At 38.8% G+C, this 126,759-nt stretch overlaps 1 protein-coding gene and 1 pseudogene across 5 annotated transcripts; one reads left to right on the top strand and one right to left on the bottom strand.

Moving 5' to 3' along the window:
- Nucleotides 1–10,148: 10,148 nt before the first annotated feature.
- Nucleotides 10,149–54,304, top strand: TMEM67 (transmembrane protein 67). Of its 4 annotated transcripts, XR_014236358.1 has the most exons (29): nucleotides 10,150–10,524; nucleotides 12,341–12,429; nucleotides 14,088–14,181; nucleotides 14,902–15,001; nucleotides 16,469–16,538; nucleotides 16,631–16,705; nucleotides 21,677–21,739; nucleotides 23,223–23,377; nucleotides 23,492–23,600; nucleotides 24,343–24,429; nucleotides 24,753–24,818; nucleotides 26,501–26,657; nucleotides 27,033–27,156; nucleotides 28,786–28,891; nucleotides 31,589–31,645; nucleotides 32,704–32,802; nucleotides 34,915–35,013; nucleotides 35,269–35,355; nucleotides 36,875–36,974; nucleotides 37,069–37,208; nucleotides 38,695–38,835; nucleotides 43,054–43,134; nucleotides 43,621–43,737; nucleotides 47,828–47,944; nucleotides 48,051–48,155; nucleotides 48,711–48,813; nucleotides 51,963–52,105; nucleotides 53,052–53,190; nucleotides 53,693–54,304. XR_014236358.1 is itself a non-coding variant. In XM_082363275.1 (28 exons), the coding sequence occupies exons 1-28, from the start codon at nucleotides 10,299–10,301 to the stop codon at nucleotides 53,130–53,132; spliced, it is 2,991 nt and encodes a 996-aa protein (XP_082219401.1). In that variant the 5' UTR covers nucleotides 10,150–10,298; the 3' UTR covers nucleotides 53,133–54,304. The 4 variants fall into 4 exon arrangements, 3 of the variants coding, with proteins under 3 accessions (XP_082219403.1, XP_082219401.1, XP_082219402.1); XM_082363275.1 differs by having other exon boundaries at nucleotides 53,052–54,304; XM_082363276.1 differs by having other exon boundaries at nucleotides 52,290–54,304.
- Nucleotides 38,843–43,046, bottom strand: LOC309614695 (signal peptidase complex subunit 1 pseudogene; annotated as a pseudogene). Its single transcript has one exon. The product of its transcript is annotated as a signal peptidase complex subunit 1 pseudogene (transcript).
- Nucleotides 54,305–126,759: the final 72,455 nt, after the last annotated feature.

The raw sequence follows: 126,759 nt of genomic DNA, 5'->3' as shown, positions 1-126,759 counted from the left end.
TCTTATATATAAACATTAAAGACCCATAGTAAAGCACCAGGAAAAGCATATAACATGAAAATCCTACATGTCTCTCTGGTGGCCTGTATGCTCCTTTCCAGTTTGTCCCCTGCACTGGCTCTCAGGGGCTCATCTACAAAACCTCCAGGAATCACTGGAGCACTGTATGGATACTACTAATTAAATAAAGGAAGTTGCTCAGTTGTGTGTAACAGAAGTCAGATCCGAAAGACTTAACAGAATCAACAAATGAATGACGTGTGGTCAATTAGAATTGAACAGGACCCCAGCATTCTAACTTGGATAACTTCTTGCCTGATGTAAATGAGAGTCTTGTCTCCATGGTTGAAATATGGAGGAGACTGAGATCCTGAATATTCTATGGATGCTATAGTTAACAAAAAGGAGGCATGCAGGAAGGGTACTGGATAACATCTCTGGGTTTCAGTGATGAAGCTCTGACCCCCAAATCTAACTGTAGAACCTATTTCTAGTGAACAGGCAGGACCATGTGTGAAACAGGATGTCTCCTTCTGCTTAGGCTTCCTTTCCCTGTGTTCTGTCCAGTCCCAGGAACATAAAACAAAAGGAAGAAGCAAGAGGAAGACCTAAGAATCTACAGAGAAATTCTGAAGAGAGAACAAACGGAGAAAATGAAAAAAAAAAAAAGAGAGAGAATCCAGAAGACCTTGCATTGGAAAAGGCAGTCTCATGGAGCCCCCACTCAGCTGCATAAGAGTGGACCTTGGGTCTGGAACACTTCCTTACCAAGGGTTAAGGAGCCCACACAGACTGTGCCTGGTTTATTACCTTGTGTGGGAATATGTTTCCTTGTTTCAATCTCAATGAGTACTCTTTTGTCTCTGCTTAAAGCATGTGCATCATATGGTACCTGACCAACCCCACTGTTATGACTGTCCTCTAAGGGGAGGGAACAGGATTCCTTTCACTGCAGCATGAATGGGTGCAGCGCCTAGGCTAATTACCCTGTGTCAGCAGCAGGGAGAGACCAGCTAGCTATGGGGTGCCGATGCCCACTATTGAAGCTGAGCTTGCTGTGCCTCCTCTATGTAAGTAAAGTGCTGTCCCATCCAGCACTTGACTGCAGTGTATTTTTTTTTTTTTTTGAAACTCCAATCAATACCAAGATGCAATGGGCAGAAGTGTTTGGAGTTTTCCCCAGGATCGATAATTGGTGCATTGTACTCTGATTGACACCATGCCATGTGGACACCAAAACATTCTGTCCATAAGGACTATGTCCAGAGGCCTCGTGGTCTAGGTCTAACCCACATTGGTCCTCTGCTCCCTTCCCAGGAATGAAATGAGGGAAGAGAGCATTGAGCTCCCCTTAGAGTTTGGAAGATGACAATAAACTAGAGAATGAGGGAATGAAGCAAGCTTTGATCTTTTCCTTTTCAACAAATGTGTATTAAATGCTTATAATGTATTACACACAACTCCAGGAGACAATGGTGAACAAAAATGGACATGGTATTTACTCTCGTGAAGACTATAGTTCAGGAGAAGAGAGAAAACTAGTGAAAGAATTATTCAACTAAATGTAAATTTACGACAGGGATAAGAGCTGTAAAAGGGAAATACATGTTCCTCTGAGAGTATTTCATAGGAGGGCCTGGCCTTCTCATGGAAGTCAGGAAGAGAAGTGACAGATGAGCTGGAAGGAAAGGAAGAATTAACAAGGTAAAGGGAAATTACTGGGAAGGGAAAGGGAGGAGAGGTGGTGCAGGTAGAGAAGTGCACAGGCTCAGTGGCAATCAGAGAACTGAAAGAAGACCAGTGTGGGCAGAGTGCACAGGACAATGAAAGGCTGCAGGAAGAAGTCAGACCCTGCTGGGGGTTACGGTTCATGTTAAAGACTTTGAGCTTTCCAGTGGAAAACCAATGAACTATTTTCAGCAGAGAGGTGACATACTAGACTTGCATTTCAAAAGATTACTCCAGCTGAGGTCTGGAGAATGGATTAGACTGTGGCAAGAGTATGCACATGAAGACAGGTCAACAGGTTATTTTGACTTCCAGTTTAAGGTGACAGTTTGAACTGTAGTTATTTTCACTCCTTTCAGAAATCCAAATAAAATATCAGAAAGGGAACTTTCAAAGGAGTTCTGACAAGAATGAAGATGATAGGGTAGGAGACAACAGCAATAAAACTTTGCAAGCAGCAATCAGATGGATAGGTGATCGTTTATTTTGTGAATCCAAGAGGATTCTGAATTGACAGTGGAAAAAGCTAAGAAGCAACCTGATATGCACCAAATAAGTCCTCAAAGGCTTAAGAGGCCTCAATATCTTCTGCTGGGGAAGGAAGTGAAAACAGAGTTGATTGAACATCAATTTATAAAGCACTGAAGACATGCACTTAAGGCTCTTTCCTTCCAGTACAAGAAACCTGTCTCTCCCCCACTATAGCAGAAGATTGAAGGTTTATTCTCTGGAGAGAGTACGACTTAGGGACAATGGGTACAGATGAGATCAGAGGCTCTATATAGAAAAGAAGGGCATCATGTGAATGATGAAATTGAATGACGAAACTCACACTCTCTTTCCCCACTAAAACTGGTAACCAAGCTTAAATCTTCAGGGAGAAGATTATTTCTGGGGAATTCGATCAGCACAACAGGGGGGAAACTACTAAGTAAGTGTGGGGGAAGACTAAAGACATTTTCAGATATGCAAGGTCTCCAAAATTTCCGTCTTATGAACCCTCTCAGGAAGCTGTTGAAGTATGTGCTCTGCCCAAAGAAAGAAGTAAACCAGGAAATAAGAGGATATACAATCCACTAAGCCTGAGATCTCTCTTTTCCTCTTCCAGCTTAACAGAGTGCATATTCTCTTCAATCTTGGTTTACTCCCTTGAGGAGAGATCATATAATATACTGGTTAAGAACATGGATGCCTGAGGCAACAAAAACAAAAATAAACCAGTGGGACTACATCAAACTAAAGAGTCTTCTGCACAGCAAAGGAAACTATCAATAAAATAAAATGGCAACCTACCAAATAGGAGAAAATATTTGCAAATCATATATCTAATAAGAGTAACTATCTGAAATATATAAATCACTCATACAATTCAGTAGCAAAACCCCCCAAAAATCCAATTTTAAAAGGGGCATAAGATCTGAATAGACATTTATCCAAAGAAGACATACAGATGGCCAACAGGCATGTGAAATGGAGCTCAACATCACTAACCACTCAGGAAATCCAAATCAAAACCACAATGGGATAACACCTCACACCTGTTAGAATGGTTATTATCAAAAAGACAAGAAATAAGTATTGGCCAGCATATAGAGAAAAGGGAACCCTTGTGCACTCTTGGTGGAAATGTAAATTGGTGAGCCATTATGGAAAACAGTATGAAGATTCCTAAAAAATTAAAAATAGAACTATCATATGATCTAGCAATTCCACTTCTGGGTTTTATCTGAAGAAAATGAAAATACTAACTCAAAAAGATATATGCACCCCCATGTTCACTGTAGCATTATTTATAATAGCCAAGATATGAAAACAACCTAAGCATCCATCAATGGATGAATGGATAAAGAAGTTGCAAGAGACATACACACACACACACACACACACACACACACAGTGGAATATTATTCAGCCACAAAAAAGAATGAAATCTTGCCATTTGCAATAACATGGATGGAACTTGAGGGCATTATAGTAAGTGATAAGTCAGACAGAGAAAGACAAATACCATATGATCATATGATCTCACTTATGTGTGGAATCTTTAAAAAAAAAAAAAAAAGCCAAACTCATAGATACAGAGAACAGATTGGTGGTTGCCAGAGGCTGGAGGGTGAGCAAAATGGGTGGAGGGTGTCAAAAGGTACAAACTTCCAGTTATAAAATAAATAAGTCATGGGGATGTAATGTACAGCATTGTGAATATAGTTAATAATACTGTATTGTATATTTGAAAGTTGCTAAGAGAGCAGATCTTAAAAGTTCTCATCACAAGAAAAAGAATTTTTAACTATGTGTGGTGACAGATGTTGACCAGACTTATTGTGGTGATCATTTGGCAATATATACAAATATTGAATCATTATGTTGTACACCTGAAACTAATGTTACATGTCGGTTGTGCCTCAATAAAAATAAATAGATAAAATAAAATATTTTCCTAAAAAAATAAGAAAAGAAAAAGAACATAGATGCCTGGATCCTAATACAAGTTCCTATTGGCTCTCTCTGTTCCTAAATTTCCTCATCTATAAATGGGGGATAACAGTATCTACTTCAAAGGGCTACTGTGAGGATTAAAACCACTTGGAGGAGAACCTGGCCCATAGTAAATGTGTTATATATATTGAAAGGAGAGTCATAGTTCTGAGGAAGAATTGAGGATTTTTTTTTAATGATAGCACATGATAACTAAAGAAGCAAAGAAGACACTTACTCAAATAAGAGAAAGATAAAAATTGTGGTACAGGACATGACTCAAATGTGAACAGCATTTAAGTGGTCATAGTAAAGTAAAAGTGATTACTACTCTAACTGAAAATTTAAAATAAATATATTAAAAAGATGGAGAGGTTCAGAAAATGTGATAAAAAGCAAATCTTCATCTTCCATAGCAGGCAGACAACTGATAATGCCTACAGCTGAAAAATTAAGTTTAAAACAGGCCATTGCAGTAATTAAGGGAGTGGGGGGGGAGGTTGTATTTAGGGTGTCAGTGATGGCAGAGATTAAGAAAAGTAAAAGAATTCAAGGGATATTTGGGCAATAAAGTCAAGAGATATTTAGAAGATAAAAATCAAGAAGTCTTGCTAATGGACTGAAATAGGAAGTTGAAGGGAAGGAAAGCATCAAAAGTTACTCCTAGAGTTTTGGCCTTTATTACAGTTTGGATGATGTTGCCATTAACTGAGATAGAGGACACTAGAAGAGAGCAAGTTTGGGGGTGGGAGAAGGGATGGAGATCATGAGCTGTTGTTGGACACCTGGATTTAAAGATACTCCATTCCACCCAAATGGAGTTTTTCAAGAAAACAGTGGAAATACTGATTCAGAGCTCAGAAAAATTATTTGGCCTGGATATACATATATATGTGAGTCATCTACAAAAAGTGGTCATTGAAGTCATGGACACGACTTTCCCTAGGAGGAAAACCAAAGAATGAGAAGAGTCAAAAGTCTAGGAGTGAGCCCTCGGGATTCCACATTTAATAGCCAAGTAAAGGAGTCTGGGCCTACAAAGGGCGGAGAGCAGGAATAACTAGAAAGTTTATTCTAGGAATAACCTGGAGGAAAACCAGGAGACTGTTCCATCATGGAAGCCAAGTTCAGTTTGGAACATACTGAATACAATGCAGCAGTTGTTTATATCTAGTTGTTTATATCTAAGAATCTGGAGATTGGGAAAGAGTGCAAGACTCACCACACAAAAGGCCCCAAATGTAGGATTTTGACCTAATTCCCCTTTTGACCACAACCTCCATTTCTGCACTTTGAATTTAGCCTTCATGTTCTTTGTAGTATTTTAATTCATTAATCCCCTCATGGACTCACTTACCTTTCCCTTTTATTTGTTAATGCCCAGGAAAGCACATCCAGGGACTCAAGAGCACCAGTAAAGAATCAGGGTTAAAAAAACGTGGGCTCTGGTGTCAAATTGCCAGGGTTAGAATCATGATCTGAGTGTGACCCTAGGAAGTCATAGATGCTTTCTGAGCCTTGGTTTTCTCATCTGTAAAGTAAAGGTGATGATAATGGTCCCAATTTAGGATCAAATGAGATATTTCAGTGCCTGACACATTGAAAGCAAGAAATTAATACCAATTATTTCAATTATTATCCATGGTCTTAACCCCCACCAACATATTAGATAATTCCTGTAAGTTGAATTTCTACCTTTAAATGTTTTTCTTTATTCAATAAGAAGCCTTTATCTGCCCCAAGTATTTTCTATGTTCCTTTAATGTCACAGTCCACTCAGCCACCCAGATCAGAAAACCTGGGAATGATCCTTATTCCTGTTTACTTCCTCTATCCAAGTCATAAAATTCTCACAATTCTTCCTCCTAAACAGCTCTTTCATTTATCTTCTCCTGCCTCTCCCTTCTTCCCCTGCCCTATTTAGACCCTAGATTTCTGCTTTAGCTTCCCAAGTGGTCTCTACCTCTAGAGGTTTCCATATACCTCTTTTCTAGAATATTTTCTAAAATGCAAATCTGATCAACAATGGCAGGTAAATAACAGGCATTCAAGAACATTCATTTGTATTTCTTCCTACTTTTCCAGCCTCATCTCCTGCCACTGACCATACACACCCCACACCTCAGGGATACTGAGGTATGTGTCATTCACTGGTGTGCCTGCTCACTCATGCTTCTGGGTCTGTTCTGCTGGTCCCGCTACCTGTCCTGTCCTACAGTGTCTCCTCCTCTGTGACTTCTTCACTGATCTCCCTCCTACCCACCAAGGCAGGGGTAATCCCATCTTCAAGTTGCACAGTCTCAATTAGAGCAGTTATCTCAAAATATTTTAATGATTTGTTTCTATGTATTTCTTTCTATGAAGCCCCTGAGAGAAAGCGCCAGGGATAGCTCTTGTCCCTAACAAGTGTCTACTCATAGAAGTGCTCAATAAATGTTTGAAAAATGATTGAACTCCCCACCAAAGATGAGATACCCTCTGACTTCCCATAGGGCTCTCTTTCCAGGCGATTATGCCTCTCTTAACTCAGTTTAGGGATTCAAAAACACAATAGTCTTTGGAACACTCAAGATGATTCCCATTTCCAGCTCCAAACTCTTCATCAAGCCCTAGACCTCCACATCCATTTCTGTTATACCTCTCTACCTGAGTAAGCAACTCGTTCAACATAACCAAACTATACTTGTCCTCTCCATAAACTGTTCACTTTGACCCTAGGACTTTCCTAGCCTATCCTCTAGATGCTCCCACTCCAACGTGATCTAGGCTTTTTGCAGGTAAGATCTAGACTTGCTGCCAACTTTCAACTCTAAATGATTTCCCTTCCAATTATCCACTCTACCTTTTCAAAATATTTCTTACTTTTACCTATGTTCTTTACTTAGAAAACTGACCTTGCTCAATTTCTCTGATCCCTAGCCCAAGATTTATTGATGGCTTCACTCATCTTTTTTCCTTCTAGTCCGAGAATGACTTTCTTCCCCTTAGATGGTCCTCCTCCCACTCTTACTTTAAGTCCTTGACCCCTTCCCAGGAGCTCAAGAGAGAGTCAATTATTCCTCTCTCTATTTTAAATCTCTCTTCTACTACTCCTTTCCTTTACTCTCCACTTATAGACATAGTCTCCTTATCCTAAAGAAAAAATTAAAATTCTTTTAGCTCAGTTCCTTCTTTTGCCTTCCTTTCAATGCCAAAATAGTCTACATCTGGTGGTTGCTCTTTCTCAGTACTGTTCTATGACTTGCTTCTACCCCTATCACTGTAATAAAACTGCACTCTAAAAGATAACTAATGATCCCCTAATTTCCAAATCCAAAGACTTTTTCTCCATCCTCAGCCTCCTTGACTTTTTGTAGCATTTATATTGTTAGGACACACAGCATTGTGGTTAAGCAGCCCCAAGAGTTAAACTGCCATAATTTAAAGTTGCTTCTGTAAATTGCAAGCCTTGAATTTTGGTACGTTTTAAAAATCTTCTGTCTCCATTTGTCATCTATAAAAAAAGAGATGATAATGGCAGTATAGGTTTCATAAGGTTGTTGAGTGGATGATAATTTTGGTAAGGCGTGTTGCAGTGCCTATCTCATTCTAGGTGTTCAATAAGCATTTGTGATAGTGTTTGAACCCATTGTTTCACTTTTGGGGGGTAAAGTTCTTCCTAAGTTGACATTAAAACATGTTCTTCTTCTCATCTACTTCTATGTATAACTCTTTCACTTCTTTGCTGGGTGATACTGGGCATGTCTTTAAGCCTGATAAGTGGAGATTACTACCTATTCATAAAAAGATTGAAATGATACATGTAAGAAGTTTAAGTTTAGCACAATATCTGGCATACAGAAAACATTTGCTTTTCTGACTAAAGAGACAGAGGAAACATCTCTGGTTCAGTAACTTTCCTTCTTCCTGTCTTAAATCTGAATGTTGATATCTGGTGTAAGGCAATCACATTGCAGGTAGGAGCGAAAAGCCAAGAAAACAGCAGAGATGACTATCTGATATCATTGAATGAACACCAGCAGCCCCTACCTCCAGAATTCCCATGTTTGATTTTGTTTAAGCCACTGTGAACTGGCTTAAACTACCTGATCTTCTATTACTTGCAATGAAAATATTCCTAATGATACATCCCAATTTATGCTTAACAGGTTTAGCTAACAGTCTTTCTGTTATTCTTCTAGGCAGTTTATAAAGATGAACCGAGAGTATCTACAGTTATTTCCAACTTAACTACATCTATTTTGAATCCTTGTGCTACAAATAAACTATTTAGCTCTTTGGGGGAGTTTTTTAGTTGCAGTGCCCAAAGTTCTTAGACAACCACATAGTTCCACTGTCTGTGGTATAAAATGGCAGTATCATCTTGTTAACTAAAGACAATAGGTTTGTCCTACATATAGAATATGCCTTTTTTTCTCTATCTATTCTGCAAAGAAGCCACTAAATAGATTGAGAAGATAACAATTGAGTAAAGCAACTCGTTCAACATAATGAGTATGAAAAGATAATAACAATTTTGGAGTTGGCCAGATGGAGACAGAGTCTAGTTTCACCACTTCCTAAAATGTAACTTTTTTGATCCTCAGTTTCTTTAGTTGTAAAAGTAGCCAAAAAAGGGGATAGCGTTCCTGCAAAGGGTTATTATGAAGAGTAAAGGTTAATGCTGTCAAGTGCCTAGCATAGCGCACAGTGTGGAATACTAAGAATCTGCTCTTTTATTGCTTCAATTATATAGTAGACAGTGAGTAAATTTTACTGCCCTGACCACTCCCACAGAGCATTAAGGAAGACTAGAGTTCACCCACAGGAAGCTTTTGCAGATTAATCTCAACTATTCTGACCATACTCTTTCTGAGCCCCCATTAACATCTATGGAGTCATATGTTTTTCAAAAATTATATTCAGATAAGTGATTTCTACTTCAAATTAGACACTCCAACAACATGGTAGTTACTCAAAAAACATTTTTTTAATGCCTCTTTAAGGAACAGTTTTCATAACATACACCTTCTGTGTCATAGATATTAGCGACAAAGTGAATGCTGGTCTTTTAGGGAAGGTCACATGACAAATACTAGGCCTAATGGTGGCTAATAGTTAAAGTTATCTAACTTCCTTAGATGCATTTTCCCACACGTATTGAGAACATTATACGTGTGTGTGTATTTTCCTTAATAGTGATAAATCATCATTTTTATTATGAAGTTTGTGGGTTTTTTGGGAAAGCCAAAAGTCATTTCAAGATACCACTGATGAATAAGGTGGCTTCAAAATATGCCAGATTTTATTGGGGGGGGAGAACAAAATACAACAACAAAAGCAGAAGTGAAATTTAAATATTAAGAAATAACTTTTTCTTTTATGACCCAGAAACTGGCTTTGAAGGTAATTCTAAAATGTTTCGGGGCTAACAGCTTCCAAGAGTGCCCATTTTGAAAGACAACAATCATGTATGTGTATATTTGATTTTAAAAAATAAGTTCCTTTTTTATTCACAACTGGACTAAAGATCTCATTTTATAATCATGATGTTTATGCTTAAAACACAGAACATGGAAACACAAAGAAAGGTCTGTCAGGAAAGATCTGTTTTTAGTGCTTGAGCCAATCTTCCAACATTGCATATTTCAGATCAGTGCTTTTCCTACTTTTTTGACCAATGTATTTTGACAAATACATTGTTGGAATGTCTCCTTTAACACGAAAATGACCTAGTCTGTGTAAATTTTGATGTAAATATCATTTAACAGTTTAATGAAGCAATACTTAATTTGTGTGATAAAAATCAGATATTTTCTTTTCTGTGGTTATCTATTTCGCGACCTCCTAAATTGATTTCACGTCCCGCTAATGGGTCGAGTAGCAGTTTGAAGCAAACGGTTTCAATAGCCGGTCCCACCTACCAGGCTCCAGGGTTAGCTTGCCTCGAACTCATCCTTTCCCAGACCAGCCAGCTTCCCGAGGCTTTGGTAACCTAGCAACCAGGCAGCGCAGGCAGACACTTCCGGGCCGCAGTTGTCCAATCAGCTCTGCAGAGTTGTCGCGGAGGCTGATGGGGCGCCGGAGACTGCGCGGGCGCTAGTGTGTGCATCATGGTGACGGGCGGACGCGGGACTGTGGTGGCAATGGCGGCTTGGTCCACCTTAAACGCTGCGGGTGTGACTCTGGTCCTCTTGTTGGTCCTTCTTCGCGTCTCACAGGCTCAGACCTTCTTCTTCCCTTTCCGGCAGCCGGAGACGTGCGGCCACAACCAGTACTTCGATATCTCCGCGCTCTCCTGTGTCGCGTGTGGACCCAATCAGAGGCAGGATGCTCGAGGTGAGACGATCCAGGATGGGCCCTAGCCAAAGTAACACCTCCGCCTTGATGCTGTCCCCAGACCCCTCGTCACTAAAACATCTTTTCGTCTGCGGAAGGAATGTTTCAGAAAGGTTAACTGCCAACGCCTGAGAGGAGGGTTTCCTTGGAGGATTGAAGCTTGCACACAACAAGTGAGGTTGGGGAAACCCTGAGTCCGCTACCTCATAGGCTGTCGTAATTAATTTCTCGGCTCCAGTCCCCCACTCCTCATCCGGGGGGTCTTTAGGGAGGCACCTGGAAAGCTGACTACCGAAGGAAGAAAAATAGAGAAGTAATCTGAGGTGCAGAGGAACAGGTGACAGAACAGGTTAGGGAGGGAATGCAAATTAGCGCTTGTAAACTTTGATAGTTTTTGATCTTTTCAAATCCCAGAATTTAGAGCTGGAAGGGACCTTAACCGTAATCAGGTCCAGTCTTCTCGTTTTACAGATAAGGCAATGGAAGCCCAGATGAGGTCGTAATGTCTTCTTTGTCTTCTAAATTGGGGACGGGAAGAACTCCTGTCTCTTTGCCCTCAGTCTTGACCTATGTGTTTCCACTATACAGTCTGTCCGTAATATTATAGATTTCCTTAGGATTTAGCCCTTTCATTGTTGAATATTACTGATTGCCTTTAAAGTCTCTTTAGATTAAACTTAACTTTTTTTTTCTTGAGACGTTCATCATTTGGTCCTAGTTGTCCTCACTGAAACTGCTCAGAATAAGAGTTTTCCCATATTATAAAGTTTAGAATGTTTTTAATTTCGGTTTGGGCACCCAGGGTATTAACTTTCTGCCATCTTGAAATTTGATGTATCTTTATTTAAGTCATTGTGTAGGACAGGTCAGGATTCTCAGGTGAGGAAATATGAATGAGAAAGCATTACCCAGACTCTAAAGTGTAAGGTTCATAGTTATGAACCCTGATATCATAAGCATTCTACTACATGGATTCCTATGGGTGCTGTATCCACTTAATGCCTTCTTAGAGAATGCTGTCCTTACCTACCCAGCAAATTGAGTAGTGATTATCTTATAAAGTTTACTATCTTTCCAAACAGAGGAAAACAGTGATTTATTTGAATCGAGATAACTTTCCTAATAAGGTTTTGTTTTGACAAAGTAAATTTGAATTCATTGAATATATGTGTATGGTTGGATGAAATAGAAATGTAAAATCTCCCATAGCAGTTAATCAGTAGTTTGGTTATTAGTTTAACAGTTATAACTTAATAGTTTATTTATGCTTGCACTTAAAATGGTAGCAAACACAATACCTACTGTGTGCCAGATGGATTCTAAGACCTTTACAGATAATAACTAACTTATATTAACCCCGTGAGGTAGATACTGTTTGTTGTTCCAATTTTAGCAAATTGGAAGCCAAGGAACAGAGCAGTTCAGTACCTTGCTCAGGGTCACACAACCAAGTAGCAGAATCAAGATTAGAACCTACGCAGTACTGGCTCCACTGTGTTGCTTTTTTTTTTTTTAATATTTATTCATTTGGTTGCGCTGGGTCTTAGTTGTGGCAGGAGGGCTCCTTAGTTGCAGCTTGCGGGCTCCTTAGTTGTGGCATGCAAACTCTTAGTTGTGGCATGCATGTGGGATCTAGTTTCCTGACCAGGGATCAAACCCCAGCCCCTTGTATTGTGAACACAGAGTCTTAACCACTGTGCCACCAGGGAAGTCCCTCCGCTGTCTTGCTCTTAACTACTACTTCTTAAGAGTTATTAAAATTTTCCTATCTTGGAGTTTTATTTATCAAGGTCAAAATTGGCTCTTTTCTTTTTAGGAACTGTATGTGTGTGTCTACCAGGATTTCAGATGATCTCTAATAATGGAGGACCTGATATTACTTGTAAAAAGTGCCCAGAAAACATGGTATGGAGTATTTATTTTAAAAAATAATCATACTGTAAAAAATAATAAATTAAATACCTTTGTTTTTTAAACTACAATTTAATGCTGTACTCTAATATTTTCCCACAGATTTTAAAATTATTAAGCCAACTTTGTTTTTACTAGAGTAAATTTTGGGAGATCAGTGAAATTTTGCAAACTTGGAAAAAAACAAAGATATTGCTTTACTTTTTAAAACCTGAAATCTGAAAAAACACAAAGCTGTGAAAATTTGAGTGTCTTTATTTTTATTTTTATTTCATAGAGAAACTGAGTTATAAAAGCAAATATCAATAGATGAGTGAATGATACATATATAGAGCAGTTTTGCATGTGTGTATCATTTGGTACAGAGTGAGTTCAGTGTCTTAGATTTAGCGTCAACAGTTTTATATAATGATTCATGTTCGTAATGATATCTGAGTGATGAGTTCATGAAATGCCAGTTTCATCAGTAAATAGGTTAATATCTGTTGCTGTTTTGTTAATCATTTCATTATATCATAATTTTTGGAAAATAAGTAAATTAATAGTTACTATATATGATGATTCTTAATTAACAGAAATATATCTTTGAATCATTTTGGGTAATTAGGAGTCAGTGTGCCAGTTCTGCCTTTATAGTAATGTTTCTTCTCATTATTGTATTAAAAAAATTGAGTCTGGGAATTTAATATTTAATATATAAACCAGTCCTGGTTTATGACTAGTACTTACAGGTTTGATGATCATTTTGAAACTTTATATTTTTGGAAATATTGACCCTAGCTGAATTACAGTGATAAAAAGCTGCTAATATGAAATGGTGCCAAAGCAGATTTATTTTTCAGTGACATTACTAAGCTATCATAATTTTTAAATAGTCCTACATGTATAAATGTACTAATAAATATAGGAGCATTTCTTGATATATCTAGTCTTTTCAACCAAAACCTAAAATAATTTGTGGCATTGTTTTGTTGTTACCATTGTTTTCTATTAATTTTGGTTACATCCATATTTGTAATAAAATTACTGTATTTTTACCCCAGGTTTTTTTCTAAACCATATAATATTTTAAGCCCAATTTTTGATGATGTCATATTTTATCAAAAACCTTTACTAGTACAAACTATTAGTAGATAAAAGGAAAGATCTCATAATTTAAACAACTTTAAGTATATTTATTTACCATAAAATTCATCCATTTTAAATCATAACTTAATTGTTAAAAGCTATTGTATTTGAATTTTTAAAAATTAGAATAACTATTTTAGAACAGGTAAGACTAAACTATTAATTGGCTATCTGTTGATTAAATAGTGTTGAATTTTGTTGCATTTTTTCTTTGTAAATGGAAAAACTGAATGACAATATTAATTATGAGCGTAAGGACTCATTTAAATTGAAAATCATAAGGAAGAAAGAACTATTGCCTGGAGTTAATAGTAGTCAGTACTTATAGTAATAATGTATAGCTTAATTTTTGAATATAAGCACAAATTGTCTATCCAGGAAATCTTTATGTGGCTCATATTTGTATAATTTATTTGCATATCTCCTGCAAATTATACACTATTGTGGCTTTTTGAACTTACATGATCAATTAAGAAGGAGAACATTAATTAAGAAAGGGAAAATAATTTTTTTTTTTAATTTAGAAAGGTGTTACTGGAGATGGCTGGAACTGTATTTCTTGCCCTGGTGGTTTAACTGCAGAAGGAAAATGCCACTGTCCCACTGGCCATATTTTAGGTAAGAAGTAGATTCTAGAATGTGTCCTTATAGACTCTTTTTTTTCCCTGTTTTTAATGTACATTGTATACATTGTAACCACAGGAAATATAAGTGGTATTTTTTATGTAAATATTTCATACCAAAAACATTGTTCTCCAGCATACTTTTTTCAATTAATGGTATGATCTGTTAGAGCTACCACATTCTTTTTAATCCACTCCATGGTATTTCATAGCATTTTGCTATTTAAAATATTTAGATTGTTTTCTAACAAATAATGTTTTGATGAATATTCTTATGTACATGTTCAAGTGTTTCTGTGAGTTAGGTATCTGAAAATGGAATTGTAGTATTATAAGGTATGTGAATTTACAATGTTAATAGATACCACCAAAAGCCCTCTAAGTTGTGAAACTTATCAGAAGTCTGTGAAAATACTTGTTTCCCCAAATCCAGTGTAACAGGAACATGCAGGTAAGAGGTAAGAAGTTCTTTGAGGAAAATATATTAATTTATTATGATGATGATGATTTGGAAATTGGTTTCTGTATTTTTTATGTGGGAACGGGGAAGCCTTCACTTTTCGATACTTTATTATGGATGGTGTTTGACATGTCTTTATGCAAACAAGGTGTTTTGAGAATTACTAGAATAATAATTACACCTGGGTTTTATGAAGTGTATAGAAGCTTATCTATTGACTATGAGTTAACATCTTATTGTTTCTAAATTGTTTAGTGGAAAGAGATGTTAATGGAACGTTGTTGTCTCAAGCAACTTGTAAGCTCTGTGAGGAAAGTGAAAACTCTTTTACAATAGCAAATGCTTTAGGAAACAGGTAAGCGGTGTGCTGGGTGCTGACTTCATTAATGTCTTATATTTATGTAGAATCTGTGCCTTTCCTATCAGATTCCTTGCTCCTCACAATAACCCAAGGAAGGATAGAAATAAACAGGTAAAGAAGCTGAGGCCCAGAAAATGAGACAGAATAGGGTTTAATTCTTGTTGCAGTGTCTTGTTGGTTGTTTGACCTCGCTCGATAAGTCTGTCTCCTTGTCTTCAGAATGGGGACATACCACCCACTTCACAGGCTGTTACCACAGCTCAGAAACATACTTTACATACCTAAAGTTCTTAGCTAAGCACTACAGAGTAAGTGCTCAGTGAAAGGTAGCTATTTTTGTTTGTCATGTAATTTGTACATAATCTATAATATAATGCATAGTATATAATAGTAACTTTTATTTACAATCTACTTATTATATAGTAGGTACTATATATATTATATTACATAAAAATATGTTAATAAATGTGATGATAATTATCATAACCCGGGTATCCTGATTTATAGTCTTATTCTCTGTCACTTCCTGTTCCCTATTTATGCATGCATACCTGCACACCACACACACACCCCTCCCTTTCTTTAACTCAAACACATCATCCCTATTCCAATTCTTCAATTTTTTTAGACGCCTACATGCTGACCTCCCTCTAAATACCATTTTCTCTTCAGTTCCCAAATTTGAGACAGAAAATACTTGAGCAGTTTCTCCTGGGGATACTTAGTGTTGGATCATCTTTTCTCTCAGGCTGACCTAGGTTGTAGCATCCTAATACAGACTACTGGGTTGATCCCCTATTCCTCCCCTCTTATACCTCCCCAAGCCTAGTCTGAGTTCTGTGCTGTGCCCCAGCTCCTCCTCCTACCTGTTCTATTTTGTAAGTAATGAGTACCCATAGAAGCCTATCAGCGTCCCCACTAGTCCACTGCCCTCCCTCCCTCTATATCTTTCATTAATGAAAAATATAAAGTATTTTCCTAAAATAAATAAAGACGATGAAAGACTTTAAGAGTGTTTGTTGTAGATTTGATGAAGGTATAGATACTTGTTTCTTTTCAGCGTGTTACCTTTTTGCTTTGTGGCAGAAAAATAAGGAAAGTATATTCGATAATAACTACTTATAAAAATAGATTTGGTTTCATTTATATGAGTTTGTTGGGCTCTTTTGTTATTTGAGTGACTTAACCATCTTTGCTATTCAGTACTCTTTATTTTATATTACCTGTGGTTTCAAAAGAATATTCGCCTATTATTGGTTAATTTTATTTATTTATACCTTGCCTTGTAATACAGAGTAGTATATCAGCATTAATACTTTTAATATGTTTACTTTATTACAAGTAATTGCTTAGTTGAAGGAATCTATTCTAATCTAATCAGTTAGGAAGACAAGTTCTCAATTAAATTAGGACTAGTGTAATTTATTAACATTTAAAAAATTATTTTTGTTATATTGACAGGTGTGTCCAATGTGAACCAACATTCATTAATACCAGCAGGTCCTGTGTGTGTTCAGAACCTAACATTTTAGTAAGTCTAATCAAATTGGTAATGAATATACTTTTAAATTAAATTACTTATATTCTTCCATAAACTTTTTTTTTTCTTATTTATTAATGAAGACAGGGGGATTATGCTTCAGCAGCACAGGGAATTTCCCTCCACGTATGATTTCAGCTGCACGTTATGGAGATCTTGTGAGTATGCTTCAGGGTTTTTTTGTTCTATTGTTAAGGATATTTCTGCATTTCTTCCTTTGGTAATTAATTTGGGCTAAAATGAGAAACATTTATGTGTAAATCATTTTAAAACAGAAATTATCAGTTAATAAGAAACATTAGACAACAATTCAGCATTATAATTTATAAGTACAGTTGCTCTCTTCTCTACCTGAGCTCATTTCTTTTTCAGTGGATCTCAGAATGTTTAAGCTGGAAAGGTCCTTTATAGATCCTATAAAGAATGCAGTATAATATAGTTAAGAGCACCAGAGACTCTAGATTTGAACCCTGGATTTACCAGTCATTAGTTTTATACCTTTGGGCTTTCTAAACGTCAGTTTTATTGTCTGTAGGTTGGGTATAATAATACCTACCTCACAGAGCCTGTACATGGTAGTCACTGGAGATTTGAGGATTATTTGTATCTGGCCAAGTTCCTTGTTTATAGATGAGAGTGTGATGGCATATAGTTAGAGCTTTTGCAACAGAATCTGGTGATGACAAGATCTGGGATGTAAAATGGGAAGTGGATGAATTGGAACTGAAGAGGTCATCAGTCCGAGAGAATAGGAGTTAGATGACTAACTAGGAGTTAGTTAATGAGTAGAGCTTGTGTGGACAGGCTAGGATCTGGTTGCTACAATCGTCACTGAATAAATGGGAGTGACTAGGGGGGCTGTAAGGATAGCCGTGATGAGGGTGGAATCTGGAATCCTCATGAATAAAGCAAAAATTCCTCTCCTCCAGTATAGTCTTGTGGGATTACAGGCAAGTACCAAATATTTGCAGAAAAACAAATACTAAAATAGACATATACATAGGGAGCTTAAGATCATCCAAAAATTGGCTCATTTGTAATAAGATTTATGTTTTCTGTGGCATTCTTCTCCAGTCTCGGATTATAGTGACATATACCATTATCAAATTTGCAGGCCTTTAATTTTCATTTTTTCCTTTTCAAAATAAGTAAAAATAATTTTGCCAAAAATTCCAACAATGTCTCTTTTTCATATTTGGTCTCAGATTACCAGTCATTTAGAGGTCATGTCCCCTTCAGTCTCCTCCAATCTGGAACAGGTCCTCAGTCTTTCCCTGCCTTTCATGAACTCGACAGTTTTGTCATTTTACTATATATTTTTTTTTTTTTGGCCATGCCACACGGCTTGTGGGATCTTGTTCCCTGACCAGGGATTGAACCCTGGGCCACAGTAATGAAAACCCAGAATCCTAACCTCTAGGCCACCAGGGAAGTCCCCTAGCTCGACAGTTTTGAAGACTACAGGCCTTACAATCCAGAGGGTAACCCTCAACGTGGGTCCGTCCAGTCTTTTTTCATAATCAGGACATGCCTGGCAGGAAACCACAAAAAAGATGTGCTCTTCTCAATCCATTGTGTCACATCAGGAGACACGTGATGTCCATCTGTCCCACCACTGGTGATGTCAACCTAACCATCACCCCCTGCTGTAAACTCACCACATCTGCTATTAAGTTACCATTTTCCCTTTGTATTTGGTAGTATTTTTGAGGAGAATTTCCAGGGTTACACTTCTTCTTCTCTAAACCTTCTCTAAACTAAGTAGGTTTAGTTTCCACTGATGTCACTTGCCTTCAACAACCACTACTATGATGGTTGCCAAATGTTTCTATCATTCCTTCCACATTATTAACGTTCTACTGTAAGGAATTTTCCCTTCCTCACCTTTATATATTTATTTGTTCAGTAAGGACAGTATGGATTTGTGGGTTCCTGTTTTATTCATTTTTTATAATCCAGTATATGTATTATTTGTTTTGGTGCTCAAATTGTCATAGATTTGGCCATTATTAGAAGCCCCTTTGAGTTGGTTCCTGTGTCTTTTTGACATATCTCTATCATTCTTTGAGCATTTCCTTACTTTCTGGCACCATAAGATTTCCAGGCTCATCTTGTACTTTTCCTGCTTCAGCCCTGGAAACAGTTATTTCTCTAAGAAGCTCTTAAGGATAATATTTAGAAACCAAGCTTACCATGCTTAGTATGCCCTCTTCTTTTTTTTTTTTTAATACCTTCCTATTCTTTTTTTTTTTTTTTAATTTTATTTATTTATTTATTTTTGGCTGTGTTGGGTCTTCATTTCTGTGCGAGGGCTTTCTCTAGTTGCAGCAAGCGGGGGCCACTCTTCATCGTGGTGCGCGGGCCTCTCACTGTCGTGGCCTCTCTTGTTGTGGAGCACAGGCTCCAGACGCGCAGGCTCAGTAGTTGTGGCTCACGGGCCTAGTTGCTCCGCGGCATGTAGGATCTTCCCAGACCAGGGCTCAAACCCTTGTCCCCTGCATTAGCAGGCAGATTCTCAACCACTGCGCCACCAGGGAAGCCCAGTATGCCCTCTTTAGCAGACATAGCTAGAAAATATATACACACATTATGTATATACATACATACATCTCTAACTATTTCTGTATTTATCCTATAGTTTTATATAATTTTATAAGAGAGACATCCAATCCTCCTCAAGTAATATACCAGACAATCAATAAAAACTTTCCAAATATATGAATCAGTGTCTTCCCATTCCCTTTTTCCAAAAACACCTTACGTCTTGGTTTGTTTTCCCAACTTTAATTTTGAAAAATTTTTAAGTTGCAGAAAAGTTGGAAAAAATAATAACTGTGCATATATCTTTTAGTAGTTTAACCAATTATTAATGTTTTGCCACATTTTCTTTATCTCTCTCTGTGTATGTAAACGTATGCATATGCACGCATACACATCCATATTTTTTTCTGAGCCACTTGCAAATAAGTTGTAGCTGTATAACATTTCACTCCTAAATACTTTATTATGTAGCTCCTAAGAACAAGGGCATTTTTCTGGTATCACACCTAATAAGATTAAAATTAATATAATAGAATTACCTGATATACTGTTCATATCCAAATTTCCCCACTTGTTTCAATAAAGTCTTTTTGGCAAGGGGGACCCAGGATCAGTGAAAGACCCCACATTGAGTTAATCTTTTTAGTCTCCTTTAATTTAGAACAGAGAGACCCTTGTTCTGTTTTGCTTTTTGGGTTTTTTGGTTTTGTTTTGGGGTTTTTTTTTTTTTTTGCTTTTATGGCATTGACTCTTGCAGAGTCAAGGCCAACTTTCTTGTAGAGCATCCCACACTCTAGATTTTTCTCATGGTTAGACTCAGTGAAATGTCTTTTTGCAAAAATATGATATGGGTGTTGTGTACAGCCTATTGCATCAACAAGGAGCACATAATGTCAGGATGTGCAGTTAGTGGTGATGCTAAATTGACTGCCTGGTCATGGTGCTGTCTGCCACTTCTCTCCATTGTAAAGGTACTGTGACTAATAAGTTAGTCTGAGATTTTACTTTGAGACTATTTACGTATCTATTTTAGCAGCCATTGATGAACCTTACCTGAATCAATTATTAAATTGGTTATTTCAAAATGATTTCACAATTCTGTTGTTCCCTTTATATTTTTAGTTAGCAGTCTTCTATAAAGAATGCTTTCTTTTCTCTCTGTGCTTTTTTTTTTTTTTTAACTTTACTGCAAACTCCAGGTATCATGAGTGTGTTATAATCTGTCACTGTTATTCTTCTTTTCAAAGCTCAAATTGTCTCACATTTGGACTTCCCTTTGGTATAGCCCCTGTGTTATTTTGACATGTCTTTCAGTCTTTAGGCACTACCTTGGTTTCTCTATACTGTGTTCCAGGCTCAACCAATGTAATTATAATTTTAAATAGTCACGTAATACTCCAGTTTATGCATTGAAATTCATGTAATTGTATGTCTATTGACTATTTAGGTTTTCTGTTATTAATAATATTGCTATCAACCATTTTATGCACAAAGATGTGTTTTTCCTTTTGGGGAGATTATTGCCTTGAGACAAATTTCCTAAGTGTTTCTAAAAATTCCGTGGATATTGTTTTACAAAGGACCATACAACTTTATCACTGGCATTGTCTGTGGCTTCATTTTACATGCATTTGCCAGTACTGTTGTTATTGCTTTCCATTTTTACTCAGTTTTTTTGTGTGTGTTAGTCAACCTTCTATGCATAGGTTTTCTTCTTATAAAATGAGAATTTTTGCTTATTGAAGAGATGAAAATAATGAATTATGAAGTGATTCATAACTTTATTTTAGATTTCTTTGACAGTTGTGGTGTCACGATTCATATAATTTGGTTTTATCTCCGTTGTCCATGTTCAGAGAATTTATTCTGAATGGTGCTTCTCAGTGTCTCATTTTTTAACAAGATATGCAGATGAGCTTTACAGCAGTGGTGCTTAATTAGAGGCTTGTATCTGCAGCTTTCAGAGCACATGCATGCCTTGGTCTCATCCTAGACATTCTGTTTCATTTGGTTTAGAATGAAGCCAAGCATTTTCTGTTCTGAGGAAATTCCACAGTTGATTCTGATACCCATCATTGTTTGCGAATCACCACTTTGGAGATTTTACATATTAGTTACTCTGTATATCCCCAGTCTCCAGTTGCTTAGAAATCATTCACAAATATTTCTTTTTTATTACTTGCCAGTTTAATACAGTGTAATAATCCTAAATCAGTAAATGTTAACCAATACTAAGTCAGAATCTAGTTTTTCTTTTGTTTTTTTGCACTTTGGTTTTTGTTTTTTGTTTTAGTGAAATGGGCATAATAGTGTTTGGTTTTTTTTTTTTTTTGATTATAGACATACTTTGTTTCCTTATATCCTTTGCCTAAGTGATGTGATTTTGTAATTCAGTCCTATTTGTAATTACTGACATTGCTTAGAATTAATTCTTATATTCCCATTAGAATCTATTTTTCTTATAATATTGAGAAAGTAATGTTAGTTATTTCCAACTCAGCAATATGCATATTAATGTCTTCTAAACAGTGTAGGGTTAAGGAATTTCTATTTGAACTTAAAACTAAAATTCATCTTTTTGTTTACAGGGCATGTCTTTCACTTCAGAATGGTTTGCAGAGTATTTGCAATCATCAGCAGCTGCTTGTTGGGTATGTTTGAATTTCTAGAAAATAATTTTATTTCATTTCAAAGAATTGTGATACAATTTTTTCCCCAGTTAATAAAACTTTTCTAAGTAGATATATCTCCTTAGTCATTTTCTGTAAGAAAAATAAACCCTTTCTAAGTGGACTGAAAGAGAATACTAAAGAAAATGTTATTCATTTCACATTTCATTATTTGTAAATTGAATGTGTCCAAACTTATTCAGCAGAAATTGAATGTTAGGGGAAACTGATTCATACTATCATTTAGTAAATGTTTATTGATGGCCTACTGTATGCCAGGCCCTGTTCTCAAATCTTTAAGTTATCTATTTCAGGAAAAGGCAGAGGAAAAATCCCTCGTGGAATTATATTGTAAGTAAATGTTAGGTGGTGCTAAGTGCTATGAAGACAAATAAATCAGGATAAAGAGCATAGAGAGTGGAAGGTGGTGCTATTTTATGGAGGGTGGTCAGGACAGGCATCTCTGGGAGCGTGATATTTGAGTAAAGATCTGAAGGAAGTAGAAGAGAGCCTTGTAAATATCTAGGGGAAGAGTATTCTAAGCAGAGACTACAGCAAGTGCAGAGGTCCCAAAGCAGGAGTTCTCTGGTGTTCGTGCTAAAGAAACAGGAAAGAGACCTGAGTGGCTAGAGCAGAGTGAGCAGGGAAAGTGGAGAGATGAGTTCACGGATGAAGGGAGTGACTATGGTGAGGACTTGGAGTTTACTGGAAGGGATGTAGAGGATTTTGTGCAAAGGAAGACAATGGTTGACCTCAGGTTTTGACAAGATCACTCTAATATGGAGAGCAGATTTTGTTGGGGCAAAGACGGAAGCGGGGGGACCATTTAGGAGAGCATTAGAGTAATCCAAGTGAGAGAATGTGGACTCGTGGACAAGGGTGGTGCCATGGAAGTGTGAGAAATGTTTAGCTTCTGGATATACTTTGAAGATTGAGCCAATAGGATTTAATGATGAGCTGGATACGAGAAGGGAGAGAAAGAATATTACTGCAGTGATTTTTATTTGAATAACTAAAAATGGAGTGGTCTTTTCCTGAAAGGGAAAACTGGAAAAGAAGTTTGAGGGGCAAACTCAACAAATGATCTTATTTTGCTGTTGATAAACAAATCACTTAAAATGGATTAGATTTATATGCATAAGCTCTAATATAGGAACAAATTATTATTCTTTCAAAAATAATTATTCTACATAATAGCTTTTTAAAATGTCATGCTGTTAGTTCTTCTTTTAATTGCTTGTCTTTATATTTCCACCCAAAATTTACAGTTAAAATGTACAAATTATTTATCTGCCATATAGAAACTTCTTTTCTACTTAAATTAGAGGAAAGGTATTAAAAGCAAAAGAATATCCAAAAAAAGAATTTGCAGAATAGGTAAAGTTAAAACCGAGCATAATTTTTATATCAACTTTTGCTTAGGATGTTAAAGTCCATACATTTCTTTGTCATTGTTCTCTTGTAGGTGTATGCCAATCTAACATCTTGCCAAGCTCTTGGAAATATGTGTGTGATGAATATGAATTCTTATGACTCTACCACTTTTGATGCATGTCGACTGTTTCAGTTTATCTTTGAAAATACTGCTGGACTGGGCACTGTTCATTCTGTTTCATTTTGGTAAGGCTATTCTAAATGACGAACCATCATTTTGACAAAATTCAGTGCAATTACTTTCACAAATACATATTAAGAATTGTTCCCCATTATTAAAACAATTGTGATTGTTTATAGGAGACAGAATCTTCCATGGCTGTTCTATGGAGACCAGCTAGGATTAGCACCTCAAGTACTCAGTACTACACCTCTTCCTACAAATTTCAGTTTTAAAGGGGAAAACCAGGTACAAGTCACTATATTATTGAAAGATAACTACATTTTGATTTATAATTTTAAAAGGTAACAATATTACTAGTCATAATTCTTGATAGGCTTTTAAAACTTTAATTACTAAACTAAATCTAAATATTAGCTGCTGAGGAACTAAACAATATAAAGTTTAGCTGCCTTACTTGAGTATATGATACCTCTGGATTATGTCGTTATGGCAGCAAGTAGTACTTGTGCGGTTGGGAAGGACAGTGTTCATCACCAAATGCAAAGCCATCTCTGTCCTGTATCTCCACATGTTTAAAAACGGCTTCCAAAGATTGACTGGGATTCTTATGCCTTTCCTTAGCACTTCACAGCTCCAAATTCTTACCTCAACTTTTTGACCTTCTAGAATGAAAGAACAGATTTTTCCCTCCCCTACTCACCCCCCATACACACACACACACACACACACACACACACACACACACATTTAACAGGTTTGAAAAGAAGTTATCTGTCACCAGCACTGCCTCTCAATTCTGAAATAATAGTTTTTGTGCGAAAACCCAGTCCATTTATTTTGGTGTGTTTAATCTCTGGAAAAAGAAAAGATCAATCAACAATGAAAAAAATTTTATGGACTGTTTTACTGAATATATACTGTGGAAGTCTAAACTCTGAAAGTTTGTATAGACTGTTTTATGTAATATATATATTTATAGAGTTTCAGAGTATGTGACATTGTTTTATTCTTGTTTTTCTTTAATCAGAATACAAAACTGAAGTTTGTTGCTGCTTCTTATGATGTAAGAGGAAATTTTCTCAAGTGGCAAACTTTAGAAGGAGGTGTTTTACAGGTGAGTATGATTCGAGCTAGAGAATTCCTAACGTGTCTTATTTTTGACTGAGGCAAAGATGAGGAAAACACTAGATTATTGCTTGGATAGAGCATCAGTTGCTTGGTAGAGTTGATTTTTTTCATGTGTTTTAAATTGGAATTTCTTAAAACTACTTTAAGTTATGACTTATAACAAAGATGCTCCCTTAACTTTTCATTCCCTTGATACATTGAACGAGTATTATATAAAGTATATGTCCATGTTGAGTGTTGAGAACCCTTGACTATAAACAAAGAAAACATTTGTGAGAGATATTTATCAGTTGTATTCTTTTGCTGTAGCTTTGTCCAGACACAGAGACAAGACTAAATGCTGCTTATTCCTTTGGAACAACCTATCAACAGAATGTAAGTTGGAACTATTTTAGACAGTCTGTATTTTAGCTTCAGTTTTTCACATCAGCAATAATTGGAATATCTTTGAATTTTTGAAATTGGAAACTTTTTGTAGTAATGAATAATTTCACCGATTGATATAGTTTTTATTAATCTAATCAGCATGAAAAGAGCACCTTGTCATAGATAGAGTCTTAAACATCATAATCAATTGTTTATTTACTTCTAGGCATATAGGTCATAAAAATAATCTCTACTTTTGAGCATTTTAGAATAAAGCAAAAGTATTACTTCATTTTTAATGAACAATAAAGTGTTATCACTCCCTCCTCCCTCTACCCTCCAGAAACAAATAAAAATGCTTTCCTTTTCTCTCCCTCCATGCTTTCCTCCCTCCCTCCTTCCCTGACCTTCCTTCCTTTGGTAATGCATTTTAAAACTACAGTATGGTACAAAGGAATATTGTGAGCCATTAAACGTTTGAAAGAAATTCACTAGTCTACAAAAATACTTCTTGATAAAATGCATATACATGCGCCATAGAACAAAACTGTGCTTCCGGTTTTGTTAAAGCCACATTGAAAAATACTATCAGGGAAAACAGATTAGAAGAAGATAAACATTTTTAACAGTGGTTATCTCTGAATGGTGGGATTACAGGTGATTTTCTCTCTTTTTTATATTTTCCAAATTTTCTATCATGAACGTGAATTTACTTTTATTATCAGAAATGACTTCTATGTTATTTTTAAAAAATGCTATTGTATGTCTACCTTGGGCCAGGAGAATCAACACTTGTTAAATGCCTGCTGCTGTATGCTCAGCATTTTATCATTTTTATCTTATCTGACCCATGAAATAACTATGTGAAATACATATTATTTGTGTTTTATGAATGAGGAAATGGTGCTCAGTAAGATTAGGTAATTTACTCAAGGTGTTGCATCAAGTAAATGTTCTGTTAGGCTTGAAAATCATAGTTTTTCCATTGAACCTGGTTGCCTCTCAAGGAGTTCACAGCCAGTAGAGAAAACAGCTATATAGACAGACAAAGAATTGCAAAGAATGTGATGTGTTGTTCTATAGATATGAACAAGGTACCATGTTAGTCCAAAGGAGGGTTCATTAGCAGTTCCTGGGGAAATATAGAAAGGCTTTACAGAGTGAGTGATACTTGAGCTTGTAAAATGAATATGAGTTTGCCAGGAGAGCACAGTGGGGAAGGGAATGTCAAGCAGAAACACCATTTGCAATGTCAGAGAGATGTAGAATAGCATAGCATATTTAGAGACTGTAAGTAGATTAGTGTGACTGGACCATAGACAGAGAGGGAGCAGTGGGAGATAAACCTGGCTCTGTTAAGGGGAGCCGAATCATAAACTGCAGTGTACATCAGGAGAAAGAATTGGGACCTCATCCCATAGGATAGGAGTTTTTAAACCTTTTCACTGTACACTTACTGTTGAGAATGAATGGGCTGTAGGACAAGATCCAGGTGGTTCTTTACTGTTAGTTATTTTGGCCCTTATAAAAGAATCATACATAGTATTCATGTTTTGAAAGACACATGGAAATGTGTATAAACACGATAACTGAAGATATTTCATTTTACAATTAAAAAAAACTTTTAAAGCTAATAAATATGCTTTCTAATTTTCAATTTGGATACTTTCATTTTTCATTTTATTTTCCAGTGTGAGATTCCTATCTCTAAGATCTTAACTGACTTCCCCATGCCTACATTTTATGATGTGTACCTTGAATATACTGATGAAAATCAACACCAATATATTTGGGCTGTGCCTGTGTTAAACTTAAATCTTCAGCACAATAAAATATTTGTGAACCAAGGTAAGGCATCCATACATACCACTCTTTCTCTGAGCTGAAATCAATAAACCAGTCAACCAACATGATAATTTAATAAATCACAGATTATAAGAATTGTCATAGATTCTCTCTGAGTATAAGTTTCTATATAGCATGCCTAAAAGTAAAACAGTAAGGTTGCTGGTATATTTAGAATTTTTTACTAAATATATCAGACTTATTATTAAGAAATTATGTTATTGCTAAAAGTGTATCCTGAGAAAAATTAGTAGAACTGTGAAATCAGGGCTAATTTTAGTAGAAAAATTAGTAGAACTGAAAAAGTTCTCCTTGAGAGCTATCTTGAAGAATTGAAGGTATTTTTTAAATGCCATCTTTTTTTTTTTTTTATAAAAGACAGTAGCTCTGGCAAGTGGCTTCTGACTCGGCGCATGTTCTTAGTGGATGCACTAAGTGGAAGAGAAAACGACTTAGGAAGTCAGCCAAGATTAATTCGAGTCGCTACCCAAATATCACTGAGGTAAACAAACGTCTAATGCACTAAATGAGGCTTAGAGTATATGGGAAAATGTGGTAGTGAAAGTACTGACCTGTAATTATCAGATGAAAACAATAAGAACACCTGAACTGGAACAATACATAATGTGTTTTTAGATGTCCCGATAGATTGGGATACACTAATAGAGGGGAGAATTACGTCAGAAGAGATTAAGGACTTTTGCCAAAATTCATATTGTAGGCCCGTTCTAGACCTGCTAAATTAGAATGGGTTGAGAGGGGAAAAGTGAAGATCAGTGGGCTGAAGCAGGTATGTTAGAGCCTGCCAGGTGATTGCGATAGGCAGGCCTCCTCCAGCTCCATCTCCTTTAACAGCTACTGTTCTAGGTTGGCCTTCATTAATTATCAACACCTCACTCTTCCTAGGATACTTTTTTTAAAAAATAAATTTATTTATTTATTTTTGGCTGTGTTGGGTCTTCCTTGCTGCGCACGGGCTTTCTCTAGTTGCAGTGAGCGGGGGCTACTCTTCGTTGTGGTGCGCGGGCTTCTCATGGCGGTGGCTTCTCTTGTTGTGGAGCACGGGCTCTAGGTGTGCGGGCTTCAGTAACTGTGGCACGTGGGCTCAGTAGTTGTGGCTCGCAGGCTCTAGAGCACAGGCTCAGTAGTTGTGGTGCACGAGCTTAGTTGCTCCGCGACATGTGGGATCTTCCCGGACCAGGGATTGAACCCGTGTCCCTTGCATTGGCAGGCCGATTCTTAACCACCGCGCCACCAGGGAAGCCCCTTCCTAGGATACTTTAATGATGACCCTGCCTGAGGGTAGTGCCTTGCAGCCCTCGTGTGTCTTCTCCAGTGTGAGATTCCTATCTCTTAAGACCTTAACCAGCCTTCCCACTCCAATATTTTATGATGTGCACCTTGAATACACTGATGAAAATCAACACCATCTTCTTTCTGGCACTTCAACATACATTATTTTTTTCATTTTGATTTTTATGATAATCTTATGAGGTAGGCAGTACAGAAGTTTTGTCATATACCTTGCTGAAATCCAACTGTGCTGTTTTTAGCAGTCCCTCAATCTAATGTAGCATCCCTAGTGAAAACGAAATTGAAACTAGTCACGCCTGATTTGCTCTTGGAGAAACTATGCTGGCCACTGGTGCTTGGCATTTTCCTTTCTGAGTTTACAAACTGTACATTACTAATGCTTTGAATTCAGCAAAATGTACCCCATTATGTGCCCTAAACAGTATTAGATATGACACAGTATTTTGTTAAGAATTCATCTTCTTTGAAAATTAGGATATTATCTGCCTTCCTCTAGGCTTCATGTAACACTTCTCTTTTGAGTAGTCCTCAAAAGTGGTGCACAGTACTTCACTGATTTCATTTGTAAACTTCATAGGACCTAGATCAACAAGAGTTTCTAATTTGTCTCAGAGGTTATATTTCAATATAAAGTTTTGACCACTTCAAATAGCCTATGTTGTTACCATTAGTTTATGTTTGACCTCTAGTTTTTAGTAACTGGTAGTTCTGAGATCACCAAGACTATCCATATCCAATTCAGAAGAAACAATAAGTTAAATGTATGTTTAGGGGCCTAGATGTATTTATAACTAAAAATGAATTTTCTTTTAAACAGTATCCGCCTTGTACCCAACACAAAAAATGGAAATATCTACCCTCCCTTAATTACCATTGCCTACAGTGACATTGATATCAAAGATCCCAACAGCAAGTCTGTGAAGGTGAGTTCCTTGCTAATCATTGCCTCTCTATGTGTTAGTATAATGCTGATAGAGTTTGTATTATGGTCAAAAGACAATTAGTCCTTTTTAAAGTTTTAAATAAACATGGCACTTTATATAGTCAAGACTTAATTATTTTTTACTAATAGTGGTAAGAGGTGAGTTCTTATGGATCCTGGGTATAAAAAAGCAAGAATTATGTTTGTCAGTAGACAGCGTCACCAGCAGCTGGGCCTCCCTGTTTGGTATCCTGGGGTATGCTGAGCCATGCGGCATCTGCTCCCTTCCTCTTTGGCCACCTTGCTTCTGTTAAGATTTTGCCTCCTTGACTAACTAAACCAGGAACTCAGACCTTAAGTGGGCATGTGTGTTCCTCTTCTCACCAGTCTTGCCCACTTGATAGAGACACAATTCAACAGGCAGAACGAGAATCAAATTATCAGCTTTATAACTAGTAGCGCTGAAGTGAGCTAGAGAATGCAGTTTGGACCTGCAGCCAATTAGTCTTCTGCTGTTTCCCAACTCAGTTAAATTTAACCACAGAACTAAAATCCTCCCCTGCCGGGCAGGGCCTGTATATGGAAGTGATACCACGTACACACTGAAAACAGGCTACACCAAAGAGAATGAGCCTGGGAAAGGCCGAGCCGCACAACACAGTTCCTCCTCTGTACCTCGCCAGGCAGATGAAGCACCCTGCTTTGACGAGGGGTAAATGAGAGAGGGTAGAGATCAAAAGCAGGCTAATCCTTCTGTACTTCTTCCTCATTCCCTGTCCTCTCCAGAAACATGAGACTTGGAAGGTGAGCATTCCTTACCTCCCAAGACTCACTAATAGCTTTTAATTTCTATTATTTTACTTTTCTGAATTTTAATATTCTAGTTCTTCAGCCAGTGCTTTTGGCCCCTCTGTTGCGCTTGTACTTGTGCTCAGCTACTATTGGATTCAGGCTTTCATTAAGTGAAAAGTAGTCACATAAATAACTTTTCTCTGAAAGATTTCACATCCTCATTTGTATTACCTGATTTCATGTTAAAATTAGCTTCAATTGCCTGTATTTGTATACAGTATAGTGAGAGGAGAAGAAAATCCAGAAACATGCTTAGTAACAACAAAAGACTTCCTGGTTTACGTCTTCCTGGAATGGTCATCCTTGGGTAGTCAGGAATATATTTATCTTAAAACACTTCTGGGTATTTTCTTTAAATATTTTTCTCGTACAAAATACTCTAAGTCTTGACAAGTTAGAAAACAAGAGAAAAAAAGTTGAGAGAATCATAAAACCATATTGAGGAAGTCCACCTCAAATTCATTCTAATTGTAGAATGTACAGTTCTTTCATCATTTCTTAATTTCTCATGACAGCTATTGTAAAAGTTCTACATTCATTTTAAGTATCCAGCTACATCTCTGCTCTCTCACCAATCGCAAATAACCTATCTTCGTATTTTACTGAGCAGATCAAAACCATCCAATATGAATTCCCTCAGATTTCCTCTTTAATACTTAAGTATCTCTGTTTCATTATCTTTCCTGACTCCTGTTCCTGTTTCTAAGAAAAAAGGACCCTTCCCCCTTTCTTAAGCGAACTTTCAACCTGTACTTGTTTAGGGTACTCCCTCCAGTATCCTGTTTCACCCACAACCCTTTATTCAAAGGAAAGGTCCCTTTCCTTTGCTTATAATACCCTTCAGGTTGCCCCATCTTAAAAACAAACTAACACAACCAAACAGTAAAATCTTCCATCAACTCTGCCAGCTGTTCAGCTTGCTATCGTGTGTCTTTCCTTGGTTTCCCAACCATTTACTCTTTCATCATTTGCAGTTTTGCTCTTGCCATTTGCTTCTTTGAAAACCTGTTTCATGAAGTCAGCAATGAATTCCACATACACTGGCTTTATTTCTTTAACTTGACACTTATACAGTTGACCCTTGAACAACATGGGTTTGAACTGCAGGGTCTACTTATACATGGGGTTTTTTTTTTCTTCACTAAATATGTACCACAGCACTACACGAAGTTGGTTGAATCCATGGATGCGGAGGGCCAACTCTAAAGTTCTGTCTGGATTTTTGACTGCACGGGGGTTGGTGTCCCTAACCCCTGCATTGTTCAAGGGCCAGTTGTACAACATTTGACACTACTGGTGACCTCCTCCTTCTTGAAACTCCCTGTTCATGACCTTGGTAAGACTTAGGTATCTTCCCTCTCCTACTTCTCACACTCCTGTTTCTCTTAACCCTTTACTGGTTCTTCTTTCTCCTGTCTCAATATAGTGGTATCCCTAAGATTCTTGTTCAGCCCTTTGATTAATCTGCCATCTTAGGCTGTGATTGTTTAGCCAGTTGCTGAATTCTTGATACATAAGATCAGTCACACTCCTCAGTTACAGAAACCTATCAGAAAATGAAATATGGTTAATTTGGCTTGACTGCTATTAATGAACCTAACCTAACTCCTAATGAAGCCCTCTTTCTTTAACATGTGTTCAAAAGGGATGTTTAAAGTAGCATGAATAATTCCCAAAAGCGTATTCATTTATGTATTGATACAAATAAGGGCCAACTCTAGTAACATTGATAGTTCAAAAGTATGACATTTATGGTAAAATTCAGCTACAAATGTATTTTTATAGTAAAAGTAGGTTTGTGTTATATAACTTCAGTATGGCTAATTTGCTTTCTTTTAAATATCAGGTTTCTTTCTCGGTCACATATGAAATGGATCAAGGAGAAGCACATGTCCAGACAGATGTGAGTTTATTTTAACCTGTAAAATACTTACAGTATATTTTTTAATTAAAAAAAAAGTTTTTACGTGTACAGGAAAGTTGTCAAAATAAAGAGATTTGCAATATATCCCTCACCCAGCCTCCCCTAATGTTAACATCTTACCTGATGGTAGTACAGTGATCTTAATCAGAAAATTAATATTGATGTAGTCCTGTTAACTAATCTAAATACTCTTTGGATTTTACAGATTTTTTTCACTATCCTTCTTCTGTTTCAGGACCCAGTCCAGGGTCACATATTACTTCTAGCCATCGTGTGTATCTTTAGATCTGACAGGTCCTCTGTCGTTCTTTGTCTTTCATGACTGACACTGGTATTTTGGCCCTCAGTTGGGTTTATCTGATATTTTCCCATGATTAAATGTAGTTTTAGCACAAATGCCACAGAAATGATGTTGTACCCTTCTCAGCAAATCATATCAGAAGATACTTGATGTCAGTGTATCTTATTAACAGTGATGTCAACTTCGATCATATGGCCAAGATGGTGTCCACAGAGTTCTCCACTGTATTTTTCCACTTATAATTAATAAGTATCTTGTATCTTGTGAGGAGATACTTGAGATTATGCAAATATCCTGCTCCTCATTATTCTTTTGCCCTCTAATTTTAGCACCCATTGTTAATTCTTGCCAGTAAAAAGTGTTACTGTGACATTTGTCTGATGGTGATTGTATATTTCCATCATTTCTTCTATATTTGTTAATTAAAGTTCTACTATAAGGAGGAACTATCCCTTTGTCCACATTGATTTATTTATTCAATTATTTATTTAAATCAGTATGGACTCATGGATATTTATTTATTCTAGCAATGATAATTCATTACTATCTATTTTCTTGCTCAAATTGTCCCAGATTTGACCATTGGGGGTTCCTTAAATTTGGCTCTTATGTCCTTTTAGCCACCTTCCACCACCATTTTTTGAGTACTTCCTTACTTTCTATTTACAGTATCTTTGAACATGGATGAAATTACTTTATGAAATTACATAAATTCCAAAATTTTTTTTTCCTTTAGATTGCTTTGGGTGTGTTGGGTGGACTAGCTGTTTTATTGTCTCTTTTGAAGACAGCAGGTTGGAAGAGACGCATTGGGAGTCCCATGATCGATTTACAGGTATGATCACAGGAATTTTTTAAGTATATTTTTATCTTTTGGCTGTTTTATATCCTTCTAATAAGACACAGCTAGAGAATGAGTAAAAAGAATGAGTAAAAAGTTCTCTGGTGTATAGGACTAAGAGAGGTGTATGCTCATTTCCCTCCCACGTTGCTGTGGGCCAGTCTGGACCCAACGGCAGTGCTGTTCTTGTTTCCTCACGTCCTCACCAACACTTGCTGTTTTTCCAGCCTTTCCATTTTTTGCCAGTTTGGTGGGGTAAGTAATATGTTATTCTTGATTTAATTTTCATTTCTCTGATTACTCTTCGTATGCTTTATTAATCATTTGGGTTTCCCCTCCTGTGAACTTCCTGTTTATATCCCTTGCCCATTTTTCTAATTAAGTTTTCAGTTTTTCTTGTTTATTTAAACAAGTTTTTTTTTTTTTTTTAAAGATTGATTGATTGATTGATTGATTGATTGCTATGTTGGGTCTTCGTTTCTGTGCTAGGGCTTTCTCTAGCTGTGGCAAGTGGGGGCCACTCTTCATCGCGGCGCACGGGCCTCTCACTATCGCAGCCTCTCTTGTTGCGGAGCACAGGCTCTAGACGCGCAGGCTCAGCAGTTGTGGTTCACGGGCCCAGTTGCTCCACGGCATATGGGATCCTCCCAGACCAGGTCTCGAACCCGTGTCCCCTGCATTAGCAGGCAGATTCTCAACCACTGCGCCACCAGGGAAGCCCCCTAAACAAGTTTTTATATTTTATTTATTTAGAGTTTTATGTATTTTCTAAATATAAATCCACTTTTGGTTTTTGATGTTGAAATGTATTCTCCAAGAGTGATTCATGTGTTATTTTATCTATGTGTTACTTTGTTTAACAGAAACTCTTGATTTTAATATTGTCACATCTGAATAGGTTTTCATATTATGGCATGTGCTTTTAGGATCTTGTTTAGGAAAGCCTCCCCTATCTCAAGATCAAAAAGGTATTCTCCCGTATTTTATTCTATTAACTTTAGAGTTTCTCTTCTCAATTAATCTTTTTTTATGTTTGTTTTTATTTTTATCTATCATTTTTTGAATATTTACTATGTGCCAGGCACTTTTTTAAGCGTTACGTGTATAGTTCATTTAGTCCTCACAATAGCTCTATGAAGTTAGGTATTATTATCATTCCCATTTTATACATGCTGAAATTGTGGCAGAGGTTAAGTAAGTTTCCTATTCATTTAATTTTTATAGCAGCAAAGTAATAGGTGGTATTTCCATTTAGCTGATTAAGAACATGAGAAAGGCACGTAGTAAACTTGTTTGTACTGGGATATCTTCCTGACTCCAGAGCCAATGTGCCAAGGAATCAGAGGAGGGGGGCTTGATTTACTGTCTGGGACAGTCAAGAAAGGCTTCCAAGAGAAGTGAACTTTAAGCTGGGTTATCTGCGCATTCCACAAATAGTCACTGACAGCCAACTGTCTGAGTGCCAGGCGCTCTACTAGGCACTGGGGGGGTTGTGGTAATGAGCAAAGAGAGACATGGTCTCTGCCCTCAGAGCTCACAAGAGTTTGCCAGAGAGAAGAAGGGAAGAATATTTGTAGAATCAATGCCCATTTCATTCCCCAAAACATTTGAGATGAAAGCGTGGAGTAGTTAATTATTGAGTAAGTGGTTGGAACTGGCAGATGAGGCTAAACATTTAATTTTTGTCTAGGTTGTGGAGGACCTTGTGAGTCAGGAATTTATATTTTAATAAGGAGTCACCGTACATTTTTAAGAAGGAGAGTAAAACAATCCAATTTACATTTTAGAAAGCCAACTCTGATGGTAGTATAGAGGATACATTGGAGAGAAGGATTGCAAACTCGAAGAAAATTAGGAAGCGGTTCTAAATTTCTTAGATGGTGAAAGATGAGAAGGGTTGAATAAGACAGAGGCTATTGGGAATGGATCAAAAGGTTAGGATCCAAAAGGTGTCTAGGAAGTAGCCGCAGTTGGTCTTTCTAACTGATCCACGTATACATGAAACAAGGCTTCAAGCTTGAGAAACTGGGTAGATAACATGTTATTAAAATAATAGTATAAATAGATTGTGTCTATAATGGCTGTAATTCTCTTTTTAAATTGCAGACAGTTATGAAATTCTTGGTTTACTATGCTGGTGACCTGGCCAATGTTTTCTTTATCATCACTGTGGGAACAGGTCTTTACTGGCTTATTTTCTTCAAAGTAAGTGATTTTCTGAATTTAACCTAAGTGCCAGTACCTGAATAACTTGTAAGCTTTCTTTATAAAGGAACTGTCTTTAGTTGAGGATATTTCTGATCAAGAGTATTGGGGCAAGTGCTAAACTCACCATTCCCGGAGTGTGCTGTGTTTATTGAGTGCATCACCATCTTCCTCTTTTATGCTTTCTTTGGGTTATAACTTGTGTTTAGTAAAAACTTTGTATGGTCATATTTAGCAGCATAATTTTTATCATAGGCACAGAAGTCTGTCTCTGTTTTGCTACCAATGCCGGCTCAGGAAGAACGTTTTGTTACTTATGTGGGATGTGCTTTTGCTCTGAAGGTAAGTTTCAAAGCACGGGTTACTGAATTTAAAACACCTGCTAATAAGCACATAAGTCTTTAAAATTAAACTGCTTTCAAAATCTTTGGTGTAAAATTTAGTTTAATTTTGGAAGAAAGCGTGAATTAATTCTGTTTTACTAGGAAATCTACTTTTATTTATAATAGATATCTTATTCTGAAGATCTGCCTGAAATAATTTATTATTATTTAATTTAACCTGTTAATTGAGAGTAAAAGGTACCATGCTGGATGAACTCTTAGCATCTTAGTGCTGAACTCTTAGCATTTGTTCTCTGCCTCCATATTCCTTTCCTCTTCTTCCCATGGCAACCCCCCTCTCTACTTCATTGTTGTGTCGATGGATGTGAAGCTCTTTACATGCTTCTGTGGTAGATCTCATCCAATTGTGTTGTGATTATTAGGTGTCTGATGTTCCCACTGATCTGTGAGCTCCACGAAGAGAGGAATCATCCCATACTTAGATTTTTATCCCTTGTTTGATCAATAATGTACCTGCTAGGAAGAAGCCTTAGTTTAAACATATTCTGTAAATGAAAATACCAGAAATAAGGGAAAAAAAACAACAGTGAGAGCATGCTAAAACTTTAATTAGGACAAGTAAATTATAGTTGGAAATACCTTTACTTATAAAGAAGTTAGATGATCTAGAAAACAAAGTATGCTTTTGGAAACCTTGGGAAAGAGAGACAATTAATGCAAGATCCCTGTATGAGGAGGAGGTAGTGTGTCTCCTTTCACATCCCTATTTCAAAGAAAGACAGAAAAAGGGAAGTGGAATTAATATGTATATAAAAATTCTGTGAATTTGGTGATTCCGTTCTTTTGTGAGCTTCTGTTGATCTCCTAATGGTATTACGACTTTGTAACTTGTGAAAATTACATATTCTTGTGATTACAGTATGTTTGTTTCTTTTTTTTATTGAAGTATAGTTGATTTACAACATTGTGCCAATCTCTGCTGTGCAGCAAAGTGACTCAGTTATACACATAGAGACACTTTTTTTTTATATTCTTTTCCATTATGGTTTATCACAGGATATTGAGTATAATTCCCTGTGCTATACATTAGGATCCTGTTTATCCACTCTGTATATAATAGTTTGCATCTACGAACCCCAAACTGCCAGTCCATCCCTCTCTGCCCCCTTCCCCTTGGCAACCACAAGTCTGTTCTCTATGTCTGTGAGTCTGTTTCTGTTTTCATAGATAAGTTCATTTGTGTCATATTTTAGATTCCACATATAAGTGATATCGTATGGTATTTGTCTTTCTCTTTCTGACTTACTTCACTTAGTATGATAATCTCTAATTGCATCCATGTTGCTGCAAATGGCATTATTTCGTTCTTTTTTATGGCTGAGTAGTATTCCATTGTATGTATGTACCACATCTTCTTTATCCATTCATCTGTCAATGGACATTCTTAAAGAATCACTGTTGGTTTCAGAAGCAGGCTTAATGCAGATACTTTAAGGTGCTTTGTTTGTCATTCTCAGGCTCTGCAATTTTTGCATAAGTTCATCTCCCAGATTACCATAGACATATTCTTTATTGATTGGGAGCGACCTAAAGGAAAGGTTCTTAAAGCTGTTGAAGGTAATGAAAGTAACCATTTGTACCAAGATTCTTTTGCCACCATTGTAGAGCAAAGAAGGTGAAACGCTTTTACTCATTTTATCTCCCCTACCAGGTGAGGGTGGTGTTCGGAGTGCTACCGTTCCCGTAAGCATATGGAGAACATATTTTGTGGCAAATGAATGGAATGAAATTCAGACTGTGAGAAAAATTAACCCACTCTTTCAAGTACTTACTGTCCTCTTCCTTTTGGAGGTATAAACTGTTTGATATAATTGTATACAACTTATGGGTACCTCATAAATGTTAATATAATTCCAGCTAAGTTTTCATGTCAGTGGAAGAGTTTTCTAAAGGTTAAAATATTGTAATCAAGCCATTAAAAAATACACATAACATGAAATTTACCATCTTAGTCATTTTCAGTATACAGTTCAGTACTGTTAAGTACATTCCCGTTGTTGTGCAGTAGTCTCTAGAATTCTGTTCATCTTGCAAAACTAAAACTCTGTACCCATTAAACAACAGCTCCGTCTTCTCCCCTCTCCCCAGTGCCTGGAAGCCACCATTCTACTTTCTGTCTTTTTGAATTTGTCTACTGTAGGTAAGGAGTGATTTTTAAACCACTGGTTTGTAGCAGAATCCCATAGGAAGCTTTTGCAGAATACCTATGCCTTACCTCACCCCTCGAGATCATGTTCAATTCCGTAGCTCTGAGGTGAGCCCAGGTATCTATATTTTAAGAAACCCCCCCCCCATTATTCATAGTCTCACTCCTGTATTAGAACCACTATTAGAAGGTTGAAATTTTCTAACAAATTATCATTGAACACCTACTATGGACTGTGTTCTGTCTTAAGACCTGGGGCTGTAGCTTAACAAGACACACTGAATGGGTACATGCTTGTGATCCCTTTACAGTTATTTCACGGGTCTGGGTAGAATTATTAAAGAAGTATTCAGTACTGAATATGAGACTGAAATATGGAAACTGTATGAGTAACAGATTTTCTCTAGAATTAGCTGCTTAAGTAAGGTTAGATATGAATTATTAACTTGTATGTCTGTCTGCCTTCCTTCCTTTTTCCTTCTTTCCCGCTTTTCTCCATCCTTTCCTTTTTAAACCTAGAGGAACGTGTGTGTCCCTAGGATATATGAACACTGTCTCAAAAATTCATTTATAGTAGTGTTTTTTTAAAGCTTTAAAAGGTGTTATGTGAGAAAAAAGTATTATAATGAAGTAAGTTTGGAAAACACTGGATTCAATAAAGTCATGTAGATTCCTTTACCATAAAACTTTCCAGAGCTTTTATTCTATGAGGGTGGAAGGCATGGAGGTGAGTATAATATACTAACTAAACTTATTTAACCATGGCTTCCTTTTATCAAAGATGATATCTTCCTCAAAAGACATTTTGGAAAATACTGTTTTAAAGTATAAAAGGTATTTTACATAGTGCCTGGCATATGTTAAAACTCATGAAATACTGGTTGTTCATTGGTAGTTTACTGAAGAAAGCTTTATTGAAGAGAATACCAAATGAACTGGCTAAATATTTTGTATTAAATACTTTGTAATTAAAATACTGGATAATTATTTTTATCTAGATTTTCTACCATTTATACAAACTTGAATACTTTAGTTTTTCAAGGTAAGGAGTAGAGAGGAGGGTCTCATTTTCAGACTAGAAGAGTTTTCTTTATCTATGTCTGTTTAAATTATTTTTTCTTCTTATTTCAGGTTGTGGGATTCAAGAACTTAGCATTAATGGACTCATCTTCTAGTCTTTCCAGAAGCCCACCTAGCTATATAGCTCCTTATAGCTGCATTTTGAGATATGCGGTGTCTACTGCTCTTTGGCTAGTCATTGGAATTATACAGGTAACAAGAGATTGTTCTTTTAAGCAACATTGCCTCTCTATATTTTTAACTCTGTTTACATGCTAATCCTCAAAATTGACCACAACATGATTTCTATAGTATAAAGAAGGTGATAAGAACAACAATAATAATAACTAATAGCTAATTTTTACATAGTATGATAATCTAGGCACTGTGTTAATGAACTGCATTACACAAATTAACTTACTTAATCTTTATAGTAGCCCTCAGAGATAGATTCTTGTAGTATCCTCATTTTATAGCTGAGGATGCTGAGGCACAGAAAGGTTAAATATTTACCTAAAGTCATGCAATTAGAAATTGGCAGAACTGGAATTTGAACCCAGGCAATCTGATTTCAGAGTTCATTTCTTATCAGTAGTGGGGCTCTGAAGGGTCTTTCAGAGTCTGCAGCTTTCTAGTCACAGGATTTAGTTTATATATAATGATAGGAATTGCTAAGTTACCCTTAATCTTTTCTTTTCTTTTGAAATGTAACTTATAGTTTACATTTATCTGTATATCATTAAATCTCTCAAAAACCAGTACCCCTTCTGAAATCTTCTTTGAAATATTTATTGAAATAGCTGAAACTAAAAATAAATCTTCTCAGGTCCCAGGGCTCTAGCAGAGGATCTTTTCTATGTTTACTTCCCTTATCTTCTTAAAGCTTTAAAAAAAAGAACGAAAGGAAGAAAAGAAAGAAAGAAGCAGCAGCTACAGCGCTTAACTCTGATCTCTGCATTTCTTTCTCTTGCTTACAGACACTCCCATGAGTGGAAAAAGGCTTTCTGTTTGATTAAGATCTCTTTAACTTTTAAGTAAGCAAATGAAGGTGGGACCTCTAGAAAGAATAGGTTGAACTTCCTATAAACTGGAGAGCAAATATTTGCCTTAAAAGCTTATTTTAAAAGGTCTTTGGGATTGAAATCCCAAAATTCCTACAGAATTGGACCCAGGTGTCATTCCGTAACTTAAGAATAGACTCTTTTAAATTTGCATTTATTTTAAGTTGGTGAGACTTGTTCAAACTTGAAGCTATAGGATAGAGCTAGTGAGGGATAGTTTGACAATCGGAAAAGGAAGAGAAACAGAAATTAGGATTTGAAATAAAATTCGATTAAAAGAATATGGGGTTTGATTGTTTTCCCTTCCAGTTTTATTGAGATATAACTGACATACAACACTGTAGAAGTTTAAGGTGTACAGCATAGTGATCTGACTTACACACATCATGAAATGATGACCACAGTAAGTTTAGGGAACATCCAGCATCTCTTATAGATACAAAATTAAAGAGATAGAAAGAAAAATATTTTTCCCTTGTGATGAGAACTCTTAGGATTTACTCTCTTAACTTTTATGTATAACCTAAAACAATGTTAATTATATTTATCATGTTGCACATTCCATCCTTAGTACTTATTTATCTTATAACTAGAAGTTTGTACCTTTTGACTGTCTTTATCCAGTTCCCCCCACTTCCCCCTCCAGCCCCCACCTCTGGTAACCAGAAATCTCATCTCTTCTTCTAAGAGTTTGTTCATTTGTCTGTTTGTTTCTGAGGTATAATTAACCTACAACACTATGTTAGTTCCTGGTACACAGCATAGTGATTTGATATTTCTATACATTTCAAAATGATCACCATGATAAGTCTAGTTACTGTCTGTCAACCGTATTATGGGGTTTGATGTTTATCATCAGTATAATAGTAAGAAAATATTTATTTTTACATATACCAATATAAGTTTTTGTGAATAGATCATATTTATCTGGGTGTAGAGAATTTAAGGGAATACCATCTGAAGCTTTTCATATTGGTTGAGTACAACAATACAGAAACCCCAAATAGCAGTGGCTGAAATAAAAGTGACTTTTCTGTCTCCCGTGAGAAAGAAGAGCAGAGGTCGGCAACGCAGGGCCATCAGGGTGGCTGCCGTCAGGCCCAGATGCCTGTTGTTCTGCTCTGCCCCTCAGGACTTCACCTCTAAGGTCACCTCACAGTCCATAATGGCTGATGGAGCTGCAGGGGTGAGCCAGGGGAGAAGACCTCACCCTTTCCTCTTTTTTTTTCACTATGAGTTTTAACTGAAAACATTAAAACAGCTTAACTACTCATAATGAATTATGAAACTGTAATAGTTAAATTGTATTATCATTTATGAGGCATTTATTCTTCCTTATTTTGTAGACCTGCAAGAAAGTTTGCATACTTGTGTTGTTTTCTGTTCCTCATTTCAGAGGAATATTATTAAGAGAAAGTCTAAAAGTTTTATAAATCAAAACCCAACTGAGAAGTAAAATATAAAGAGAAAAATTTATATATAGCTGAGCATAGGTGGTTTTTAGCTCACGTTTTAGGTATGAAAACAATTTAGCTCATTTCACGTGAAACACAAGCAGTAGTAAAGCTGAATCATGAAAACCCCTATCAGTTGTTTTTAGCATGCCTCTTAATTTTTCTTTCCCCTGGTTTCTTGTCTTGTGTGCCGGAGTCTCAAACAGAGCAAGTCTCGAACCACTTGAGAGGGTGTCAGTGATAAATGGGCCACGAAGGAAAATGTCAGCAAACACGAAAAAGCAAATCCTGCCATAACTATGTAGTGCACCCAGACTGTTCAGCCACATACCCATAGATAAATCCACGTATTGCAGAAAAGAATAATTCCCTGAAACCCCTGTTCAGCTAGCTTCTGGCCCTTGTAATCCACCTGTGTGGGCAGCGAGCTCAGATGCTCCAGCATGACTGGATGAGGAGGCAGGCAGTGGGGCAAGGGCAGCCCCAACTCAAGGACCATAAGGGCCACCGGGGTCTGGTCCTGTGTGCAGATTGGTGGGCCTGCCGATTGGGGGAGTGCAATGGACGCTCACCCTCTCCTCTTTGAGAGCCCTTTCAGAAGTGTCTTTGACATCTCCTTGGTCAGAACTTGGTCACCTGGCCACACTTCACTGCACTGTCAGCTGGGCAGCAGTGTGCCCACTCAAAAGAAGGGTTCTGTCACTAAGGGGAAGGGGAAGGATTGTTCGGGCAGCAACTAGCTGTCTTGGGCACTACCGTCTGACCTCGTTCTTTGTTTCCCATTCTGCTGTCATTTGATAGGAAAGTATTTCTCTCCATGGTCACATTCTCAAACTATCAGTGTTTATTCCTAAAATATCCATAAAAGTTCCTTTAGCCTATTACAGTTCCATAAATTTGTCTATACAAACTCTTCTTGATTCTCATAATATTAGGCTTTATTGTTCACTCCTTATATTTCCCCAAACCCAGCTTCTTCAATTTTTAAGTGGCATCTTTTAGTTTTTAAACTTTGAATGTTACTGTTTTTCATGTCATTTAAAGGAGTTTTAAAATGTGTACATAGAGTATTTAGGAAAGTCTTTTCAGTATTCACCTGCTATATTCATTTACATATCTGAGTACATTTTATGTGCGAGGCACTGTGCTGAGCTCAGAGATACGCTGTAACAAGAACAAGTCACAGTTGTGACAAGTGCTGTGAAGGGCATCAGCAGGGAGATGAGATAGTGAGTAGAGGGGGAGGTAAGGGGAGTGGAAGTTAGGAATGCGACAGCAGGTGACAGCTTTGAATTGGGTGGTTAGGAAATGTTATCTTTCTCTGAAGTGTATCTAAGAAGGCCTACAATGTAAACTTTTCTCTTTTGATTTATAAAACTTCCCTTTGTAGTATTGTTATTAAATCTATCTAAGAAGACACTTGAAACCATTCCATTTGAATGTTTAACACATTATCTGTAGTTGAAACAGAATACTTGACATATGCTTTTTATGTGCTACTCTATCAGAAAAGATTAATTTGAAACACAGCAATTTTTCTAGTGGTTTTTTGAATTTAGGAGATGAGCAGAATTGCAGAACCAGACCTAAATCTGGCCATTAATGCATTGGTTTATCCTAAAGCTTTTAAAGCCCCTTACTTCCTCCCCCTGTGTTTGTCCTGTCTTATTTTAATGACACAGAAAAGTTTTTTAAATTCAAAATAAGCTCCCTCAGTGAATCTTAACACAATTCCAAAGCACCCTTCCTTTGACAGAAGAATCAGGAATGATAAGTAGGATTTTATCCCACAGGAATTGTTATTGGCCACTATGTTCTTGGTTGGAACTTCTTTTTTCTTATGACACTATACTGTGACTATAAAAGAAAATTAAATCCTAAAATCTAATAAACATGAACTTGGCTTAATGTTTCAGATTGTGTTCTTTGCTGTCTTTTATGAGAGATTTATAGAAGATAAAATTCGACAGTTTGTTGACTTGTGCTGTATGAGCAACGTAAGTACTTTCTGACTTTATCTCGCAACTGTTATTTCTTCCTTTTTAAAGGTCATGAGTACACTATAAGAGGCTTTAAAAGTGATTTGCTATGATTGTATTTTTAGTCTGATTTCCACTGGTGGTTAATTCCAGAGATGGTTATAACAAGCTACAAGTTAATATTTACTGTCTTAATTTTTCCTTCTTTCTTTGCAGTTTCTTAATTATGAATTGCTTATGCCACCAAACAGTTGACTCAGCCTGAAGTCCCTGAAAAGTTTTCATATATCAACCCTGTTTCTTCCTTTCTTGGGAATGTCTCCAGTCTCTTTTGCATCTACTTTTTAAAATAACCTCATTATCCTTTATTATCTTATTATTCTCTTTATATGTTTTCCAAGAATTCAACCCTCATTATTTTGAGAGAAAGGAAGCAATTTTAAGAACTTAATTTTTATTGTTTTGCAGATGAGCTGCTAACTGCTTCTTCTTCTCTTTTGATAGATATCAGTGTTTCTGTTATCCCACAGATGTTTTGGTTATTACATTCATGGTAGATCAGTACATGGGCATGCCGATACTAATATGGAAGAAATGAATATGAATCTTAAAAGAGAAGCGGTATGAATGTATTTTATATCTTTTTGTTGTTTAAGTTGAGAGATGGATCCTCTTAATCTGGGATTTGTAGTAATCTTTTTAAAAAATCCTCATTGATTACTTTTGAAAGTTGCTAGGATACCAACTCATTACCCTCAACACTGAAAGGGAATGAATCAAATTCCATCCTACAGTTCTTTCAAAGTAACCAAATAATTCATGAGGGAAAGATCTTCCTGTTGGAAGAAAGTAAAAGGAATTCTAAGGTAGAAAATCACCATTTTGTAATTACTAATGGATTAATGCCTATAGGCTACAATCATCAATGGATGCTAAAACAATTAAGTGAAGGATGACAGGGAACTTTATAATGAGGAATCAGGTTGATATAATCTGAACACACTGGCTCAACCTTACTACAAGTAAAAATTAGGAAAACTGACATTATGCACTTCCTCTTATGATGCAGTAAGGAAGTATATAATATCACCCATGAAGTATTCTTGCCTAAGAAAATTGAACCTGAATGTAATCAAGCCTCTAGATCTAACCTCCAGTTTACAGGAAATAGAGGGGATAGAGACAGAATAATACCACAGGAAGCAATTAGCCAGATGCAAAATGTTAGGATGTCTCACAAGACAAACGACCCAGTGTCTCCAACAAATCAAAGGCATGAAAAGAAAAGGAGAGGTGGTGGTGGTGGTGGTGGTGGTGGAAGAAGACTGTTAGATATAAGAGAAATTTAAGAAAAAAACAATCAAATATAATGTGTAGACTTTGATTGGATCCTGATTCAAACAAACCAACTATAAAAAAATCTTTGGGAAAAATCTTGGAGATTTAATAGACTAAATATTAAATTATATTAAGGAAAGATTAATTTTATTAGGTGTGAAAATGGCATTTTTTTTCAGGGTCTTATTGGTTAGAGATACATACAGAAGTATTTGCAGATGAAATAACATGGTATCTGGGGTTTGCTTTAAAAGAAAAAAGTTGGGAGGATAGATGAAAATTGGTAAAATGTTGGTAATTGTTGAAGTTGGGTGATGGATGGTTTACTGTTCTCTCTACTATGTATATTAGAAAACTTCCATAAGAAAATTTAAAAGAAAAATATGTACTTAAGAGGAAAAACCAAGAGGATTTATTGATTAAGGGACTATACCTGTGACTTGCAAGAACTTAATAGATGATAACAACATCTCAGAGAAGAACAATCTATTTAATACATTGAACTGAATCAGTTGGTTAACTATTAGAAATTATACCTGGACTGAAAGGTTAAATTTAAAAATGAAACTATGAAAACCTAGAAAAGAATATTTCAGATTGGGAGATGATAATCTATGCATAAAATACAGAAAGCATCCAAAAAGTAACATTTGTTGATTTTACTTTATTAATGTAGAACATTTGTGTAGACAACAATTATATTAATAAAAGACATGGGGTAAAATTCTCATAGTAAATATGACAAACATATTGATAACTATTTTTTTTTTTAATTTTATTTATTTATTTATGGCTGTGTTGGGTCTTCGTTTCTGTGCGAGGGCTTTCTCCAGTTGTGGCAAGTGGGGGCCACTCTTCATCGCAGCGTGCGGGCCTCTCACTATCGCGGCCTCTCCCGTCGCGGAGCACAGGCTCCAGACGCGCAGGCTCAGTAATTGTGGCTCACGGGCCCAGCTGCTCCGCGGCATGTGGGATCTTCCAGGACCAGGACTCGAACCTGTGTCCCCTGCATTGGCAGGCGGATTCCCAACCACTGCGCCACCAGGGAAGCCCCATATTGATAACTATTGAAAGTCATATAAATCAGTAAGCAAACTAAGTTAAAACCTCAATGGAGGGACTTCCCTGGTGGTCCAGTGGTTAAGACTCCACGCTTCCACTGCAGGGGACACAGGTTCAATCCCTGGTTGGGGAACTGAGATCCTGCATGCCGCAGAGCGTGGCCAAAAAAGAAAAACAAAACAAAACAAAACAAAAAACTCCCATGGAAAAATGACAAAAAGATTTTTTAAAATATGTAAATAAACAGAAAGAGACTAATAAACCTCTAAAAAATATCCAACTCATAAATCATAAAAGAAATGAATGTAAAAATAACATTTTTACTTTCTTCAAATTACCAAACTTTTTTAAAAAAGCTAATAGCTAGTAGCATCAAGGACAGGGTGAAATGGGCACTGGTCTCAGAATACATTTTTACAAACCTGCCTGAAAGCATTTGACAAGAGCTTTTTAAGAATTCATTATCTTTGGGACTTCCCTGGTGGTCCAGTGGTACAGAATCCGCCTTACAGTGCAGGGGACGCGGGTTCAATCCCTGGTCAGGGAACTAGGATCCCACATGCCGTGGGACAGCTGGGCCCACGTACCACAACTACTGAGCTTGCGTGCCTCAGCTAGAGCCCGCACGCTGCAAACTACAGAGCCCATGTGCTCTGGAGCCCACGCACCACAGCGAGAGAGAGGAAAAACTGCGTGCCACAACTAGAGAGAAGCCTGCATGCCACAACAGGAGAGAAGCCCACGCACCACAAGGAAGAGCCGGTGCGCCGCAACTAAGACCTGATGCAGCCAAAAATAAAAAAAATAAAGAGTTCATTATCTTTGACTTGCTGATTCTATTAATCTAACTCAAGGAAATAATTAGCAATGTGAGTAACTACTTAGGTTCAGGATCTTCATCACAGGGGTTATTTATAAGGGCAAAAAATATGTAAAAATGAGAGAATATTAAGTAAATTGGTTTACCTATACAGTGAAACCCTAGGTAAACATTAAAAATCATGTTTGTTTGTTTTTTTTATATAAATTTATTTATTTATTTATTTTTATTTTTGGCTGTGTTGGGTCTTCGTTTCTGTGCGAGGGCTTTCTCTAGTTGCGGCGAGCGGGGGCCACTCTTCATCGCGGTGCGCGGGCCTCTCACTATCGCGGCCTCTCTTGCTGCGGAGCACAGGCTCCAGACGCACAGGCTCAGTAGTTGTGGCTCACAGGCCTAGTTGCTCTGCGGCATGTGGGATCTTCCCAGACCAGGGCTCGAACCCGTGTCCCCTGCATTGGCAGGCAGATTCTCAACCACTGCGCCACCAGGGAAGCCCCCAAAAATCATGTTTTATAGAACATTTAATGACATGGAGAGTTGCTGAGGATATAATGTTAAGTGAAAAAGAAATCAGTATGATCCCAATTTTATGCCATCTATATGTATATGCCTAGACAACAACTGGAAATGAAATACCTTAAAATACCTGTATCTCTTGGTGTTCAGGTTGTAGGTGATTTTTTTTCTTTTTTTGTATTTCTCCATATTTTATAAATTATCTGTAGCAGCATGTGCTTTTCTAATCAGGAAAAAAAAAATTTTTTTTTAAATAGAGAAATTCACTACACATAGACTGCCTTTAAGTCAGTAGAAAACCAGGTGTTATATTATGTTTCCAGCTTAGGTTTAGATAAAGGAGGAGAATGTTAAGCTCCAGAGTAAGCAAATGAAGTTGAGAATGGAGGCAAGAATACTTATGCTGAACCCTAAAGCATCTATGAGAATTGGCTAGGTCGGGGGTAGGGCAAAATGTTACAGGCATATGGTTCTCAGGATTCAAGTAGTGTCAAAGAGACTTGAAATAGATATCTGGTCTATAACATTAACCATTGGGTCATGTATCACTACCTTTTTTATTGGAATTAATTAAGGAAGCATATTAAAGTGTTTAGAAAACAAAAAAACCATTTATAAAAGTAGTTAATTCTAAGACTAGACTTTTTGTCATTTATTAAAGAACAATAAATTAATTATAAAGAAAGCTAAGAATATCAATATACAGTGAACTTAGTATGAGACTTTTTTTTAAGTAGGGCAGAGTAAAGGAGATGATATAGCACCTGCAAGGAAGTATGACGAAATAGAAATTAGTAAAACCTAGAGGGGAGTGGGAACCTTGGATACTGTTAGAATCTTTTTGTCTCAAATATAATAGTTCAGTACAATTTCAGTTGGCTTCCAAATCTTGTAATGTTAAATATTGTATTTTCTTTTTAAGATAGGCAAAATTTTCATAGTCTTGATCTTAATTTAAATTTTTTAACTTTTCAGGAAAATTTGTGTAGCCAAAGAGGTTTGATACCCAATACAGATGGTCAAACTTTTCAAATTGCTATTTCTAGCCAGATGAGACAACAGTATGACAGAATTCATGAGACACTAACAAGGGTTTGTATAAAGTACAATTCACATATATTTTGTCAGTATTTCATGTTATTTAGATACCAAGGATGTAAGGCATGTTGCATTTATCCTTGTCTCTTTTTCACATTAGAAAAATGGCCCTGCTAGACTATTGAGTTCATCAGGAAGTACTTTTGAGCAGAGTATAAAAGCATATCATACTATGAATAAATTTCTTGGCTCTTTCATCGATCATGTATGTATCATCATTTATTTTTAAGCTAGAATCAAAATGCAATTTTTAAAAAGTTAACGAGGAGTGTCAATTATTTCTTCAGTCAACGGAGTCAGTGGACTTACGCCTTGTGGGGTTTTTTGTTTCTTTGTTTGTTTGTTTTTGCTGTAAAAACTAATACTGTGGCTTAGGGATGGAGTTAAGTTATGTAAAAGAAAAGATTTTTACATGTCTATTAGCATGATGATTACCTTAAAATATGTCTGTACTGGAATTTTGTTACTTAACAAATATTATCAATTATTTATTGTAGAAATATGCTATGATTGTATTCCTAAAAATCTTGTTATAAATTGATTTTCAGTATATCTAGTCCTAAGTACTACTAATAGCATTTAAAATTTAAAACATTCCTAAAGAGAATTTTGTTATAAAGTCCAGCGTAGTAAATTGTCTTTGAAGAACAGATTTTCTTTGTGTCCTATTCATTTTTTTTTCTCTCCTTCTGATTTTACAAAAATTGGGAAGCATTCATTTCACTGCTATTTTTGAAATGACTCTCGTTTTTTATATTAGGTTCATAAGGAAATGGACTACTTTATAAAAGATAAATTGCTTCTTGAAAGAATTCTGGGAATGGAATTCATGGAACCAATGGAAAAAAGCATCTTTTACAATGGTATCCTTCAAATGCCTTTGCTGAACTTGATTATTATTTTCCAAGTTTGAAAAAACATGCTTGTAGTTCCTGTCTTTTGATTGTATACTTTTATATAGGAAACATAATGAACTTAGTTAACTTAAAGGAATTATAGTAGTTTTCTGTGTCCCGTTTTATTATGTCATGTATCAATAGCAAGAAACAAATATATAAAAGATAATTGTTCTACAAGAAAGTAAAAAAAAGCTGAATTTCAAAATCAAACAAGACTTCCCTGATGGTCCAGTGGTTAAGGCTCCACACTCCCAATGCAGGGGGCACAGGTTCGATCCCTGGTTCAAGGAAGTAAGATCCCACATGCCACACGGCACGGCCAAAACAAAACAAAACAAAATCAGTGGTAGACATGGAAGAGATAGTAAAACAAATACATAAAGTTCAGATTTTATTGGACTGTTCATTCAGTGGCACACTTATGAAACACTTAAAGAAGAATAATGTTCATGACTTATCTTTAACGTTTAATTTTTCATTTTATCCAACTTCTTAAAAATTGTACATATCTGTGTGACAGGAATAGTGACTAAACATGGTTTTTTATCATTAAAAAGGAAGTATATATATCAGTGTCAATGTGACTGATAACCTTTTGTGTGGCTTGGGAAGAATGGAAATGGTATAACCAGTGTCCTGGCCTAGATATCACTTACCCTTGTGTTATTGAGTGTCACATATTGTGTCAGTCCTGGGATACACAGACTAATGGTCCCTCCCTTGGGCATCTTGTTTAGTAGACTGTGGAAAGTAGGCATGTGATGAGTGAGTGGAGTGATGCTGGGATAGAAGTCTGTGCAGACACAGGTTGCACTGGGTGCAGAAAGGAAAGTAGAAAATCTTAACTAGATACAGGGTGAAGCCAGAGAGGCAACATGGTGAAGTTTGAACTGGGTATTAAAAAATAAGTTGGTGTTGTCAAACAGGAGGGTCCAGGTAAGAGAGGTGAAGACATTTGTGCAGAAGGGGGAAAGGGCGTTATACACTTAGGAACTTTATGATTGAAGCCTCGAATGAAGTGGGTCAGTGAGAGAGAGTGCATGAACGATAAAGAGGGCAGAGACTGAATCCCAAAGGCCTTGTCTGACACCCTAAGGAGTTTTGCTTTATCCTAGAGAGCACTTGTTTCCAAAAACATTTTTAAAACAATTTTTGTCCTACAAGGTGTGTGCAGGTTGATCCATGGAGGTGTGAGAAGAAAATATTGAAAAGTCTATTTGTATATTTGCAATTCCATCATTCTTAATTTATATTTTGGAAAAATTATATGTAGTAGTAATTAATAAACTACGCCTATTATGGGATGCATGCTCAGCATTTTATTCTGATAAGGATACATGATCAGAACAATTTGGAAACCACTGCTAATGAACATGGATGTCATCAGAAAGCCTTCAGCATATCTGATTTATAAATTGGAAGAATTATTCTGGCAGTAGTGAATAGGTTGGGTTAAACAGATGTAAGACTATAACAATATAACTTAGTCATTAAGAATATAGCTTTCAAAATTTTCTGGTCTTGGGTTCAAGATCTGACTACTAGTTTTGTGCACCTGAGAAAGTTGTTTACCCTTTCTGAACTTTAATGCCCTCTCTATAAAATTAAGTATAACCTTCTAAGGGTTGTTGCGTTTACACATGTGTAATCATTGTGTAAAGAACCTGGTATGGGTAGGCGCTCAGAAAAATGATGTTGTTACCATTTCTAATAATAATAATAATACAATCATCATCAACAACTTCTTCATCTCTATTGGGAAATTAGGAGAATATGAGCTAAGGCAGTAGTGATGAGGATAAAGAAGAAAAGATTGCCAGAGATGTTAAGGAAAAGAAGGTAGGAGAGAAAGAGTAGTCAAAAATCATCCGGATTTCCAGCTTGTGTGACTAGGTGATTGTTGGTGGTGCCACCCTTCACTGAGACAGGGAGTGCAGATGGAGGACCAGGTTTTGAAGGAAAGAGGATGAATTTGGTTTTGAATATGTTGTGTCTTGAGGTACCTTTGGGACATCTAGGAAGAGATGTCCAGTAAGCCAACTGGGGGACTGGATCTTAGGAGAAAGTAAAGGCACACAATAAGCTGGGGAGTCTCATCAAATGAGGTCATTGCTGGAGCAATGGCAGTGAAAGGTCACCCACGAAGAGTGTATATTGCTGGCTTGTTTATTTTTTTTAAATATGTATACAACTATATGTACAGAAGTGCATATCTTGTAAGGATATAGCTTAACGGCCAGTGAATTTTCACAAACTGAATATATTCCTATAACTAACGCCCTGATCAAAAAAGAATGTTAGCAGCAAGCCAGATGTCCTCTTGTATAAAACAAGAGTTCCTAACTGGGTATCCATGGGCAGCTGAATCACTGAAGTGATTCTCTGTACCTCCCTGAAATTGTGTGCAAGATTCGTATATGTGTACTTCCCCCACTTCCTCTCGTGAAAGGGTCTGTAGCTTTCATCAGAATCTTAAAAGGGTGTTCACATCCCAAAAAGGATGAACCCTTACTTGGGGAGTGAGAAGAGAAGAAGTCTCAGAGAAGAACCTTAGGGGACTACTTGAGACATAAATTATAGCACACTATTCTAGTCCTTGCTGGTTTTGTTTTGCTTTTTATTTATTTATTTATTTTAATTGAAGTATAGTTGATTTACAATGCTGTGTTAATTCTCTGCTGTGCAGAAAAGTGTGTTTTGCTTTTTAAACTTAATCTATCTTAGAGAATCTTTCTAAGATTCTTTAGCCTTTAGTTATATAAACAAGTAGAGAAAGGATATTCATTACCTGATCATTGAAAGATATTGACTGTATACTTAAACTACTAGCAATTACAACCCTTGGTGCAAATGTTAAAACTGCTTTTTATGAGCAGAGTTCTTTGATTAACCTTTTAGATTAGCAAATTTTAATACCCTTTGTTTATTTTTTGTAAACCATGAAGTATTTTTTTCTTTTTTTAAATTCAGGTATAATTGACATAAGATAGCCATGAAGTATTATAGTAACTAGTTGTTTTTAAATATCCAAGTTTTATCACCAGAAATTTATCACAGGTTTATTCTATTTTTAAATTTCTAATTTATGTCTTATAAATTGCTTTTTTTGATAGATGAAAGTTATTCTTTCAGCAGTGTTCTGTATTATGGAAATGAAGCCACTCTGCTTATTTATGATCTGATGTTCTTCTGTGTTGTGGATTTGGCTTGCCAAGATTTTATTTTAGCATCCTTCCTTACGTACCTACAGCAAGAGGTAAATTTAAGAATTTTTTCTGGGTTTCATTTAAAAGAAATATGTTAGAAGTAGATATTTATTTTTATAGCAGAGAGTAACAATGTATACTCTCACTAGGAATTTATAAAGATTTAGAATATGATTAGCCCTGCCAAAAAAAGGAAAAACATTTCAACCAGGTTCATTCTACACTTTCCTTCAGGGTCAATGAAGTACCGAGGTCTCGGGGAAGGCATAAGTTGCTTGAGCAAATGTGAAAGGAACCTAATAGGAAGACATTTAAATTACCCATCTCTCCTAGATGCCAGCAGTGAGCAGTAATTAGAGTCCCATTCACCCTCTGCACCAGATGTTACCGTAACAAAAAGGCAAGCTCTGAGATCTAGCTCTAGGCTCAGCCACTTTAACTTGTAACTCTCACACATCCCCTATCTGCTTGGATTTGAAAACAATTGCGTGGATGGGTGTGGAGCCTGAAATGGAGACTTCAAGAAAAACCAAATTTGTTCTAGAAATGTTAGTATTCATATCACCCAAATATTCCCCACTATGTCAAAGAAGTGTATGAGTTAATAAGATATAATGTATTAGTTTTTGATAGAGATCTAGAATTATGAACAAATTCTGTTCCTCACAGTTCTATTGATGTTTCCATAGCTTTTAGAGCTAGAGGAAACTTGTCTTGCCAAATATTTAAAAGTATATTCCTGTGAATATAAGGGGATTTGTATCATTAATTTATAAAAATATATTCTGAATAGGGACGCACACTGCTTCAGTATTATGAAAGATGATAATAGTCTTGAAATAAATTTGTGTATCACCATGGAATTCAGATGTCTGATACATGAAAATAAATAGTTGAGAGAATTAGCTAGTTTAATTTAGATATTTTAATTGATGTGCACAATTAATTTCCTTTATATATATATTTTTCCTTCTGAATTGTTTTACTTTTTTTCAGATTTTTAGATTTATTCGTAATACAGTAGGACAGAAGAATTTGGCATCCAAAACATTGGTGGATCAAAGATTTCTGATTTAATTTATTGAATAGATAAAGACAATTATAATCATGGCAAAAAAAAAGTCATGATTATCAGGTTAGTTTGCCATATTTTTTAAAACTTGTAATACAAATTATTCTATTTTTATTTGTTTTTTAATCTACAGAAAGATTTATTTTTATAACTTGTAGATATACAACTTGCTTTGTGAACATGTAGTGTGATACAATGGAAAATATTATTTTCCCATTAGGCATGGTATTTAATTCACCAGCTCATAGACTAGATAGCTCTGACAATGGGACAAAAAAAAAAATCTAAATGTTGCTTTCAGCATAACATTTTTTTAATGATATTCAAAACAGTCCCCATCATTTGTCTCTGTAGATTATTTTATGAACTAGATTTGCCTACACTTTCTCACATTGAAAAAGAATTTTGATTCCAAGTTCAAGCCTAGTTTTCAATTCAATATTTTGTTTTACATATTTTATGGTTAAATAAATGTTGAAAATACTTTCAAGTTTACTTAGAAATTTGAAATTGTATATGGGCTGAATCAATTTGCCTCATTTTAATTGTTCACCCTGTTTGGCAGTGGACTGATTCACTATTGGATTAATAGTCACCTCGTGAAATGGTACGTAGTTATTCCTTTGTATACCTGTATTATTAGGTCAATATACTCTTTCCATGAAGTATGTTTATATCTCTAATATCATTTACATTATTGAGCTGTAATATAGTTTTTTATACATTTATACATTACTTAACATTGTAAGAGCACTCCCAAAGCTTTGCTCGTCAATTATGTTTAAAGATTGTAAATAACAAACTGTAAGTTACGTTAACAAGGTGATTTATTGAAAGTAAGCTTAGGCTTCATAAGTTAGTAGGCTAGTATTTTTTTTTTTAAATAAGGAAAAAAATATGAGGAGCCAAAATATAATTAATGTAAATCCTGAGCCATGTAGCTAATAATTTTCCATGATATTATTTTTCTTCATATGCTCTTTAATAATCCTTTTCATTGTGTACCATGAACTTGAAAGTCACCTTATTTCAAGTATAATGGTCATTAACCCCCAAAGCAACATTTCTTACTGCCTTCTATGTTAATGCTGTGTAAATACTTAAATGTAATGCTATGTAAATATTGTTTATATTACTGAATTGAAAATATAGAATAAAACATTTGGTGTTTCTCTTTCCTGTTTTATTAATATGTATTTTATGAAATAGCATTTAGGAATACAACAGTATTGGGGCGGGTGTCCCCAGCCATTGCTAAGCTGAATCCTTTACATTCTCTGAATCTTGAGGATGACTGAGAAGAGGGGAGGCTAATAAGTTGAGGATTTGAAACTCCGGTTTCTTAAGGGTCACAGTACAGAAATGCCTTTCTAAAAGCCTCAGAGATAAGTAAATGTACCAGCATGGATTTTTAAAGCCACCTACTCAGAAGCTTATGAAAGAAATACAACTCTCATTCTACATAAAAGAAGTTAATATTCGTGTGAATATATTTAAGTGGAAATTTCAAAAAATATGATCGGTTGGCTCACCTGCTGATAAATTAAGACAGAGAAAAGACATTTAAAAAATCATTTTAAAGTAGTTTTGTACAATATTATTTTTATTTTGGTTAGATACATAAAAGGGTGTACAGGTTTTCATACACTATTGACTCTTGTGTTCATATTGCCACGATTTAAACTTTGTGATCATGTGCTTAATTTTCTACTAGACCCATAATATTTTGTCTATTTCTGTAAAACCAACCCACTGTACTTTGTATATTATATCCTTAATTTTACGGATTACATAGAAACATTTGATAAATCTCTTGGTCATTTCATAATGACCCTAGGTTCACCTAGAGGTTCTTTACAAGCTGCTGTGTGCTTTCTATCCTCCTTAGAAATGCACAGGCCCTTGAAATGATTCTGCAGATCAGTCTGTCTATTATGAGATGTTTATACTCGCTTACTTCTCTCATACTGCTGCCCTAGCAAACTGCCTTTTGAGAAGGCTCTGCTGTTTACCTAAATTGAGAAGCATTCAAAATGACCATTAACACAGTGCTTGCAAGCATGAAACATGAACCTTTTTGTTGTCAGTAAACATTGACAATAAAAGCTGTGAGGAAATAAAGGTAAGTTGAAGAGCAGTGTGGCTTAATGGGAAAATGCTCCAAATTTAGTAACAGAAGCCATGGATTTGAATTAGAATTTTGCCCTTTGTCACTTACTAGCTTTGTGACTTTACACCAAGTTGTTTGGCATCTTTGAGCTTCATTCCACATGTTTACAATGGAAATAATATCCTTTGCTTACCACTTGTTGTAAGGATTAATTCATTAAGATAGGCTTATACCAGGACATGGAAGCAACCTAACTGTCCATCAACAGATGAATGGATAAAGAAGATGTGGCACATATATACAATGGAATATTACTCAGCCATAAAAAGAAATGAAATGGAGGTATTTGTAATGAGGTGGATGGAGTTAGAGTCTGTCATACAGAGTGAAGTAAGTCAGAAAGAGAAAAACAAATACAGTATGGTAACACATATATGGAATCTAAGGAAAAAAAAAAAAAAATGGCCATGAAGAACCTAGTGGCAAGACGGGAATAAAGACACAGACCTACTAGAGAATGGACTTGAGGATATGGGGAGGGGGTGGGGTGAGATGTGACAGGGTGAGAGAGTGGCATGGACATATATACACTACCAAACGTAAAATAGATAGCTAGTGGGAAGCAGCCGCATAGCACAGGGAGATCAGCTCGGTGCTTTGTGACCACCTAGAGGGGTGGGATGGGGAGTGTGGGAGGGAGGGAGATGCAAGAGGGAAGAGAAATGGGAACATATTGTATATGTATAACTGATTCACTTTGTTGTAAAGCAGAGGCTAACACACCATTGTAAGGCAATTATACTTCAATAAAGATGTTTAAAAAAAAAAAAAAGATAGGCTTATAATAGTAAACTATGAACACTGGAATTTTAAAATATTTTAGTTTGAAATATGTGCCTTCAAATGTATATTCTATCTTGCTAATAAATTAATTCTATGATATTAAAACTGAGATTACTGATTTCAGTAACTAAGCAATGAAAATCGTGGACCTTACTTCTGCCTCAGTCACCCCAGCCTCAACAAGGAAGAGGCCTTGGTAGATGTCAGACCTTTAGTGAAAGGAGGCAAGAAGGAGCTGTTACCCCATGTTGTAGGTGTGGTTTGTGGTACAGATTAGAAAAGAGTAGAGAGTGGAATGTTGTCTCTGAAAGGGAGGGTTTATTTCATTTGCTTATTCATCTATACATTCATTCAAGCAACATTTCTACCCATTTCCACTCCCGAGCCCCTCAGAAGGGTAAGACAATTAGTAGAGGAAACAGGTATATTAACCAATAATTACAGCAATCTGAAAAGTGCTACAGCCACTAGGGTGTGATGTGGGGAAAGCTCGTAACTGCACATCTCTGGTCATCAGGGCTTTGACCTGACAGAGTGGTATTTGATCTAAAAGATTTAAAGATAAACAAGACAAGTGCAATCAAAGCAAGGAACAATATATGCTCTGAGATGAAGCACATGGCCATTGGCTACTACAGATTATTTGAATACAGAATACATATATTGTTTATATATTTTTTAAAAATATTCTGTATATTATGATGTTTTAACATCTTAAAATTTTTTTCTGACCGGGGAGAGACTGCCCTGCTGGGACTAGCCAATTCTTAGAGGTAGCAAAGGACCCAGACAGAAGCAGGCCTCTGATATGCAAACTCACCAATCCAGAGCTATACCTGCACTATCTGGCCCTTACCCCCCTGGAAACGATATTCCTCTGCCTTAGTCATCCCAGGACCAGGTACCAGGCAACCAGGGACCACTCCTATAGCTTAGGGCCTGCTGTAATTATTCAAACTAACCAGTCCTAAGTTGTTACCCTGCCCTGCCTTGCCTTCCCTGCAGAAATGCAGAAACTAATAAAGGCCATGGCCTAGGCTCTCCCCTCCCTCCTGTCCCTTTGCCTCCTGACCAACGCTGGTGCTTCCCCATGTGGCTCTGCATGGCGGGGGTGCCTCCTGTTTCTGACCTGTGAGTATAATAAACTTTGTTTTCCTGAGCCTCTACTGTGTCTCCTCCTGTGGCCGAACCTGACTGACTATCCCATAAAAGAACACAGGATAGTACATTTGGGGGTTTTGGAGGGAGATGGTTGGAAAGGAAAACAGGAGCCCTATCATTAAAGGCCTTTACATCAAGCCACAGTGCATGGAGAGTTTAACCAAGCTAAGTTTCCCAGCCTACCTACAAATGAATACTCAGTACCCGGAAGAGTAAGTGAATGGACAGAGGGGCAAGAGGGGGCCTTCCACAATCAGATTGCTCTGGTATAATTGACGGTCCGTGGGCTAGGAGACTGCCTGGCTGCATGTCATGGTTCACAAGAAAATACATTGCCTATAAGAGAGGCAGTAAGGCAGTAAAGGATAGTGGCTGAGAACACAAACTCCGGAGCCGCACTGCCTGTATTCAAGTCCTGACTCCACCACGTAGTAGCTGGGTGATTTGGGGTATCTTGCTCATCTGTAAAAGGGGATAATAGTACCTATTTCAGAGAGTTATTGGGAAGGTTAAATGAGTTATTGTGTGTACGGTGCTTAGAAGAGTGCCTGGCACATAGTAAATGCCATGTAGATGTTAGCTATGTAATAGTAGTAGTAGTGGTGGTAGTAAGTCCCATGAATATTTAATTATGAAAGAAAGACCCAGATTAGTCCCCTGGGAGCCTGTATTAAGACACTGTCACATTGCCAGGAGTGCTAGAACAGTAGACAAACTGCCCAATCAAAGCAATCTGTAGGATTTAAAAAGTAACTTTCCTTCTATTATAGTTATTATTACAAAAGAAATACATGGCTGTGGCCCAAGGATAAACAAATGACCAGTGGGAGGGAGACTAGAAGCAGAGCCACAGGTATACAGTCACTTGATTTATGACAAGGGTCACATGCAGTGCAGTGAGGAAAGGGTGGTTTCTCAATGTTCAATTGAATATCACAAGGGAAAAAAATGAATCTTTACCCCAATGTTACACACAAAAATCAATTTCAGCAGATGGTAGATCTAAATGTGAAAGTTTAAATGATAAAGCTTCTAGAAGATAACATTGGAAAATATGTTCATAACATTGGTGTAGGCCAAGATGTTTTAAGACCCAGAAAAGACCGACCATTGGTAAGTTGGACTTCACTATTTACATTAAATTTACAATTATGCATATTTACAGTAAATGTAAATTTTCAATTTATGTTGAAATTAGGAACTCTGTTCATCAAAAAACAGCATTATAAGAATGAAAAGACAAACTTCAATATGAGGGAAAAAATTTATAAACATATATCTGACAAAGCATTCCATCCAGAATAAAGAACTCATCAAATCAATAAGGAAAAGACAGACAATCCAATGGAAAAATGGGCAAAAAACTGAAGTATGCATTTCCCAAAACCGGGTTCGCAAATGACCAACCAGCACATGTGAAAAGTGCTCAACCTTAGTCATTGTGAGAATGCAAAATAAAATCAAGAGATACCACCGATTACCAAACCATCAAAATGGCTAATATCTTAAAACTTAAAATGCCAACTGTTGGTAAGGAAGTGGAACAAATGACTGTGATACTATGTTATATAAAGCAAGAGGATTTGTCTTATTAGACTGGACTATTTTCCAGGGATCTCAAAGATGTTAAGACTCGACGTTTCTGCCCTGTTTGACTGAAGCAACGGTGAGAGCGGATGGCAGTAGAGCGCATGCTGAACTCTGGCCAGCTTTCCAGGGTGTTGAGCTCCCTGGGCTGCAGAGCCTGGGGACAGGGCTCCCTAGCGCCGCACTTCAGGACCTTGACCTTGTCCCCGCTCCTCACTTCTACTGTCCCTCCCCGTATATGTAATGCTGAGGTTTTTTCAACCCAGGTTTGGGAATTGAATGCTAAAAGTAGAAATATAAGAGAGAGAATCACAAAACAGGTCATGTCTCGAGGAAAAAAAAGCTTATTAAAAATCTAATGATTATGGGGCTTCCCTGGTGGCGCGGTGGTTGAGAATCTGCCTGCCAATGCAGGGAACACGGGTTCGAGCCCTGGTCTGGGAAGATCCCACACGCCGCGGAGCAACTAGGCCCGTGAGCCACAACTACTGAGCCTGCGCGTCTGGAGCCTGTGCTCCGCAACGGGAGAGGCCGCGATAGTGAGAGGCCCGCGCACCACAATGAAGAGTGGCCCCCGCTTGCCACAACTAGAGAAAGCCCTCGCATAGAAACAAAGACCCAACACAGCCAAAAAAATTAAATAAATAAATAAATAAATAAATAATGATTATGGAATCTTCCTTCATTTTAATAAAATACACATTTACATTAAAATCTTAAAAAAAACACAAAACATTATCCAGAGTATGTAAGGCCTCTTTTATAAATACAATCTCACCAAATGGGACTCTGTATGATATCTTCCTTATATGCTATGATATACGATATATCATAATGTAAAATGTGACATACTATATTGTATGTTAATACTATATGTTATATGTTTTAATGTGGCAACTTTAAACCTTCAGCAAAAGGCAATATAGTTTCCAAAATGCAGCCCACGTTCTTTTCTTGATTCTCTTAGAGTTTGTTTTACATGAGTGAGGCCTCTATATTAAGCAAGATTACAAGAGAGGTTTTCAGCATGTATAAGTGTGATGGCATGTGTATGTTTCCCCCCTATTTTTTGTTTATGCAATATTTGTACTTTTTAATACTATGATGCTATTAGTTTTCTAGTTTATATCTCATATTTATTCTTTTACTTGATGGAATCAGAAAAAAATAATCACACACAGTCTTGACCTGACTGAGAGTGCCATGGTCAAGCCTGTCACTGGGCCTGGTCTCTACCAGTCTGATCATCTTTAACTTGTACCTGTTTATTTTCCTTGGGGAGAGAATGATGGAATTTATACATAGTGACCTGCTGCTTACTAAAACTACATCCTATAACTATGAGCTTACAAACAACCTTCTTATATACACCTTTCAGTTACAAATCCATGTTTAAATGACATAGCAAATATAAACAAGATTTTTCACCAAAGATTTGCATTCCCCCCCGGCCCACAATCAATCACTTGGGATACTTGGGCACAACCGTGTGACAGAAAAGGAAGCTCCTGGGTAGCAGGTGGCACCACTTAGTCTCATCATTAAGGGAAAGATCAGGTCTGTTTTGATTACTCTCTTATCCCAATTGTCTGGCATTGCACCTCGAAAATAATAGTAGGGACTTCCCTGGTGGCGCAAGAATCCGCCTGCCAATGCAGGGGACACGGGTTCGAGCCCTGGTCCGGGAAGAACCCACATGCCCGCAGAGCAACTAAGCCCGTGCACCACAACTACTGAGCCCGTGTGCCAGAACTACTGAAGCCCATGCGCCTAGAGCCCGTGCTCCACGACAAGAGAAGCCACCGCAATGAGAAGCCACGCCCCACAATGAAGAGTAGCCCCCGCTCGCCACAACTAGAGAAAACCCGCTTGCAGCAACGAAGACCAAACACAGCCAAAAATAAATTAAAAAAAAAAAAATAGCAACTGCGTGAAGGAATGAAAATGAATGAATGAATGAAGGGGTTTTCTGGTCAGAGTTATTGTCTATTATCACGAAGACTGGGGGAGCTCTCGTGATGCCATTACTGCTTGCTCCTATGGAGCATAATCAATTTTCAAATATTTATCCAGTGCTTATACATGCCAGGTACTGGGCTAGGTCCTAAGGATACGAGGCCTTTTCCAGCTTCTAGAGTGACACCTGGATTCCTTGGCTCTTGGCTCCTTCCTCTTTCTTCAAGGCCAGCAGCGTAGCATCTTCAAATCCCTCTCAGCCTCTGAATCTCCTGCCTCCCTCTTTTACTTATAAGGACTCCTGTGATTATTGGGCCCACCAGATAATCACCATCTTAAGGTCATTAACTTAATCATATCTTCAGAGTCCTTTTTACCATGTAAGGTAATGTATTCACAGATTCTGGGGATTAGGACATGACTATCTTTGGAGGGGGGCATTATTCTGCTTACCACAAGCAATTAAAAGAAAATGTACAGGGTAAAAGAACATAAAACCTAAAATACCTAAAATAGTTTGGGTAGCCTTGTAAAGCCTGTTGTGGGAGGGTAGTGGAGATATAAATGATGAGCAGAAGTCAGCCAGGATGATGGGGTGGGAATGAGGGTGAAGATTTCCAGAGAGAAGGAACATGTGCAAAGGCCCTGAGGTAGGAGCAACTCCATTTACAGAGCTCGGGGTGGGCCATTTGACAGACCTTACCAACAGTAGAGAGAGGATTTGCTTAGAGTCAAGCATACAGTTTCAAAGCAAGAAAAAACTAAGTTCTGGATTCTATCTACTTCCCCATTGCAGCAACCAGAGCAAGATTTAGTTTTGTTTGTTTTAGCCAGCTAAATGTGGTTCCATCCACTGGACAGTTCTCATTTTCTGGAGCCTTTCTCAAAGCCATCATTACACATAGTTTCAAAGGACTGTTACCTGAAAGGGAGAGAGACCAAGCTCAGAACACAAAGCCAAACCAAGGCCCCAGTCCTACTTGGAGAAGGTCTGCTCCTTGCTGGGGGTTGCCTATTATTCTGATCATGTTTTCATGTTAGCAGTTTTCTTTTTGCAGCCACTCTTGTTGTGAGGAGCTGAAGGACAGAACTAACACAGCAGGAAAAAACAGCTGTTAGTAGACCAGGGCATTTAAAAAATAGTTTTAAAATAAATCATAGAGCTCTTTTTCCCCTTATGTCACTGTTGAACTTTTCTCAAGCCAGCTCTCATTGGGAATAATTGTAGCCACTGTCTGCATGGCATTTTGATTCCCAGTATTTTGATAAATATTTGTAGTCAGTGTTTCCATGGCACTTTGATTCCCAATATGTTAATAAATGTTTGGGTGTCATTCCATGTATCCTTTTCAGCTGCTTCGTATTATGAGCACAGCAATGCCAGCTGCCAGGGAGACTCATTAAATTGACATTTTCAATACTTCTGTAACTTACGAGAGCAATGTAGCTGTAACCCCCAGAGGGTAGAGGGTTATGAGATCTTATGACCAGAGTATCTATCCTAGATACTAACCAAAGCAGAACTTCAAACCCATTTCTCTTATTATGCCCTCTCTCTTTGGTCATTATAAAGCTGCAGGAAGAGCCCTCATTGAATCCTTTTTTTGGTTTTTTGTGTGCTTACCATAAAGAGGCAGAATAGAATTGTAGCGAAGAGCAAAAGCTTTGAATTCTGAGAGACCTGGATCTGAACTCCCCACTTCTCTGTTTTCTTTGTATGTGATCATAAGCAGACTCTTCAACCTCTTTGAGTCTGTTCTTCATCTGTCAAACTAGAAGATCACTGTCTCAAGAGGGTCATTGTAAGGATCAAAGGAGATAATACACATAAAGTTGTTAGCACAGAGCCTGGAACAGGTAAGCGCACAATGAATGTACATCACTGTGACTGAATTACTGTTTTGACAACCTCAAAACAAATTGATGTGACACATTCACTTATTTGAATGCCTCTGTGTATACCTGCGGTGAGTATAGATATGACAGTCCAGAAGACAAGACGTGGCGAAACAACGGTGCTCCAGAAAAAGAGAAATACCTTTGATTGACCAACAAGCTCAAGATGGAACCACACTGAGAGGAGTGTTAACTTCCTTAATGCAAGTTAAGGCCACTTTAATTGAGTATCCAAAAGAAAGGAGGGAATGGCCCTACTATGTGCCACTCACCCATGGTGTCTGGCTCCGAATGTACCTGGTTCTTAGGGGCCTTGACAAATCGGATTTTATTTGGAGGGTGGTGATTAGGATGATGAAGGATCTAGAGATGTCCCAGGAAGAATAACAGAAGGAACTGGAAAAAGATTAACCAGGACCACGGTGGCTTTCTTCAAATATTTGTCCCGTGGAAGATGGAGTTAATGTCCATATAACTCCCAACCACTGACTTAGAATAATGAATGGAAGCTATGAAACAGTGGATTTCAGCTCAAGAGAGGGAAGAACTTTCAGATAATTTAAAGCCACCTAAATAAAAGTGGTTCCTCGTCATTCAGGTCTTCCTACACGTGCCTTAGAAAGGCACATGTAGGGATGCAGAGAGGGGTTACCTTCCTCGGGGAAAGTGTGGACCATGTGGATTCCATGGTCCTTCCCCAGTCTGCCACTTGGGTGTGCACACAAAGCCTTCCCAGGAGGGGGTGGGATAAATTGGGGGATTGGGACTGACATATACACACTACTATATATAAAACAGATAACTAATAAGAACCTACTATATAGCACAGGGAACTCTGCTCAGTACTCTGTAACAACCTATATGGGAATAGAATCTAAAAAAGAGTGGATATATGTATATGTATATCTGATTCACTGTTCTGTACAGCAGAAACTAACACAACATTGCAAATCAACTATACTGCAATGAAAATTAATTCTAAACCTTCCCAGACAAAATCACCACATCAAAGGAGGGTGTCTATTTGGCCCCTTGGATGGTGAGCCTTGAGAACTAAAATACTAAAGAACACTTATTCTTGCACACAGAATAAGCTCAAGGGTCAGAGACTAACCGGACCATGCCAGGCTGTTATTTATATAGTCCTACCATTTTGGGAAATAGAATTTATCCCATGATGTATGTGTCTAAGTCCGCAAAGTAACAAGCCTTGTTATTAGGGTTGTCTTGAGGGGCTCTATAAATAAGAAGTGGTTTAGGAGAGTCTGAAATGGATAGAGATCAAATGAAAGCTCTGAAACTCATTTCTTCTTCCTCACAAAAGAAAGGAGTTCAAAGGTTAGATGAATATTTATCAGGCAGATCTTGGAAAGTATGCGAGACTGAAGTCAAAACGTTTGGGTTTAGTTCTGTCTCTGTTGGTAACTAGACCTTGGCTAAATCAGTTTTGCTGTCTGGGCTTCTGTTCCATCATTTGTAGTCCCAGTAATTTCTAGGGCCTCTTCTATCTAAGTACAAGATCCACAACTGACAACTTTCTCCATGTAAAGTGCCAGATGAAGATAATTAATGTTCGTACTGAATCCACTTGTCCTTGGACAAGTCACTTAACCTAAAATTTAGTTTTATATATTTTAAAATGGTAAATAATAATCTTGAGAGGGCAGGTGGGCAGGTTTATAAGCAGCACATCAGTTTAAACTCAGACAATGTATGTGAAAGACGTTAACGGCCCTGACATTTGAACACAGCCTGTAATATGGAGTATGCCACCACAAAGCCCTGAATTCCTATCCCAAATAAATCAACCTGTGGAAGAACATTGCTAGCCGTCTATGGAATATCCATTCTCCCCTCCTTCTTCACTATGGAACACTGGTTTCATTTGGGATGGAATATGCTCAACTTCCACGGTGTAGGTGGCCATGTTTCATGGTGGCCTATGAGAGACTATCAGAAGTTCATTAGTACTTCTGAGAAGCTATTGATATTCTGATAAAAAGGGATAAACTGAACTAACATACTTTTGCCCTTTCCCTCTTCCTGCCTGGAGTGTGGTCATTATGCCTGGAGGTGCCAAAGACATCTTGAGCTCAAGCATGAGGCTGCAGAGCAGGATAGTACAGAAGACTGGGTCTTTGATGACTGTCTAGAGCAGTTAGGTCAGCCCAGGGCTGCTGGCACTTCTTGTTACTGGGAACTATAAACCCCTATTTGTAGACAGGTGTCTGTTACATGCAATATAGTGCAATCCTGACTTTTCAAACACCCCTAAACAGCTACTTCCCAGTCAGCCCACACTAATTAAACCATAGTAGGAATTTCACTTGATACAATGTCCTACCTCCTAAGAGTGCAGATAACCACTTGCAGCCCACTCAACTCAATGACACAGTGGAGAATCCTCCTCTCATACCTTCCTCTCTGCTTCTTTCGTCTAAATATGCTATCCATGGTTTTCTGACAAGACATCATCTTCACCCTAAACAAGAATAGCAAGCAAGTAGTGAGTATCAACTATGTTCCTTAAGAAACTTTTGATTAATTGACTGACTGCCAGCAGCATTGCTTAATTCAGGGACATTTAATAGAAAAAAGAAGGCATTAGCTCAAACTTTCTTGAATAACCCCTTTAAGGCTTATACTTACTGTTCCAGAAAACTACATTTAAGCGCTAAGAAGGCAAACACAATATTATTAATTGTTTAATTTTTACTATAACTAACATATTTCATGTTAAATTGGTTACACTAGTTGTTTTACAGCTATTCACTTTATAGCATATTGGAGTCTTTTATAAAATTCTGTGTATATTACACTTATGCCTGTTTTAAAGAACTCAAGAATAATGTTACAGTTTTAAGTGGTTATTTAAATTTATATGTATCTTTGCTTTCACGATACATGTTGGTTGTATTTATGGTTTATGCAATGCTGAGTTCTCAGTCAGGATGCTACTCTGCTATAATAATTTTCCTCGGGAGAAAATAGATTCTATTTTGTAGCATTCCGCTTTATGACACAGTTTCCAAGAATGCCTGCATTCCTCTTAAGAACAGACAATAAGATAGGTATATTTTTCTTCTTGCTGTAAGGATTGGGCTCCTATGTCCCTGCTGGACAGGACAAGCTCTTCCACTCAAGCCTTCCCTCAAACTCGTGACGTTTCCTTCATCTGTCCTATACGTATCCTTTCACTAACCATCTCAGTCCACTTCCCGAGTATGCACGCCTGCCGCAGACCTCGGCTTCTGTTCTCTAAGCTTCTTCCTGCATCTCCCCCCAGCAGGCTGATCCTGTCTGTCACCCGCACAGGGGGTCTTCTCCCTGTGACTGCATGGGCGCTAGCTGCTTGGCTTCTCAGTCCCACTGAGGGTTTCCATGAGAAATGCAATCACACCAAGTATTCTGTGTTGGGTTTCTTTTAACTTTCTGAGGATTCAGGAGATCCCAGTCGTGGCACAGCACTGGACATCTCCTCTCTCCCTTTGTCTCTGTCCTTCCCTCTCTTCCTCTTCCCACACCCCTCCCAAATTCACCCAGGAGCTCCTTGAGGAGTAACAAGACATACCCCACCACCGTAGACTCAGCTCTTAGCTCGGGCAAGAATGGCATTTTCCTAAGGGAGGCAAGCTCTCCCTGAGAGGGATGCTTGCATCAGTGGCTAATAGAATTTTCCTCCCATCTTGTTACACTTATAATCATCATACCCAAAAGGCATTTACTCACATATGTTCATGAATAACCAAAGAAAGTTCTGGCTCACAGAATGGTTTCATGATCTTGTACTTTAAACTTCGCTTTTACAAGGGCAGCAAGAGTACAGACAGAGGGTTTGGACCATTCTTTAGCTTGCAGTGCTCATGGAAGCTAACAGATGTGGAAAAGGAATGTCCCCTGCCATCCCAATAAACAATGAATGTTGCCCTCCAGCAAGTCATCAGCCACTGCAGCTGCCCTCCTGATGGTGCGCCCTGAGGGGAATTCAGGGGGAAGAAAATCAGAAAACATTCTGTGCTCTGAATACTCGCCCTAAATAGTTAAGAAGCCCATCTAGGAAATAATTTCAATGAGCCCAGACTCCTGCATCTTCCCGTACATAGAAAAGCACTAAAATCATTAACTTGAGATGTCTGGTTTTTTGTGAATAGCAGTAATCTTTCGATGTTCGACTACACTTTTTTTTTTCCAGTAAAAACTCCTATGTATACTGGCTCCTCCCAGAAGAGTTCCTCAGAGCTGTCTGAGAGGCTGTCTCCCGGGCTACAGTCCTCAGTAAAATCCCCAAATAAAACTTAACTTGGCGTGGGGGGCTTCCCTGGTGGCGCAGTGGCTGAGAATCTGCCTGCCAATTCAGGGGACACGGGTTCGAGCCCTGGTCTGGGAAGATCCCACATGCCGCGGAGCAACTGGGCCCGTGAGCCACAATTACTGAGCCTGCGCGTCTGGAGCCTGTGCTCCGCAACAAGAGAGGCCACGATAGTGAGAGGCCCGCGCACCGCGATGAAGAGTGGCCCCCGCTTGCCACAACTAGAGAAAGCCCTCGCGCAGAAACAAAGACCCAACACAGCCAAAAATTAAAAAATAAAATTAAAAAAAAAAAAAACAACTTAACTCGCAAATTTTAGGTTGTGCGTTTTTCTTCAGCTGACACAGAATGAATCAGGATAAAAAAGACCCTCGAGACCCAAGTCACATCTTGTATATTTACTTCTGTTACAGTCACGTGCTAAGTGTTCCTAGTTTTACACACACTGAATCGGGGAGTATACACAGCATCGATACTAAAACTCAATCATTTAAATGAAGACACCTTAATGACAGGTAAGGGGAGATGGCCTGTGGGGTGGATCAGGCATTTCTTCTGTGCGCTTGTGTGTGTGCACAAGTGCAGGTGCTCAGGGGTGTGGCATGGGTCACAGCAGAGGAGCAGCGCGAGTGGGAGCCGTGTTGGCTTACGTTCTTCAAGTCACTCTCGCTCTGAATGGTTTTGATGAAGTCCTGTTCCTCATCTCACCTCCTGCAGCTACAGGTCTTGCTCCTGTCACTTCACCCCTATGGAGACCCCACCCCTCTTCCATCTTTCCCTGAAGTACTATTAACACTAGACATCTGTATTTTTTTTTTTGATTTCCGAATTTTTTATTTGTCAGCCTTTTAAAAAAATTTTTGTTTAATTTTTTTAACATCTTTATTGGAGTATAGTTGCTTTATAATGGTGTGTTATTTTCTGCTTTATAACAAAGTGAATCAGCTATATATATACATTTATCCCCATATCTCCTCCCTCTTGCGTCTCCCTCCCACCCTTCTTATCTCACCCCTCTAGGTGGTCACAAAGCACCGAGCTGATCTCCCTGTGCTATGCGGCTGCTTCCCACTAGCTATCTATTTTACGTTCGGTAGTGTATATATGCCCATGCCACTCTCTCACTTTGTCCCAGCTTACCCTTCCCCCTCCCCGTATCCTCAAGTACATTCTCTAGTAGGTCTGTGTCTTTATTCCCGTCTTGCCCCTGGGTTCTTCATGACCATTTTTTTTTTTTTTTTTTTTAGATTCCATATATATGTGTTAGCATACGGTATTTGTTTTTCTCTTTCTGGCTTACTTCACTCTGTGTGACAGACTCTAGGTCCATCCACCTCACTACGAATAACTCAGTTTCGTTTCTTTTTATGGCTGAGTAATATTCCATTGTATATATGCGCCACATCTTCTTTATCCATTCATCTGTTGATGGACACTTTGGTTGCTTCCATGTCCTGGCTATTGTAAATAGAGCTGCAACGAACATTTTGGTGCATGACTCTTTTTGAATTATGGTTTTCTCAGGGTATATGCCCAGTAGTGGGATTGCTGGGTCGTATGGTAGATATATTTTTAGTTTTTTAAAGAACCTCCATACTGTTCTCCATAGTGGCTGTATCAATTTACATTCCCATCAACAGTGCAAGAGAGTTCCCTTTTCTCCACACCCTCTCCAGCATTTACTGTTTCTAGATTTTTTGATGATGGCCATTCTGACCTGTGTGAGATGACATCTCATTGTAGTTTTGATTTGCATTTCTCTAATGATTAATGATGTTGAGCATTCGTTCATGTGTTTGTTGGCAATCTGTATATCTTCTTTGGAGAAATGTCTATTTAGGTCTTCTGCCCATTTTTGGATTGGGTTGTTTGTTTTTTTGATATTGAGCTGCATGAGCTGCTTGTAAATTTTGGAGATTAATCCTTTGTCAGTTGCTTCGTTTGCAAGTATTTTCTCCCATTCTGAGGGTTGTCTTTTCGTCTTGTTTATGGTTTCCTTTGCTGTGCAAAAGCTTTTAAGTTTCATTAGGTCCCATTTGTTTATTTTTGGTTTTATTTCCATTTCTTTAGGAGGTGGGTCAAAAAGGATCTTGCTGTGATTTATGTCATAGAGTGTTCTGCCTGTGTTTTCCTCTAAGAGTTTGATAGTGTCTGGCCTTACATTTAGGTCTTTAATCCATTTTGAGTTTATGTCAGCCTTTTTTTAAGTCAATCAGTTTACATAACAACTAAATTTACTAACAAGTTCCTTTTTTGCCCTGTGAAATATTTTAAAAATACAAAATACATTGAAACTATATTTTGAAAAATTAAATGCTAAAAATAAATTTACTCATAAATTTTCTTAAGCTTATATTTCACTCTAGAAACCCAAACTGCCAACAGAGTTGGACTAACAACTACACCACAGGCAGACTTATATTACTTATATAAATCATCTGTAAAAGTTCATTAGGATAGAAAAATTGTTTTAATTTCCTTATTTCAAATGTCAAAGGTTACCTTACTTTATTACTTTATATACTAATTGTTGAGTGTGTAATAGTGAGTTTGCGGGGTCTCATCTACATGTCTGGGTTTCCCAAATCAGTTAATTTACCTATTGATTGATCCATCTATCTATCTATCCATCCAGTATGAGACTATTTCTGTATCCAGAAAGAACATAATTTACACTAATAAAAAATTGCAAGATATACATTTTCAGAAATTTTATGCATAATATTGTAGATGTTCCATAACTATTCTTGTCTTAGAAGATCAAAAAAGAATTTTATCCTTTCACAAGTGGTGTTGACATCACTGTCTTTCATCAGATATCTTTTTTCAAATCCTTAATAATTTCATCAGAATAAATGACTAGAAGTGAATTATTGGAACAGAGGGTATAAATATTCAGACCTATTTTTTAAATCATTACCATTATTATTGGAACAATGTTACTAATTTAAATTCCACTCAAAGAGTGTGAAACTCCCTATCATTCTGCAGTATTTCTTTCTTTTTTTTAAAATTTATTTATTTTATTTATTTTTATTTTTGGCTGCGTTGGGTCTTCCTTGCTGCGCGTGGGCTTTCTCTAGTTGTGGCAAGCGGGGGCTACTCTTTGTTGCAGTGTGCAGGCTTCTCATTGTGGTGGCTTCTCTTGTTGTGGAGCATGGGCTCTAGGTGCACGGGCTTCAGTAGTTGTGGCATATGGGCTCAGTAGTTGTGGCTCGAGGGCTCTAGAGCACAGGCTCAGTAGTTGTGGCACATGGGCTTAGTTGCTCCACAGCATGTGGAATATTCCAAGACCAGGGCTTGAACCCGTGTCCCCTGCGTTGGCAGGCGGATTCTTAACCACTGTGCCACCAGGGAAGCCTCCATTCTGCAGTATTTCTAATATTCAAAATCTAACTCTTGATGTCTACATGCTATTTGTCTCTCAATTGAATTAATTCCATTGGTAGGTTGTACTTTCTAGAAAAGTCTCATGGATGATCCATTTCTTGATTTCTTCCATGTTTGATAATATTTATTCTCTTTATACTCAAGAAAAGTCTGACTACGTTCAAAATTCTTGGCTTACATTTAGTTTTGTTCAGGACCCAGAGACATTACTTAATTGTTTGTAATTGAGTGTTACATTAATCTTGTTTACCATATTTTTAACATTTGCATTATCTTGGTTGAATTTCATCATTGAATAATTTTTGGGTTTGTTTTTTTATTTTTTCAAGTAGGAGTTGTGTATGTCATATACCCTGAGTTCCTTCATGTCTGAAGATGTTTGTCTCTTAAACTTTGAATTCAAGACAGGTTACTTAGGTCTAACATCCTTGAATCAAATTTTATTTCCCAATTTTGGAGACTCTTCCATTATGTCTGGACAGTTAATAATGCTGTAGAGAAGTCTGAGGGCAGTTTAACTTTCTTCTTTTGTAGGGGACTTTTTTTTCTGCCTGGATGCTTAAAGAATTTTATCTTTAAAGTCCAATGACTTACCTTAGAGTTAAACACACTGATATTAATTTTCTTCAAATAGAATGTGTACTTTAGTTCTGGAGATTCAAATCTTCATTTTGAGGATTTTTTTTCTTTGATTATATCTGTTAATACCTTTTTGCATCCATTTGATCCCTGTTAGATAACTGTATGTTTTAACGGTTTGCCAAAGATCTGGAATAACAGAGGAGGGGCTACAGCATAGCATGGATCAGAAAACAACTTCAAGTTGAATGTTAGGCCTTGTTGTTCTCAGAGTCCTTCAGCCAACTCTCCACTGTGGGGAATTTACATTGTTGTCTTAACTTTCAGGCGCTGGCCTGCTGTGTGCTGCTGGGACCTACCTTCCTCTCCACCCTGATCTTTTTCCCATTTATCTTCTTCTTGGAGTCCCCAGGGTTCCTAAACCTTTCCTTTCTGCCAGTGGTGACTATCAGACTATATGGAAGGGGCTTGGGGAGGAAAATTTGATTGGAGGTGAGGGGTAAAGTCCCTCTGTCCAAGTGTCCTTTGTTTAGAAGCACCTTGTTTTTAAAAACTTAGATTATATGTTACTTGGAGTGGGTTGGGGGGTCTACTGGAGGTCATAGGATAACAGCTGAAGCCACTTCTGTTGATAGTCACCACTCACTTTACCACTGCAAATCCACAATCTCTCTAGTTTACCTACAGAACAGTTAGGTTCTCTGTCAAAATACCTCTTTCCAGAATATGCCAGGCAGAGCCCACCTTTTATAACCCAAAAGCTCTTTCCAGGTATTTCTCAAACAAAAAAATCAGCCTTGTCTTTTCTACCTTCCAGAATGAGAAAGCAGCTTCAAACATTTCTTTTTAAAAAAACAGTTGTTCCTTTTCTGTAAAACAAATGTAGAATAAAGATTATTAGTATCCAAAGAGTGCTCAGTTGTAGAATGTTTTTAAGATGTTGTCAAGTTTTACCATGGGGAAAAAGAAGTCCCCAAATCATAGACTTCGGTGGACCTTAGCAATAGTTGCTTACCTCCCTCAAGTGTGGATCAGAAAACTGAAGCCCTAAGGAGTTCTGTGGTAGATCCAAGGCCCCTCAATGGAGAGATGGAATTAAAGCCTCCTCAGGACACCCACTGCTAGTCTGATAGTAGTTTAAATAGAGACAGGATATAATTTAGGTTGTTTCCCTTGTTTGTTGAGTACAACAAGCATGGCTCAGAATTCTTCCAACATGACTTCTGATTTTAAATTATATGCAAATGACACTATTAGACATGCAAAAATATGTGCATATAGAGTAGTTGTACAGGTGAAATTTATCTGCCAATAGGGAAATTTATGTCTTATTGTCAAAAGATAAACAGAGCTTACTTTAGTGCTGCTCAGATTACAATTCAAATTGTTACAGAAAAATGAGAGTAAAATCTCATGGACCCTCAGTGTTGAGTCTGAGTTTTTCCCACTGCTTATATCTCTTTCATTAGGATGCGTGGAGATTTCTGACCCTTAAGACACTGCTCTCTATCTCCAAATCATACTTCTAATGCATTTAAATTTTCTCTTCTGATCATAAAAATGATATATATTCCTTGTAGAAGCTCTGGGCAATAGAGAAAATAGTAAAGATAGGAAAACAAAAACTACCTGAAATTCTATCACTAGAGATAAATAAACACAGATTACATTTTAACCATAACGTATTTCCCTAGACATTTTTCTTTGCATTTTAAATAATAGATGCCAAACTTATACCTTTTTCCATAATGGTATTATATGCTACACATTGTTTTGTAGCCTACTTTTTTAAAAAAACTGCGTAGAATAAACATATTCCCATGCGATTAAATATTTTTCAGAAATTGATTTTAACAACATCATTATTTTAAAATGTTTTCCTCCTGAAGAGGAGCATACTAGGGCTAACCCCATTTACTGATCCCTTGAATTACTCATGATGATCTTTGAGAGGTAACTCAAGGTCAAGTCCAAACACTGCTTAACATGGTTTCATGGTCTTCCCTTGTTTGCTTCTCCAGTTTCTTCTCTTCTCATTGCTCTGTCCACACTCAAACTCTAAGCACCAGAGAACCCAAACTCGGTTCTCGGAATGACTCATTCTGTCATTCAGCCAGCGTGTCTGTCTGTTCTCCCACCTCCCCGCCTCCTTGAGGCCTTCCAACCTGCAATGGCCTCTTTCTGGAAAGCTCCCCCGTATTTCAGCTAACTCCTACCTCATCTTCCAGCTGTCAGCTTGGACTTCCCTCCTCAGGAAGCTTTCCTCGACCCCCAGGATAAGGTCGGGCACCCCTTCCCTTCAGCCCTACAGCGACCTCACTTCCCCTTCCATAGCACTGATCATGGCATCCACTTAACCTGTTTTCCTGCCTGCCTCCTCAGAAGGACTGAGACTTCTATCAGGATAGGGACCATATCAACCCGTCATGTACACAAAATTCTAACCCCAGCACTGATAACAGTATGTGGCACATATTATTTATTTATTTATTAGCTTATTTTTTAAGTTATGTATGTCTTCAAGAGAATGAAAGGTCCACAAGTAGGAGCTTTGTCTGTCCTGTTTGCTTCTGCATCTAACCCCAGGGCCTAGAACTCTATTAACACCTTAAAGAGTACCATTTCATATTTTTTCCATGTTTCTGACTGTATATATACAATATATGACTTGTGTGTTGTTTTTACAGCAATGAAATGGCTGCACACTTTTTTGGTAACCTGCTTTTTTCACTCAACTGCGTATTGTAAATAGCATTTCATGTTAGAAAATAGTGAAGGGCAGCAGAGTATGCAACCCCAGAATATGCTGCTTTGTATATTTTTTTAAATTTTCAGCTGTAGTTACTGGAAAAGCAGCAAATGCAGGGAGAGGCTTTCTCTGAACTCCCTTTATCTGCCTAAAGACAGATTCTCCAAAAGGAACTCAACGGTGATAAGTCCCCTCCCCGGGAGTTTCATCAACCAGGGAAGACTGACTTTTACCACAGGAGAGGAGACCAGACAAGATTTGCCACAAATCACCACACCTCCCACCTGCTCTTCTAAGTGCCCAGCCATCTCTCCTAAAAATCATTCACTCCCTGCTGAGAGGGCTACATTTCCTTCCCCTTTCTCTATTAAAATGGTATTTAAGTCTGAATTCTAAGAGCCACCTCAAGGTGTCACTCATTTTTCCCTGGGTCTCTACCATGTATATATGACATATACATTAATAAAATTCCTGTTTTTCTCTTGTTAATGTCTCTATTACAGGAGTCTCAGCTAAGAACTTAGAAGAGTAAAAGGAAAATTATTTTTCCTCCTCTACAGTAGTCGTCTATAAACATTTTCTCGGTCCATCTTCCACTGTTGGACCTTTTGGTTACTTTCTACTGTAATCTGGTAACTACTTCCTAACGATCTAGAAGAGCAAGCAGAATCTATGAGCAGAAAATGTCTGTATGGTGCGTATACACATAGTTACCAGAAGGTGGCGCAAGAGAGCGCTTTCCTTTTCCACCCAGTCATCTCCTGTTCTCGGAGCTCGTCCCCTCATAGGGGGTGCGGGAGTGGCTCTGCCCTAGCCTCCTCTTTTGTCCTCCCTTCTAGCTTTTTACCTCTGTTCCTCTCCTCGGCTCCCTTACCTCATCCAGGCTCTTCTTCCTCAAACCTCTGGTTCAGATTTTGAGATGCTCAGTTCCCTCTGGTTTGTCACATAACGAAGACAGGGAGGGGATAAAGGAAAATGGCCCTGCCCAGCCTAACCCCCGTGGGATTCAGCCCCGAGACTTGAGCTCCAGAAAGAGTCTGTGTGAGTTTCTGAACTACTGTGTGCCCAGCCTACAGTGCTTACAGAACAATCACCCCAAAGATCTGTCCAACTTGTTGGGGAAATGGCATTTCAGCCAATCCACAAACATTTGTTTCATTTCTTTTCCAATCTCAAGGTCGAGAACTACCATTCAGCTAAAGCTTTGAGTCCAGAGGTAAACCGATGCACATATGGTCACCTTATTTTTGACAAAGGAGGCAAGAATATACAATGGAGAAAAGGCAGCCTCTTCAATAAGTGGTGCTGGGAAAAATGGACAGATACATGTAAAAGAATGAAATTAGAACACACCCTAACACCATACACAAAAATAAACTCAAAATGGATTAAAGACCTAAATGTAAAGCCAGACACTATAAACCTCTTAGAGGAAAACATAGGCAGAACACTCTGTGACATAAATCACAGCAAGATCCTTTTTGACCCACCTCCTAGAGTAAGGGAAATAAAACCAAAAATAAACAAATGGGACCTAATGAAACTTAAAAGCTTTTGCACAGCAAAGGAAACCATAAACAAGAAGAAAAGACAACCCTCAGAATGGGAGAAAATATTTGCAAATGAAGCAATTGACAAAGAATTAATCTCCAAAACATACAAGTAGCTCATGCAGCTCAATATCACAAAAACAACCCCATCCAAAAATGAGAAGAAGACCTAAACAGACATTTCTCCAAAGAAGACATACAAATTGCCAACAAACACATGAAAGGATATTGAACATCACTAATCATTACAGAAATGCAAATCAAAACTACAATGAGGTATCACCTCACACTGGTCAGAATAGCCATCATCAAAAAATCTACAAACAATAAATGCTGGAGAGGGTGTGGAGAAAAGGGAATCCTCCTGCACTGTTGGTAGGAATGTAAATTGATACAGCCACTATGGAGAACAGGATGGAGGTTCCTTAAAAAACTAAAAATAGAATTACCATATGACCCAGCAATCCCACTACTGGGCATATACCCTGAAAAAACCATAATTCAAAAAGATACACGTACTACAATGTTCATTGCAGCACTATTTACAATAGCCAGGACATGGAAGCAACCTAAACGTCCATCAGCAGATGAATAGATAAAGAAGATGTGGCACATATATACAGTGGAATATTACTCAACCATAAAGAGGAATGAGATTGTTATTTGTAGTGAAGTAGATGGACCTAGAATCTGTCATACAGAATGAAATAAGTCAGAGAGAGAAAAACAAATACCGTATGCTAATGCATATATATGGAATTTTAAAAAGCGGTACTGATGAACCTAGTGGCAGGGCAGGAATAAAGATGCAGATGTAGAGAACGGACTTGAGGGCACAGGGGAATGGGGAAGCTGGGATGAAGTGAGAGAGTAGCATTGGCATATATACACTACCAAATATAAAATGGATGGCTAGTGGGAAGCTGCTGCATAGCACAAGATCAGCTCGAAGTTTTGTGACAACCTAGAGGAGTGGGATAGGGAGAGTGGGAGGGAGACGCAAGAGGGAGGGGATATGGGGATATATGTATACATATAGCTGATTCACTTTGTTGTACAGCAGAAACTAATACAACATTGTAAAGCATTTATACTCCAATAAAGATGTGAAAAAAAAAATAAAGCTTTGCATCTATACTCGATCATTTCTTTAGGAGAAACTTCTAGAAGAATAATGTTTGGTTCAGAGTTTATATGCATTTTTAAGTCTAGTGATACATATTGTGAAATTGTCCTCCATAATGGTTGTACATTCCTACCAGTGGTGTCTGATAATATTCCCGGCATTGGGGATAATCATTCTTTTTGGTAGGCAATTTGTGCTATTTTAACAGGGAAGAGCCAAATCTGACTACATGTTGGATCTGTTTTTTTTTACTTTAACCCTTGCGTCCCATTGCTTTTGTTCACTAAAAGGATACTGTCTATACAGAATGGCTTGCCTCAGGGAACCCTGCCCCTCTGCCTGAATGTTAAACCAAAATGCCTTTGTTCAGGGAAACATCCGGACCCTGTCCACCTGTGGATGGCTGTAAGAAAGAAGAAATTAACATTAACACATCCCCTCCCCGAGGCTGTCCATTCCAGGGGATATTTGCAAAACTTAATGACCTTTTTACTTCCTCATCTCCTCCCCTTGTTTGTTCTATAAAGGAAACTGGCATCCAGACCCCAATAAGATGGTTTGCGGAGACACTAGTCTGCCATCTTCTTGGTCTGCTGGCTTTCCGAATTAAAGTCGTGTTGCTTACCTCAACACCTCATCTCCGATTCACTGGCCTGTCGTGCAGCGAGCAGAGTGAGCCTGGACTTGGTAACAGTATCTCACTGCATTAATTTGCATTTCCCTAAAGTATATGTTTTTAAGTAATAAGTAGGCAAAAAGTAGTATCTCATTGTTGCACTATTTTGCATTTCTCTTAAGTATATGTTTTAAAATTTTAATAATTTCAAAATGTATTCTTATTTTTAGTAAACCAATTGAATTTTAGGATCTTTGTTGATTAATTCTGAGACCATTTGAGATAGGGAGACACCAGGGTTTTTAACTATACACTACAGATAGCTGGAGTTGAGAAGAAACAGTGATCATTTAGGCAACTTTTTTGTTTTACAGATTAAAAAAAAAAATAACTCTCAGTGGTTTAAAAAAGTGTATCCAATGAAAGCCACAATAACTGAATCAAACACAAAATGAGAATATTTTTCAGCTACAAAACTTGGAAAACTGCAGTGTATTTCAACTTAAGAAACATTCTGTGGCATGCACTTTTCATAAAGTTGCTCAACAAGGTGCCACCAAAAAGAAAAAGTACACAAAGATGAGACTTCTTTCAAGGAATTTATGTACAGTTGCAAGGAATTACTATCAACACAGTGCTTAGCAAAAAGCAGTCAATCTTGAAAATACGTAAAATGAAGTTTATTATTACATAATGGACAAAAATAAGAAAAAAAACACTTTACAGGTGGAATGCTTTTTTTAATTCCACTTGGGATAAAACCCTCACGTATGACCACAGTTATGTGTACTTCCCACTGATCTGAATGTTGTGGTGTTTGAGAGGTTTCAGAAGACTGAGTTCGCTGTCAGATGCCTCTAGGTGGTCTTAAGAGCTTATATATCCGGAGTTCCCAAGACTCACAGCCACTCATTTGGGAAAGAATAGTCTATTTGTTACGGACCAGGGTCCTTGGCCTCCTTAATCAATAGAAATTGATAAGAGGCCAGACAAGAAATTCAGGCAAAGCTTTACTGGGGCCTCTGCTACAGCAGGGGGGAGAAAAAACAAGCAACAGGCTTCCTTGCTTGCTCACTCTCTGGTTCCTTTTCTGGGGTGAGAGTAGGGGTTTGTCCAGGGGTCAAGCTGAAGAGGTGGCTTAGGTAGTTTGCTCACCCCTTTGGTAGTGCTGTGTGCAAGGGTCATGCACAGTACCCCGCTTTTGCTCCCAACACCCTGCTTTTGCTCCTGGCTCTTCAGAAGTGGCAGTTGGTTTTTATTTATTTTTTTGTCTTTTTGTATCTTGTTGTCCATAATTTGCCCCAACTGTGCATGCACACAGTTGTTTTTAGTCCCTTATAGTTTCTTTACATTTTGTTGCTTGAGGAGACATTTGTCCAGGTGCCAGCACTGCAACAAAGGGTCCCAGGTCGCAGGTCCCCAGCCTGTCTCATATTCAGTCAACAAACACTGATTAAGTGTTTATTCTAAACCATGTGCTGTGGAGGACCTACCAAGATCAAAGACAAGATCCCTCTTCCCTGGAAGACAAGACAAACAGCACAAAACAGTGTGACAAGATTCATGATCGTCCCATCTGACCCATTCTTGGTCAGACCCTGGGAGTCATCAGCTTCAGAAAAGCTAGAAACTGGAGGTCAGATGCCAGAAAGAACCCAGACCAGATGCCAAAGCTTTGCACCTAAGAGGAACAACTGTGCTGACACGGAGCTGAGGTCAGATAGCCATCGAACTGCCGGAGTTAGACAGCAGGGCTAGCCGGCTGGGGCACAGGCAAGGCTGGAGAACAACTCTGATGTCAGAAGTGCCAGGGGTGGGGGGAGAGGCAGAGCAAAGAAACCTAAAGCAAGAGACCTAGGAGAGCTTGTGGGAAGAGGCTTCCATTGTGGGGACTTTCTCCAAGACCTAGTGACCAGCCCCAGGGAACATTCCACCCCTGGTCTTACGGGTGGTATAACCCAACCAAGTATCTAACTGTAGAGGTGTGTACAAAGTGGTGGGGGCTTACCACATGGGATTTTCGGGGTTTCACGGAGAACATCGCAGAGAGTGTGGCTGCTTGAAGGGTAGAGGATAGAAAGTAAACAGAGCAGGAAGAGGCTGGTAAATTGCTCCCCACAGCCAACATTCACTGAGCACTTTCTACGGGACAGGCAGTGTGTAAAGCACTTCACGTGCGCAATCTTACTTAGGCCCTACAGCAACCTCGTGGGAGAAACTCCATTATTAGCCTTACATTGCACAGTCAGGAACTGAGGTTTAAAAAGGTTATGTAACTTATCCAAGGTTTTACACTAGAATGTGTGTTCTAACTCCAGAGCTGGAATGTTAACTACTAAATTAACTATTACTGCTAACTTCTAAAGCTTCCTGGGGCACTATTAGAGCGAGCTGTTTTCGAGGTGCTAAAAGGTCTGGGTTTTCTTTTGTAGGCAATGGTGAGGAATTGAAGGTCTTAAAGCCAAGGACTGATGTGTGTTTGGTAGTGTGGTTAATGTCATCTGAATTAACTTCAGAGTCCTCGGGTTCGAACACCAGCTCTTTGACTTTCTGAGGATGACCGATCAAGATAATTTTCTGAGGCCTCCTGATCTAAATGAAGACTAACAATGTCTTCTTGCTGGAATGTGGTGATACTTAAATATGACAATGTACATGAAAGCATTTTATTAACTGCCAAGCTAAAAATAAATATTAACTATTATGATTTCCACTGTATTTCAGAAAAATCAGTGCAGTAGGGGCAGAGTAACATGAGAGCCACTGGGGACTATTGTGATGGTCCAGAAGGAGTATGACGAGGCCCTACACTAAGGCCGTGGCAACGAGGATGGAGAGGAAGGACATATTTAATGGATACTTAGGACAGTTTACAAACTGGACTAAACGACTGCTGGGATACGGGGAGGAAAAGGAAAGGGGGTCAGGATGATTCAGAGCTTTCTGTTGAGTAATCAGGTAGAGGCTATGTCATTAATGCAGGAAGAGGGTAGGCAGGATAATGCATTCTATTTCAGGAATATTGTGAAGAGGTGGCTATGAGGCATCCAGCAAGTGGAGGTGGTGAAATACAAGTGGGATGATGTGCTGGAGGTTCAGATTTGGACATCTTTGGACATTTGTGTGACTAAAACTCGGAGAGTAGACGTCATATCCAGGTAGAACGTATAGAGCAATGTTTTTTTGCTTTAAAGCAAAAGAATCTTCTCCACTCACACACAAAAATAAATGCTTATGCAGAAACCCAATTTGCAAAACAGATCAAAATAAAGCTTTTCTAGTCAAATCTGGAGTGAGTTGCCTGGAGCCTACTTCTTGAGATAACCTCTAAATGGGCTTCCCTGAGCCCAGTTTGAGAATCACCAACTTGGAGCAAGAAAAGAAGGAGGAGGGTTAATTGCCATATTGAGTCTGAAAGAAAGCAGCTTACACAAGATCAGATCGGAATTTTCATTTTGGATTTTCTAAAAGCCACTTTGAAACTCTAATTCTTTTGGAAGCCTCACGTGGTCATATGTAGTGCTAGTGTTTTTTCTGGCCTGCCTGATGTGACAGTGCCCATGCTTGCCCACTGGAAGTCACAGTGCCATTCAAATAGAGTTGTCTGAGAACATAAGGTTATATCTGTTTCCAAGTGCATGGATGCCGGTTTTCCTCATTAGAAGATGGTTGTCATGTACACACCTGCTGGGTCATTAACATTAAGATAACTTACCCTGAGGCTCTCATGTGATTTCTAAATGAGATAGAATGTTCACTATTTACTCAGTTGTTTAATAAAAATTATCCTAAATATTAACTTGTACGCTTTTTGAAAAGTTGAAGTTTTTCTCCCAATTAAATTAATTGAGTCTGCTTATTATTTCAACACTGTTAAGGCCTTAATCGCAAATCCAATAAAAGCAATTTGGTTTAGTCATTAAATCGGAAAGACCTAATCACACGATAAAGAGAGACAGTAGGAATGAGTGAAGGAAAGAGGAGAGTAGAAGGAGACAGAAAGAGAGAAGAAAAGACAACAGTGATGTATTGGTTGTTACTGTTAAAAACAATGAAAAACTCTAAACTCTCAGTGATTTAACACAATGAAAGCTTATTTCAGACTCAGAGTTCAGTGTTGTGCACGTTTGTGGTTGGCACATGGCCATTCAGCTTGTGACTTGGCCTCAGCGTCCTCCCTGGGTGTTTGGCCATTTGGTGATGGGCACGGGTGTCACGGAGTTTCTATGGGCCAGGCGGGAAAAGCGCACCACTTCTGTCCACGTTCTGCTGGCCAGAACTAGTCACAGGCCGTGCTAATCTGCACGAAGGGCTGGGAACGTAGTCTAGCTGTGTGTTCAGAGGCGGAGGTGGGTATAGGGAGCAGCTGGCCAGGCTATGCTATAGACGAGAGAAACGACAGATGCTCAGGTTTTGTCAAAAGCAGGAAAAATGAATCCTTTGCATGTAAGAAATTTCAGCCTGATTTATCTTCTTCTATGGAAGTCTGAATCCGAAGGACTGAGACAGGTGAATATTGAATAACCTCAACTCTGCCATAAATGTCAGTTAATTCCTAAGTGAACTACCATGTTTTCAAATGCACCAAAGAAAAGGTTGTTCACTTGTATAGATAAGGCTCAGTTCTTAAAACATTACTTTTAAAATATTGTATTTCCAATAATGAAATAAACTGTATTTGTATTTGATGCAGCTTAGCATTGTTATATAAACGTTTCCTTTACAAACTTCTCCGAAAAACTTCTTCACATTCTTACCCAAAAAAAGAATTTAAAAAAAAGCTAGACATATACCCACTGAGTCATAGAATAATTGAAATTCTGACAGGAAGATAACTGTAAAGCATTTCTTTAAAAAGGAACACCATTCTGCTTTATTTAAACTCCACAAAGTAGGTGAGTGTTTTATGGGTCGAGGTTTTCTAACACCGGGTGTTATGCAAGACTGCAAGATGCAGCTTGGCCTTGAATAGCGCTTGCCTTTGTTATTCTTGAGCTCCACGCACATGCCATTTGGTGACATCTTGATTTCTGGGAGTCTGTGGGATTAGACCTTCTGAAAAGAAAAGGTTATTCTACATCATGTAGAAGAAAAAGCTTTGATGATTCATAAAATTAAAGCCTTTTAGTTCCTGGCAGGGGAGATTTCCCAGCCAATGTGTTGAAAGGAAAATGGCTGTATTATAACTCACCCCCTGATGGAACCAAAGATCCCAGCTGGCTCTTTTGCAGGAAGGACAGAGCATTAGGCCAACGTTGATTAGACAACTTTTAAACAGCACAAAGTAGACAAAGACGTTTTCAGCCTCCAAGAAAGAAACTGGATGAGTGCCTATAAGTTCAAATGCTATGGAGAACATAAGGATTGTTCCAGCAAACGTTTCCTCGGTATGGAATAATGCTTGAGGAAACAGACATCAGGCTTGTGTCCCTCATAATTTGTCCCATTCCACTGTCCATGCCATGTGTGTCTGATAAGGTTAACTTTTGCCTCAGAAAATAAACATTTGCTTTAGAAAATGTGGTCTAATCAGGCTTGGCTTAGCTGAGAATTCAGCAGGGTCTTCCATCCACTTTTTATCTTCTATTTTCATTCCACCCAGTGTTTTTGCTTTTTCTCCCTGGAGAGAACACTTAGTAAATATACCAGTTTGTAATCTGCATCAGAACTTGATAACTGAAAAATTTGAAAGAGCTTTAAACCCAGTAAGAGAAATTCTTGGTGAGTTTTTCCTTTTTTGGCATATCAAAAGAGAATGCTGTGTTGTTCCTTTCTCCCCTTTATATACAGTTTCTTTTATGCCATAATTCTACCCTTAATATATTTTGGTCTTTAACCGCTCTGATTCGATGGCCATTGCAGAGAAAGCAGCGAAACAGCTGTGGCTCCAATTACGCCTGCATCATGGGATTTCACAGAGGATGTGATGTGGCCCACCTTGGCCTTTGAGGCAGTTGTAGGTGCTGTGTGGACACGGAATCTATGATTAATAAAAGAATTCATTCATTCTTCTAAAATTTATTATTTGACTCATATAGATAAAAAGTCATTCCATTTCATTTTTTTTTCTTTTTTTATGAATGAATGAATGAATGATTCTGCCCTCCGGGAGAAGAGGGAACAAGTGTCATCTTTCTTTCACGGGATTTCATATCCTATTTTCTGATTCTTGAAGACCACTATTTCTTTTTTTTTTTTTAATTGGAGTAAAATTGCTTTACAATGCTGTGTTAGTTTCTGCTGTACAATGAAGTGAATCAGCTGTATGTATACATATATCCCCTCCCTCTTGGACCTCCCTCCCACCCCAGCCCCCATCCCACCCATCTAGGTTGTCACAGAGCACCGAACTGAGCTCCTTGTGCTATACAGCAAGTTCCCACTAGCTATCTATTTTACACTTGGTAGTGTATTTATGTTAAACCTAATCTCCATTCTCTATGTCTAGTCATTCCATTTCAATTCCCTTTCAATCCTCTTGTCAAGGAGAAAGCCTCAACTTAATGATAGTTACCTGTTTCTTCTTTTCAGGCAGAGAACAAGTTTCAGGGTGAGAGTCTTCAGCAGGCAACTTCATCGAGCTAAAACTTAGTAACATTTTTATTTTTAGTTCTCATCTATGTATAGCAAGTGAAACAGATTTTCCAGTTATCAAATGATATAAAATTTTCTTTTAAGACAAATCGGTTAACTGCTAAAAAAGGAGTCCCTTTAAGGGAAAATATTGAATGATAGAGTAAATGATTTGTGAGTGAGTCCAGATTGAAAAACACAGGTATAAGTGGGAAGAACACTGATCTGAGAACCAGGACACCTGGGTTTCCATTCTTTGCCACTAGCTAACTAACTCTGTGATGTGGGGCAAGTCAGTTAGTCTCTCTGGACCTCAACTTCCTTATCTCTAAAAGGCTGCAACATAGCAATGCCTCTCAACTTTGACTGCACATTGGTGTCTCCTGAGAAGCTTTTAGAACTCCCAGCACTTGGGCCACATCCCAGACCAATTGCATCAGAATCTCTGGTGGTGGGACCCAGGCACTGGTCTTTTGTAAAGCTCCCAGATGCTTCCGGTGTGCATTTAAAGTTGAAAACCACTCCACCACATGACTTATAAGGCCTCTATAACTCTAAGTTTCTATGATTCTAAGGTAAAACAATAGGTGATGGGAAAAATTGTAATGACTCAATCAAGAAACATATCTTAGCATTTCACGTAACTAGTCAAATGAACCAGCTTGTTGCCATCATTCATGGGTTTAGATATTCAAATATGAACTGGATGCGTATCACAATTTGACACAGGAACGGTACTGGGGATACAGGGGTAAATAAAGCAGATGTGGTCTCTTCTTCATAGAACTGAAAATTTAATGCTAGTTAAACACGCCGCAGTGTTTCTGTGTTAGAGAAGGTTGGGGGAACATAGGAGGGACATCATCAGTAAATCTTAAATTTTATTATTTAAATTCTATAATAAAAATCACCAGGGTTACCAGCTCATGATAATGCAACATGGGCCAAACGGAAAAGCTAGTGGCGAGACAATTTCAGGTTTGAGGTTTGTTGTCAAGTTGGCACTGGACATCTGATCTGCGTAGTCCCACAACAGAAGCAAGAATAAAATCTCTTCCTTACTCTCCCCTTCCTATCCAGAAGGCACTTCTGGCGATACTGTATTGCTTGTATAAAATTTAATACTTTAATTTAGAATCTGCTTGAATTCAGAATACCAATAAAATGGAAGCCATATCTAGGATTCAACTAATGATGCATGCCATTTCACTCAAGTAATAAATGTACCTACATGCTGATGCTCTCGTTCCTTGGAATAATGATCAACATTGTGATTTACATAGAAATAATCAGACATGATTTGAAATGAAAAGAAACCCTTTACTCTGAGAATAACTCGTGCATTAGGTAAATTTTGCTTAAATACGATTTTTAAAAGAGCAAAGGATAAAACCTTGTGACTATTGCTAAATCAGATGAATTCCACTTTAGTTTTTAAATATAGTGGGTCACAGTTAAAGTCTCGGGGGATCTACATTAACACTTTCAAGACATGCAAATTTCTGAAGAGTATCCTAGCAACCTAGAAGTGTTAAGGGAATTTCCAATAGAATATACATCAAATATCAGCACCCTAGCATTAGGATCAGTGCTGTTGCATTGCCTTTATGTCATATGAGCTGGCACATGAGGTATGTGTGGACAAAGGCTCAGAGTTCCCCAGCAGAGGAAATGTGCAACTTCCCATAACACCATCTTCCCTCCTTCTGCCACAAGCACTGACCACTTGGCACTGTGCCCAGTGCAGTAGTATCCATGGGCCAAGTAGGCAAAGGACAGCCTTGCAGGGTCTCGTGGTTCCCGGCTTTCTGCGGCTGCTCCCACAGTACAAACAAGTGCACTGTTTTTCTGTCATTGGCTTCAGACAACAAGAATTCTTTGTATGAAGAGTACTGTTGCCAGTTCATTCAACCCTAATTGACTCTTGCTTTGCTCTCTCTCTCAGATACTCTTTTTCCTCACTTTTTCTGGTATCAGTTCCTGCTCACCCCATGTATGGTTTTGTCTTACTTTAAGGTCTCAACAAGCCCAGAACTGACCATAGCAGCTCCCCCGTGGTGTTTCCACTCCCCGATCAGCTCTCCTTCCTTAGTTTTAGTTCACAGCACTGGTGTTCCCATCTTCCTCCTCATCTCTCTTACTAGTAAGTGTGCTGTTGTTTTAGAACCTTTTCTCTCCCTAGTACGTCACTTCCAGGATTCTGAGAGCTCTGCCATCTCTTCCTTCAAAGAACCTCTAGTTGGCTCTTCCCTCTTCTTTCCAGTTCCTTCCACCTGCTCAAGCCCTTGGTTTCACACCCCAGTAAGCTGAGGGTCCTCTGATAGTCCCTTTTGCCTCTGACATCACCCTCAGCAATCAGACTGCCTTCTGTTGCGGACAGGTCTTCCTAAAACACCACCTCTGCTCAGTCACTCCTATGTTTAGGAATATCCTTTGCTTCCCTACCGTCTAACGTGTGGATGAGGACAATAATGATGGTGATGGTAGCAAAGGCCTCTACCGTATATCGAGCACTTATTATGTGCCAGGTCTGGGACAAACACTTTATACATATATCGAGTTGGCCAAAAAGTTTGTTTGGGTTTTTCCATAAGATGTTACAGAAAAACCCAAATGAACTTTTTGGCCAACCCAATATCATCACTACTTCTTACAACACATGTACGATCATCTCTACCATACAGGTAAGGAAACTGAGGATCAGTGTGTTTAAGTGATTTGCCCAAGATTTCACAAGTAAGACAAAGCAGGGATCCAAGCCTATCCCCATGCTGTATGTGCTATGCCACGCTGGATTTCCAGTTCTGATCTAATGTGCGCTGGCTCTGCTGATCTAAACTTATCTCCTACTGCTCTTCGACAGGCACCATCTCCTTAATGAGGAAGGTCCAGTCTCTGTCCCTCACATATTCTGTACTAATTCCCTCCTCCTTTTATTTGCCTAGTATAGTCCTCACCCCAGGAATGCCCTCCCTTCTAATTTCTGTTTGCCTAAATGTTCCTCATGCTTTAAGATCAAGTTCAATATTAAGCATAGACTACTCTCAAATCAGTACAGCCCACACTGGTATTCCCCTTTCCTGAGATTTATCATATGATCAGTACTCTAGAATTTACTTATTCACAGTTTTGTCTCTCCATTAGATGTGAAACTGGCATAGGGTGCAAAGATTATGGAAGTGCTTAGCAGACCACCAGACCTGTGTTTGGATTTCATTTTCTGGCTGTGGGACCTCACATACACTAAGCTAATTGTCTTACCTGAAGTTGAGTTTCTTGGCCTGAAAAGAAGATGAGAACCCTCATTTGGCAAGGTCATTACACAAATTTAATGACATAGAAACATAAGAAGCTCTTTCTGAGGCCCAGCACTTGGCAGTTGCTAAATGGTTGTGCATTTCCTTTCCTCTTTGAGGTCAGGACTATGACTCATACTTAAAGAACTATCACAAGAGATTACCACTGCCATCATCAAAAAGTCTAGAAACAGTAGATGCTGGAGAGGGTGTGGAGAAAAGTGGACCTTCTTGCACTGTTGGTGGGAATGTAAATTGATACAGCCACTATGGAGAACAGTATGGAGGTTCCTTAAAAAACTAAAAATAGAACTACCATACGATCCAGCAATCCTACTACTGGGCATACACCGTGAGAAAACCATAATTCAAAAAGAGTCATGTACCACAATGTTCATTGCAGCTCTATTTACAATAGCCAGGACATGGAAGCAACCTAAGTGTCCATCGACAGATAAATGGATAAAGAAGATGTGGCACATATATACAATGAAATATTACTCAGCCATAAAAAGAAATGAAATTGAGTTATTTGCAGTGAGGTGGATGGACCTAGAGTCTGTCATACAGAGTGAAGTAAGTCAGAAAGAGAAAAACAAATACCATACGCTAACACATATATATGGAATCTAAAACAAAAAAAAAATGGCTATGAAGAACCTAGGGGCAGTTGGGCTTCCCTGGTGGCACAGTGGTTGGGAGTCTGCCTGCCAATTCAGGGGACACGGGTTCGAGCCCTGGTCTGGGAAGATCCCACATGCCGCGGAGCAACTAGGCCCGTGAGCCACAATTGCTGAGCCTGTGCGTCTGGAGCCTGTGCTCCACAACAAGAGAGGCCGCGATAGTGAGAGGCCCGTGCACCGCGATGAAGAGTGGCCCCCACTTGCCGCAACTAGAGAAAGCCCTCGCACAGAAACGAAGACCCAACACAGCCAAAAATAAATTAAAAAATTAATTAATTAAAAAACAAACAAACAAACACATGTGGTTAAATATTAAAAAAAAAAAAAAGAACCTAGGGGCAGGACAGGAATAAAGACGCAGACTAGAGAATGGACTTGAGGACATGGGGAGGGGGAAGGGTAAGCTGGGACGAAGTGAGAGAGTGGCATGGACATATATACACTACCAAATGTAAAATAGATAGCTAGTGGGAAGCAGCCGCATAGCACAGGGAGATCAGCTTGGTGCTTTGTGACCACCTAGAGGGGTGGGATAAGGAGGATGGGAGGGAGGGAGATGCAAGAGGGAGGAGATATGGGGATATATGTATATGTATAGCTGATTCACTTTGTTATAAAGCAGAAACTAACACACCATTGTAAGGCAATTATACTCTAATAAAGCTGTTAAAAAAAAAAGATTAACATTAGTTCATGTGTTTTCAGTTGTATAACAGGATTTTAAGTTGTACATTTTTACAGAGACTTTGAGATGCAAGAGAAAATATTCCAAGTATCCAGGACCCACCTCAGGATGCTAAAATCCCCTCCCTCATCCCAAAGGGAGAGAGTAGAGAGTGAGAGAGGATTTGTGAAGTGGATTTGTGATAAAAATTTCTCTGAAGTGAAATTAGGGACTCAAAAATATATTTGTACACTCATGTTCATAGCAGTATTATTTACAATAGTCTAAAGGGGAAAGCAACCTAAGTGTCCATTGACTAATGAACAGATAAACAAAATTTGGTATATACATACAATGGAACATTATTCGGCCTTTTAAAGGAAATTAGAATTCTAACACATTCTACAACATGAATGAACCTTGAAGGCATTATGCTAAATGAAATAAGCCAGTCAAAAAGGGCAAATATTGCATGATTCCACTCATATAAGTTTCCTAGAGTAGCCAAATTTATAGACAAAAAAATAGAATGCTGGCTGGGGTTGGGGGTGGGGATAGGAGGAATGGACAATTAGTGTTTATTGGGTACAGAGTTTCAGTCTGGGAAGATGTCACCTTTCTGGAGGTACATGGTGATGATGGTTGCACAACAATGTGAATGCACTTAATGCCTTTGAACTGTATGCTTAAAATTGGTTAAAATGGTAAATTTTATGTTACGCATTTTTACTGTAATAAATATTTTTTAAATGAAAACAAATAGATTAATGAAATAAAGGAATTTTTCTGAAGAAAGCCAGGTGAGGTCCTGACCCTAACCACGTCCCAAGGAGATGAGTCTAATGTGGGTTTCCAGCAGTGGCTGGAACCACGGACCGGAGCCTGGCTGTTGCCTGAGAAAGCCAAGGCAGCACGTGGCTGCAGGGCAGAGGGCTGACCTTTGAAAATAACTTTCCCCTCCAGACGCTATAATCTCTGATGAATCCACAAAAATTTTGCAATATAGCAGTTGGGTCCAGAGAGTGCAAACTATCATATAAGAACTTCTTGGTTTCCCTTCCCCCACTTCCCTCCTTCCTGAGCTAGTCCTGGGCAGGCATGATTTACAATCACAAACAGTGCTGAAGGGCAGGAGGATCTAGAGAAGGAGAAGCTGCCCTGACCCCTTCCTCCACAGCCCCAGGGCAGAGAGCTGAGGTCCTACCTGGCAGGTATGGAGGATAGACCTCTAGAAAGTCTTGCCTTTCAATGAAGATTGCAGTGTTAATGTATTGAAATGAGCTTCCTAATTTCTGAATCAGGACTGTGTTTTGTGTTAAAGAGATCACGGTATTGTTCATTCTTAAAAAAGATAAAAATAGCCAAAAGGTGGAAAAAGCCAAAACATTCATCAACAAATAAACAAAATGTGGTATATACATCAAGTGCAAAATTTTTTTAATTTATTTTTTAAATTGAAATATAATTGATGTACAATATTATGTTAGTTTCAGGTGTCCTATGTAGTGATTTGGCATTTGCATACATTATGAAATGATGACCACAATAAGATGGTAGTAACCATCTGTCCCCCTACAAAATTATTACAATATTATTGATCATATTTATTTATTTATTTATTTATTATTAATTAATTTATTTATTTTATTTATGGCTGTGTTGGGTCTTCGTTTCTGTGCGTGGGCTTTCTCTAGTTGTGGCAAGTGGGGGCCACTCTTCATCGCGGTGCGCGGGCCTCTCGCTATCGCGGCCTCTCTTGTTGTGGAGCACAGGCTCCAGACGCGCAGGCTCAGTAATTGTGGCTCACGGGCCTAGTTGCTCCGCGGCATGTGGGATCTTCCCAGGCCAGGGCTCGAACCCGTGTCCCCTGCATTGGCAGGCAGATTCTCAACCACTGTGCCACCAGGGAAGCCCCTGATCATATTTATTTTGCTACATATTACATCCATTTGGTTGATTTATTTTATAACTGGCGGTTTGTACCTCTTAATCCCCTTCACCTATTTTGCCCTCCTCCTCCCCTCCCCTCTGGCAACCATCCTTTTGTTCTCTGTATCTATGAGTCTGTTTTCATTTTGCTTTGTCTTTTGTTTTTGTCTTTAGATTCCACATACAAGTGAGACCATATGGTATTTGTCTTTCTCTGTCTGACTTATTTCACTTAGCATAATGCCCTCTAGATCCATTCATTTTGTGGGAAATGGCAATATTTCATTTTTTTTAATAGCTGAGTAATTTTCCATTGTAAATATACACCACATCTTCTTTCTCCATTCATCTATGGATGGGTGTTTAGGTTGCTTCCATATCTTAGTTATTGTAAATAATGCTGCAATGAACATGGTGTGCATATATCTTTTCAAATCAATGTTTTTGTTTTCTTCAGGTAAATGTTCAGAGATGAAATTATTGGCTTACATGGCAGTTCTATTTTTAATTTTTTGAGGAACCTCCATACTATCTTCCATAGTGGCTGCACCAATTTACAATCCCACCAACAGAGCACGAGGGTTCCCTTTTCTCCACATCTTTGCCAACACTTGTTACTTGTTGTCTTTTTGATGATAGCCACTCTGATAGGTGTGAGGTGGTATCTCATTGTGGTTTTAATTTGCGTTTCCCTAATGATTAGTGATGTTGAACATCTTTTCATGTGTCTGTTGGCCATCTGCATGTCTTCTTAGGAAAAATGTCTATTCAGGTCCTCTGCCCATTTTTGAATTGGGTTGTTTGTTTTTCTGATGTTGAGTTGTATGAGTCTTTTGTATATTTTGGATATTAAACCCTTATCAGATATATCATTGCAAATATTTCCTCCCATGCAGTAGATGGCCTTTCCATTTTGTTGATTGTTTCCTTAGCTGTGCAAAAGATTTTTAGTTTCATGTAGTCCCATTTGTTTATGTTTGCTTTTGTTTCTCATGCCTGAGAAGACAGATCCAAAAACATATTGCTAAGATCAATGTCGAAGAGTGTACTGCCTATGTATTTTTCTAGGAGGTTTATGGTTTCAGGTCTTACCTATAAGTCTCTAATTCATTTTGAGTTTATTTTTGTACATAGTGTATACAGAGAAAGTAGTCCACTTTGATTCTTTTGCATTTAGCTGTCCAGTTTTCCCAACACCGTTTATTGAGGAAGTTGTCTTTTCCCCATTGTATGTTATTACCTCCTTTGTAATAGATTAATTGACCATATACCCTCGGGTTTATTTCTGGGTTCTCTGTTCTGTTCTATTGATGTATGTGTCTGTTTTTGTGCCAGCACCATACTGTTTTGATTACTGTGGCTTTGTAGTATAGTTTGAAATCAGGGAGCATAACACCTCCAGCATTGCTCTTCTTTATCAAGATTACTTTGTTTCTCTTTTTTAAATTAATTAATTTATTTATTTTTGGCTGCATTGGGTCTTCATTGCTACGCGTAGGCTTTCTCTAGTGGCAAGCAGGGGCTACTCTTCATTGCTGTGCGCGAGCTACTCATTGCGGTGGCTTCTCTTGTTGCAGAGCACGGGCTCTAGGTGTGTGGGTCTCAGTAGTTGTGGCTTGTGGGCTCTAGAGCACAGGCTCAGTAGTTGTGGCACATGGGCTTAGTTGCTCTGTGGCATGTGGAATCTTCCCAGACCAGGGCTCAAACCCATGTCCCTTGCATTGGCAGGCAGATTCTTAACCACTGCACCACAAGGGAAGTCCTCAAGATTACTTTGGTTATTCGGGATCTTTTGTGTTTTCATACAAATTTTAGAATTATTTGTTCTAGTTTTGTGAAAAATACCATTCGTATTTTGATAGGGATTGCTTGAATCCATAGACTGCCTTGGGTAGGATGGTTGTTTTAACAATATTAATTGTTCCAATCCATGAGCACAGTATATCTTTCCATTTGTTTGTGTCATCTTTAATTTCTTTCATCAGTGTCTTATAGTTTTCCAAATACAGGTCTTTACATCCTTAGTTAGATTTATTCCTAAATATTTTATTCTTTTTGATGCAATGGTAAATGGTATTGTTATCTTAATTTCTCTTTCTGATAGTTCATTGTTAGCATATAGAAATGCAACAGATTTCTGTATATTAATTTTGTATCCTGTAACTTAATGAACTAGGAGTCCTGTTTGTCTCCTGCCTCTCCAGGAGGCTCTCCAAGATCAACAAGTGGGTCTGAACCAGGCCCCTTTTAAACTATTACCTCCATGCTGGGACGCAGTGTGAGATTATGCATGTGTCCTTTAAAAGTGTAGTATCTGTTTCCTACAGCCCTCTGTCTCTCCTGAACATAAGCCAGATGTTCTGGGGGCTCATCTTTCCAATGTAGGACCCCTGGGCTGAGGAGGCCCTTATGGAGTGTGGACCCCTCACTCCTTAGTGAGGACCTCTATGATTGTGATATTCCTTCCATTGTCAGTCGAGGACCTGGGGGTGTGGGTCTTGACCATACTGCATCTTCACTCCTCTTACCAGTCTCACTGTGGCTCCTTTTTTTTTTTTTTAATTAATTAATTTATTTATTTATTTATTTATTTTTGGCTGTGTTGGGCCTTCGTTTCTGTGCGAGGACTTTCTCTAGTTGCGGCAAACGGGGGCCACTCTTCATTGCGGTGCACGGGCCTCTCACTATCGTGGTCTCTCTTGTTGCGGAGCACAGGCTCCAGACGCACAGGCTCAGCAATTGTGGGTCACGGGCCTAGTTGCTCCGCGGCATGTGGGATCTTCCCAGACCAGGGCTCGAACCCGTGTCCCCTGCATTGGCAGGCAGATTCTCAACCACTGCGCCACCAGGGAAGCCCTGTGGCTCCTTCTTTATGTCTTTAGTTATGGGAAATATTTTCTGCCAGTCTTAAGATCATTCTTATTGATAGTTGCTCTGTAAGTAGTTGTAATTTTGGTGTGTCCGTGGAAGGTGAATTCGGGGTTTTCCTACTCTGCCATCTTGGCCACCGTCTTGTATTCATCTAGTGGAATATTATTCAGCCTTAAAAATGAATGAAATTTAGACAAATGCTACAAAATGGACAAGCCTTGAAGACATTATGCTAATCAAAGTAAGCAAGTCACAGAAGGACAAATATTTTACATTTCCAATTATATGAGCTATCTAGAACAGGCAAATTTAAAAAGACAGAAAGTAGATCAGAGGTTACCATGGGCTGAGGGTAGGAGGAATGGTCAATTAGTTTTTAATGGGTACAGAGTTTGAGTTTGGGAAGATATAAAAGTTCTGGAGGTAGATGGTGATGATGGTTACAAACAATGTGAGTAGTTAATGCCACTGAACTGTACATTTAAAAATAGTTAAAATGGTACATTTAATGTTTATTTTATGATTATGCATATTTTGCCACAATATACAAAATACAGGGAAAAAATGAAATGGAAAAGTTATGGGGCCTGCCCATATTTTCACCTAGTGGTAAGAGGACTGCCCACACTGAACAGGTTTACAGGGTCAGTGAGGGACACAAACGAAGTTGCATCTGTCTTTACACCACCTGAGTCCTACTGGTTCAGTAGGACCGTGCGAGTGACACAAGTAACGGAAAATCCAACTCAGACTGACTTAAACTAGAAAGCAGATTTATAGGCTTAAGTAACTGCTGTAGGTCAGTATTTCTCAAACGTTAAAAAGCATCAGAATCTCTTACAGGACTTGTTAAAACACAGATTGCTGGACTCCACCCTGTAGTTTCTGATTCGGTAGGTCTGGGATGGGGGCCGAGAAGTTGCATTTCTAACCCATTGCCAGGTGGTGATGAGGTTGCGTCAATAACCACTGATGTAGGGCTCATATGTCATCTATGTCTCTGGGGCTCTGGCTCAGGCTCTCTACTAGTCTCTTTCTTCTAACCTCCATCTTTCAACTTATCTTCCAGAGGGTTTTGCTAAAATGTCTACCCCAGTTCCAGGTCTCATGTCTATATACGACGTGGTCCAGAGCAGGAAAAATGCCCAGATTCCACGCAGAAGCCTAATTTGCTCTCTTTAGATCTGAGACCCCCACAACCAGTTACTCTGCTCAAGGTATAGAATAAGTGAATTGGCTTCTACCTGAAGCTGGGCGGAGAGGAAGTATGAAGGGGGAAATTGATGATGGGGAGGCAGTCAGTAGACACCCACAACCCCAGGAGAAGTGACTTGAGGTGAGTGGAGGTTAGACCACACGTGCCCTGCTAAGGGGTTCAGAACTGAAACTGAAATCAGTGAGCAGCCACTGAATGATCTAATCAGAGGACTGATAAGATCAATTTCAGGAAGTTCACTCCAAAAAAAATTTGGAAGATGGACCGGGAAGGAGCAACCCGGAAGTTAAGAAGAGAAGCAGTTCAAGGTGGTTCCCAGCTACCTCCTACTTGCACCTGCCCTTTAGAAGCATCAAACTATCCTGGGTGTTCCCCATCCCCACTACCCTGCTCTGCTTTTTCTTTCTTTCCTTTTTTGTGCACGTCTCACTTTCTAACATGCCGCATACTTATTTGTTATGTTTATTATTTCTTGTTTGTCTGCCCTGCTAGAATATTAGCTCCATAAAGAGAAGGGACTTTGTCTGTTGGGTTCCATGCTTCATCCCAGTGCCTGGCACATAAGAGAGGCTCAATACATATTTGTCAAGTAAATGAATTTCATAGAACTCACCATATTCACCCCTGTGCCTTTGCCTAAGCTGATCCTTTCGCCTGGGTTCTCTTCCCCCATCCCACCTCTCAGACTTTGCAGATTTGACCAAGGCTTCACATCCCTGACATTTTCCCTGATTCCCAACCATGTGCTACCAGTATCTGCTCTCTGTGTTACCTTGGCATCCACTTGTCACAGTACATTGTAATTGCTGCATCCTCTCCTGCATTTCCATAAACTGCCATCTCCTAGGGGGCAGGACAGGGTGATAATGGTCTCCACACTGCAAACATATTGCACAATGCCTGATGTGTTAGAGCATCCATATAAAGTTGTTGAATTACTGAGTTGATGAACAGTTACATAAATGAGTAAATTTTGCTCAATCAGTATTTGTTAAGTGAAAAAATGAAAAGCAAGACACAAATGTCTCTGATAGTTGGTTTCCTATGTAGCCATCCTCATCCTCGGTAAAAACAAATAGAAAAGATGTTACAGCTTTACTGAGTTCTGCTTGTCCTATGTCTTGTGCTCGCAGTCACTTTCTCTCTTGACCCATTAATGGCAAAGCATTTCTCTAGAACTGTCATTTGAGAGTCTCTGAGCTCTTCTTAGCAGCCAAGATGGAGTTGATGAAGGATGAAACCAAATCAGTTCTCTTTGTGGCTGCAGGACTGCAGTTTCCATGAAGACAGGTGAGAACCAGGTCCATGTTCACAAGGACAAGCCTGCTAAACAGCCTCAGCAGGGCCATCCATGCTGGAGTCGCCCGCAGCACGAAGACCAAGCATAGTGCTTTCGTTTCCTCACCCAGCTGTGTTCTCCACGTATCCCTAGGGCTTTGTTGCTTTCTTCAGGCTATACCTAGACAGACCATCTGCAAGGCCAAGTGCCCTGGATCTGTCTTTCTCTCAGGAGATTTTCTTTTCTCATGAAATTACAGATATTTTACAGCTGGAAGGAATTTTCAACACCAGGTCAACCATAATTTGTCACAGTTATAGATAAAAACACTGAGTTGGGGGCTTTATGATGGCAACAAAGCATATTATCAATGTTTCTGATTACAAAGAAACTCTCTGATTTGTGGCCTGAATTTTACCCCAGAATTCTAACAGCAAATGTCCAAATGGATCACAAAAAAAGGGCTGATCCTTGATGGGGGATACTGTTCTTGCCAGACACCAAAGCAGTTGGTGCCTTCAAAGTCCTGCTCAAAGCCATTCTACCCCAAGAAGCCTTCCCCAATCATTCCAGCCCACAGGGACCCTCCTGTCCCTGAGCAACAGAGCGTTCAGTTGAAAACAATTTATAACGTCGTAATATCTGGTATTTCAGCATTCTCTGCTTCATAAGCATGCCTTCTCCTTTGTCTCCTGAATTGAATTCTGGGCTCTTTGAGAATAGAAACCATATTAATATTTATTATAATACTCACAGTGTACAACACAGCTCTTGACACAGGATAACTGCTCAATAAATACGTGTGGATTGATAATCACTGGGAGAGCAAAACGTCATGCAATGCCACAACCTGTTGTGATGAGGCAGCCCCTACCCTCTTTGCACAAGGACAACATTTTAATAAATGATGGTTCATTCAATACTGAAATTGATCTGTATTCAATATCAAAAATGATCTGAGACCTCTGAACAACTTACTCTACTGCTTTATTTGGATTTTGATTTATTTTATCTCCCAAATATTCAGACAATATTTTTTGCTTTATTATAGATGATAACATTTCACTCTTTAAATTAGCGAGCATTTATTGAATGCCTCCAATTTGCAAAACATGGTTTTAGGTAATTTGGGGATACAACCAGTAATACAAAGTAAACTCTGCCCTCAGAAAATTTAATCTACCAAAAGAGACAAATATATACATAAGACAAACATGAACATAAATCAATATAATAAAAGGCAGAGTGAGATAAACTTGTTGAAAGAAGTTGAACCAAAATACATTGGAAACAGAAGAATCATGAGAATATAGAATTTAGGATTAAAAGGTCTTTAAAAGTCATCTAATCTAATTCTCCAAAGGCTACTTGAATCCCTCTACAACATAATCAGATAACCATCTATTTACCCTAAGTGTGAACAGCTCGAGTGATAGATCTCATTATCTCCCAGACTCATAGTTTTAAGCCCAATAATTTTTTTCTCCTGTCAGTGGATACATGTGAGATCAAGTGTCTGATTATTGGGGTGGTTACTTGGGTGCAATCCACTGTCCTGTCCTATATCGCACTGGGCACCCCATCAGTAATATGTCATATGTTTCCATTCAGGTATATTTCTATACATGTATGCAGTTCTATACATGTACTATTACAACAGGCATAAAAAGAGAAATTAAAACATGATGAGATAAAGATGATGTATTGACTACATTGAAATGGATCTTACACTTTATTTTATTAATGTTATTCACCTCCTTTGCTCTCATTATAATTATACCATTCTTAATAATGTTCTGAAGGCTCAGTTTTTAAATGTGTTGACAATCATTATGGCTTCATATTATCATAGGCTAATATCTTGAGGCATAATACTTCCTTACAGCTCTTTATATTGTTAATGATTGTGGATGTAAATCCATATTTCAAATAGACTTCTTGATAATTTTAACTGTGTTTGACCAATTTCTCTCCAGATTCGATTTTGTTTTTACCTCAGTGTGGCTAACAAAGAGCTTGTTCTCAGAGCTGGAGAAGCACCAGCTCTGCCATTTCTTTGGTGTTCCCTTGAGCTCATACCGGTTGTTTGCAGGAATCATTTTAAGCCACTTATCCATTTTGTTGGGACTACTTTAGTCACATCAAGATAATATCCTCAGTGGGTCCACCTAACTTGCTGCACGCCATAATAACTGAAAGCCAACCAAGGAGTGAGGCTGCCTTTCTCAACACACCGTGTTACAGAACCCCTGCTCCTTCCTCAGGACGCCTTGACTGTGGAAGGGACGCAAGACCTATTTGCTTCTGAGTTAAAAGCAAGTTGTATGAAAGAGAGCCAGTCTTCTCGCTGTCCCTCATGAACTCCAGGGCCATGGCTTTTGCTGCCTTAACTGACTTAGCCAAACAGCTCCTTGTGGGCCTAGACCTGGTGTCAACCTAATGCTTGCTCTCCATCTTTAGCATCGTTTTCCTGCTACATTTATATTGCCTCACAGGATCCTTAGCCCTACACCCTACCAATCATTCATGATTCCACCATATTCCAGCCTGTCAAGGGAAAAAAAAAATCTATACAGATAAACAGGTGGGCAGACAGACATTTGATTGTAAGCATAATTCTTGTTTCCTGTAGAAAATCTGAAACATGGAGAATAAAAAACTTAAACATTGAAATCATCCATAATTTCACATCTCAGAGGTAAACACTGAAATGTTTTGATGTTTGCCCTCCCAGATTTTTTTATGCATATAAACTTACATATATGTATATTTCATTCCAGTCTTTCTTTTTCTTTCCTTCCTTCCTTCTTTCTTTCCTTTCTTTCTTTCTTTCTTTCTCTCTTCTTTCTTTCTTTCTTTCTTTCTTTCTTTCTTTCTTTCTTTCTTTCTTTCTTTCTTTCTTTCTTCCTTCCTTCCTTCCTTCCTTCCTTCCTTTCCTTTCTTCTATCATTAGACTTTTTTTTTTCTTTTTTTTTTTTTAGACTTTTTAAATGTAGCAAAGCCATCTATCTGACACTGGATAAATTTAGAAATTAAAAGTGGTCTGGTCAAAACAATGAGCTGAAATTATAAGGTAATAAAGAATTTTTCTAACCTAGACACTCCTCTCTTCTACAGAATAGTTTTTGAGTCTTTTGAGTCTGAGTGTGTGCATGTGCTAAGGCTTATTGGAGACAATATATTTTTATTTGTTTTCTTTTTTTTTTCTTAAACATCTTTATTGGCGTATAATTGCTTTACAATGGTGTGTTAGCTTCTCCTTTATAACAATGTGAATCAGTTATACATATACATATGTTCCCATATCTCTTCCCTCTTGCGTCTCCCTCCCTCCCACCCTCCCTATCCCACCCCTCTAGGTGGTCACAAAGCACAGAGCTGATCTCCCTGTGCTATGCGGCTGCTTCCCACTAGCTATCTATTTTACATTTGGTAGTGTATATATGTCCATGCCACTCTCTCACCCTGTCACATCTTACCCCTCCCCCTCCCCATATCCTCAAGTCCATTCTCTAGTAGGTATGTGTCTTTATTCCCGTCTTGCCAGTAGGTTCTTCATGACCTTTTTTTTTTTCCCTTAGATTCCATATATATGTGTCAGCATACTGTATTTGTTTTTCTCTTTCTGACTTACTTCACTCTGTATGACAGACTCTAACTCCATCCACCTCATTACAAATACCTCCATTTCATTTCTTTTTATGGCTGAGTAATATTCCATTGTATATATGTGCCACAACTTCTTTATCCATTCATCCGATGATGGACACTTAGGTTGCTTCCATGTCCTGGCTATTGTAAATAGAGTTGCAATGAACATTTTGGTACATGACTCTTTTTGAATTATGGTTTTCTCAGGGTATATGCCCAGTAGTGGGATTGCTGGGTCGTATGGTAGTTCTATTTTTAATTTTTTAAGGAACCTCCATACTGTTCTCCATAGTGGCTGTATCAATTTACATTCCCACCAACAGGGCAAGAGTGTTCCCTTTTCTCCACACCCTCTCCAGCATTTATTGTTTCTAGATTTTTTGATGATGGCCATTCTGACCCGTGTGAGATGATATCTCATTGTAGTTTTGATTTGCATTTCTCTAATGATTAATGATGTTGAGCATCCTTTCATGTGTCTGCTGGCAATCTGTATATCTTCTTTGGAGAAATGTCTATTTAGGTCTTCTGCCCATTTTTGGATTGGGTTGTTTGTTTTTTTTATTGAGCTGCATGAGCTGCTTGTAAATCTTGGAGATTAATCCTTTGTCAGTTGCTTCATTTGCAAATATTTTCTCCCATTCTGAGGCTTGTCTTTTGGTCTTGTTTATGTTTTCCTTTGCTGTGCAAAAGCTTTTAAGTTTCATTAGGTCCCATTTGTTTATTTTTGTTTTTATTTCCATTTCTCTAGGGGTGGGTCAAAAAGGATCTTGCTGTGATTTATGTCATAGAGTGTTCTGCCTATGTTTTCCTCTAAGAGTTTGATAGTGTCTGGCCTTACACTTAGGTCTTTAATCCATTTTGAGTTTATTTTTGTGTATGGTGTTAGGGAGTGTTCTAATTTCATACTTTTACATGTACCTGTCCAGTTTGCCCAGCACTACTTATTGAAGAGGCTGTCTTTTCTCCACTGTATATGCTTGCCTCCTTTATCAAAGATAAGGTGACCATATGTGCATGGGTTTATCTCTGGGCTTTCTATCCTGTTCCATTGATCTATGTTTCTGTTTTTGTGCCAGTACCAAACTGTCTTGATTACTGTAGCTTTGTAGCATAGTCTGAAGTCAGGGAGCCTGATTCCTCCAGCTCCATTTTTCGTTCTCAAGATTGCTTTGGCTATTCGGGGTCTTTTGTGTTTCCATACAAATTGTGAAATTTTTTGTTCTAGTTCTGTGAAAAATGCCAGTGGTAGTTTGATAGGGATTGCATTGAATCTGTAGATTGCTTTGGGTAGTAGAGTCATTTTCACAATGTTGATTCTTCCAATCCAAGAACATTGTATATCTCTCCATCTATTTGTATCATCTTTGATTTCTTTCATCAGTGTCTTATAATTTTCTGCATACAGGTCTTTTGTCTCCTTAGGTAGGTTTATTCCTACATATTTTATTCTTTTTGTTGCAATGGTAAACGGGAGTGTTTTCTTAATTTCACTTTCAGATTTTTCATCATTAGTGTATAGGAATGCAAGAGATTTCTGTGCATTAATTTTGTATCCTGCTCCTTTACCAAATTCACTGATTAGCTCTAGTAGTTTTCTGGTAGCATCTTTGTTTTCTATTGAAATATAGTTGATTTACAATATTATATTAGTTTCAGGTGTACAACATACAATTCAAGTTTTTATAGATTATAGTCCATTTAAAATGACTATATATAGCTATATTTCCTATGTTGTGCAATATATCTTTGTAGCTATTTTATTTTATTTTATTTTATTTTCGTTGTGCCAAGCGGCATGCAGGATCTCAGTTCCCTGACTAGGGATCGAACCAGTGTCCCCTGCAGTGAAAGCACAGTGTCCTAACCACTGGACCGCCAGGGAATTCCCTCTACCCCTATCTTGCCCCTCCTTCCTTCCTTCTCCACACTGGTAACCACTAGTTTGGTCTCTATATAATGTATAATATTTATCTTTATCTGTCTGACTTATTGCACTAAGCATAATACCCTCCAGGTCCATCCATGTTGTTGCAAATGGCAAAATTTTATTCTGAGTAGTATTATGGCTGAGTAGTATTCCACTATATAAGTTATGGACACAGGTTGCCTCCATATCTTGGCAATTGTAAGTAATGCTGCTATGAACATTAGGATTCATGTTTCTTCTCAAATTAGTGTTTTCATTTTTTTCTGGATGTATACCCAGGAGTGGATTGCTGGACCATATAATACTTCTATTCTTAGGCTTTTAAGGAACCTCCATACTGTTTTCCATAGCGGCTACACAAATTTACATTCCCACCAACCATGTACGAGGGTTTCCTTTTCTCCACATCCTCACCAACATTTATTATATGTAGACCTTTTTATAGTAGCAATTCTGACAGGTGTGAGGTGATATCTCATTATAGTTTCGATTTGCATTTCTCTGATGATTAGCGATGTTGAGCATCTTTTCATGTGCCTGTTGGTCATTTGTATGTCTTCTTTGGAAACAATATCTTTGTTCTGAGAAGAATATTGCAGGTCGTGTAATCCAAACTCCACTCAGTATTAGAATCCCTGCCCCACTATTTCCTGACAGGTGCTCCTCTTCTCTGGAACATTTTCAATCTGGGAAGCTCAAAGTTTCTCAAGGCAGCCAATGTCATCCTTCCCTCACCTCCACGTTATAACCATTAGGAATTTTGGACCGAAAATAAAAGGCAATAGTGCACCAGAAGCCCAGCGAAGACAGTAAGCATTAGGGAAAGCTGAAAAAAGCAAGTAGAATTAGCAATGGATTGTGAAGGAGGATAAAAGATGATTTTTACAAAGCAAGGTTGAAAAACATCGAGGATCTAGCTATTGTGGGAAGTAGAGGAATGAAAGGCTTGTTAGGAAGGGCCTGTTCCGCCGGGTTTCAAGTAAACTGCAAGGCGATTAATGGCAATTCAGTGAGTGATCTGCCAAGTTTTATTATTGCTTATTCTTTTGTATTTTCCAGTATTGCCTGAATGTTTTCCTAAGCACATCAGTCATGGCCCAGAAATTCTCCTTTAAATGCCATTATACCTTCAGTAACTTAATACTGAATTTTTTTAATGTGGGCAATTCAAGGTGAAAAACGTACATTTGAGTTTTATTTATTCAAAGAATATGGTTGGAAGCGGAGGCTCGGATAATGGAATCACTTACTGAGTGTAAATCCAGATTAATACCCCTGTCTAGGCCAGGGCTGTACTGGGAGAAAGGATTTTAAATCTGAAAACTTCAGATATTGACTAATCTCATAGTTTTTAAAGAAAAGAAACTATGAAAGAAGATTTACCAGTTTGCCTAAATATTAAAATTTCAGCACAGAAAAAAGCCACAATAAAAATGGAAACAAAAAAAGACAAACAGGGAAAATAGTGTTTGCAAAATATATGACACAAGAATAGTGTCCATAATATATTTTTAAAACTTCTAAAATTTGATTAAAAAAAAGAACAATCCAATAGAAATGTGGTCCAAGGATTATGCAGGGAGTTGAAATAAAAGGAAGAAAAAGCTTTATCCAATAAATATGTTCTTAGGAAAGAATCTTAACTGCAGTAATGAAAAACAAATAAAAATAATCACTATTTGTCTATCATATTGGCAAAGATATAAAATATCTTTTTATAGGTTGGTGAAATTGTAAGAAAAAAACATTCTCATACTTTCTTGATAAGAGTGTAAATTCAAATGACTAGTTTAGAAGAGTAACTTATTAATGCCTGTAAAGTTTTTAAATAATCATTAATTTAAAACAATCAGATCTAAAAACAGCATTGTGTTTAATATGGTGAAATGCAAGACACATTCTTTAAGGTAGAGCTAAGACAAAACGTCTACTATTCTTTTATTTATCATTATTTTGAAGGTACTAACTGTTGCAATTAGAAGAAAAGTTTAAATAAAAGTGTAAAAAATGTGGAAAGAATGAGAAAAATTATTGTTATTTATAAGCAATATGATTGACTTGCCTGGAAAATCCAAGAAAATTAATTGAAAAACTATTAAACAGTGAAGATATTCAGTAAGATGAGTGGGAGCAAAATCAACATGGTAATAAATCAATAGTTTTGCTATTGCTATATACAGATAAGTTGAAAAATATAGTGGAATGAAATATCTCATTTTATACTAACAAAAAAGGATGCTATGACTAATGACAGACTTGAGAAATGGACGAGTTCAACATAAAACTTTAAAATGTTGCTGTAAAACGTAAAATATACTTGAATAGATGAAAAAACATAACAAAGACTTGTGTAGGAAAAAAATATTATAAAGATAACATTACTCCCTAAATTCACCTATACATTTTACCTTATTCCACTAAAAACATCAGTACACTTTTGCAGGTGGAAAGCAAATGTATTCTAAAATACATACGGAAAAATATTAAAATGTTATAAGGGAAGAATGAGGAGTTATAAGGGAAGAATGACCTGTATCAGTTTCTAAAACACATTATAAAACTATCCTAATTAAAGCAGTTTTAATGGACTAATCCATGGGACAGAATAGAGATCAGAAATAGACCCCAAGACAAAGGAATTTTGGAATATGGTAAGAGGGTATTTCAAATCAGTGGGGAAAACATTATTTAATAAAAGCCTTGAAACGACTAGGTGGTCATCTGAAAATAAAACCCAAATTCTAGATGGATTAATGATTTACAGCTAATAAAATAAAGCCATACAAATTCTAAATAAAACATGCAAGAATTATTTTATAAATACAGGATTTGTGGAAAACCTTTCCAAGCAAGACAGAAAACTCAGAAAAAAAGGAAAAGATTTAAACTTTATAACAAAATGAAAACTTTTAAATAGCAAAAACAAAGTCAAAAGGCAAAAAAATGGAGGAGAGGCAAAGAGCAAATTTCCTTAATGTATCAAGAATGTTTAATGTATAAAGCTCCACCTTCTTCAGTGTCTCAGTTGGTAGTGACTCTGTCCTTACAATCCCAAACTCTACATGGTCTTTGACTAGACTTTATCCCCCTCCCCTTACACATCCAGCACCTCAGCCAATCCTGTTGATGCTACCTTCAAAACACACCCAAAAGGTTAAAAAGATCTGACCACTTTCCATTATCTCTTCTGCTTCCAACTGGGCAAAGTCATTATCTTCTCTAGGTGGAGCATTGCAACAGCTTCCTAAATGGGCTCCATCCTTACTGCTTGCTGGTCTACTCTGGATCTGTCACTCCTCTCCTGAAAATTCTGCAGTGGGTTCCCATTTTACCCAGAGTAAAAGCAGTGGCCCCCAAGACCCCACAGGATGTGGCCCCTTTACCTCTCTTGCCTCATCTATCACTCTCCTTGCTCATTCCACTCCAACCACATTGGGTATGCTGTTCCTTGACCACACCAGGTATGCTCCTGCCTTAAGGCCTTTGCAATGGCTCTTCCTTGGACAGGAATGCTCTCCCCAGGTATCTGCATGGCTAATTCACTCTTTTCCTTTAAGATTCAGTTCAAATGTCACCCTTTCAAAGATGCCTACACTAACCACCATATTTAATACTACAACCTGCCATCCTCCCATCCAACACATCCATTCTGTTATCCTATACTCATCATCCTCTAAAATACTATATAATCTACGTATTTATTGTATTTTTTTGTTTATTATCAGTCTCCCTTCAATAGAATATATGCTCCATAAATACAAGATGTTGAGCCATTGTTTTACCATGATATATACAAAGCATCTATATAGTGTAGTTGTCAGTGATTGCTGGCATTCTTCAAATGCTATCATTTCTATGATATGATAGTCTGCCAGATAATGGCAGACTTCCAACTACTGACATCTACATCTTTGCACCTAATGGATTCTTATGGAACCTTCCAGGGCCTTTTTTTCCCTGAAGCCAGAAGTACCCAGGAATTAACATCTAGGAGTAGCCTTCTCCACCAGTGGCTGATGGGAGGTGGTGTATACATAGCCCAGCTCTCTCAGTCTTTGGATGGATAATTCTGAGGCATGTGGTTTACTGCTTCCCAGAGTTTTCCACATGATTAAGCTCTATTCTCCCACTGGACTTTGCAAACTTTCTTGGTATGGAGAGAAAGAGAGAGGAGAGAGAGAAAATAAGTCCTATGAACAAAATGAAATTTTGGATTAGTTCTGGATTTACTATGTGAAAAAAATATTTAATATCTAAAATGTCTAACTACTATTGGAGTCAGAGAGCTATTAGATAGAGGGATCATTAGGAAACCCAACTGGCCACTCAGGATCTCACAAGGTAGAATCACCTCTGTTCAATATCTTCCCCTTACATTTTTATCTTCAGCAACTCAGTTTGTCCTGTGCTTTCACGGTGAACTGGGCTTGGGCATTCTGAATGACAGTAACAAAACTCAGAAAGGGTTAGTGTATAAATAAGAATGCCAAGTACAAGGGTAAATATGAATCAAAAAAGAAAAAAAAATTTCTGTAGTACAAAAAGGGAGACCCACACCCCCTCCCCCTTTCCTTTCAGCATTTACTTTAGAAAGCTTAATTATAAATTCTATCTCTGCCTCTCTGAGAGGAGCGTAAACTTTTTAAAAGCTAAATAAGCCTCTTACCAGATTTAAGACCCAGGAATACTTTTCTCAGCAACCTAGGAGTCATCTCTGAAATGTATTCGTCAAGAAGGATAATGCAGCCAGTTTCTGTGGGAGGCTAGGAACCTAATTTTGGTGGTGCACCTGGCTCCGACTTGCAAACCTACCTCTTGTCACAAGGATATGAGAAGGTTTATAAGCTAAATAAGTCCTGGGGGTGTAATGTAGAGCATGGTGACTATAGATAGCAGTACTGTGTTGTATATTTGAAAGTTGCTGTAAGGGTAGGTCTTGAAAGGTCTTATCACAAGAAAAAAATCTGCAACTATGTGTGGTGATAGATGTTAACTAAACCTATTTCAGTAACCATTTTACAATATATACATGTATCATTTTGTCGTACACCTTTAACACAATATTATATGTCAATTATATCTCAATAAAACTGGAGGGAAAAGGATATAAGACATTTATTTCTCCTTTGGATAAAGCCAATAGCTAACATAGATGGTCACTGCGATTAGAAAGTGGCAATTACTATGTGTGACAAATGGTACTACCTAGTCCTCCCACTTTAGGACTAGTTATTGTTTAAAATATGTAAATAATAAGTTGTATCTGCTTAACTATAAGGCGAGATGTCTTTCCGTCTTTGCAATCTCTTAGCAGATTGCCTGTGATGTGCATCACATCCTGGTTGAATGCTTATTCAATGATAAAAATGTTTCCTTTCTCCTCTACTATTGTGGACAGGTTTTATGGGTTGGCAGGGAGTTTTAGTTTCTGTCCCCAACACAAGTCACTTACTGACAGGGAGAAGAGCTCCGACTACTCGCTACCCATATTCTCTCTACGTAGGAGAACCTTCAGGGAAGCCAAATTGTCTCTAGAAGATCCCTTGGTGAGTGCCCGGGTTTGAATTGTGTACCCCCCAAAAGATATGTTGCAGTCCTAACCCCTAGTACCTCAGAATGTGAACTTATTTGGAGACAGGGTCTTTACAGGGGTAACTGAGTTAAAATGAGGTATTAGGGTGGACCGTAATCCAGTGTGACTGGCTTCCTTATAAAGAAGGGAAATTTGGACAGAGACAGGTACACGTAGAGGGAAGGTGATGTGAAGAGAAGACAGCTGTCTGTAAGACAGGAGAGAAGCTGGGAATGGATCCTTCCTTCACAGCCCTTAGAAGAAAGGAACCAACCCTGTAGCCACCTTGACTTTGCAATGTCTAGTCTCTCCAGAACTGTGAGACAATATATTTCTGTTGTTTAGGTCACTCAGTTTGTGCTGCTTTGTTATTGCAGCCCTCACAAACTAATACAGAGGGTGTGGATTCAGAGCAAGGAAAGATTATTGCATGAGTTAAATGTAAAATGGAATTGGTTATATAGTCTGAGGTCCTCACCTTCATGAAAGCCTGAGAAAAAGACGGGTCAGATCACCATCCACCACACTGTCTCCCTTCTCGTCCCAAAATACTGAGACACAGTGACCCATCTTAGCCTTATGGGGTCCTTTTTCTAGCTCCAGCAGACCACTCCCAGGTCATTTGCTCAATTACATGCAGGTGTGAATTTATTACAAGTCCAGTGTGGAGCTATAACTGTCAAAATATGACACCTTGATAAAGAGTTCAGATATGTGCTTAGAGATGGCAGAACCTTTATTCTAAGGTCTCTATCCCCAGATAGAATAACGTGGTTTGATGGTCTTCAAATAAATTTAAAATTTATAAAAATAAAAATACATAATACACTTGAGTGCATTTGGGGAATATACTTTAAAATTTAGTTAAATGTCTTATAAATGAAATGGAATCACAGTTTGTTGGCACTGCAGCATGCAAGGGTGAGGCCAGGTCTCCCGTCATCCTGTATTGTGGCTTTGTGATGGAAGCAGCCCTGCAGGTGCCTGTCTTAGTCAACTCCAATTGCCATAACAAAATACCACAGACTGGGTAGCTTAAACAGAAATTGATTTTTCACAGTTCTGGAGGCTGGAAATCTGACATCATAGTGCCAGCAGGATTAGCGTCTGTTGACAGCTCTCTCCTTGAGTTGGAGACAGCTGCCTTCTCGTTGTGTCCTCACATGGCCTTTCCTTGGGGAGTGTGGCTAGAGAATGAGGAAGCAAGTGCTCTGGTGTCTCTTCTTAGGGGGGCAGTAATGAGGGTATGAGGGCTCCACCCTCATAACCTCCATCTTCTTCTACCATCACACTGATAGTTAGGCCTTCAACATATGAATTGCGGGGTGCGGGGACACAATTCAGTCCATAACAGTGCCTTTGAGCAAAGGATGAGCCTCTTCTTCCCTCTGGGCAAACGCAGCTCCACACCTGAACATGGCCTGGTGAATGACGTGTGGGCTAGACTTCAGGTCCCCTTTGTTCCCCCACCTCTGGGATGCATTTGTGCAGTGTGTAAATCATACACAGACTGAAAACCACCAGCATCTGTAAAAAGAGGTTGTTCCACTGTAGCAGCAAGTCCTGCTTTCAGTAATAGAATTATGGGAAAGGGAGGGGGTCTCAAGGTAGGTCAACGTTTCCTTTGAGGCTTTTTTCACATTGGCCAGGTGGTTCTGTAAGCCAGGTCTCTTCTAGGTACTCTGTAAGCCCTCAGGCTATTAGAGGAGATTCCTCAGAATTAGCCTCTCTCACTTATCTTCCCAGGTTCTTGTTCTCCATCGGCTTTTGCTTTGATTTTGTTTCTCTTCAATTCCCAGGTCTTGGTGTGTGGCCCCTTTACTTATACATGTACTTCCTAATTTGGGGCCTGAGGCTTTCTCCAGGATTCTACGACTTGACACATCAGCCAGGGCAGGAACTTTCCAGTTCCAGCCTGTTTCCACAATCCACATCCGTCTCCGGGTCAGTCAGCCAGATGCCGATGGCCCAGTATGGCTGTTGGCTTTCCCTTCTCTTCCCTCCAGGGTGGGAGATGATGCAGATCATCTCCAGGAGGAGTGGAGTGGGGTAGAAAGCCTGGGAACTCTGGCTGCTGGCCCAGCATGTGGAGGTGTGTCTGCTCTGTGCAGGTTGTCCAACCCTGAGATTCAAACAATATGTGGGCAGTCCTTCTATTTTTAAAGCTCTGTTAGCTCTAGCACAACTGCTATTGCGTTTTACTTTATCTTGTACATCAAATGGTTTGATATCTGCTCACTGCCTAAAAGTCTTAAAACAGTGGTGTATTTTGAAAATTGAGGGGGCAGGGATAAATTAGGAGTTCGGGATTAACTTTAAAAAAAGGAAAAAAACAGAGAATTGAAAGGCCTTTCACATATGTATTTTTTTCATTGAATTGTCATAAAATCTTTGGAAGGAAGGTATTATTCTTCCCTATGGGAGAAACAGATGCTGGAGGAGGGAATTCATAACTCCCACCCAACTTGAGGTTGCTGGCCTATTGCGGCCTCACTGTTTTGACCTAAAATTCTGATCTAATGCCACTAAAAACAACCACAAAATCACTGGTAACATAGCTCCAAGTGCTTCATTTCAGTGGAACATGTATATCAAGTTCTACCTTCTGAATAACAAAACTGATCTTTATGGAGGATGTATTTCATGTTAATCATGCAGTGACTGGACAAATGCAGTGTCCAAAGCAATTTCAGGTGATCCTTCTTTTTTTTTTTTTTTTTGTTTAAATTTTTTTCTAATATTGAGATATAGTTGACATACATTATATTCGTTTCAGGTATACAGTGTAACCATTTGATATTAGTTACATATTGCAAAATATCACCACTGTCAAAGGAAAGAAAATTGCACAACATAAAAGTTGTGAGTTAAGTTTTATTTGAGTACATTACTGAGGACGATAGCCCAGGAGGCAGCCTCTCAGAAAGCTCTGAGGAACTGTTTCAAAGTGGCAAAGGAGAAGCCAGGATATATGTGAACTTTTTTTTGCTGGGAAAAAGCATGTAGTCAAGCATCAGAAGATTACTGCTAATTACTAATAACAGACATCTCGAGTTAATGATTTTAGTGCTTTTCTATACAGGAAGATGTAAGAATCTGTGGTCATTTGAAATTTTTCCTTAGATAGGCATCTTAACTATCTAGGGGCAAGTATATCCATGGCTTTTTCTTTTTTTTTTGGCCACACCTCACAGCTTTCAGGATCTTTGTTCCCCGACCAGGGATTGAACCTTGCCCCCAGCAGTGGAAGTGCAAAGTCCTAACCACTGGACCACCAGGGAATTCTCAGGCACGTATATCCAAAGCAAAGAAGGTTTCCTGTTTTTCTCCATCGTGACTTCCCTTCAGGGCACACTGTCGGTGGACGACTGCAGTGGCTAATGGCTTGATCCTTGTAGAACTGGAATGGCAGGCAACATTTTTTTCTTAACAGTACAATAACTCCAATTAACATCCATCAACATACCTAGTTACAAAATTTTTTTCTCATGACGAGAACTTTCAAGATCCACTCTCCTAGGTACTTTCAAATATGCAATACAATATTACATACAATAATACAATATTAACTATAGTCACCATGCTGTACATTACATCTCCATGACTCATTCATTTCATAAGTGGAAATCTGTACCTTTTGACCCCCTTCATCCATTTTGCCCGCTCCCCACCCTCTCAGGTGGTCTTTCTTAGTTATTATTATTTACTAAATGCCAAGTCTATTCTAGAGGACCGGAGTACATTTTTTCATATGAAATATATTATTTTGGTGGACTAGCTGTATAAATGGTACTGGGTATAACATGTTTGACAGGAGCTTATATTTGCTTAAGTAAACAAGGTCCAGGATATGTAAGTCGGGTATAGCAGAGCCTGCTAATTGTCTGCCTCAAATCCATTTCTGCCTTTCTTCCTTAGTAATGGAACACTTACTCTTCTGGTACTTAATATTCATAATATTCTGGCCACCTCAGAATAAAGACTACATTTTCCAGCTGCCCCTGAAGCTAGGTATGGTCATGTGACTAAGTTCTGACCAATGAAATACAAATGGAGGTGTTGTGCAACTTCCAAAAATTGTCAGGGGTTAGGTGGGGTCAGGGTGGAGCAGTTATGTCCTGCTCTGGCTCTTCCTCTTTCAAACTGGCTGAAAAATAGATGTGATGGCCACGGCGGATGGCAAAAAAGCAAGGTTAAATGAGCCTGAGTCCTTGAGGGTCATGGTTTGACCACATCAGCCCTGGATCCTGCCTCTGGACCCTTCTACATGAGTGAAAAGTAAACTTCTGTCTTCTTTAAACCTCTGTTACTTGGGGATTTTTTGTTTTGTTTTGTTTTTTACACCTGAACCTATTCCTAATTAATACTTCTTAGGAATCCATGTGAATTGTGTTCCTGCTGAGGAATGTAAATCTTTATGCACAAGTTCTTCTTAAAATATTTATTTAAAAAACGAATGATGATTGCCTGACTCACAAAGTAATTTTGTGGATGGTTTATCCTAATAGATTTTCAGTTCCCAAAGGAATCATATGGATCCCTTCATGTTTATTTAGCACCTGCTCTGAGAGGGTCTCTGTACAAGGTGCAAGAAGGTAATCAGAGAAGAGAAGGCCCTGCTTTGAGGGCACCTACAGTCTAGCTCTGGAAGCAAATGTGTAAAACTTAAATTGTGAAATACAGTAAATACTATAATAGAGGTGTAAAAGTGTTACCAGGACAGTTAAAAGAGCAATTAATTCTTCAGGAAGAATCCAAAAAGTTTCATGGAAGTAGTGCCATTTCTCCTGAATCTGGAAGGATAAAGTAGCATTCCAGCGGGACCAGGCAAAGTCACAAAGTAATGAAAGAGCCCCGCAAATAGTCCTACGTGGCTAGAATACATGGGAAGTAGAGAGGATGACTGGAGATAAATCTGGAAAGGGCCCAGGATCGGGTCCTATCATCACTGATGCCTCCCTAAAGAAATGCAAGTCATGGGAAGGACTAAATCCATGGGTACATGTCCAAATGTGTGTTTTAAAATAATAATGCTGATAATGACATGGCCCTTGAATCAGAGGTGGGAATGGTATTCATGTCTGTGTTCCCAGGGCATCTTCAGCATCACTATATCTTTGTCACCTGTAGTAGATATTCCTTAAATATTTATAAAAATGAAGGAGAAAACATATGAATGAAGGCAATAGTGGTCTCGGAGAGGCAGCAGTGAGTGGTGGAGCGAAGGGAGATCTTAATTCCCCGCCCAGGAACTGAACCTGGGTAGCCTGGATGAAAACCAGGAATCCTAGCCACCATACCCCCTGGCTCTTGCCCCTAGTGAAAGATGCATTTCTCACGGAGGCAAAACTGTAAAAACAGGTACAAAGTTTATTATTAGAGACATAGCACAACAACAAGTGGGAGAGCACACAGAGAAACAGTTTGTTTAGTTAAGATAGAAGCAAGGCAGGGACGCACACCCGGAGAGAAAGGGTGTGGGCGTCCTCCCGAAAGAGGAGGCGTGCAGTAAAGAGGTGGTTAAGTCATTTATATAGGGCAGGGCTTCCGGGTCTTTGTTTACCTTTGGCCAATTATCTGGTTTCTTTTTCCACACCTGACCTACCTTAGGACCCTCCCCAACATGTGTGCACAACTTTTTTCCAAGATGGATTACAGCCCAGAGGCCTATGGGACGGCCTTAGCATCACATATTATGGGGTGGTGCCCCCTCCTTTTTGACCCCCAAGGAGCCTTCTGCACATGCACAATGTTTCCCTTGCCCCAAGGATGGAAAATGTATGACCTCTTGATCTTTTAACAGGGTTTAGTCCCACTCTGTCCCTGCCATAAAAATGTCCAATGTCCGGTTATTTACCCTATTTCTGTTGCTGGTTTTTATATCGAAGCACAGATCTCAAAATATAGACAGGAGTCCGGTCATAAATATGTAGTCTTGGAGCCCGTTTGTCTCTTACTTCAGGAAATGTAAACAGGGGGCTGGTAATGAATGTCTGGCCTGGAGCCCATCTTCTTCTCACCCCAGGAAGTGTGAAGAGGAGGCCAGTAGTAAATGTCTAGCCTGGAGCTCATCTATCTCCTGCCTCAATAGTGTTGGCTTTTTAAACATTGGTCCATACTGAGTAATCTAACAACAATTCAAATCACCACAGTCCCTCTCAGAGATTATATTTTAAAATGGAAGATACTTCTATAAACAACAAACACGTGGATATGAGATGATTAAAGAACTCTAGACTGGTGAGAGTGTTATAGACAATAGGAGTTAGTTCCGGATGCCACCTCCTGTACCTTCCCAAGCAGGACCACAGCTACGGTGAGGCCAGTGAGCTGCCGAGGGCTCACATTTAAGGAGGCCCTCCCTTTCGGGGCCACTCGAGTGCACGGTCACTACTTGCAGGACCCTGAGAGGGAAGGCCTCCTTAAACATTATGTGCTTGCGCCTTACTCTCTAGTCTGTTCTGTTTTCAAGTCTCAACCAAGGAAAGAATTCTGAAAATGTCTTAGCTGGGCTTCTCCCAGAAGCGGACTCTGAGACAGAGATGTGAGTGCAAGTCATTTATTTGGGAGACACAGGGACCACTGGATGGGAATGGGAAAGTGATAGAGAAGAGAGAGCAGCCAATAATGTGTGGGCTATTAAACCAGCTACCCTAGGGGGTGACTAGACCTTGACCCCTGGGGAAACCATGGTGTGGAACACTCCTCAGAACCCCACCCCCTGGGGGAGGAGGGAGCTGGGTGTCTGTATACCGCCTCCCATCAGTCTTCACTGAGGACTGCTCTGGGGGCTGTGGCCTTTCTGAGCAAAGCTGGGGGCAAAGGCCCTTAGGCACAGAGATGCAAACACCGGAACTTTAAGGTCAAGGTGCGGTGGGCTGGGATGAAGACAAAGCGATATCTGCAGCAGAACAGAACCTAGACCTTATCTGAAGCCCCTCCCCTGAAGTCTGGCCAAGAGCAGGCCTTCCGTTGCCCTTAGGCTGTCAGCATGGTGCTGAGGGAGTGGGTCCAAAGATGCTGCTAAATGAAATCCAGAAAGAAAGAAGAATCTGGGAGTGACGTCCACGGGGCTGAGGGTGGGGAGTCCTGGACGAGAGAAGGTTTGAAGCAGGCGGAAGATGGGAGCCTGGAGCACGTCCTGTATCACACAGGGGAGTCCAGTTCAGCGGCTCATACGAGGCTCCCTCGGCGGCCGGCAGGGCATGGGCGGGGAGGGAGTATAGTGAGGACAGTGAAAAGAGAGTGGCCGTGGGAGCCGAAGGGAACACAGGGAGTCCTTAGAGCTCTCGATGTTAGGGCCCAAGGGGTCTGAAAAAACATATGCCTAAATCTCTTAAGTTAGCGAAGCCCCAGCCTTTCCTGCTTGGCCTCCAAGCAAGGGTATTCCCTTGGCCCCCTCGAAGCGGCCTCTCTTCCTGCCCCACTGGGGAGGCTGCAGGAGGCCTGTGGTGGAGAACACAGGGAGTGAGGCGTGCAGAGCCAGCCAGCCTGCCTCTCCAAGGCCTCCCACAAGCTGGGGACGTGGGAGCGGGGAGCGCAGGGCACGGGAATGTTTCTGAATCTGGTGAATTGGCCAGGCCCAGGGCAGTGTTTCTCAGAGGGCCTCAGACTGCACTTGGTGAAATACCCATCTTCAGATCTGAGCCCGGGTCCTGCAGATGGGCAGGTAATGGATTTTGTCAGCAAACTCAGACGTTCCCAGAAGGAGCATTGAAACATTTCTATTTCAGGTTGCACTCACTATATCTATGACTGTTACACTTACTTTTAAAGTAATCAAAGGTCCTTTCTTTTGCGTCTGAATGGAACGCGATGGGACCAGCCTGGGTAACTGCTGGCTTGATGCAGGCGAACACCTTTGTTGGGGAGATTCGGTGCGGAGTCACACCGTTGACAGCCACCTTTTGAACACCTAATATATGTCGGATAACACATGCGGTGCTTCACACTCACTGTCTCTTAATCCTCATAATAGCCTTTCAAGGTAGTTTGCAAAGGTAAGTCTCTGGTCTGCCTGACTCCCCGTTTGTGTGCAGCTCATGATGCCAAGTGATTAAAGGTGAGGTTCATGAGCCCCCGCCTAAGAGTCTGAAGATTCAGGGCCCAGGTACGACTCTGCTGGCCCTCAGTAGCTGTGTAGTCCCAGGTCACTTACCTGTCCTCCCTGGGCCTCTGTTTCCTCTGCACAGTGAGTGCTTTGGACTATCTTTTTCCTTGGGCCTCTTCATTTCTCATGTTCTGTGCCCTGCCTAGTCTTGTTACTTACCATGTTTCAGACTTGACCTTTAGAGCAGCTGCAAATGTGGGTAAAACAAGTTAATTAGATTCACATGATTTTATTTTATTCATTTAAGCCATCATAACAAATATTTTTTAAAATCTATTTATTTTATTTATTTGGCTGTGTCGGGTCTTAGTTGTGCCATGTGGGCTCTTCGCTGCAGTATGCAGGCTTCTCTCTAGTTGTGGTGTGTGAACTCCAGAGCTCAGTAGTTGTGGCACGTGGGCTCGCTAGTTGAGGCGCGCGTGGGTCCTCGAGCGCGTAGGCTCAGTAGTCGCCGTGTGGGCTTAGTTACCCCACAGCATGTGGGATCTTATTTCTCCGACCAGGGATCGAGCGCACGTCCCCTGCATTGGAAGGCGGATTCTCAACCACTGGACCACCAGGGAAGTCCCCATAACAAATATTTTTAAAACGGTTTCTAAATGGAAGGCTCAAGGAGAGACATCCTTTGAGAAATATTATTATGAGGTAAAAATTTGAACTTAGAATGTGCATATGATCCCCAAAGGCTGACTCACTTCACCCAAGCTCTCACTTGATCTCATCTCTTCACGAGAGCACTGGGAACAGGCTCTGTCAAGGGATCGCTTTCACTTCTATGTCTTCAGTCTTTCCATTTTCATTGGCTCCTTTTCTTCAGTCTAGAAATGTGATTAAGTCCCTTCCATCTACACACACACACTCACACACACATTCTTCCATTTTGTGTATCCCTCTGGCTATTACCCTATTTGTTCTTTTTCTCTCTTTCTCTCCACTTAGCTAAAATCCACAAAGGAGTTCTCCACAATTGCTCTGCACAACTTCTCATCTCCCTTTTGCTCCTTACCTTCACCTCTCATTCATGCATTTGCATTCATTTGATAAACTTTTTTTTTTTTCTATATGCCAGGCATTGTGCTAGGTAATGTGGATACAGTGATACGGAGCATTCCTATCATTAAAATGCACATGGTCTAGGGCAAAGAAACTCAAGCAGTGTAGCGCAGTGGTCAAGAGCCCAGGTTTAGGAGTCCAACTACCAGGCTTTGAATTGTCTCTCCTACTTACTAGTTGCAGCCTTGGGCGAGTTACTTTACCTCTCTGAGCTTCAGTTTTCTCATCAGCTTAATGGGGTTCATCATAATACTTATCACCAAAGATTGTTACAAGGATTATATGAGGTAGTGCATACAAAGCATCTAGCATGGAGCCTGGCAAATGGTGGTATTCAATAATGATGAGCAGTTTCTGTCACTGTCACATTACAGTGGGACAAGAGTCAAATAGGGAGATGCAAGAGGGGAGAGATATGGGAACATATGTATATGTATAACTGATTCACTTTGTTATAAAGCAGAAACTGACACACCATTGTAAAGCAATTATACTCCAATAAAGATGTTAAAAAAAAAAAAAAAGAGTCACATAGGGGCATGCAATAAGATGCTTTGGAACATATGGGCATGGTTCTTAACCTAGATCAGGAGGGAGGCAAAGTCAGGGAAGGCTTTCTAGAAAAGAAGAATGGCCTAAAATGAGTCTTAGAGATTCACTAGGAGTTAGCCAGGGGAGGGGGAAGAGAGAGGGGGGCCAGGCTAAAGGTATTCAGGTATAGGGTGATGCCAGTGGACAGGAGGAGAGTGCACACAGCTCATTCTGGAGCAATCCAGAGAGTGTGGTTAGGATGTAGGATGAGGAGAAACTGAACTATGGGAACTAGAAAGGCAAGATCATCAGCACGGGCCTGCCCCTGCACCTGCCCCTGCCCCTGCCCCTGCCCCTGCCCGAGAGCTAGCCTGAAGGCAGGGGAACCTGTGGAGGACCTCGTGCAGGGCAGTGGCAGATCCAGATTGGCTTCTGGGGAAGATCACTCTGGAAGCTGTTGGGACAGGGTTTTGGAGGAGCCAGGGAACTAGTGAGCGGGGGGTTGGCTCGGTGTGATGGTTAATTTTCTGTGTCAACTTGACGGGGCCATGGGGTACCCAGATATGTGGTTAACTATTATTTCTGAGTGTGTCTGTGAGGGTGTTTCTGGATGAGATTAACATTTGAATTGGTAGACCTGAGTGAAGCATATCCCCCTCCCTTTGGTGGGTGGGCCTCATCCAAACTACTGAAGGCCTGAAGAGAAGAAAAGGCAGAGGAAGAAAGAATTCTCTCTCTGCCTGACTGTCTATGAGCTGGGACATTGGTCTTCTCTTGCCTTTAAACTGGGACTTACATCACTGGCTGTCCTAGTTCTCAGGCCTTGATACTCAACATAATCATGTGAGGCAGTTCCTTATAAGAAGTCTCTTTACACACGCGTGCACACACATGCACATATCCTATTGGGTCTATTTTTCTGAAGCACCCTGGCTAACACTGGGGTAGCCCTGTAACCCTGTCATCCTCGTTGGTCTCTACTCCAGGCTTCTCTCCTTTCCAGTTACTTAGTATTTCTAGCCAAGTTATCTTTCTAACATATATCTGAGAAAGCCAGGTCTTCTCTTGATATTCTCTACCTCCTAGTTACCTATAGCTCCCAATTCCTCCTCTAGAGTAAAAAGTCCTTCAAACTCTAACCTCATTCTACTGGTTCAGCCTTCCTTCCTCTCTTTCCCCAGTACCAATACCACCATTTAAACTAATCATGGTCTTTCAGACATTTGTGTCTCTTGCACCCACTGTTCCCATTGTCTGGAGGGCCCCTTTCCCTTTTTCCGCCTGGCTGGTTAACCACTGATTAGCATCCAGATGTCACCTCCTCAGTAAATCCATCCCTGATTGCCCAAGGGTACACAGCCTGAGCCCCATTCCATTTTGTACCTGTCTCCATCGTGGCAGCTATTACAACATACTGTAGGGGTTCATGTAGTGTCCATTTCTGCCAATTAACAGGGCTTCTCAAGGGCACAGACCATGACAGTTTAAATTTTGGATTCTGAGGGTCTAGCATGCAGTAGGGACTCGAGTCCCTAAGTGCTGAAAGGTTGGGCATGACTAGATATATGAACATATGGATAAAAGGATAGAAGAGACAAAGAAAGTGTGATGGTGTAGATCCCAGTTATCACAGCTCATTCTTCTCTTTAAATGTCCTGTTAAATGAATATCATGAACTTCTTTCCCATCATTGTTTTACACTGTGTTCCAATAACAGCTAATAATCAACTACAGAATTGTTTTCATAAGATTTTTTTCTTTTATTTTTATCAAGTTTCATCCAGTGTCTATTTGGGTTTAAAGAGCCTTGGCTAATTTCAGATACTGCTGTTCTCTCTCCTTCTCTCTTATTAGGCTTTTATTTTGTACTGGAGAAATCTCAAGAACTCATTCTGGTGTTTTTAGGACATTCGTTCATAGCACTGTTGAATGTAAAGTTAACATTTTAGGGAAGACAGAATTTCTGAAAAGTGTTCTTTGACCTTTTGAGTTATAATTAAATATGTTTGGAGTTTTTAAATTCAAGTTCTATAACTTGTGCCAGAGTGAGGGAAGACTATAGAGGAGTTATGCTTTTTAATGAAAGTGGGAAAAATATGAAATCAAAATTAAGGAGCAGGCAATACTAGCAAACAGAATCCAACAGCACATTAAAAGGATCATACACCATGATCAAGTGGGGTTTATTCCAGGAATGCAAGGATTCTTCAATATATGCAAATCAATCAACGTGATACACCATATTAACAAATTGAAGGAGAAAAACCATATGATCATCTCAATAGATGCAGAGAAAGCTTTTGACAAAATTCAACACCCATTTGTGATAAAAGCCCTGCAGAAAGTAGGCATAGAGGGAACTTTCCTCAACATAATAAAGGCCATATATGACAAACCCACAACCAACATTGTCCTCAATGGTGAAAAACTGAAACCATTTCCACTAAGATCAGGAACAAGACAAGGTTGCCCACTCTCACCACTATTATTCAACATAGTTTTGGAAGTTTTAGCCATAGCAATCAGAGAAGAAAAAGAAATAAAAGGAATCCAAATCAGAAAAGAAGAAGTAAAGCTGTCACTGAAGATGATGATATTATACATAGAGAATCCTAAAGATGCTACCAGAAAACTACTAGAGCTAATCAATGAATTTGGTAAAGGAGCAGGATACAAAATTAATGCACAGAAATCTCTTGCATTCCTATACACTAATGATGAAAAATCTGAAAGTGAAATTAAGAAAACACTCCCATTTACCATTGCAACAAAAAGAATAAAATATCTAGGAATAAACCTACCTAAGGAGACAAAAGACCTGTATGCAGAAAATTATAAGACACTGATGAAAGAAATTAAAGATGATACCAATAGATGGAGAGATATACCATGTTCTTGGATTGGAAGAATCAACATTGTGAAAATGACTCTACTACCCAAAGCAATCTACAGATTCAATGCAATCCCTATCAAACTACCACTGGCATTTTTCACAGAACTAGAACAAAAAATTTCACAATTTGTATGGAAACACAAAAGACCCCGAATAGCCAAAGCAATCTTGAGAACGAAAAATGGAGCTGGAGGAATCAGGCTCCCTGACTTCAGACTATGCTACAAAGCTACAGTAATCAAGACAGTTTGGTACTGGCACAAAAACAGAAACATAGATCAATGGAACAGGATAGAAAGCCCAGAGATAAACCCATGCACATATGGTCACCTTATCTTTGATAAAGGAGGCAAGCATATACAGTGGAGAAAAGACAGCCTCTTCAATAAGTGGTGCTGGGCAAACTGGACAGGTACATGTAAAAGTATGAAATTAGAACACTCCCTAACACCGTACACAAAAATAAACTCAAAATGGATTAAAGACCTAAATGTAAGGCCAGACACTATCAAACTCTTAGAGGAAAACATAGGCAGAACACTCTATGACATAAATCACAGCAAGATCCTTTTTGACCCAGCTCCTAGAGGAATGGAAATAAAAGCAAAAATAAACAAATGGGACCTAATGAAACTTAAAAGCTTTTGCACAACAAAGGAAAACATAAACAAGACCAAAAGACAAGCCTCAGAATGGGAGAAAATATTTGCAAATGAAACAACTGACAAAGGATTAATCCCCAAAGTTTACAAGCAGCTCATGCAGCTCAATATCAAAAAAACAAACAACGCAATCAAAAAATGGGCAGAAGACCTAAATAGACATTTCTCCAAAGAAGATATACAGATTGCCAGCAGACACATGAAAGAATGCTCAACATCATTAATCATTAGAGAAATGCAAATCAAAACTACAATGAGATATCATCTCACACTGGTCAGAATGGCCATCATCAAAAAATCTAGAAACAGTAAATGCTGAAGAGGGTGTGGAGAAAAGGGACACTCTTGCACTGCTGGTGGGAATGTAAATTGATACAGCCACTATGGAGAACAGTATGGAGGTTCCTTCAAAAACTAAAAATAGAACTACCATACGACCCAGCAATCCCACTCCTGGGCATATACCCTGAGAAAACCATAATTCAAAAAGAGTCATGTACCAAAATGTTCATTGCAGCTCTATTTACAATAGCCAGGACATGGAAGCAACCTAAGTGTCCATCATCGGATGAATGGATAAAGATGTGGCGCATATATACAATGGAATATTACTCAGCCATATAAAGAAACGAAACTGAGTTATTTGTAGTGAGGTGGATGGAGTTAGAGTCTGTCATACAGAGTGAAGTAAGTCAGAAAGAGAAAAACAAATACAGTATGCTAACACATATATATGGAATCTAAGGAAAAAAAAAAAGATCATGAAGAACCTTGTGGCAAGACGGGAATAAAGACACATACCTACTAGAGAATGGACTTGAGGATATGGGAAGGGGGAAGGGTAAGTTGTGACAAAGTGAGAGAGTGGCATGGACATATATACACTACCAAACATAAAATAGATAGCTAGTGGGAAGCAACCACATAGCACAGGGAGATAAGCTCAGTGCTTTGTGACCACCTAGAGGGGTGGGATAGGGAGGGTGGGAGGGAGGGAGATGCAAGAGGGAAGAGATATAGGAACATATGTATATGTATAGCTGATTCACTTTGTTATAAAGCAGAAACTAACACACCATTGTAAAGCAATTATACTGCAATAAAGATGTTAAAAAAAAAAAAAAAGGAGCAGGAAAATTTATTGTGGCAACTGACGATTGTAGGCCTAGTGGGTTTCTCATCATAATTCCCATAAAGCAAGAGAAGAAAGAGCCTGAGTGTAGATCTTTAGAATGAAACCACAGCAGGGGCAACAGAAGTTGGTTTAATGATTTTAAAAGCAACGCTAAGACTGAAAAATGCTTTTAACATTCCTAACACAAAAAGAATTGGCCTCAATGTTTTGCTGCTGAGCAATTGGGAAAATGAGTATTTCTTTTGTGGTCAAAAGCCTGCACATTTCTCTTATGACTCATCTCGCGTCTGAATTCTAAAAGCCTGGTATGCGGAAGAACGGGCAAGTGCCACACCCTCATTTCTAGTTAATTCCTGTCAATGTAAAGTCAGGCTGCACTTCAGGGTAAGTTTTATGTGACAGTTCAATTCAGAGTATATTTTCTCGGGCCCTTGATATTTGGGGTAAGATGTAATTTTCATCTCTAAAAAAAATTTGTAGACACTCTGTTGTATGTAAACAACAGCACCGATCCTTGACACATATACTCCTTCTTGTTCTCTATACTGTGGACTTATATAAATATCAGTACCCTGACCTTGGGCAAGTAGTTAGTATTTCTGAGCTTCATTTTCCTCATCTGTAAAATGGGAACAATATCTGCCTAATTGGTTTGTTGCAGGAGTTAAATGGGTGAATGTATATAAATAGCTTAGCACAATGTCCAACACATACTCATTATTCAATAAACAGTAGCTGTTGTGGTGGTTGATGTTGTTCATATTATTAATGATGTAATGGAAAGAACATTGGCCTGGAAATCAGAAAATACTAAGTTTTTCCAAAGTAACTGCTTAGCCTGTAACCTATTTTGAGTCATATTTTCTCATCTTAAAATGAAGAGTTTGGCCTAGACAACTTTCCAAATTTAGTATTTATGACTCTATGAATAAACCGGTCTTTATAGTGAAGTCCTCTCAGCTCCATCCCCTGAAGTCCCTGCATGTTTCCGGAAATATTCTTCAACCACAAGCGAGTCTTGTGTCTGAAATTCCATGGAGCTCTTGTGTCTGAGCTCCATGCTGGCCAGATCTGTGTGGGTGCACAATAGCTCTGCAGAGCTGCAGAGGAAAAGAGTTTTTTAGGTAATGATTTTCAAATCCAAGGACATTATGTCTAGAAAAGTTTTTAGTAATAGTGGGTACACAGATAACATTCAGACTTGTCTCCAAGAGATACTGTTCCATTGTCAGTGAGAGCGGAAGATGCATGCCTTTATCCCACAGTCCTTGATGATATTTAACCACTTTAACTTGGAAACAAAGAAGTTTTCACCTGGGGAAATAAAATCCTCCAGACTGATGCCAGTTGAGGACAGACAGCCGTAACAGCACAAAAATTACCCCTTGCATCTGTATGGCTTATTGCCTCTGCCAAGCCCTTTGTCATACATTATGCCCTTTCATCCCCACAACAACTATATAAGGCAGGTAGAGATGCTATGAGTATTCCCATTGCTGAAATAAGGGAGCTGATATCCAGAGAGGCTGTATGACTTGCCTGGGGCTGCACAGCTCATAGGGCATGTGCTGTGCCTGAGAGAACCGTGGCTTACCGGATGTGGAAGGCACCTAGACACCCCCTTGTACTGCATCAGAGCAGCAGTAATTCTGTCTTTCCCACTGGTCTTCTTGGAAACTGGCAAAACAGTTCAGCATCTCTGTCAGATAAAGCTAAGCAAAGTTCTCACAAAAAGGATCTACCAGATCAGCTTCTCAAGCAGGTCTGCTGGACGAATGTAAGGGGTAAGAGGAGAGGAGACCATACCCTCCTTCTCTATCAAGAGATACCATTATAATCCTTATCAATACCTTATAATGTATGCCATTATCTTCTATCTGCAGAACTGACTAAGCAAAATTATGAGCAGGCCAAGACTGATCTTCCTCCTGATACATGAAACTGAATTGTTCTTGTAGTATTTGATTTATTCAATTAATAAAATGTTTACATGCTGTTTTTCCTTTATAATAGGTAGATAAGTGTCTCCATTAAATGTCCTAAATGACTGTGCTTTTGAACTGAGTGTCACTCTCTGTGGGTGATTTTTGTGCATTTTGGAACGTGAATCATTTGACAGTCCTACCTCTACGTAGGTGGTAAAAGGTGGTGGCTCCTGCCTTTCACCACTAAGCAGCGTTGCCTCTGCACGGGCTAGAAGAAGGGTCAGAGCTTCCGACTAGAGGCAGAGCTTCTGGAACTTGGGACCAGCCCATCAGCGTGCTTGAGTGCTGCTTCCTTCACTTACTCACTCTTGCCTCCCCGTCCACTCTGAACTCTACCCCGCATTCTACAGATGCAACTTCTCTTAGCGACACTAGGAAATACATAGACAAAGGCTGGAAAGAAAGAAAGTTTAACAGATTCATGGGGTGTGACGGAGCTCAGTATCAAAATGTGTTTGTGTGTCTTTAATGGGGGTCAGTGTCAAAGTGTGTGCGTGGATATGTGTGTGTTTCATAGGGGTCAGTATTAAAGTGTGTGTGTAACACACACACACACACACACACACACACACACACACACTGGGCCTGTGATAGGCACTCACCTCTATAAACAAGAGGCAGGGAGCAGGCACTCTCTGTCCTTCATAGCTCCAGTGAGCTTCATAGCTGCCCAGAATAGAATTGGCCTCCCTGTGGCCTCATCACGTTACAGAGCAGCACCTCCGTTCCCGTCCATCAGTCTGCCCAGGTGCTTTTCAGCCTCTCAGCTGTCCTTTCTCTCCTGACCTCTCTACCTTTGCTGTGGATTAGTTCCCTGTGGCTAGTTTGGTTTTTACTTCCCCAAACCAAATCCCAGTTCCTCCCTCCCACTCTGCACCAGCTCCTTTGGACATCCGCTCTGGTTTCCGCCTCTGGTCTTTGAAGCACCCGCTGTGCCTGCTCTCTTCTAAGTGATTAAGAATAGGTGTTAAATGAGGACAGCCTGGACCAGGTCTTCAGCCTGATGCCTCTCTGGAGCCAGCTACCAGCTTGTCCCTGAGATGGGCACCGAAATGCTAATGCTCAGACTCTAAGGCATGTTCTGAATCCCAGCTCTGCCATCTGGCTAGTACTTTACTCCCTGACTTTCAGTTTTGTTATCTTTATGATGGGTACAGTAATCCCTTCCTCAAAGAGTTGGAAGTAGTTAATGAGGTAATGGTATAAAATACTTAGTATGTGACAGCTATTAAAAAAGTTCTAGCTCTTATTAATAGTATCATTATTACTTGACATGTTCCTCCCCACTCATGTGACACAGGTCTTCCCTCATTTTCCTTCCTCCTCCCCAGTATTTACAGTTTTTAAAAAAAATACATTATCTCAATAACCTTTACAAGCAGACGTTATCACCTCAATTTATAGATAAGGAAATAAAGTCACAGACAGGTTATATCACTTTCGCAAGTTTGCCTCACTTGGAATAAAAGCAACTGGGATAAATTAGTTCCCTCTCTAACTCCTTCAGGAAAACTTTTCTGGCTGCTCCTGGTGCCATGAACGTTTTAGGTGTTGAGGAGACTGTGGTGATAAGACATGGGCCTGAGGTGGGGCCCAGTCACATGGGGAAAGTCAGTAACAGGATAATTATGGGATAGTATGATACAGGCGTCCAAATAGGTAGCCAGGGACCTGGGGGCACCCCCAGGTAGCAGGGCTCCAGAGCCCATGGTCTTTCCGTCACCACAGAGTTTACATAATGCAAGCTGGAATGTGTCCTAGGGTCTGGCACGATGGGGCACCCTGGAGGAGAGAGTCATTCTGACAGGGGAGAGAGGGAGGAATCCGGGAGGCCCCGTAAGGGCAGGCAGCTTCATTAGAGACAGGGTTTGGAGGACGGGACTTTGGCAGCAATTCTGAAGGCAGCATACACTTCACACCTCTCAGCAGCCACCCTTCTTCAAGGACAAGGAGACCCTTTCCCATGAGTCCCCTGAAGACCTTCTCTCACAACTCTTTGACCAGAATCACATCGCAAGCCTGTGGGAACACCGTGATTGACTTAGGATAACAAAGATCTACTCATAGGCTGTGGAGGTGCCCTGTGAAAGCTAAAGCAAAATGGGGGTTCTAGCAAAGAAGAAGGGGCTGCCTTGTGGGTGACTGGCCACCGGTATCTGCCACAACCATCCATTATTGTTATTATGATTATTATTATTTTGGTTTTTGATTTACATATGGGCTAATTTTTCTCTCCTGTGCTTTGGTCCGTATTCCTTCTTTCTGATGATTGGGGATGTTGAAATGCCCCCACCTCACTATCGTAAGCATCAATTATTTTATTATACTGAGTTCTAGTATTTGGAGGCTTGGAAGAATGGACTGGATTTATAATTTGGAAGGCATACTTTGGATAAGTTATGAACATTCACTTGTATGATTTATCTTTTAATTCTAAAAGCAGTGTGCTGAAAAATATTGCTGGCTATATTGCCAGCCTCCCATTTTAGTTGTTTCTCTTTTGGTCAATCTTATTTGATTCCCTAACAACCAACAGAGTAGGCTAAGTACTAGAACCTCTAATTAGGGTCAGACAGGCGAAGAGACTTTTGTAAGGCCACCAGAGCAAGTTTTAGGCTTCCTGGTTGCAGACTTCTCACTAACTATAGTGTGATGAGCAAAACAGTCTGAAAATGACCAAGGCAGCTCACTCTGGTTGCCTGGCCAATGAGCTAGCAGGCACCAGAGACCTCCTTCTCCCAGCAGAAGTGCTACACCCAAGCTTGGCTTCCCATGGGACTGGAAATATCCTTCGCCTGCAGCATTCTGTGGACCTTGGCTGCTGGCTTTCCCAGCAGCCCCTGTAAACAGCTGGGCCCCCCAATCCAGACTGTCTGGATCAAGCTGCCTGAGTATTCTCCTACTGACAAGGCAGCTTTCTTATACTTGCTTTATAGAAAAGACAGAATAAGGAGGGATACTGTTCCTCTACTGGAACATAAATCCACACCACATTTCCTGCCAAGCACCCTTGCCTGTCTCTCTGTGGGACAGTGCGAAGTAGGGAACCCAGTACTCTCTTTCTGTGTGATCTGCCTTTAGGTTTTCCCTTTCCCCAATAAAGCCTATTCCTTAACCCAAACCGGGTGAGGTTGTAGAATTCATTCCAAACTTGATGCACAGTAGGTGGTGACTCAGAAGGGACCCAACTTGCACAACAGTCAGACACCTGTTTTTTTTACGTATGTCGGAGTATGGAAGTACCATTCAGTTGTCCCCACAAGTGCAAAGCTATAAATATAGTAATGCAGAAAAAAAACTTATGCAAAAGTTATTTCATCCTTATTTGAAATGTATGCCCTCAAGTTATATGTACGTAATATATAATATATGAATATATTCATTTAAGTCACCCTACCTTTCTTCTGCAAAAGATAGTATATAAATAAATACATATTAATAAATGGTTTATACGTTATTCATCATTTTATCTAAGACATCTATGTTCTTTCTGCTTCCTCTTGCCCCCTTACGTGCAGAGTGTCGACATTGCTGCTTTCAACAAGATCTGAGCCCTGGCACTGGGCCTGAGTGTTTTAAGCCTTGCAGCCAATAAAGACTGAGATTCTAAACGCATACACACACATACACATACACACACACACACACACACACACGCTCCACTCATTTATTCTCTGGCAGTAGTTCATCAATGCCATTGCTAAAGTAACTTGATTTCCATAGTGAT

The sequence above is a fragment of the Balaenoptera borealis genome (assembly GCF_965194805.1).
Source record: "Balaenoptera borealis genome assembly, chromosome: 17".
Taxonomy (NCBI): domain Eukaryota; kingdom Metazoa; phylum Chordata; class Mammalia; order Artiodactyla; family Balaenopteridae; genus Balaenoptera; species Balaenoptera borealis.
This window is presented reverse-complemented; position numbering and strand designations above follow the sequence as displayed.

Coding starts and splice junctions, on each gene's coding strand:
- TMEM67 (XM_082363275.1), top strand. CDS start 10,299: ATGGTGACGGGCGGACGCGGGACTGTGGTGGCAATGGCGGCTTGGTCC. Junction 23,601..24,342: donor GTTTTAAAGGGGAAAACCAG/GTACAAGTCACT, acceptor TTCTTTAATCAG/AATACAAAACTGAAGTTTGT. Junction 26,658..27,032: donor TAAAATATTTGTGAACCAAG/GTAAGGCATCCA, acceptor TTTTTATAAAAG/ACAGTAGCTCTGGCAAGTGG.